Source organism: Dicentrarchus labrax, unplaced genomic scaffold (genome assembly GCF_905237075.1).
Source record: "Dicentrarchus labrax unplaced genomic scaffold, dlabrax2021, whole genome shotgun sequence".
In the NCBI taxonomy this organism is placed as follows: domain Eukaryota; kingdom Metazoa; phylum Chordata; class Actinopteri; family Moronidae; genus Dicentrarchus; species Dicentrarchus labrax.
In genome coordinates this window covers 8,609,615-8,748,214 of record NW_026136708.1, presented here as the reverse complement: position 1 = coordinate 8,748,214, position 138,600 = coordinate 8,609,615, and the positions used below count along the sequence as shown (strand labels likewise).

The 138,600-nt window shown below is 40.4% G+C and overlaps 7 protein-coding genes across 14 annotated transcripts; 3 read left to right on the top strand and 4 right to left on the bottom strand.

The window, feature by feature from the left end:
• The first annotated feature begins 33,888 nt into the window (after positions 1–33,888).
• LOC127368604 (thyroxine 5-deiodinase-like) lies at positions 33,889–35,551 on the top strand. Its single transcript, XM_051409578.1, has one exon. The coding sequence runs from the start codon at positions 34,159–34,161 to the stop codon at positions 34,963–34,965; it is 807 nt and encodes a 268-aa protein (XP_051265538.1). The 5' UTR covers positions 33,889–34,158; the 3' UTR covers positions 34,966–35,551.
• A 24,577-nt stretch (positions 35,552–60,128) lies between these two features.
• Positions 60,129–85,768, bottom strand: ppp2r5cb (protein phosphatase 2, regulatory subunit B', gamma b). Of its 6 annotated transcripts, none has more exons than XM_051407989.1 (16): positions 85,672–85,768; positions 85,048–85,107; positions 81,133–81,295; positions 69,544–69,743; positions 66,999–67,109; positions 66,796–66,888; positions 66,499–66,629; positions 66,298–66,357; positions 65,960–66,068; positions 65,802–65,855; positions 65,211–65,381; positions 64,981–65,108; positions 64,782–64,883; positions 64,471–64,543; positions 63,982–64,098; positions 60,129–62,994 (listed from the first exon to the last, which is right to left on the bottom strand). In XM_051407989.1, exons 1-16 carry the CDS (start codon positions 85,696–85,698, stop codon positions 62,860–62,862), a joined length of 1,734 nt encoding a protein of 577 aa, XP_051263949.1. In that variant the 5' UTR covers positions 85,699–85,768; the 3' UTR covers positions 60,129–62,859. The 6 variants fall into 6 exon arrangements, with proteins under 6 accessions (XP_051263949.1, XP_051263948.1, XP_051263953.1 ...); XM_051407988.1 differs by having other exon boundaries at positions 81,133–81,298; positions 85,672–85,752; XM_051407993.1 differs by lacking the exon at positions 63,982–64,098 and having other exon boundaries at positions 85,672–85,767.
• Positions 85,769–87,129: 1,361 nt separating this feature from the next.
• hsp90aa1.2 (heat shock protein 90, alpha (cytosolic), class A member 1, tandem duplicate 2) lies at positions 87,130–93,097 on the bottom strand. The gene is made up of 11 exons (XM_051407980.1): positions 92,944–93,097; positions 91,135–91,284; positions 90,553–90,919; positions 90,298–90,431; positions 89,867–90,199; positions 89,590–89,755; positions 89,276–89,466; positions 88,637–88,784; positions 88,242–88,510; positions 87,787–88,120; positions 87,130–87,599 (listed from the first exon to the last, which is right to left on the bottom strand). Exons 2-11 carry the CDS (start codon positions 91,282–91,284, stop codon positions 87,487–87,489), a joined length of 2,205 nt encoding a protein of 734 aa, XP_051263940.1. The 5' UTR covers positions 92,944–93,097; the 3' UTR covers positions 87,130–87,486.
• Positions 93,098–93,507: 410 nt separating this feature from the next.
• hsp90aa1.1 (heat shock protein 90, alpha (cytosolic), class A member 1, tandem duplicate 1) lies at positions 93,508–98,115 on the bottom strand. Its single transcript, XM_051407981.1, has 11 exons — positions 97,934–98,115; positions 96,852–97,001; positions 96,381–96,747; positions 96,144–96,277; positions 95,748–96,053; positions 95,462–95,627; positions 95,125–95,315; positions 94,884–95,031; positions 94,495–94,763; positions 94,048–94,381; positions 93,508–93,932 (listed from the first exon to the last, which is right to left on the bottom strand). Exons 2-11 carry the CDS (start codon positions 96,999–97,001, stop codon positions 93,823–93,825), a joined length of 2,175 nt encoding a protein of 724 aa, XP_051263941.1. The 5' UTR covers positions 97,934–98,115; the 3' UTR covers positions 93,508–93,822.
• Positions 98,116–100,047: 1,932 nt separating this feature from the next.
• Positions 100,048–106,900, top strand: wdr20b (WD repeat domain 20b). Its single transcript, XM_051407982.1, has 4 exons — positions 100,048–100,335; positions 103,052–103,234; positions 103,371–104,798; positions 105,138–106,900. The coding sequence occupies exons 1-4, from the start codon at positions 100,087–100,089 to the stop codon at positions 105,192–105,194; spliced, it is 1,917 nt and encodes a 638-aa protein (XP_051263942.1). The 5' UTR covers positions 100,048–100,086; the 3' UTR covers positions 105,195–106,900.
• Positions 106,901–111,907: 5,007 nt separating this feature from the next.
• mgat2 (alpha-1,6-mannosyl-glycoprotein 2-beta-N-acetylglucosaminyltransferase) lies at positions 111,908–115,521 on the bottom strand. 3 transcript variants are annotated; one of them, XM_051407995.1, is made up of 2 exons: positions 115,332–115,521; positions 111,908–113,731 (listed from the first exon to the last, which is right to left on the bottom strand). In XM_051407995.1, the coding sequence occupies exon 2, from the start codon at positions 113,477–113,479 to the stop codon at positions 112,070–112,072; it is 1,410 nt and encodes a 469-aa protein (XP_051263955.1). In that variant the 5' UTR covers positions 113,480–113,731; positions 115,332–115,521; the 3' UTR covers positions 111,908–112,069. The 3 variants fall into 3 exon arrangements, with proteins under 3 accessions (XP_051263955.1, XP_051263958.1, XP_051263956.1); XM_051407998.1 differs by lacking the exon at positions 115,332–115,521 and adding an exon at positions 115,252–115,271; XM_051407996.1 differs by lacking the exon at positions 115,332–115,521 and adding an exon at positions 115,027–115,226.
• A 1,068-nt stretch (positions 115,522–116,589) lies between these two features.
• Positions 116,590–117,846, top strand: rps29 (ribosomal protein S29). The gene is made up of 3 exons (XM_051408031.1): positions 116,590–116,754; positions 117,255–117,354; positions 117,731–117,846. The coding sequence occupies exons 1-3, from the start codon at positions 116,693–116,695 to the stop codon at positions 117,737–117,739; spliced, it is 171 nt and encodes a 56-aa protein (XP_051263991.1). The 5' UTR covers positions 116,590–116,692; the 3' UTR covers positions 117,740–117,846.
• The last annotated feature ends 20,754 nt before the right edge of the window (positions 117,847–138,600 follow it).

Sequence of the window (138,600 nt, the reverse complement as noted above, 5' to 3'; positions counted from 1 at the left end):
GAATCAATCAACAGCTTTAAATACTTCTAGGTCGAACTACATTGCCAAATTATATGGACAATTAAAGCTATTGATAAGATTAGTAACATCAGTCATTCCATAAAGGTTAGAGTCAGGCTAGAGTAAATTTTACTAAGACTGATAAGAAAAAAAACTCACTTGGTAGAGTCCATATTGCCAAAACCTGGTGGAGTAAGGGGCACTCATGTGCACGCGTTCACAAAAGCACCATCCTCAACCAGGAGCTGGACCTTGGAGAAAACAATGATTAGTAATCAAGCAAACAATAACCCAATAAAACAAACACTTGAATGAAAACATACAATTTAAAATCAATGTATAAATCAGCTAAAGTGGATCCTAAGTTTAGATGACGGAGTAGTTGTAGGTCTTTCCAGTCTCTTCCCTCTGCAGCAAGTTTACTATTTATGTTGCAATTTTCTTGGAATATTACATTACTGAATACTGTTAAAACATATGGTCTCAATTTTTATAAGAGGAATGTCATCTTTTCTGCGTGCACCATTAAAACACTTGCAAAACATATTTTTTTATTTGATGTTTCTAATAAAAAAATCGGGGTATGATGCTGTACTTTTGTCCCGCTGATTTCACTATAAATCAGTAATATAAAGACGTTTATATTTGAATAATATTACAGGGGTGTCTTCTGGGTATTTCTAATCCTCACATTAAGCAGATTTATGTTTTACAGGTTTGGTCTGACCTATACATTTGGGCAGAACACTGGAAAACCTGCCATAAATTAATATGATCTTCATGGTAAATGAAAACCTGTCAAATGGTTATAAACATATCACATATGTGTGTTGGCTATTGCACAAACCCTCTTTTATGTTTGAACCCTTGGGTCTTTACTGGTTCCTGTGCTGTAACGTCTGACTCATACTGTAAGATGAGGCTATACAAAGTGCACACAAAATAGTTCATAGCAGGTTATTGACATAGGGATAGATAATTTAATGTTAATTTACAGATTAAACATGTAATCCCTTATTGGGACAACACTAATCATGCCCTGGGCTTAGGTAAATGTTCCTTCCTATACTTATATAGAAAAGCCTCAGGTTTAACAAACAGAATGTTTACTGGAAGTTACACCCAAGGTACACAAATGCACAAGGTACACAAACGCACGGTCCTCTGGGAGGCAAGAAAACATGAATTTCTGGCTCATGACAAGTGACACGTACTTTCTGCTTAGTGTATACTTATTATTTTCAAACGCTGCTTGGTCCATCCCCTTGGCGTCATATACAGAAGCACAAGGTACACAAGGTAAGTGTTGACTAAGAAAAGTCTTGTGTTTTTTCTTTGACCTATCCATCCACCCCAAACACCTCCTAATGTGGACATCACTCTTTACACTATGTCACTGGTTCCCAACCTGTGGGACCCGACCCCTGCTGGCGTCACTAAAGCTTTACGTGGGGTCACAAGAACATCTTGAATGTAAAAACTTAAAAAATATATATTTACAGTAGGCCTATACATCAAAATGAAATTGTTATTTTTAAAGTTTAGATTTTTTGTCTTGTATAAGATATAAAGTTAAAACAAAACTCACAGGATAAGGACATGGTGAAGACCTGAACACAAGTTATAGTCAAAGAGCCTTCACTCTGCTAAACAGCCTTGTATCAGTTAAAATAACCGATACAAATAAGAGCTAGAACAATGGCTAATCATCAGAGTAGATAACTCTACTGTAGATAACACATTGACTGAGTAGGATTCAAGGTAAATCCAGTTCACGTCAATTCATTGCTGTTTACAATAATATGTTGTGCATTCATGTGGTGCAATAAATATTCTAGAGTTTAGCCAAGGGTAATACAGAGAAACTACGTTGGTAAACATAATACTCACATTGATCTGGTGGGAACCCTGGAGGTGTGAGGGGATAGGGGGTTCGTTCCAGCAGAGCTCAGTAGGACATTGGGCTCCTTGACAAAAACAGTCAAAGTTGGTTTCTTTCAACTATGACCTTGTTCTTTCCCTGACTGTTTGCTGTACTCACATGAACCCCGTAGTTCCATCAGTGCTCCGAAGGACGTTGGGCTTCTTGACAAAGAAGCCTTGTATCCTTTTGGAAGACCGCATGAGGCCACAACCTTTTGTTTCCCTGGGCGCAGCTTCAAACTTCTGTTTGAAGCAGACCTCCACTCAACGTCAAAATAAAAGTCTGGACCCAATTAATTACAGAATATATCAGATCTTCTGCAATAGCTTCCATTTCGTTGTGGTGCTCAATTGTATATTGTTGGCACTGGCAGCATTACTGTAGCTTCCTGTGAGGTCATTATGTGGTTGTGCAATCCCATGCCTTTTTTGTAGCCTTCTAATGGTGAATAGTCTTCTTTTTGGAATGAGCTCAGTGACAATTCTTGTTGTTCTACGTGATAAAAAACTTGACTATGTAGTGGCTGGTTTCTGTTTGATTTAACAACAAAAAAAGACAAGTAGATACAAGTTGTGAAGAAAAGATTCCACCAATAATACACAACGGCATTCTCATGGCTCAAGCATTTAATTGCATGTATGGAGGATGTAAATTGGAACGGTTAATGGGTAAAATTCCTCTGGAGATTATCAGATTGTGGCGCCCTGATTATAAATTAGACCTTCACTCTTTTTTTATCTTGTGTTGACCTATTCACAGAGTAACGCAGAAAAAAGTAGAAGCAAATGAAGTAGAGCTAAACTCAGTGATGTTTTAGAGAGTGTTGCATCATGAAAAGCAACTTCAAAACAGATGTGTAAAAAAACAACAACAAAAAAACATAAAAGGGTCTTTTGTGGTCTCAAAGTCCTTTTAAACAAGCTTAGTTGTTTGACTCGTGAAAACCTCCAAGTGAAACTGAAAATAAAATGTATATATGTGCATAATTATGGCATTATGTATTCATCCATGGACCCTTTGATTAATTTATGGTTGTCTCACAATACAACTTTTTAAAATAAAATATTGTACAACCAGCAGTCTTTCCTTTAAATATATTTAATAATTCTGATAAAAAAATATGTTGTAATTGCTTTAGTTTTGTAATTTAGTAATACTGTCTGATGACCCACGTTTGCTGTATTGCTCTGTGATTCGCTCTGTTCTGTGCACTTGAGTGACGCACCTGTGTGGGTGTGTGTGGATGGCTAAGGCTGATTTGCTGGGAAAGTGTGTGTGACTGGAGGAGTGTCTGATGTCCATTGGTTCATCACCTCAGGCTGTAAACTTTAACCTGTGTTTTAGGTTACTTGTTGGTCATTTGTCTCTGTGGTTTGTGCTCAGATCTCTAAATATTGTAAACAGTGTGTTGTTTCAAATTGTTGAGAAAACATAAACATGCCATAGCAGACCTAAATATCAACATTTTAAACTCTCTAACTGTATGTTGCATAAAAATGTCTAATGTGGTTGATTTTGACATTGGCTGTCGTGAGACCATTTAAAATTTGTCATGAAAAATTCTCTTGACTACAGTGTTAAAATTTGGATATAGCATCTATTATTTGTTTATGTTGGTTGATAGTTTGTTAGCTTACAAGCAGCAGTGGCTGATACAGCGTTAATGATGTGAAACATATAATATCTGCTACATATAATATCTGCTAAACTGTTACAGTTTGTGCACATTGTGTTATATCACGTAGTACATAGTGGAGGGAAGCTCCAGGGTCCGGATTATATACAAAAACTTTAAATAATTCACTACGTATGGAAAGTATTTTACAAAATCAAGGTTGGCCAAAAATACACTGAATTTAAAACACAAACTGTGGTTCATTTGTTCTGTTCGATGTTCTATCGTACCATTTAATCGCTGATGCAAACATTTTTACAGTCAGCCTTTTCTAAGTGGATCAGCAACATGAAACATGAGAATTGGATGCCAAAGCGTCTAAATGCAGCTGCTGTCCCATCCATTTTTGTCTTTCCCTGGAGGAGGCCAACAAAGATAAGTGACACTGTTGACAGTACTGCACTGTGGCTCTGAGAACTTGATGTGAGTAATTACAGGCACAAGATACTGCAGTGCATTATTATCTCAGTTATTGTAATGGAGTCTCCCAGAACATGAAATCATAATTTCCACAGTAACATACAGCCTGCGGTGGAAAATTGTAAAGCAGCTGCAAAAAGCTAAAATCGGAGCAAGAGAATACGAAATGACTGAAAGTGAAGCATTTGAAGTTTAACTGAGGTCATAATGAGCTGAAGCAGAAAATGCTCTTCTAAACAGCCGTTGGATACGTCCTTCAGTTCAGAACCAGAAAGGGAAAAGACAAAAGTGTCAGAGGAATAGTGTTCATTTGCAGTGACTTTTATACATGATGTATCTTCTGCATACATGCTCATAAATGTTTGATTTATGAGTGTGACCTGTTTTGCCTTATCTTGACACTGTCCAGTCCGGTTACAGCAACTGATAGCTTTTCTTCTGTCAGTCAGATAAATCCTGGCATCAGAACATCAGCGGTAAAACTGAACTTCTTGTCTCTTTGTTCCTGTTATCGTTTAAAAGAGAACGGAACAATAATTAATTAACTGCGTGTTAAAATGATTTGAACACCCAGCTCTTGTTGTGATCATCAGGGATGAGCTATCTACATTTTCAGACTGTAGTTATATTGCCCAGAAATGTTCAGTGTTTGTTAGAGGCTTAATAGATGTGCGCTTGAATTTTATGCTGCTGTTTGAGTGTGCCAGCGTGTGTTGTGTGGTTGCTGTGCCAGGTACATTATGCACGAGATGTATATTTTCCTGTTTGTTTCAGTGCCTGTACCATTACTTCTAATGTAGGGCTAAATTGTGGTTTATAGGCATGTAGATCTTAGGTACACTTTTAGTTAACGGCATTTGGAAAGCCTGTTGTGTTGGAGGGATTTTTTAAATCAAGATTTGTGACTTTATATTTAACAGAACTACTGCAAAATTCCAAAGGTAAATATTACTGGCATCAGTACGCTGCTTTTTATTGTATCTGGGCCAGCTGGTGCAAGGTGTTTGTATATGGTTTAATAGTTTAATCTAAAGCAATGCATGGTGTGGTTATCCAAACTTGATGAAATGTTTAGAAGTTAGGAGCAAACCAATTCAGTTCATTGATGTAAGGCCATTTCATTGACTGAGAGGATAGCAGGTGGCTGTGGAGTCATTACTGACGCTAAAGAAAAGTGAAAGAGGACTAGAGTAGCTACTGCTTTTTCAAACGTGTAGCTTAATTAGGTTTTTAATTCAAAGCACAAAAATGAATATGACACGAGTAGGTAATTTCTTTAGCTTTGGGCTGGTATTGTGACACATTTACTTCACAGTGACAAGTTTATATTTTGACCACCACTAACATACACCATGTTCCGTTTCCATGTGATAGAGTTGAAGTAAGGTCAAAGTGCCTGGAACCAGGCTAGCCTCCAATGAGGCCAATGGAGTTAACATACCAGAGTGTGAAGAGGTCACACAACCAGACATTGCACTCACACAAAGGCTTGACACAGCAGGCTTGCATCATAAAATGCTGCTGTTATTTGCATGTCAGCAAACAGGCAGTAAATGCTTCAAAACCTTCTCTGCTCCACTTAACACGTTGAACTCTTAATTCTGTGAAACCAGGCCCAACTGTCAGTTTAATTTGAGAGACTCAGCCAGCAGTATCTTTCTGTTTACCCCTTATAGGGACGTGAGAACAAATGGAGGGGCCTTATTATTCCTAATTGTCGACGTCATTCTGTTTTGGCACAGCCAAACACAAATAGCAACGCTGATTGACTTTGACCAAATTAATTTGTTTTGGGGGTTTATTCCCACTTGCATTAGACTCGCTCAATGAACCTTCTTCTCGCTGACCTGATTCAACCTCTGTTGCATTGCTCAATTTGCCTGTTTGTCTAGCTGCCGTAGTTGAACATACAGGGCCTTATTTTGTAAATAGCTCTCTGCCGGCAACAGGCCTTCTACATTTTTTCCTTAGGAGACCACCAACCAAAGCCTCATTAGGGAAGAAACACACAGAACCCATAAAGTTCAGAGAATTGGAGCTCCACTAAATTACCATCTACACCTGTGCAAAAAAACTCTAATCAGGATACACGGGAGGGATGTAGGAAGATCACTGGGTGATCCTTTTACTTTTTCATTATTTCATTAAAAGAAAAGAAGAACAGAATAGAACATTTTGCAGTGCTCCTTTTCAACGAAATCTGAATCCACCAATTTAACACTTTTTACAGACTGTAAAATGATTCTTACATGTTGTAACACTTGTTTTGTTATCAGTGTTGAAGCCTTTTCCTATAGCTGAAAATGAAAAATCCTTTATGTGTACGGTCACACTGAAAAACAAGTATATGCTAATTCAATCCCGTAAGAGTCGCTGTAAAAAGGCAGTTACCATCTACTCAGCCTCCAACTCTTCAGAGGCTGGTAAAATTGGCAAAGTGACTTGATAAAAAGATTAGCTTGTGTTCATTGTGTTAGAGCACATTACTTCAATTTTTCACATTCTATTGTTGCACCAAACTGGTGAGGCAGAAAGTGTGGCAGCAGTGGGTGGGCAGCACTATACTCGACAAAAGATGAATAATGGGTCAGCTGGAATAATCACTGGACAAAAATAAATTATGCTCAAAATCAAACGTTTATGGACGTGCATTCTGAAATGCTCTCTAGTTAAGAAGGTTCACTGTCAATGTATCAATCAAAATAGTGTATTTTGACTTCAAACGTGCACTGAATTATCACAAGTGAATAAAACTGAAGGGCCAGTGTATTCAATTTAATGGTATCTAGCAGTGTAGTTGCAACATTCTCTGATACTAAGGTTAAACCAGGACATTAGTGATGACGTTCAGTTTGAAAAACCAAACCTCTCAAAAATTCTGATTTGTCAAACTGAATATTTTACATCAAACAAAACGGAAGGACAGAAAATCAGAAAAGGGCTTGCACGCATATAAACATCAGAGGAAGAAAGCAGACTGAAAGGCTTTTGAAGTGCTGCACAAAGTCATGACAAAAGCAGGACGCGGTGCAATATCTATGCAGCGTCCTGAAATGTTTGTGGACAACTTTGGATAAAAAGGGAGAGCATCAATACAACAACAAAAGGATGGGGTTAAATTCTACCTTTAGATATCTGTTTTCCTAAAATAAAAAAATAAAAAAATGCTGTGCTCTAAAATTACTGACTTTCTCATTTCACCCACATGGATTTATATGCGTAAAGCTAATCTAACAGCCGAATAAACATCTCACATTATGCTGTAAATCCTTTGTAAGTCTCTTTTAGGATTACCAAATTTTACGCACACTCAGTTCAGTAAGCACATTCAAAGTTAAATGTATAAACTGTTTGTCAAACTCAAGGCCTGCAGGTCACATGTGATGAATCTAACCTCTATAAAACTTAATGCATTTGTAATCAGTCCAAAAGCAAGCACTGTATATACACTTGTGTTTTGTTTATATATATTTATATATATATGTATATGTATTTAAGATATATATGTATATCTCAGATTTTTTTGTTTGCACATATTGTCATGACAAAGTCCAAACTGAAGACGGGACTAAGTAAATTCTTTGAATAGTATACAATAATCGGTTCAGACAAAGCTGATTAATTCCAAGTTGCTACCAGTCAACACACTCAGACCAGACCAAAGGCCACGACTGTAAACAGGGGGCTGCAGCTGCATGCAAATCCATTGCTTTTCCTTTATGTCGACCAACTTTCAATAATTTGTTTTCACATAGTTCATTCTAGTGCCATCTGTAAATGTATGTTATCCTAAAAGTGCTGTATGAGCAAAAACATGTCTAGGTCTAGTCTGTGTGTACGTGTGTGTCTGTGTGTACACGAGAGAGGGTTAGAGAGGGAGAGTGAGGTCATGATGGAGCAACAGCAGAGTTGGGGATTTGCCAGCCACTACTAATTGCATCCACAATTAATTGGAAATTGAAAATGGTGACAGTGGCCACGTTGATCATCTTGGATACAAATAATGGAGACAGATTCCAATTCCTTTTATAACTGATATTGTACACTCAGAACAGAAACATAAAGTGTCTCAGTTTCCTAATGAATGTACTCTGTACAGTCCCATAAACCCTTAGAGTTTACGTGTGGCTTTCCACATATAAATTTCAAGATTTTATGGAAACATAAACATTTCTGTCCTAGCCACATTTAAATTCTTTAACATACTCGTAATGTGTGAAGGGATCCCATGAAAGTTTACCTCTTGTGGAAAGAGGTATTTCAACACTAAACTATATCCAGGGTATTAAGGCAGTTTCCTGAGGGTCAAATTTATGTGGCGTGAACATAAAAACATGTATATCATATGTGTCCAGTTTGTTGTAGTGGATGAAGTTGTGATGAAGTATTATCAGGTATGCTGTGGCAATGGAGACTAAATTGGAAAAACATACAGGAGTCAGTTTGAGGAATTTGGCATTGAAGCAGATCTTGTGGTGGCAACGGTAAAAAGGTTAGGAAGGCTACAGTCAAGGTCAGCCAACCAACCAACTCTTTTTAACTCTCTAATAAAATCCATAAATAGGCCATCTGAAAAACTACTACAATTTTGAGAGTTACTTTTATATATGTTATATTTAGTACAACAATTGCACAACTCCTAAGCCTGCTGTTGTTACAGATTTCCCAATGCACTGTATACAGGTCTCAATTACTACTCAAACAAAAGTAGTATCCATGTCAATGGACACTACTAATACTAATCCAAACATGCAATGCATCACATTTAGTAGATGTGGAAATTACAGTCACTGTGACGACACAATGACACAACGTAACAATGGTTCCTCATGTTCATCATGTTTGAAATGTCAGTTTACTGCTCAGCATATGGCAAACCACTGAATGTCTAGGCTCTAGGTAATAAATGAGCGGTTGACATTGCCGGACAAACTTTCTTGACGACCCCAAGGACAAACTGAGCTCATGGGGCCCCATTAACCCCCCCTTTTCCCACTCTATGTGCAAATAAATAAAAAAAACTTTGAGGTAATGTTGAGTTTTTGTGGTTCATATTAACAAACTTTATTTAGAAAAATAATGGGATTTTGGACACAGCCAATTGGCGTCATAACTTTGGGTAATATTGACACATTTATTCGCACTCTTCTTCAATTCCACCAGAGGGCTGTCACCATTCACCAGCCAGCACCACCCACTCCACTCTCACGTTACGGTGTACAGATTGTTGGCTGACAATTCAATCAAAACATGATTCAGCTCTAGTTTCATTCACTGTTAATCTCTTAATGGAGTGTTGCAATATGTAACTAAAAATCATTGTGCTGTCTTAATGCAGCATTTGTAGTGATGAATTTGCCCTAAAACACATTACGTCAGAGGTCAGAGTGTTTTCCCACTGCAGTTGTTTGTGTACTTTTCAGGGTCAGTTCAGGTGAATTGATTGCCCGCTGTGGTGACACTGCTTGAAAGCTACATCAATAAAGGACATCACCATCAACAAGGAATTAGCACTGGGGTCATGTCCACACGGCTGGCTCAAAGAGTCCGCTTTGGATCCAAAAGCTTTGGCATGTGAGCGAGATTGGGGAGAGTAGGGGAAGACCAGCAGGGAGGGGGCATGGGACAGATACCATGATACCACTACAAGATCAAACATGTTTTTGAGAGAATGTCCTCATTTCATCTGTAACAGGCTACCACATATTTTAATGACATGTTTATATGGGAATAGTTCTGGCAGAAGCACTGACAGCGAAATGTAAAACATACATGAAAATGTCTCCATATAACATTTTATTGAGGCACAGGCATATAGTACATAAAATATTTTATTATAATAAAATTTCATGAGGAATCCAATAATTATTCACCACATTGTATGTGTTTTTAAGGATTCCCCATGAAGCAGAGCAAGTGGTTTAACCATCTGTGGAGCTGAAGCCAAAGAGGAGGGGGGGTGCGAGGCCGGGATAAGAGAGGAAGGGGTTAAAGAGGACAGGTCAGGAAAAGAAAGTAAGAGAAGATGTGACCGGACACAAAACGAAAGGAGAAGAGAGTTGAAAGGAGCAAAGAGGACAAGAAAGGACAACAGGAAAAGCAAGGGCATGTTCGTAAATGATCACAGGGTCTGCATGGATTCACGGTTGTTGCAGCTGAGTAATTTTCCGGTGCATTTGCAGGCCACCTGGCACAACAGCCCCCACCTCCCCTCTACACCACCAACCCACCTCCCCAGGTCTATTACATAATATGAGAGAATGACACACACACACACCTAAATTGTGTTGTTAATTAGTTTGTTGCAGAAGCTGAACAACAGTGAATGGAGACTCCAGCTCAATATGGACGATCTCAAATCATTTAACATTAATCACAGCATAGTGTATCACAGCTATCATCTTATTCTTGCAAATCACACCATTACTACCCTTTGGATTGTGTCTCATTCCAGCAGTATGGAGGTCGGTGTGGGCCCGAGCTCAGGGGATCTATAAAGTTCAAACGAGGTGACAGATTTACTCACAGCAGATGGAGTGAGCTAAGGTCAAGTGTTGATAGTGAATAAGCACACGTCTCACGTCCTCAAAACCAGGACGGTCTGCTCTCATAAACATCACAACAAAACCAGGGCAGAGGGTGTTGAAATGTGTGTCTGATGCCTGCCGTGACTCATCCGCAGCATTGTTTTCAAAAGTACTTTTTGCGCACTGCTGGAAAAGTTTGATATCTGACTCTTTTGCAATTGAAAGTAAGTTACACTTGCAGCATGCAGCATTTTCAAATGGTTTATTATTACATAACAGGCAGCTCATTGAGCACATGAGGATCCCTTTTTGCTTCTAGGAGGCCTGAAACCTAGTGGCACAAATCCAAGAAAGCAAAGATCTTCACAGATTAGAGTTTAATTTCAGTGAAGGGTCACACGTCGGACAGTAATCTGATAATTCCAGGCTGATCCTAAATAAGGATATACTGTAAATATAGGATGTTTATTCTACAAATACACGTTTGTATGTTTTTACAGTACAGTCTTCTTAGAGTACCTGTTCCATCATGTACTGCTGCTTACCAGATGTTTATTTAATGCATTATCCACATGACATCTGTATGAGACACTGAGGTACATGAAAACCCACAAGGCCAGCTGTTTTTGAGATTAACAGTGTGCTTCCCGCCAGATGTCAGTATTCAGCATCATTTGAATCATGTGCAATCAATTTCTTGGTAATTCTCATAAACAATATCTAAATGTTTCAACCATGGCGGTGTCAGCCTAACATTTTCTGTGTCTCTTCAGGATATGTTTATGTTGATTTATATCTTGCAGGATATGATACAGCTAGACTAGTGAGATAAAAAAAAATCACACAAGAATCCATCTTGCCAGGCTTCGAGCTATGAACTACAGTTGTTCAGAAGTACTGGCAGAAACAGGATGAGCTATAGCTAGGTGGCGGCTGCTAAAGAGGTTAGAATAGATGCTGCAAGCATTAGTTATATTAGAACCAGAGAGTATTTCTTAATTGAAAGAAGAGCAGAGAACGGCACTGAAGGTTTTTCTCATGGAAAAGATGTTTTCGCACTTCTCCCAACTGACTTTGGTAAGAGTTTGACTACGTTATATGGTTTGTTGATCTGATTTGTTGAAGTTCAGAGTATTTTTTGAAAGTGCCTGTCCTTTTCCAACAGTGTCCTTCCCAGATGGTTCTGTGTAACAAACTATCGCAGTCAGTTTATTTGTGTGCATCTTCCAAAAAAGAAAATCTGTTCTCAGTCTGGTCTGTATGAATGACAGAGTTTGATGCATTGGTATTACTGCCATATCTGTCTGTCCAATGCAAAGCTGGAGCCAGTACGTTTTACCAAATGATTGGAAACAGGGAAACACCTAGCCTGTCTCTTTTGAAAGTCTCATCCCCTCCAGACACTTATCATTTTAGCAATTCAGTATTTGTACAGATTAAACAAACAAGATATAACATGTGAAACTAATCTTTATGCAAAACTAAGCTAACCAGCTGCTGGCTCCAGAAGACAATCTCAATGCGTGTCTTGAACAAGTCATGAAAAAAATTGACATGTGAAGCTCACAGGAATCACTCATTTCTTAAAGGAGCATGTAACCCTCATAAAATATCAGTGCAAACAGGGCTGCTGATGTGGCAGACTGCTGGGAAAAAAAATGTTTTCTGTTCACGTCAAAAGCAATGGCTTGCACAAGAACATGTTGAAATGTGTGAAACTCAACAGATAAGGGTTTCTGTCAAAGATGACACCTTATTGGGTTCAACCTGTCCTTAATCTTACAGAGCAGACTTCATATGTTACACCCTTTCCTTTAATCTCAACTTTGCGTTGACCTCTGACTCTGTAAATGCACCCGTGTCACATTTTTTTCTTTCTTTATGATTTCTAACCGACATGTATTTTGCCTGCTCTGCATGTTGAGACTGTGTACTATACACTGTACGCTGATAAGACGCAGTACATTGTTACCCAGTGACATGCCTTTTAATAGCTGTGAGACAAGGTTAAGAGAGGTAAAGATAGGCCCAGGTTATTAACGTCAACTGTGTTCCAGTAGCAAACAAATCAATAAGCTAGACTGCCACTCCCTCCTTTGTTCAGAGGGTAATGTGCTGCTAACAGACAGGACAAATGGAATAATATAAGGAAACAGGCAGAAGTGACATAACTGGAAGGAAACATTTCATGTACAATACACAAATGATGTTTGCAATCATTGCCGTAGGCAAATTACAGTTGCAAGAGTATGAATATTCAAAAAATAACAGGTTTATCTATTTCTATTTGTTTTTATGTAGCAGGTTTATTGCTTCTGTGAGAGCTCTACTGTACACATTTGTCAACACATATTTAGTTTGGCACTTCTACTGTGCACATATTCAATATACTAGTAATGTGTAAAATGGAGTGGCTGGGTGAAATTAGTAAAAAAAATATTTGAAGTGCTCTTCAAGGCAGGTGAGAATTAAAATAGATAAAAATCATGCACACTGCAAGACTCCAACATGTTTGATCCTGAAAAACATTCACTTTACATTTTTCCCAGATTGCCTCCCATAAAGTTAGGCTCATGAATCAAATGATGGGGAACTTGACAGAAGTTTTACTCTCGCTGTCAGACAACCTTTCCAGTCAACCGTTGGGACATTTAGTTCCATCATTGCACAGCTGACTCAGCTGACATGTTATGCAGATAGTGAAGGAATCTACTTCAGATGACTTTGAATTACCAGTTGCTGAAAGTTGCGTAACACACATCAACAAACACAACATGTACTCACTGAGGTTGTTGAAACATAGGTGGGATGTTCAGAATGGGCAGGCACAAACACGCACAAACACACAAACACACACACACACACACACACACACACACACACACACTAATCTTGAAAGTGAAATAATTAAGGCTATCATATGACCATTCACAGGGATGAATCAGAAACACTTCCAACAACTGTTTGTGTTGGAAAAAGTGTGTGTGTACGCACACACACACACACACACACACACACTGTTACATTCCAGGTCACGCAGCGCATCATGACACACTTTAAGGTCTGATAGGCTGGCAGCATTTCAAAAGGGAAATCCAGGGCACTGTGAGGCATACTGCTTTTATCATGCCCTTGATATAAAGACTCACCTCAGATGAACTTGGTATTACCTCATTCACTGAAATGCATTCATCTGTTTTTACATTGTGTTTTACGTTCTGTCTGACAAACTTATGAGTGTATGTTCATTTGAATCAACGACGAATTGTGCAGCACACCGTTCAATTAAAGTGTTTTGCATTTCTTGAGCCTTATAGTTTTTATCTCTGCTAAGGCAATGGCTCTACAATGGCTGTAGACAAGGCAGTGTTGGTCCGGACAGATTTCCATGAAATTTGGCACAGATATCCATGGTGCCCAGCCGAGGTTTGCATTAGATCGTCTTTATTCTCTATTATTACCTATCATTTAAATGTTTTTTATGATAATGAGACATATAGCCTATTTAATAGCATTTCATTTTAAACAACAACTCGGCACATGGGGGTCCATTTGGTGGTTAGTGTGTATGTTAATGCATAATGGTGGTACTACTACTACATGTCGACCACCTGACGTGGTAGTAGTAGTAGTCATGTGTGAATTACTTAACGTTACAGTAGATCGCCCTCAGTGTTAATCTGTCAGAATGATGGACGGCCTTTAAAGTTGAATGACGTGGAAAATTCAGTTTAATGCAAGCCCTCATACCCAGAGAATGAATCCTAATGATCCCTCGACCTTTCCTCTAGCGCCACCAGTATGCCAAAGTTTTTACTATGTAAGCATGCTAACCTTCTAAGGTAAACTGGTGAACATGGTAAACATTATACGTGCTTAGCATCATCATGTTAGCATTGTCATTGTGAGTATGTTAGCATGCTGATGTTAGCTTTTAGCTGACCATTGTGGTTATAGCCTCACAGAGCTGCAAGCATGGCTGTAGACTCTTCACTCTTACTTTCTGTGTATAATTTGTTTAGGTTTTTCCAGTTAACCAACTGAGGTTGTTCATGACATGATTGAAATCATCACTGTAGTGCTTGTTCACACCTGTGCAGAGGTAAAAAGCATTTCTTCTCTTTTTTTAGATGGTCCCTCTAAATATATTTAAAATCATGCAAAATACATCTATCTAATACTTCATAAAAAAAAGACCGCTTTGTCTGTTTCATGCCTGAGTGCCCTACCACTGTCAAAGGCTGGCTGACAATCACACTGGATAGTCACTGCCTGAAGATTACAGACACCACCTGCGTTTTTCTTTCTGCCCGGTAGACTATATATGGAATATGTAACTAGGGGAAGATGGGCTCATACAATGGAAAATGGAAGGTTACATAGTAACCATGGTTTTAGCTCAAGGACACTTAGAGACTGTTTCCATCAAAATGGATACCAGTGAGAATAAGGAGCACACAGCTGGTTTATCTATAAATATATATATCTAGGTCATGTGATGTCAGTGGGTCAGTCCCCTTACATACGACACATACTACTAGGTGGAGAAGTTGCCCTTCGTGGTTAAAAATGTGACCTTTTGATCTGTGTCCTCACACTTAAGGTAGCCAACCGCTAATCCTGGCAGCATTACGTATTTATAGGTACTAGGAGCAGGCAGGATGGCAGGATTGTTTCAGCTATTTCTGTTGCCTCGATCAGGCTTACAGTATAGTTGATGACTGTTTTATATTAAACTCGAAGGTGTTTTTAACTCGCTTGCCTTAATCCAATCTGTTTAATTTACCTGAAGAAGGATTTGAGATTAATAAGAATTCAGCAAGATGATCTTGAGGAGCACTTGGTTCACATTTCCCTACTGTGTTGTATAACTTTAACTACATGGAACAGTTTGCATTGTGCTCTGAGACTTAAAATCAGTGACAACCCCACTCCCAATATCTATTTATATTGGCCTAGTTTCAGATTGTACAGTATGTATTTAGCTACACTAGTATCAAGCAACAAAACCAATGGAGACATTATTCCCGGCTTTGCTTTTGATGTAACTTAAAAGCTTTGCATGCTCGTCCATAGTATTTATTTTCTTGTATAGATGGCCAACTCATGTCATAGTTGTTTGGTCTTTTCTGGGTTACATATTAACAGCTCAACAATGTGACAATTCAAACAGGAAGGAGACAGGTCTGTTATTGCTGATGTGCTTATAAAACATCACATGGCTCACAAATTCCTATAGTGTAAGAATTAAAGATTGAACAATTTTCAGCCAAAGGAATGACCTTAAAATTGTGTAAGACAGTGTAAACAGTGTAAGAATAATGATTTTATTCAAACATAATTCTTGTGGTTGTTTACTGAATTTGAGAAGGAGGACATCAAATCACAGGAGTCTACTATCATATTAACAACAAATCATAAACAAATAAATAATAAGTATTTTTTCTTTTTATAGTTTATTGACCTATCACCATTATCACAGGTTCATAAAGACAATTGTCATTAAAACACTGAATTATTTTGCTGATACAATAAAATTTTAATACTTGCCTAAACAGACCACAAAATGTAAGGGTTTCTAAGCTCAAAACTAATATCTCATATCACAAATGTGGAAATCTAAAACAAAATCTAAAACAGTACTAAAATTAAATTATAAGTAGGATGCTATGCTCTCACTTCCAAGTTTCCCATAAGCCATAATTTTGGTTTATGAGGTTTGACGCTGAAGACAAACAAAATGTAGCACATCGTAAAGTTGTTATTGACCCACTTTCCTTAGGCTATCAGGCTGATTTTATAGTTCTCTAAAGTATGTAAACAGTATGTACAACATTGCAATCTCATAATAAAAGAACAGCCCTTCCCCTTTATTATACAGTAAACAAACCTTGTCAGATACAGGCTTGCCCAGAAGGGCACTTGCTACTAGCTAGAGATCATAGTATCTCCCTTTATACAACAACTGACTCTTCACTAGTCTCTCAGTGTTCACCGGTATATGTCTGGTGCTCTGCCCAAGGGCTGCACCTGTGCTCCATATATCCCTATCTCTTCCATCTCCTTTGTATCATTCAGTTAATGCTATCCCCAGTCATCTTCTCTCATTGCTCTAAGCTAATCTAACACCAGCATTATGTAATGCCATGCAATATGCCAAAATAAATTCATCTGTGCTCTGACAAGTGTCCTGTGGGTCTAGTTTTATCAATGCTCATAAATAACCACAACTCATTGAGCACCGTTCCCGTGCTGCTGCATCCTGCTATGCATATGGAGGAGTACGAGTGTGTGTGGGGTTAGGTGCAGTCCTCACGCTCCCGAGCTCGACACACTCTAGAGGCCTATGAAGTACGCCACTGCAGCTGGCAGATATGGTAGGAACTTTCTCTCAGATAAGATCCTGGGTTGTAAGTTACAACTCTCCTTCTGCCCCATGGCAGGCTACTAACCTGTTCTGTGACTCATGTTGCCTCGCCTGCTCCCCTCTTTTAACCTCATTTTACCCACATTCCCTTTCAGTTTGCTTTGTTCATGTCTCCCATTCACGCACACGGGCTGTGTGTTGTACCCTGCCGCGGTTCCTCTGAGAGCCCGCAGCCTCATGTGACCCTGGTTCTTCTGCGCAATCTCTACTTCCCTGCTTCTTCCCTCCTGCTGCTTCTCCCGAGTATCAGAGCGAGAGCCTGCTGTGAGATAAAAAGGCTCTATCCCGGTAACTCCACCTCTGTTGAACACATTTCCCAGTGCAGTGCAACTAGGCTTAAACCCAGAGTGATGGTTTAAGGGAAACAAAGATGGAGAATAAGAAACTGGGAGAGATTCTAATTTTTTTAGATTCGTCCTCATTTCATCTCACTTTTAGTTCATTTCACTGAAAGGAACATGAATCAATCATTAATTCCCTGGAACACTTATGAGTAATCCCTCTTTACCCCCTTCCCTTGTAGAACAGCTGCTCAGTAGCTTTTAAATGACACCTTCCCCTCAGCAGCCTTTCTTTAAAATGTGATAATTTGTATCATAGTATGTGTGAAAACACATGGCCCTCTCTTTAACACTATAATTCAGATTGCCAGACTGCAGCAGTGAGGTTGCGTTTGTTTAACTAGGTAACTTACATGTTGATGGAAATACAACAAATACTGATACTGAAAAAGATGATATGTTGAACACAGTCTGAATTGTTCTGATGATTATATACCTGTAAAAGTGTGCTTTAAAGGTGCCCTGGGGAATGTTTGACCACCAGTGGTGCTATGGAGCAATGTTTTGACAAGCAGGTCCATTTGTTTGTATTTTAGAAACCTCCTACTATTCTAACTTGGAAGCATGAACACATTACTCCACTGATAGCCTGGGAGTCATAAAACAGCCTAAACTTGCTACTTTATGTTACATATTTGCAGTGCTTCTTCACAGAAACTTTTCCAAGAACACAACGTTCAAACCACCACAACAGGAGGACAGGGACTTTATAACCCAGTAAACTGTAAAGTCTGTGTGCGGAGATGGATTTAGCAGGATCAGGGCTTAATTGGTGGATGCAGCAGCGTAGTGAGTAGGAACATAGTTGGTGATTGATTCAGCCAAACAGTAAATTATGATTTTAATTTGTTTCATCGTGTTACACTCAAAGTTGCGCAAGTAAAAATGTGACAGGTCACGAGTCTTATATAGGTTTAGAAAACTGGACCTGTGCAGGATTCTGGGCTGTGGCTTAGGACATCGGCCAGGATAGCCAGTAGACGATCGTACATATAGTTACTGATAGTTATATATAATGTTTTAATAACTCTATGGTAGGCTGCCCTAATTTTAGCCAAAATAATAAGCATTATCTACTTACTAAACGTTGTTGACGCCTCAGATCACTTTTTTCCCCGGGTGAAGATAGAAGACTGGTGTGTCAGAGGGTATGTGAGAGAAATATTTCTCCACAGATAAAATGGGGCAGAGAGGATAGTCAGGCTGTCCTTACATGAATTCCCTTGCCCTCTCTCTTTCTTCTCCTGCGGTTCGTTGTGATTCTTTGTATGTTCTTTGAAGGCCAGAGTTGCATACAACACTTAAGCTGCCGCTTGCTCTCATTTTCTCTCGCATACATTGTTGAGCGTTCTAAACTCATTCATTCAGGACACACCAGGACCAACTGAGAGGTGGGTCAGCAATGTATCGGTTAATATTGGCCATAGAGGTCGCATTTACCGTTTCTGATGCTGGCATAGAGATCTCGCAAAATTTAATTGACTTGCTTCTTTTGATTTAAGGTCTAAAATTACATCAGTCTTCAAAGCATTTGACAGCCCAGTTTGTTGCTTGACATTATTCAGTTCATTTCTTATTTTCCCAGTTAGTCAACCTCCTCTTTACGTATGTCTGCACTTCGTCTTTTAGGTTCAGCAGGTGATTTGTCCATGCTGAACCAAGAGATATGCATTGTTCAATCCACTCCTCCATAGTTACAAATATTATTGTTCACTGTGCTATACTGTAGGGTTTTTTATTATTATTAAATATAGCTGCATATATTTGCTTTGTTCATTGAAACATCAATGAACAGAGAAAACAAATTAATTGATAAATTCCGGTCAATGAAATTAAATCAGGATGTGAATATATGGTGATAATGAACCTGAAAGCAAGTTATTAGAGCCCTCAAGGTTGTTCTTAATCTTAAATAACCTTGTTGATGGCTACAAGTGCACTTTTGTTAACACTCTCTGAATCTCTCTCTCTCTCTCTCTCTCTCTCTCTCTCTCTCTCTCTCTCGCTCTCTCTCTCTGAGGCACACTGTTCTTTCATCCTCAAATAAATGAATTTTAAAACTTTATTACATAACTGAGAGTGGAGAGGCCTATCGCCATAGTAACAGCAGTATAAACACCCTCGGGCTCCATGTTGTGGTAACTGAAGCTGTTCAGCATTCAGCCCTCCTCCTATCATTTCATAAAGGCACTGAACATCTAAAGATGCTGTCAGGGATGCCCCATGTGGGTCAGAAACACAGAATGATCATAATAAATGCATGCAAAAGTTCAGTCAAAGATTTTCTGATGAAATCAAAAGGAAAGGTTGTTGTATGTAATACAGTGCCTTAACTCTTCCCTCTCTTTGCTTTAGCACAATATGTGCCAATGTAGGTACAGCATGTTCTTTGAAGCACAATGTGATCACACTTCTGAATAAATAAAGCAAATAGGACTGTAATCAGAAATCAGTTCCAACTTCAAAAAGAGAAGAATCCCAGGAAGTGTTAACTTCATCACTTCTAAAGCATGCTCTTAAAAATAGAAAACAGCAGTGAAATTTTATGTCTTGCTGACCAGAAAATGAATACAACAAAGGGAGCTTGATTATTACATTACATACATAATGCATCAATCACTTTATATCAAACATAGAATCAATCCAGACCTTATAAGTGGTATACATATATAATTAATACGTATTTTTCAGAAATAATTAAATGAAAAAGACCATTTTAGGCTCTTAAGATATTTCTAGACAGTGAAACATGAACACCAAAGTGTCAGACAGTTTTCTTTAAAGTTAACAACTGTGTAGGTGGTAAGTCAGACCTTCACCTTCATGTCATGAAACTATCAAAGAACTGTGTGTGGCTGCTGTGATGAATTGTAGCAAGCTCTGACAACATTAGCACGTTAGCAATAACAGATGATATGCGCTGCCATTATGTCTCCAGGTACCTACTCTGACTCAACAATTCTTCCCCAAACCATTAAGCAGCAGATCAAGAATCTCATCTCACTTTGTGCTGAGAGAGTTAACAGACAACCAGAAAAGGCTTTTTAAAGTCCAGGTGAAATGGAAATGTGGAGTGCTGTTTACTTCTGCACATTTAGGTATTTACTATAAAAACAGGCAGCTAGGGAGGGACTTGACTTGTCGCGGTAGCCAATAACGCTGTGTGTTACATCCCTCATTCAGGCAGCCATTAGCTGACTCTGCCAAGTCTCAAAGCTCCCGGTGAAAAGCAGACCAGTACTGAATGCAGCATCTGATGTCGGCATAGGACAGCGTAACAATAGGGAATAAAGTACCATGGTGTTTTTAATGCCGGTTTTGCATGTTTCTCGCTATGTCACAACAGATTTTCTTGGAGGGACAATTTGAGATTTAATGTCTGTAAAGTCAAATGAATCTAAAAAACACAAATAACTCAAACTGAGAGGCTGCTGAGGCTTTGCAGAATGCATGTACTTCATGTTATCCCAGGACAACAATTTGTGTGATCTTTTAATTGCAAAGACAGAACAAAATGTAACCGGTAAGTCAGGTAATGCTGCCTTCTTATTGCATGGGTGCACTATGTGAAACATGCCAATCATTCAGTTTAAGTACTATGTAAATAATTATCAACATCAACCTTGCATGGAGGTTCTGTCATTTAATTTTTCCAGTGTCATGTTTCATTTCATGGTTGAGACGCTCAACATGCCTGCACTTGTTCCTCTGCATTGCCACTGGTATCTCTGTTGTCCTCAAGCAGATAAATAGTAATTCAGTACCCTGTTGGAGCACCAACCAGTGGGCCACCCAGCCACTGTGAGAAGATCTGATATGAAATAAGGATCAGCCATGACTGTTGGGATATCACAGTTAAAACCTGGTCACGCATTAAAGGGGCACAGCAAAATTAATCTATGTATACTGACAGGGTGTGTTGGCGAACCATTGTAACTGGCGATTTAACTGCATTTAACTTGCAGGAAGCAGTAGTGAGCCACAATAGCTGTCTCGGCTTCCGTCTGTGTTTTCTTTACTGTGCTGCTTCAATCCCCCTGGCATTTAGTTCTCAGGATCGGATATTATGGGGAAAGCAGGTCTCAGAGCTTCTAGCTTCTTGGCTAAGCTCATCATTAACAGTAAATTTACACAGTTTACTTACAGTGACCAGATGTCCCAGTTTGTCCGGGATTGTCCCAGTTTCTAGCTTGGTGTCCTGAGTCCCGACAGGGTCTTAGTGGACCGAATTTCAATTAGTCAAATATTCGCAGACAAACAAAAACAATGTCAAACTCCGCCTTGTCACCAGGTATCGGATACAGGGGATTGTTGGAACATGGATCTTTTCTCTTGTACCACAGGGAGTCACTTACCAGTGCACTGTAGTTAGTGGTCCTGTTAGCAGGGTACCCACCTGGGCCGGAATGAGTGACAGAACCGGAGCGGGGTAGACCAACGGAGGCCAGCTGATTCACAGCCGACTTGGAACACAGAAGAAGAGGAGCAAGCTAACTTGAAGCAGCTGTTTGCACTATACATCATCCTATCGATAAGTCCGCCAGTATTTGTTTTTAAGAAGTTGGAAGTTATTTATGAAAATTTTTGAACAGCGAGACATGTGTCATCTTATACTGTGTATAAATAGAAAAACTAAATGTTCAGTCTCCTTGCTGGTTGTTCTGAGACATTAGACGTATATTTAAATAATTAAATTCATATCATAAACGGGCAACGACTAGTCGACTATTGGCTGTATCTAACGACTGCTAGTCGACTATGAAACTGTTTAGTTGGGGGCGGTGTTTGCATAGACGTTGTCATGTTCTGTCCCACTCCTAACCCAAAAAGAAAAACATACCATAAAACCATAAACAATGCACCATACGTCTGAATTTAATACTGATTCGTCCTGAGGGTCTGTCAGTCTTTCTGACATAAACTGTCAGTATACTAACAATTAGCTGTCATGCGAAAGAGAAAGTCAGTCTTTTCTCCAGGAGGCTACTTCTTCGGACCTGACCACAAACATTCTGTGTTCATGGTGTTGGAAGGTGCGTTCAGTAGGTGTGTTAAGTGCTGAAATAATTGTTCTCATTCCCAATGAAAACATCTATGGTGCGCACATAAGCATGAACGTGCCGCGTGCCGTACACTTTTAACAATCCTGGTTTGGAGGTTTGAAAATATGGTCGCCAACATTTGTACCATGGACATTTGTACCATGTACTCATTTGTAAAGCAGTTTATATTGAGAAGGGTTAAATAAAGTTAAAGTTATATAGTGTCACTGTTGGGCAGAAATCTTGTATCTCTATATTTCGTCTTTTTTCATAAATCAATGCAATCCATTAAATGCAGATTAGATACATAGCGTCTCCTTCACAGTTTGAAGGGAAGAGTGAAGCAAAGCAACTACGCTGCTAGATGACACTAAATCCTACACACTGGACCTTTAACCAATGAAAAGCATTCAGATCAATAGCAACTTTAATGCATACTTTTAATGTTCAGTTTGTTTTTGATATCCTGAAAAGTAAAGTTTTGATTTATTAATCAAGGATGACTGCTAATTCTGTTTTGCTTTTCCTCAGATCTGTCTTGGAGTAAGGAACTCTTATGTGTATTGTTTTTTGGAAAACAGGATTAGTGACTGCTCCACCCATGCCTTAAAGGATAAGGCTGGCACCATATTTTTCATACTGTCAAAAAAAGTTCATTAGACAATTTCTCAATACTTCCCAAATTTCCCAGTCTTTCTGTGGCTCCCAGCTCCGAGCACATTTGTGTTTCCTAAACATGTTAATCTTTAAAAACATGTCACGTGCCCCGAGTACCAAGGCTGAGTCCTTGCTGCAGCGTCCATGGTGTTCAAGTCTGACATGTAGCCCCGAACAGGAGGATATGTTGTATTTTGCTGGGATTCTTTTTCGCTTTTGTGCTCTACTGAGTATTTGTCGGGAACAGGGAACTCAAAGTTAAGTTTTGGTTTTCCTTTGAGTCAGTGACTGCAGCTGTTCTGATACCAGTGGTTCATAGAAAAGGAACCTTCTTCCCTTTGGCACACTTTCACCTTGAGTGTCTTATGGCTCTCCCTTGCAGTATTCCAATGGTGTTTCCAGACACATGGTAGCAGGTTAACATTATCATGGTCATGCCCCTGTCCATAGCCAGCTTTCTGCCTCTGCCAGTGTGTAGGATTTAGTGGCATTTAGTGGAGTAAAGTGGCAGATTGCAACTCACTCAACTCAACTCATAACTACATTTTCACTAATGAAAACATACTTAGGAATATTATATTCCATTTCTGCCAATAAACCCTCCTAAATGTTACACAGTGGACCTTTAATATTTAAATTCTGCAAAACAACATGACATCAACATAAATTCTGTTTATTGTAAAAATGCTATAATCTCCTTGCGGTCTGAGTTGGTGGAAACCCCCGTGCTTTGGTATTTAAGAGTATTTAAGACCATTATTTGGAGGGAAAGTCCCAAAGTCCTTCAACAAGACCCAGTCAAGTCTTAATACCGTCTCCGTCAAAAACACAGTGAATTTGATAGCGAATAAAGTAGCACAGTCAAGTTTAAATAAATGTTCAAAAGAAATTCAGATCGTGTTTAAAAACTATTATCCATAATATCTCTTATTTAAGATTTTTGATGAAGGCACAATATTGCTCTATTATGCTTTTAATAAAAACGTTATACTCGTGCTGTGTGTGCTCATGCAAGATGTTTAGAGCTGTGTACGTGTGTTTTTTTTTTTTTTTTTGGAGATCTTCATTAATCAGAATCAGTTTTATTGGCCAGGTATGTGCACACATACACAATGGTGCAGAGTGCAAAGGATGCTGAAATAAATATTTTACATGCAGGTTTCTTTATGTACATGAGGTAGGTGGATATGACAGTAAACAGTATGCACAGCATAGATGTATTAGAATGATAGTATTTATGTTTTAAAAAAGAAACAATTTCAACAATGGAAAAATAAATTGTTTCCAGGTTCAGTAGATAGTAGAGTCCTAGGGTTATTGTACAGGGCAGTTAACTGTTGGTCAGAGTGATGGCCTGTGGGTAGAAACTGTTCCTGTGCCTGTTTGTCTGTTTGTGTTGGCGTACAGTGTTCTGTGTCGCCTACCAGAGGGGAGGAGTTGGACCTAGAGATGGGATTTATGGCTCTTTGAAGGGAGCCGGATCTTAATGAGCTGTTCCTTTCAAAGAGCCATTCATTTTTAGATTTAATTATTTTTAAGAAGCTAGCCTGGGGGTAACCCATTTTATCTGGGAAATAATCACTGGGAGGAATGATAGGGTAAGGTTTGGATCGGAATCATTCAAACTTAGACATATTGGTGGGATAACTGAGTTTGAATTATTTTGAAATATTGATCATTCATGTTAAAGAGCCGTTCAATATATTCGGTTCGTTCGTGAACGTCACAACTCCTGTTGGAACAGGTTGTGTCCAGGGTGAGTATAGTTGTGTAGAGTATAGGTCCGGAAAGGAGGCCAGGTTCACATCAATGATCCTCTCTGCAGTCCTGACTGTCCGCTGTAGTCAGTTCCTGTCCTGTTTGGTGGCAGATCCAAACCAGACAGTGGTGCACAGAGAACAGACTGAATGATGGCGGTGTAGAACTGAATCAGTAGTTCCTGAGGCAGGTTGAGCTTTTTGAGCTGGCACAGGAAGTACATCCTTTGCTGGGCCTTCTTGATGATGGTGTCTTGTGTTGGACTCCCACTTAAAGTCCTGGGAGATTGTGGATCCCAAAAACCTGAAGGTTTCCACAGCAGACACAGGACCATTGAGTATGGTGATGGGGGGCAGAGTTGGGGGGCTCCTCCTAAAGTCCACTGTCATCTCCAAAGTTTTGAGCATGTTAAGCTCCAGGTTGTTCTGACCACACCAGAGGGCCAACTGTTCAACGGTCCCGGATGAGGCCGATGACTGTTGTGTTGTCTGTGAACTTTAGGAGTTTGACAGACTGGTCTCTTGAGGTGCAGTCATTTGTGTAGAGGGAGAAGAGCAGTGGGGAGAGCACACCCCTGGGGGGCGCCAGTGGTAATTGTCCTAGTGCTGGATGTGATGGTCCACAGCCTCACCATCTGCCTCCTGTCAGTCAGGAAGTTTATAATCCACTGACAGGTGGAGGCTGGCACAGTGAGCTGGGTGAATTTGGTGTGACAGATGTCCGGGGTGATGGTGTTGAACACCGAGCTGAAGTCCATAAAAGGGATCCATATGTCCCTGGAGAGTCAAGGTGCTGCAGGATGTAGCACAGTCCCATGTTGACCGCATCAACTACTGACCTGTTTGCCTGGTAGGCAAACTGCGGGGGTCTACCAAGCAAGGGGCCTCTAATGTCCTTCAGGTGGGCCAACACCAGTCTTTCAAAGGACTTCATGACTACAAATGTCAGGGCAACAGCCTTGTAGTCATTTAGTTGAGTAGGGGATGGTCTCTTGTAGTTGGTTATGTTCTGCAGGCCTCTCCACACTGACGCAGGGTCGTTGGCTGAAAAGCTATTATATTTTAAAATAAAATTAAATATAGGCTTTGACAAGCTGTAAGAAAGACAAACAGATATACCACTACCTGTATACTACATGCGTTCCCTTCTGTTTGCTCAGCCACGTAATCTGGTCTTCAGGTCATGTGAGGTGAAAACAGCTCTTGAGGGAACAGGAAAGTGGTCTCTAAATTATGCAAAACTTGCTGAGCTCCACTACTTAAAGAAATTCATATCAGCTTTTAAAGTGCAAAGGTTTCTGGGAGCACTTTTAAGTATATGGTGCTTGTTGCTAATTGACAGGTTAGGGTTTTCACATGGCCCATTATAGTTATTGTAAGTTAACCTGACAGATAACAGTGTAGGTTAAGCTGATACAGGACGGGCTGGACACACATGGATATCTGTGTAGCGCCAGTATGGCACATGATGAATTCCTAAAAGGACTAATTTTTTAAAGAATCAGTAAATATAGATAAAAAAATTCTCATGAATTTAGAGCAGTGTGCAGCCTTGGCAGAGGTACTTGCTCACATAAAGTCAGTAAGAGCACAAGGTTGAAGGCTGAATCAGAGTGAAACCAGTGAGTGAATTGAAAATGAGAAGTAATGTTGCTTTATTTTTTTAAGATACTAAGCTATTACACCTATATGTCACGACTTCTGACAAAATATTGGTGGACTCAAATGCACGACTCCGGGACAGACGAAAATGTAGAAAAATTTATATTTATTTATCAACAAAAGGCGCTCTCATGGAGGATATCAAAAGTGCAAAACAAATCAACACAAACTTCAATCGAAACATGAAATAACCTGAACACTGGGTGATACTCTTTACCAACTGAACAAGACAAACTGACAAAGACAAAGGGAGACAAGGACTATTTATACCTGGTACAAGTGAAAACAGGTGAAAACAATCAGGGGCGGGGCAGACAATTAGAAAGGCAGGAAAATCACACAAAGGGAGGAAGTCAGGGTCTGAATTGTGAGGGAAAAGGTGAGTACAAAATAAAACAGGAAGGACTAAACATGAAACACTTAACATGAACATGACTAAAATTAACACACTTGACGAGACACAACATTATATCAAATACACACATCTCTCAAATATCAAAGACAAAATCTCAAACAGTCAGGACAATGTGGCACCTTAATAATTGTGTTTTAAAAATGTTAAAAGCTGTATGGTGTCACATATAATGTATGTTGAAGGTATTTTTCTAATATTTCCAGCTCTGATATGAAATTGTATAGTTCTGTTCTTACTTTTTAAAGATCCTGTAAAAGTAACATTACTTTTAATACGCAGGCTCACTATTCATGCACAGAAGTATAGTTTCCTATTATAAATGTCCTGTGTTTGGATAAGTGAAGCTCCTAAAGCTGACAAATCCCCAAAAAACATGGATGTACTAAAACTTCCTATATGAGTTATTATGTTCTTAAAACTGTTTCCATTATAGTCTGACCTATAAATCAGGCCATTTTACAGGCCATATAAGGGAAAATATAAAGAGAATACATATCTTTCCTTTTGTCCATTTAATTGCCAAAATAGATGAGAACATTATACCTCTCTCATGTCCTCATGGTAAATATGAAGTTATAATCAGCAGCCAGTTTGCTTATTAACTTAGCAAAAAGACTGGAAATGGGAAAACAGCTTGCCTGGCTTTCTCCAAATGGTACAAAATGTTACCAGGCGGAGATCCGTTCAGATTATCTGCACTGTCAGTGTACACAAAACGAAGTGTAAAAATTAGAAGTTGTGGTTTAATGTGCCAAACTATTTCTTTCCAAGAGCAGTGACTTCCTGAAGTCTCTATTGGCCGTCGACCTCACAGTATTGAGAAAACTTCCTGTAAAACCATAATGTGACATTTTAAAAAATCCCCTCCAGATATGTATTAAGACATATGCAAACAGTCTGCTTGGAACAATGTTGTGTGTCTGATGTCTTTCACAATATCCCTGCTTAAATTGCACATGTAATTTTTTTTTGTGCATGGGTGGATCACACACTATAATTTGCATTCTTTTATCCCCCCGCTGATGAAACTCATGATAAACCGTATAAATAAGTGAGCTTTAGAGGCATGTTGGGCAGATTCTGATACGTTTGGACGGAGCAACTCTTGCTGTTTTGCCCTGTTTCCTTTGTGCATACAGACACAAGCGTGGTATAGATCTTATCTAACTCTCAAGAAGAAAGTGATTAAGTGTATTACTGGGAAAGTAACAAATTATGTGCTTCCAGTGTGTCTGTGTCTAGTTTGACAAAACACATGTACATTATATAAAGAAGTAGGCCAAGGCAAATCTGTGCTGTAACTAATCTAGACACACAGCACCTATTTTTAAGATTGTTAATGCCTTTATTAGACAGTGTAACACGGAGACAAAAAACTGCACACAGAGTGGATGAATGTACATGTCCCAACCACTTCAAACTCATGTCGTCAACAGTTTAAGCAGCACTGTATACTATGCAATATGTCTGTATTTTATGTGTTAAGTGGGTCATGCCATGACCCTCTATACCCTGGTTTTGTTGAAACATGCTGACTGTCCAACATGAAAGGAATAACATGTGAATTCTGTTTTGGGGCCTCTGTTCTCATTAATAGTTTTTATTTTCCAAGTGGGTCAAATAAACATTCAATTCCAGGAAGACCTATCCCAGGAGAGCCTCTGTTATCATGCCCTAATGACAAGCAATTTTCGAAACACACTAAAGACTGTCTTGGGGAAAGGGTTGGAAATGAACAAAACATGAGTGAAATTCCTGTCCAAATCAAAATCACGCTAGTAGCCTTACTGGAAATCTCTGCTGGATAACAACTTTGCGCTTTGACATTTGAGAATGGTCTCTCATTTTCTCAACTGTATCATATCAATCCTCAGCTGACGCACTTTGTCCCAGCTTTATCTACTTAATTTTAGTCCTGAAAAGTCAAAAGAGGCAGCGCGACTCATTTCTGAGCTGACTGATAAATCACAGCGAGGAACACTGTGTAAAACGTACCTATCTTCCCAGAGCACTGACTCGTTATCAATACAACAGATTAGTTATTTTTCTGGGCTAAAAGACCAGACTGTGTGGCGCAATAAAGAAAAAAACCACCCTCTCTAAAGACGGGCAGTTTGGTGTATCAGCACTGCTCTTGTGGACAAAGGACGCTGGTGATCCAAGGTGATGTATCAGTGTGCATCGAAGGCTCCATGCAGCCACGGCGGCCTAGACGGATAAGCCTGAGAGGGACTACATGGCGGTTGCTTAGTAACTACAAACCTACTCAAATGCTTGACAAACATAAGGGACAGGGCTGTATTTTGACTATGAATAGTCAAAAGGTTTTTATTGCAACCTTACCTAACCTTGCAGTGTATACAACATGTTAGGTGACACATGTCATAACAATCACCTGACAGCCCTAAAACCAGTGTTGCAAAAATGTGTGTGTGTGTGTGTGTGTGTGTGTGTGTGTGTGTGTGTGTGTGTGTGTGTCCTACCTGAGACATGTGTATTCAATGACTCTCCAGTGGCCAGTGTACTCATAGTGATTTATGCTGGATCCCTGCCACTCTTAGTGCTTTGCTGCAGGCTCTGTCCGGGCTGTTTTTCCAATTCTGGGCTGTCCTTGTATGCCCTGCACTCCCATGCCAAGATCCAGGCTGTGTCTAATGAAAGTAGGGTTCCAGCAGTTTATTTCAGAAAAAAACAAACAAAAAAAAAAAAACAGAATCAAGGCTCAGTGTTTCATTAAGCCATACTTGTCAAGCCGGTGGTTGAGAATGTGAAAAGTAGCAGTAGCTGTGGGATTGTGGTGGCAGACTAGGAGGTTTAGAAGAGAAAGAGGTATTTGCACAATGAAAAGGGTTTTTATGGGTGTTTTTCAAGTAAAACAGACTTCTGATACTTCTTTTTTTTTTTTTTTTTTTAAGTAATTTTTTTGGCCTTTTCATGGCTTTATTGGATAGGACGGCTGGGGATTGGCGGGGGGGGATGGCGCGCGGCGAGGGGCCGCAGGTCGGACCCGAGCTCGGGCCGCTGCAGCAACTCCGTATATGGGTCGCCAGCTCTACCAACTGAGCTAACCGGGCGCCCCCACTTCTGATACTTTTTAGGACATAATGTGGTAACAATGATCAGAAAAGCCCTAATGAAAAAATAATACCATTTTTTATCTTTGTTTTTTTTCTTATATGGTTTAATTGTTGTATTTGTTATGTGGAATGAATATGGTATGTGTACACACACATGCTGTATAAATTAGACCCAAATTTGGATATTTTACAAGACTTACCAACAAAAACTGGCAAAAACATCCCTGATAAACTAATAAAACTGATTGAATGAAGGTTCCTGAAAAGGTGAACGCGTGTGTGTGTGTGTGGAACGTGAAGCACATAAGGTTATCTAGGTAGTGTAAGCAAAGGTAATTCAGTGACCTATTCATCCAATAATGTGCTTAGAAGGCACTCATTGGTCAATATGTGTGTGGGCGTGGGTGTATTGTGGATTTGAGGGACCCGTCTGAGTGTTTGTTTGTTGACAATCTTTGCTAGAGTTAATGAGCTTAGGAGTATTTCTGTGATGACCTCTCTGACCGTTTGGTTCACGGGAGGTTGAGCTCGAGCTGATTTTAGAAGTCCTAATGATTCTAGGAAAATCACATTCAGCACAAGAAACCAACACTGGCCGGGAGTTGTACGCAAGCCAGCACACATGCTCTTTTCTTCCTTTAGCCTGGGTGTAAACAACTGAAAGACGCCAGTGGTCTAATCCAGATCACAGCAGCAGTTCCACTGACTGGTGTGGAGAAACCAAATTCACAGGCACTCCTGATTACAGAGCGCTAAGTGTCTGTGTGATGGTTTCTCTATTACAGACTAGGATCAGTCGCTCTTTGTACTTGATGGTTGACATTTCTTACTTTTATGGCAAACACCTTTTTTGGCAGCAATTCAATGACCTTCAAGACAAATTACATCAGTAGTAAGATATTGCATCTGATAATAGACTAATCTGTAGGCTTAGTTTCCCTTTCAATATCTTGTTACTTCGTGTTTAAACTCCACATGCACACCATGCATCATCTCATAGACACACATTTTTACATTGTTCACAGCCCAACTCAAGACTGACATTCAGAACAGCCGTTACATCATTAGCTTCATTCTGTAACAAGAGTTTAAAGTAATCAAGCCTCTTTCTTCCTGCTGTCATAATGCAAAGCTTCTGTACACAGAAATTGCATCATCGGGTAAATCCAGGTCTTGTTAAGACTGGGATGAAATGAGTGGAGTTGGCATGTTATTGTGTGAATGATAGGCTTCATGGGACAAAACACTGTGTCATCAGTTAGCTGATTTTTTTTTTTTTTTTCCCTCTGGTGCCTAAGGGTGGTCCGTTTGCACATCAGCATCTGAGTCACATCCATTTCAATGAAAAATGTTCCTGTCATTTTCTATTGAAATGCGTGTTTGTCCTTTTTTTCTGAATTTTCCCGCATGTCTAATTGTTGAATGCCTTTTTGAATTGCACAATGCATGTCAGACATTAGAGAAAACTAATTTTTTTGCTAGCTCAGGCACAAAGTTCTTATTTTCAGACATCAGAGCTGTTTTTTGTTCTAGCCTGTCACAGGAAAACAGTTAAACCACTTTGGCAGTAACTAATTCATGACATAATGAAGAAAATCTAATGTATTTCATTCTGGAGAGTGCCCCTTTTCTGAATGGCAGCAGTGTATTGAATTACATTATTCTTTTTTTTTCCAGGGGTTTAGAGGTAAATCCAATGGCTTGGTAGTCACATTGTTTTGATGAAAAGTAGGCTACAATCTACTGTGAAGCTCCTAAATTAGTCTTTTGTTTCTTATTTTAAACATAATCATGCTGAGACATTATATATCTACGATGTAGGGTATACAGTATGGTGCATATTGTACATTGTTTTTTGTTAAATCCAAAGTACTCGATTGTTAAAAAAAAAAAAGCTTCTTTTGTGTGGAACAACACTTGAGTAAATGTTGCCGGTTAATGGCTTTTCAAGGTGGATGGCATCTGGCATCTCTTTCCACTACTTTGTTTACAAAACAAACCAACTTCACCCTCGCAGAAGTTCGTGTAAAAGAAGCCGTGACGTCAGACGCGTAGCTGCTGCACATCTGGTTTGTTACGGCCATTTCCCACAAGGTCGTCTGCTGTTGTCTTTAGATTTCTCCGAACGCCATCAGAGGCCTCCAGTGCCATAGCTGCTAAGCAGTTCCAGGTGCCTGCTGTCAGCCCGGACGTCTGTGCTGTGGTCTCAGGTGTAGCTCACACAGAAATATGTACATTAAAGGATGATTATCACGACTTGAAGCTTATGTGGTGGCCACTGGTTCCGTATCAGTTACACTGTACAAAGTTCATTTTGGAGATCAGACAGGTTTTAAATAAACCCCCGGGGTTATTTGGAAGAGGAAAGTTACATTGTAAAATTATTTCCCAAGATGTCTGTTGTAAAAATCCATCACAGTTTACAGACTGACTTCCTGATTCCGCATTGATGTGGTTTTCTGAGAATCCAGAATCCTTGAGAATCCTTGTGCAATAATGGATGCATTCAGTTTCAGTTTGACCAGGCAGAAAACATGACTGAACTGTTGGCCGTCTGATGTCTTACCGTGTCTGTGGTGTTTCCTGACTTTGCTGTGGTTTCCAGATCCCAGCAATGACTTTTAGTTCAGTGTCATCATAATCAATAGAAATGATGGCCAAAATTGTTGAAATAAATCTGAATTATCCTCTGAAGCCCAACTGTTTATTTCCAACTCTCAGTCTCAGCTGTATGATTGTGAAAGGATAAATGAATATATAACTTTTTTTTATGTTAAAGTTATAGTTTGACATTCATGGAAATACATTTATTCACTTTCTTGTAAGGAGTTAGATTAGAAGATTGACATTGACTGTCAGCCAGTTAGCTTAGCTTAGCTTAGCATGGAAGACTGGAAACTAGCCTGTCCAAAGATAACAAAAGAGTGCATAGAACCAGATATTGTGGTTATATAGGGGGTCATGTGCCAGACTAAATTCCTTGAGTCTCCTCTGGTTGCCTGGCAACCTCATGGTAATGACAAGGTGTTGGTAGAGGGATTTTGATCCGTTGGGGTTGAGGTGACAAGAGTGACGTTTCAGATCACACTCTGCTCGGAGTGAGATGTGAACTGTTGATGAGGTTGAAAATAAGAACGCAATAATTCAATATTTTATTTAGCCCTTTATTTGCCACATATATTCCACCGAGGCTGGAAAACTTTGTTAGGTAAATTCAGCAGACAAGACACTAAAAAAAAAGGTAGCAACAAAGGGTCTAAAGCTAAATACAGAGACAATACTGATGTTTCACTTACCACAGAGTTTACATCTTCAGATAGACTCTTACTGTCAATTTAGCTGTGAAACAGTTACTAAAAATGCTAAACCCTAATTTGTGTCACATAGATTTAACAATAAAATATAATCTAATACAGTAGTCTTCCCATAAATTATACATTTTGGGTAAAGTATAATGCAATTTTTTTGTTAAATGTGTTGAGATGTGCTAAGTAGTCAATAAATAGACGGGAAACCTGTTCATTTCTTTTACGAAAATTGTTCTAAGAAAAATTTAATTCTAACAAATTCAATATATTTCAGTTTTTAAACTGGTGGTGGCAGGTTTATACTGCCTCTGCTCCTCACAAGGTGTTCAGGGGGCCCTAGCAGATCAGCGAATGACTCATCCAGCCTTCCCAGTCTGTGTGAATCCAGCGCCGTCTTGTGGCTACAGGGGGATCTGAGTCCACAGGCTGAGTGGAGTCAAGTCAAATGTTTTTCTTTAGCAGACTTTCAGGACCAACCGTGCGTTCAGCTACAGCCAATTAAAACCAACCCAAGTGTCTCATAATGGAATAAAAAAAACATCCATTAAATGTCATGTAGCCTATTATCTACACGTGTGGAGTGAAGACAGTATTTTTGTCTGTCTCGGGAACCTCTCCCCCCCCCCCCCCCCCCCCCCCCCCTCTCTCTCTCTCTCCCTCTTTCTTTCTCGCTTTCTCTGAATCTTAGGAGCTGGAAGTGGACGGGAGGTAATCCCCACCATGTGAGTGGGCGGCGCGGGTACCGGAGGCGTGTTTTTTTTTCTTTTTTTCTTTTTTTTTTTCTTTTTTTCCCATTTTTCAAATGCTGCTGTACCTATAAAAAGAGTGCCTGCGTGCGTCAGATAGTTTTCTCCAATGGGTAAAGGTGACTAAATACTAGTTGTCTCTTTCGCCGGCCCAGTCGCATCCTATCGGCAGGGGAAGAGATGATGCACGACTCTGGCGGTGTCCAAATGGCGAGGGCGCTGAAACATGCAGCCCTGTGCCTGATGCTGCTGCCCCGGTTCCTCCTGGCCGCCGTCATGTTGTGGCTCCTGGATTTCTTGTGCATTAGGAAAAAAGTGCTTCTGAAAATGGGAGAGAGGCAGGACGGCACGGACGACCCGCCGGTGTGCGTCTCTGACTCTAATAAGATGTTCACCTTGGAGTCCCTCAGGGCCGTGTGGTACGGCCAGAAATTGGACTTTCTCAAATCCGCGCACCTCGGGTGCGCTGCGCCCAACACCGAGGTGATGCTGGTCCAAGAGCGGAAGCAGGTCCGGATTCTGGATTGTATGAAAGGGAAGAGACCGCTCATCCTTAACTTTGGCAGCTGCTCCTGACCGCCATTCATGACGCGCCTGGCGGCGTTTCAGCGCGTCGTGAGCCAGTACGCAGACATTGCGGACTTTTTAGTTGTATATATCGAGGAGGCGCATCCGTCGGACGGCTGGGTGAGCTCGGACGCTCCGTATCAGATCCCCAAGCACCGCTGCTTGGAGGACAGACTGAGAGCCGCTCAGCTGATGCTCGCCGAGGTGCCGGGGAGCAACGTGGTGGTGGATAATATGGACAACTCATCCAACGCCGCGTACGGAGCTTACTTTGAGAGACTTTACATCGTGAGGGATGAGAGGGTTGTGTACCAGGGGGGCAGAGGTCCAGAGGGATACCGGATTTCCGAGCTTAGAAACTGGCTGGAGCAATACAGGAACGATGTGGTGAATTCCCAAAGAGCGGTGCTCCATGTGTAGTTGAAAGATGCTGAACTGCCTGATGCTCTGCCCATTCTGCTTCAATGTCCAACTCACAGTGCAAAATATTCAGATGCTGCTATCAAATGTTCACACATGGCACATTATGTTGTTGTTTTTTTTCTTGCGTAAAGATATTCAGGACTCTTTGACAAATAAAGTCATGTTCAAGCCTAACTTTAGGCTGTAGGCTGTTATATTGTGCTCGTCTTGACCTTAATTGATTCCTGATAGCGATTGTCTTTATTTCTTTTGTATGGAAAAAGTATTGAATCAGTTGAAACTGGATTCAATTAGTGATCACTCTATTTTTCTACAATACTGGTGCGTGTGTGTGTGTGTGTGTGTGTGTGTGTGTGTGCGTGTGTGTGCGTGCGTGCGTGCGTTCAGGCTAGTATCTCACTCTGGTGTTTCTGTGAAGTTCGGTTTTTAAAAGGCGAAGCCAGAAAGCCGACACTGATGTTTGTGACACCGGCAGCGGGCCCATATTAGCGGGATGCCCTCCTCGTTGATCGATTGCCAAACGATGTAATGTTGAAACCATGTAATTGAACAAATGTTTTTAATAAATGTCAGATCACACGTTGATGATTTACTGTCCACTGTGGAACAAACAAACACCTTCAAGTCCAGCCTTTGGTCATCATGGGGTTTTTTTTTATTTTTTTATTTAATGCAAATATGATGAGTTTGTGTTAAAACTCTCAGGTTATAAAACATTTGCCCCAAAATCCGATGATGTCATATCTGGTTGTTGTGCAGTTGTTGTTGTTTTTTTATTAATTTTTTTGAGGATGTTTCATGGTTGTTTGCAGCCAGAACCTATTTTAATGTGATTCTTTATCTTTCTGTTTTGGTCCTCTTTTTTTCTTCAGACTCACTGACCCCTGATTCCATAATCAGGCCTATTCAGGTGAAAGTGATCCCGCATTAGCATTGTAATCTACAGCAGAGTGTAAATATTGTGTCCCTATGACTGATTAGCGAAACATTCACTCTTCCTTAACCCACTTTCATCAGTAAAATATGTGAAAGGCGGAGGCTAGAAATCACCTTTACATGTGCACAGGAAAACACAAGAAAACAAAGATACAGAATAAGTAGTTGAGCTCAAAGGAAGACAGCGTTTCATGTTGTGTTAGAAGGTTTGTCAGAAGTGATCACGAAACCGAATGATCAAGCAAAGGTCAGAAACTCACAGTTTTACACAAAGTACTTACAGTTTTCGGGGGAATGCTAATTTAATATTAGTTATTCTCTTTATTGAATTCCCTTTTTTGACAGCTGATTTGAGGAACAGAGTCAAGTCATTTCTGATCTGATTCAGGAACGGATTGAAATGAGTAAAAGCTATAGAGTCTCATCAAAAACAACCGTATCACACCCACTGTCAGTAGATCAAATTAAACACGCTTGTTTGATGTTTCTTTTATGTTGGCTATACAGAGGCATGACATTTTCTACACCTAGATCAGTCTAAAGAAACAGAGTTGAGCTGATGTGATGTCTTTAATCCATTTATCTTTATCTCTTTATCATTTTTTCTGGAACCTCTCACTTTCAATTTCTCCTGTCTCCTATACGTACACCCTACACACACACACACACACACACACACACACATACACACAAGCAGCTATTCACTCACAGACACACTGCCACATGTAATTAGGATTAGAGAGCAATGTGATTACTGTAGATCCCACGTGGCCTTGGACTTGGACCTTAATTTCAGTATTTTGGATAAAGTGTCTGCCCTGGAGTGTTTGTGGCAAATATAGCTTTTATGTCTTGTAATTTGGTTGATAAAGATTCATTACAAAACACACTCTGTATGTCCCTCTGTGGTGTACATAGCCAGTTCTTGCAAACTCGGGCTTGCTCCACAGCAGTTGTTCTGTTTTTTACTGAATAATGTCACAGAAAAGGATTTTGGATCTTTTCAGAGTCCGGGTCCCATCGAATTTCACGGACTCAGTCGTTTTTCATGATCATCCTGCTCAACCTTTCAACCCAAGCACCAGCGAGAGAGACAATATTAATCTGGCCAGCCAAAGCCATCTATAAGACCGCATCAGAATGTGGTCATTGTGACGCTGTTCCCTGTACCCTGAGCATGCCAGCCCTGACATGTGAGAGGTAACCGCAGTCCAGCTAACAAGCCCAACTTGGTGCCCACGGCTACTAAACCCACAACTGCTGACACCTGGGATGGTCCACTCACTGAGCCTCTCCAGCCAAAGGAGTTTGATTTTCCAGCCGGGTGTTTTTGGCAACGAATAGTTTTTCAAGATCATTCAAAGCAGGTTTTTCAGCAATAGAAATGGCTTCATTTTGTCTTGTGCTTCATATGTTGCTTTTGATAAGAGGTCAAGAGAGGACAGAACCGACAACACATTTGAGATAGGAGGCTTTTTAAACTGGGGCCATGCTGGGGGAAAAATTTAAGAGCACTTAAAGTTATGTTTTCACCTAGAAGCTGCGGCAAAAGAACAAATCGCTGCTTGGACAGTTTTGGAGCTGGCTTTGAGGTGAATCGGATTTTTAGTCCATGAAGGATTCACTCAGAGAGGCCACCCTCATCGCGACAGTGCGTTATGGCAACTTATACTTGAGCGTACACATCAAACATTCAATACCAGCAGCCCGTGAGTGGCTGCTCGGAAGAGACAATCTGATATGATACAGAATGAAGAACATTTGAAGAATACGCAACGATTATCTCTTGGGCATCTGATTGTAAATATTAGAGGCTCACTGCTGACAGAAGCATTATGTCACCCTTGCGGATAAGGACTATTCTCATTGCACTGCATTTTAATGAACTAGTATAACCTGGTCTGGTGGTTTCTGTTCATTTAGCTGACAGTCTTACTGTTTCTGTGTTAAGTCACTATCTCTCATGCATGTTCCTGCTGTGTGTGAGAACTTTGTGATATTTGAGTCCTTTTGTTATAATGTTGTATAGAATATATATATATATATATATATATATATATATATATATATATATATATATAAAGGATGTCATCATAAATGGTTGTTATATTATGTCGGGTATTCTAGGCATCTAGACTAATGAGAAAAAAAACACAAAGCCCCCCCAACTTCAATCACTTAACAATCACTCAGGGAATCTGAGGTTCATCCTGCTTGACAATGATAGTCTTTCTTCTTGTGTTATCAGTCAGTCTCAGGTCACCACTGTAATTTTAAAAAGCTCTTTGGTCAGACATCGCTGATTGGCTGACCCTCTTATCACTGTGTTTGCGCCTGAAGGGCTGCAATTGATTTAAAAGGAGGTTTAAATTGGGACATACTTTTCTTTTTAGCATAGTAACAGTGAAGAAGTTTTCAGAATGAAGGTGAGGGGGATTTTCAGTTCAACCCTACGCTTGCATAAGGGCACAAGCAGCCGTACAGAACATGCATGTAGTGACATTAAACATACATTAAAAAACCACACAGCAGATGACTGGAGTTGCTGAATTCAGCTGATGAAGCCCTGAGAAAGATATCTGTCAGGATGCATTAGACCAGTGGTTCCCAACCTTTCTCCTTAAAGGACCCCTTTTCTATCATTTAATAAACGGACCCCTGACGAAGTGACATTTTATGAATATTTCATGTTATATTCAAAACACATTATTACAATTAACAATTAACCCAAATAGTGAACTCAGCGACTGCAAGACATGTGTGTAATACAAGTGATTTTGATGAATATCTAGCAGATTTTTATTTAGGGAACTTTTTATGCAATTCTCTGTCTGTATTATGTTATATTACGTTTTTATCATTCATGCATACTTACTAGTAGGGGTGTCCCGATCCGATCTCAACGATTGGCATCGGCTATATTGAGTTGTATTGATACCTCAGCTGTTACACAGCTGTTATTACTCAGGAATCTTTCATGCACGGTGCAACCATCGTCAACACTTGCTTGTGTTTTTTTGTGTGTGTGTGTGTGTGTGTGTGTGTGTGTGTGTGTGTGTGTGTCTGTGTGTGTGTGTGTGAGAGAGAGAGAGAGAGAGCAAAGGCCGCCTCTGCTCGGAGGAGGAAAGATGATAGAGATCCGGCACAACCACACTCAACACGCCACTGCATGTGCAACAGAAGTCCCTCCAACAAAAAGCCAATAAGAGTAATTAATGATGTAGAGACGACGGAAATAAACAGTCTGCAAAGTACAGTTTATTCAGATAACTCAGATAAAAGCTGCACCTAAGCACCAAACACTGAAACTCCCTCCAGACCAAAAGAGATTACTGAGGGTTTGTTATTTTATAAGGTAAAGTACTTAAATATATAATAAATTTAGTTTCTTGATCCAATGCAGAGGTATTTAATTGTCAAGCATATACATTGGATTGATTTTAATATACTTGTATGTGTAAGTGTGCACTGGGGGACTATGTAATCTCAAAAATAAATAAATAAAGTATCTGATCAGGATTTGGTATTAGCAGATACTCAATATTAAATGACTCGGGACTTCCCTACTTACTAGGCTTGACAAATTCATTGTTTTCTTGTCCCTGACGCTTGGGCATTGTTCTATTTGTCAATTTCCTTTACTTACCAATTACTTTTCTTCACAGAAGTAAACCAAATGCTGAGATATATGCCTGCTGTGTGTGTATTAGTAAGTTTTCTAGCATGCCTTACAATGAAGAAGGCATAGCAACCCCCCACAAAGCTTTGGTGACTCCTAGTGGGGGTTCTGACCCCCAGGTTGGGAACCACTGCATTGGACACAAACACAGCTATGTCGGGCTCCACGTCCTAGGGTGTTACAGTGGTTTAACTGTATTAGTTCAATCAATTAATGGTCAAAATTTATAATTATCAAAAGATAATAGAAGATGACTTTAATTAATATTAAAGATCCTCGGGGCACCACCCTTAAATAAGGGAAACGATAGCCAATAATTGATTGATCAGTCTCATAAAAATACACTACACTATTAATTCAGAAGTCAGATTAATAATTAAATTAATAACTACAACCAAAATCATTATTAGTAGCTAAAGTGGGAGCTTTGGAGTTCTGCATAGAAGAGGTTGGTATCCACTGTTATACAAAATTAAATAGGCCAGCATGTATAAACACAAACATTTATTAAAGGAATAATAAATGCAAACAATCTCACTTAAAGGAACTAAGCTACAGGAAGAGGTGTGTGTCCGTGTGTGTGTGTGTGTGTGTGTGTGTGTGTGCGCGCATTGGGGGTTGCGCGCCAGAAAAGGCGCGTGTCCTTTGTGTGTATGCTAAGGTTTAGGCCGAATATGTGTGTGCGTGTGGTCTAGATTAACGGTGCCGTTAAAAGGGAGTTAGTTGCATGCAAAGACGGTGTCTATAACATTAAACACCACCTTAGCACTGTCTTAACAGTAACTTTAACAGTAATTAAACAGTCCTTGTTAAGCCGTTAACTCTATTAAGGTCCAAAGGAAGATGAAGAAGAGTTGCGGGTGAGCTGCGTGGATCAGCTGGACTGGCTGTGAGCCAGGCTGATCAGAATTGTGGTTCTGAAGTCCAAACAGTCTCAGATAGCAAGAGGAAAGGCGTTTCGCTCGTTGCTCTGCAGCGTTAACAACTCGGCGTTGCTCAGGTAAAGTCAGCTGGCAGACTTTCTGTTTAAAGCTGCAGATGTGACTCCTGTTAGCGGTGCGCTGGCCAGGGATCGCAGGAAAAAGCGGGCTCTTGTGCCGTGCTATAATCCTTTGCCGTGCGTCGGCGGTGGATCGGGCCACACCGAGTTCCAAAAACGTATCACCCGGTGTGGGCGAGCGAGGTGAGCGAGAGAGCGGAGAGAGAAGAGCGAAGAGAGAGAAGAGGAGAGTCTTAAATACCTGGGATGACAGGTCTGGGGTCCGAGGGAGTCTGACCAATGAAGGGCCGGTGTTTGGGCGTTTATTGCTTTCATGTCACACCTTGGCCGCATTCTTGGCCCCCCGCTGAGGGGTCTGTGATCTGGCGGGCCCTTTTTCTTTTTCTTCAGTCACTACTAGCAGGCTTTATTGCTTACATAAGGGCGTCACTGTAGTAATGACCATTGCTTTATTTAAGCACATGGCCAGATCCCAACATCCCTCCTTTGGTCCAGAGAATGGGGAAAAGAGGCCAAATTCTTTGGGGCAAACTCGGGTCGATAGTCCATGTGCTGAAAGAGTTAATTTGTCAGTTCATTCAAGTTTAGTAACAACTGGGCAGTTCATTGATAACGATCTATGTTGGCTAAGCAAGGACAGTAAACAAGTTACAAAACTAAACCATATAAACATGACAAGAACATTACTATGACTAACATACATAACCAGTGTTTCTCAGTGACTGCTATATATATATATATATATATATATATATATATATATATATAACAGCTATATCAGCACTTCAACTTCACTTCCCACTTTTTTGTGGATGCAAGTTTGACATAAATTCTCCAGTTTCATGGACTGTTTAGAGCTTTTTAGGTTTGGTGAGGTTACGCAGCATCATCAGTTGGACATGTGGGATGGCCAGCTCCAAAACCATCCATGTTTTGTTCTTTTGCCAACAGCTCCAACAGGAACACATTAATGGGTCTGTTGCTCAATGATGAAATCTTTTTCACAGCTTTCTCAGCACATCTGATATATAATTAACAGTTAATGACATACAAACATCAATAATTGCCTCATTTTACACATGATCTATTATGATGAAGAAAATAGAAATTAATTTCAAAAATAACATATTGTCAGTGTTTTGCAGACCACCCAGAATTTCAGAAATCATATTCAAGAGAACTTGTGTCTTAGAAAGAGGAGCGAAGCTCCCCCTGGCTTCCCCATAGTTTGCACCTTGGTTTTGAAGTTTTAAACAAAATCAATGTTATGTATTAAGGTCTAAAGGTGGAACTTACATGACACTGTAAGCAGCAACCAGTGTTTCAAACTCAGTGCAAAGTCTGTTCAATCCAATGACCTTTTGTTATTCTATGCTGAACTGAAAAGAAAAACTCTTCAAAACTGAATGATGCCATGGCTATTTGTTATTCATACAATAAGACCGGTGACAAATTAAAGGAACATAAAGTGTCTTAGCAAGGTGTTGGGCCATTACATGACACCAAAACAGCTTCAGTGTACTGGAGCGCCATTCTTCCAAAACATAATCCCTCATTTGGTGTTTTCGGTCCAAAATCCCATGTGAAAAAAGGACCAATTGAAATTATGCAGAGGACAATGTTATTTTTAGTCGGCTCCAAGACAAATGAGTTCAATGTTTTCAAGTGATATGAGGAGTCCAGTCTTTAATTAAACATATATGCTCACACCTTATGTTTTACGCATCAAGGGTCAGAGAGTAGAAATATCAATTATTGACTCAAAACTGAACTTTGAAGCACATTGTGAAGATGTGTGCCAAAAGGGGCACGAGTGTTTTATTTGAGGAACCTGCTCCATATCGACAAAACCATGATGACCTTATTCTATCATGACTTTATTGAATCAATTCTATCTTTTTCTTTGGTGTCATGGAAATCTGTCTTTAAAGAACAGAAAGTCCCTGAATCTGATTTTTAAAGGGTCTAGTTGGCTGATTGGTAAGTCACAGCTTAACCCAGCGTCTCTGTACATCAAATGTTTACAGCTCCCACCCTTTGCACAGTGAGCTTCAGCTTCTTCCTTCTGGACGGAGGTCATAATTTCGCAATACGATATGTATCACGATACACAGGTTTGATACAGTATATTGCAACACTGTAAGCAAGGTGATATGTGGCTTTTTTTTTTACAAAATCTACTTTTAGGGCAACAATCCATATGCATAAAATCAGAGTAAAAGAAAGTTTCCTTTTCTTTATTCAACCAGAACATGGGATCTGCATTTGTATTTATCACAGTCCTTGTAACATCCAACATCATAACCCTCATAGCCCTTTACGTTTACAATACTGCTATCCAGCAGTTGGGGGTTTAATCATAGTGATAGTGTTTTTGAGAATGACATACAATTGGAATTAGACACATTATCATAAAAATAATCATTCAATACTTTTGTAAAATGCATATGATTCACATTATCTTCATACTCATCAAACCATTCCTCCACTCATGCCCTATGGATGGAGGCATTGTCGTCCTGGAAGAAACCGCTCCCATCACGATAGAAATGTTTCATCATAGGATAAAGGTGATCACTCAGAACAACTTTTTTGTTAATTTATTGATAGACCCAAATCATGCCAGCAAAATGCATGCCACAGAATAACAGAGCCATTGAATCCCCTCACTGTAGGGGTCAAGCATTCAGTTCTCTTAGTGTACACCACACATGCTGTGGTGAGACTATGGTGACTCATCTGACTATATTACGTTTTTCCATATCTCTGTAGATCAGCATCTATGTTTTTTACACCACTGAATTCTCAAATATGCATTTATCTTTATAATGAGGGGTTTTACACACTGTAACCCTACTAATAATATATTTCTATATGTAATTGTCGACGGACTGTTCTTGCTGACACAATCTGATCACGTATCACACACTGACATTCTCAGTCACCTGAGGATGTTTTTTTTTCGACAGTTCTAAATGCAGATGTTACTTTAGTCACTGTTCTTATTGAAACACTGGCCAGTTGAGCAGTCTTTGTGCCACGCCCCAACAATGATCCCTTGTTCAAAGTCACTTAGATCTTTTCATCTTGCCAGCTAGATACAAAATCCAAATCAAGTCGGCCTGCTCAGCATTTTTATACATGCAGCAATGGATGATTGAATGTTATTTCCTTAATCCTCATCGTACCTACCCATTGGGACCAGGAAAATTAATTAGTTAAACCTCATGTATCTCAAAATGTGTTTGACTCGTGTTCTGGACATTGTACCAGTGGACACAGGTTTCTTTTCAGTCTCTGACTGAAGGGAATCTACAGTCTCATGGTTATCTTTAGACACCCTTGCTACAATCAAAAGGCCAATGACTTTAATTTATCGCTAATGTTGGTGGGATGACTCTCATTCCATTCCCTGATTCGTTGTGAGCTTCTCTGTTAGTTTCACTCACTATAACATCAATCATCTCTGGATTCAGACAGAGATTCTTTCTCTGTTTTGCACTCTGCTGCCTTTGTTACACCTGGTTGATTTCTGATTAGTTCAGCTGATTAGGTCATCTTCACCCTGCTGGATTTGTTTTCCCACACTGTCACATTTTTGCCGATATGGTATGTCACTGGCATTCTCTCCAGCTCCAGCTGCTTTGTTACGCTCTATGCCATGGTTTTGCCCATGTCTACTCACTGCTAGAGCTCTACCCTTACCCCTAGCCCTACACCTGGCTCTAGCCCTTCCCCTTTCTTGTCTTCTTTCAACTAGTGGTGGCTCAGTGGTATAGATTTGAATTGTTGAGGGGCCTGCAGTGTCTGGGTGAGCTTCAGGTGCATTGCAATTTCAGTGTCACTGTATTCAGAAGCCTCTGAAACATGATCCTTATGAATATAATTAGTCTCTGGACTGGAATCATCAGTCTTCTCAGAGCTTGCCCTCATTTAGAAATTGAATCAAAACTCCAGGAGCGCCAAGTTTGGCCAGTCTTGATCTGCTTGCCATTGTTTCCTAAAAAACAAATACTGATATCATCCAAAAACTATATTATAGAGATAAAGTCTAGATTTATTACAAACAAACACATCTTGGAGCTCTGAACGCTTTCCCCTCCCTCCCTTTTCGCTTTTTCCCTCTGCAGTCTCAAAAATACACATTTGTGCTTTTTCCCACACTGACACCATTTCCTGATCATGCTCGGTCTGCATGTCGGTCACATGACACTATTTTAGATCCCTATCTTGTATGATAGAACATTAACATTTAATCTGATAGTCATTAAACATTTTATTATGAAATTAGCTTTTTAATATTTCTATTTCTGACTTGGAACATTTACCTTAGGGAGAGCAGTATTTATGGTTATCGACAGTGCACACGAGTAAATCTGTGTCTGTTGCCTCTGTGAGTGTCTCTACTTCCCTTGATGGCGTGTGATACAAAATTGGGTGCTTTCGAGTCCCTCAGGACCTGGATACATTGGTATTTTTAAATATCACTAATTAAAACAGGAAACAAAATTTATTGACAAAGTCATGAAAAATTGGAATGATAGAATAAAGCACGTGTGATATGGGAAAAAGTAAACCTCTGGAGTCTATGTGTAGTTGGTGGGATTAAGATTAACTGACCAGGTTCTCAGGTACTCTGGTTTTTCCTATAATGTGTCACTCATTTGTACATGTATGTATAAAAACTATGATGACATTTTGTGTTAGTTTTAGACAATTATGCTGCTTAATTTCTCCCTTTATCTCCTAGACATACAGGCACCAGACAAAAGAACATCCATTTTGTTGTTGAGACATTTACTGTGTTATAAAATGTGATTTGATTTAGACCAAACAATTTCTTTGCTGTCTTGGCCAGCACACAAAAGATTCAGAATCTCAGTGAGGCATTTCCCCTGTTTAAATAAAGTTATTAACTGTTGAATAACACACAAAAACATTCTCAACTCATAATCCCTCTTGTAGCATGATGGGAAATTCCAAGGAGGGGCAACCTGGGACTCTAAAATATCAATTATAACAAAGTGCCTGAGATCAGACTGATCACATAGCTCATTCATTGTTTATGTTTGAATGTTATAGCAACTTCTGATCCAAATCCTATTACATCCTGTGCCCCCCACACTGGATGTATTTTAACAAAAGTAAAAATAAAGCTGCACTAATCAAATTAACAATGTATCAAATAAAGACAATAAAGGGAGACGTTATGTACAATATGGCCGAATACTTAAACAAACGAGTGTAGAGCTGTACAGAAATCTGCAAGTTAGCAGTGTGACATATAAGGATATTTGCAATGTGCAAAGATAAAATCAGAATAAAGTGCATTAATGTAACGTGTCAGTGGGGGTCCCAGGCCTTGTTGATGAGATAAGCTGCAGAGGGGGAAAAGTGTTCTTGTTGCGGGAGGTTTTGGTCGTGATGGACCGCATTGGCAGTGGCAGCAGCGTACCATATGGTGATGGAAGAGGTGATTTTCTGTGGTATTTGATCAGCACAGCCTAGTTTGACAGTTTGATCTGAGTTTTGTGTGCTGAGCTGAATGGAGTCACTGAGAATGATTTGTAAATCATAAGGTGGCCACGCCCAAAAGCATATTCAGCTTTATCATCTATTTTACTCTAAATTGAACCATAATTTACTAAATGAACATCATAATGTATACTATACTTTTTTATTGCAGCCAATGGAGCTCCCTTGCTGGCTCTGCCCATTGTATATCAGTGGTTCATATACAGGGAAAAGAGCAGAGAAGAAAGAGAAGCAGCCTTGGGGGGATCTGGTGCTGATTGTCCAGAAGAAAGAGACCCCAGCTTCATATGCAGCTTTCTGTCAGACAGGAAGTCTATGATCCACCTGCAGGTGGATTCAGGCACAGTGAGCTAGAAGAGCTTGTCCTGTAGCAGAGCTATGATTATGGTGTTGAAAACAGAGCTGAAGTCCACAGGATCCTGACATAGGTGATGAGACAGCACAATAATGCACTTAAATGAATTCATAACCACAAAAGTCAGGGCGACGGGTTTGCAGTCATTGAGTCCTGTTGTCCTTGGTTTTTTGGGGATGGGGATGATGGTTGAGGCTTTGAAGCAGGCTGGCACATGACATGTCTCCAGTGGGGTGTTGAAGATGTCAGTGAACACTGGAGATAGCTGAACAGTGCTTCAGGGTGGTTGGTCCAGCTGCTTTGTGGGGGGTCCTGCCTCATAAAGAGCCTGCTGACATCACTCTCCTGGAGGCAGAGAGTCGTCTCTGTGGTGAAGGAGCGAGGGGACACAGTTGTGTGTGGAGTTGTGGAGAGGCCCAGGCTCCTGCTGAGCTGGGCATGAGCTGGTGAAATGGAGCTGGTGGAGGGTGTCAGGACTGGCCCTTTGTCTTTCAAAGCGACAGTAGAACTTTGTTTGCCAGGCGCAAGTCGTTGATGGAGTGTGTGTGGTTGTGTGTGTGTGTGTGTGTGTGTGGGGGGGGGGGTTAAGTTTGTAGTTGGTTATCTGTCTGAGCCCCTTCCAGAGTTGTTGGCAGGAAACTGGTGTTGAAGTTTCTCAGAGTACTGTTGAGGAAGAAAATTCACATTTGGCCAGACTTGCTAACCAAAGGACATGTGGAAGCTCATTGTTTTGGTTTTCCAGCCCAGTAATTTATTGTTTTGCTTCAGTCTCACTGTTTTCAAGAGCCAGTGTGTAGGATTTAGTGGCATCTAGTGGTAAAGTTGCAGATGGAAACCATTTGAATACAGCTCAGCCTTCCAAGCATGTAGTAGAAACTAGGGTGGCCGAGAAATAGTTAAAAACACAAAAGGCACTGTCTAGAGCCAGTGTCTGGTTTGTCCATTCTGGGCTACTGTAGAAACATGGCAGTTCAACATGGCAGCCTCTATAGAGGAGGACCAGCTCCCTCTGCAGATAAAAACGGCTCATTCTAAGGTAATGAAAACATACCAATGAATATTATATTTAATTTCTGCCAATAGATCCTCCTAAATGTTACACACAGGACCTTTAATCAGTGTCTTTTCCAGCCACAGCAGACAGGTGTTTTCTGCAAAAAACCTATAATAAACCCTATGCTCTCTGTCCAACACCAAAATACAGCCATGCACAGTTAGCAGCTACAAGTGCTGACAAATGTGTGTGTGAATATTGGACTTTCATGACTCCAAAGGAATGTTGCTCTGTATCTGCTGGCTAGAAGCTCATAATGGGTCATTGTAGCTTGGATATCCATCACAGAAAAAATAAACTTATCCTCATAAAATATACTTTCCATCAGCATATTTTATAGGTTTAGGCTTGTTGGCATGTCATTTTAAGATTAAGTATCTATATATTGTACATATGTGCATATTCCCTGTCTGGGCTTTTCTGTTTTATCTGTTGTTGTTGTTGTCGTTACAATCACTCTGCTCCACCCATGACTCCACCCCCTATATACTGCATTACTTACAGACAACAAAAGGCCCATCTTGGTGCAAAAAAAAAACAGTGCCTCCTCAGAATTAGGGCCATAAGTACTGACTTAGTACATCAAAAGATATTCCCAAGCCCTACTATCATGTACAGTACATTAAATAAATTTACAGTTATGCTGTTTGAGACAAGGTACAGCTTGACAGGACATAAAATGCCCTGTTGAAATAATATCTTTTCATCTAGACAATCCCATGACTTTCTGTTTAGCTGCAAGCCCTTGAAGTCATATGATGTAGAAAACAAGGTTTGCAACCATGGGACAGTGTATCCATGCAGAGAGACACTCTAACACATTTTACAATTTTAGATGTCCTGACCTCAGTGACCCTCAGGGTAACTTTACAATTTTCTCACAGAAGATTTTTATTTGGTATCAGACTGAAGGCAGACATTTTGATGTATATCAGGTACAGGTTCACATTATTCTTAAAGTATAATAAATGGCATACAGGTGAAGGAAGATGTTAAGTGGCTTCCACAGTAAGACTCCTGCAAGAGCTGTACTGAGCAGGGAAGCATTTTAATAGAATCAAGTCTGAGCCTGGTGGATATTAGTCTCATATAGTGTATAGAAATGTGCACACAATATAAACAAAAAAACAACATATAGCAATAATAAATAAAATGAACTAGACAATAACACTAGTGCGGTTAGAGTCCATTTCATAAACTATGCACACAGCATAAGCAATAATGATATTATTGAAAGAGTCAAAGGAGCAGCGAGAAGTCATTTCCAGTGGGGTGTTGACCAGAGAAGACAGTATGCTGGTATTTGACTTTGATATAAGTTCATATAAGTTTAAACTAATGTATTAAAGGTGACCAGTGTTCAGTTTTTATTTATCAGTTATTTTACATTTGCACAGGTAGATTTTTTTAAAAGAAGGGTTCACATTTTAAGTATGTCATGGAAATATACTCATATATGTTCATTCCTTCTCCCCATAATAGCCATGAAGAGATCCCTTGCTAATGCGATTTTAAGAGCTGAAGTACAAAATCTGTTGTCCTTATTCTGTACAAAAATGCATTTAAAATTCAACTGAAGTTCATATGAGTTTACAGCAGCCTGAGTTAGACCAATCAATGAGGCACAGCCCTTTAAGTGAGGGTTTTGTTTTTTGTTGCTTTGTTGTTTTTTTGGGATTCCCTCAAACAGCCGTCAAATCTGAGGAATTTTAGTGCAAATTTGAACAGAAGTCCAAGTCAAGTCTCAAGTCTTATGGTGGTAATGAGCGTTCACCTGCTGCATGCCCAAAGTATATCTAAATTAAATTCAAAGCATGTACAACTGTATTATCACCACTCCTTTATCTATTAGCATACAGTTTCCGCATTGATTAGATGTTTGTGCATCACTTTAAACAGGGTATTACAATGCAATGTGAAAAAAAACACAATGAATACAATTTTGCCTTGTAACATGAACATACAGCTACAGTAGATCAAGTATTTATATAGACTAAGGTTAGTTAGGGCAACAGGAAGGAAGTGTGATCCTATCATGACATCACTCATTTATTTGTGGAGTACAGTTCTGAAGCCTCGAGTTTGGTGGTTTGGCCATTTTGACTTGTCTGAAGCAGGTAACAATAGCGACCCGCCTGGTCTCACACAATCTTGTATTACAGCCAAAGAGTTGACTAACATATGTTTCTAAAAGGATTTTAGGTGAGAAATAGGCAACGCAGTAACAGAATCTTGCTTTGTAATTGATCAGCACTGCCTAGTTTGACTGTTTAATCTGAGTTTTACATGTCAATTTTAAGGTAGCCATGGCAAAAAGCATACGCAGCTTTATTATCTATTTTACTCTTAATTGGACCATAATTTACTAAATGAACATCATGCTGTATGGAAGAAGACTTGAAATTACTGATTGAGACTATAAACTCATTAGGAAACTGTTTACTGAGCTAGTAAATCAAGTGAGCAGTTGGCTCATTTCTCCATTAGAGTGCATGGTATAATTTTTTCCCCCTGCTGGCCTTTACATAGAATGCAGGTTTTAAGACTTCTGCTTGAGTACAGCCAATCACAAAATGGAATTTTCAGCACATAATTTGTAGTTCTTATCTTTTGTCTTTCAATAAATCTTAAATCAATTCATCTTTATTTCAGTGTGTATAAGGGGATTAACTAATGCCATATACAAGCATCAAAATTCATTTGAACAATGTTCTTAGTGCCCACATATGTGCATAAATGCATGTAAATCCACTCAAAATATAATAAACTGAAGTTAATGTTTGTAAATAGAGTAAAAAACAATGAAAAATGCAAGAAGTGCTTACAAATGATACATGTACCAACTTTTTTCAAATATTACTGATCCACATGAAGAGGAACATCAATCACTGTGAGAGGAGGCTGGTTTGGAGAAATGGTAAAAAGTAATTAGTATAAGAAGAATAGGCAGGACATAGTAGGAAGTCAATGATGCAGACAATAAGTTTAGGACGGAAACTAGATGAATCATTCAGTTATGTGTTTTCTTTTGGAAAAAGTGTCAGTCTGGCAGCCAGTCACTCTGCATATCACCTCAGCATGGCATCTGTATCCCGGTTGCCATGGCAATGTGGTTGCTATGAGATCAATTTATCTAGAGATCTGGCGGTTGCAGATGTCACTGGGTGCAGCTCTCAATAACAAAGCTGACAGTTAAGGCTCACACTCATTTCGTCTCCTGACCCAGACTGACAGAAAAGATTTTAATGAAGACAGAAAACGTCAGTCGGATATCAGACAATTTGGATATCTTCGTGAATCCTACAGTTTATTGTATCTTCCCTCTTCTGATCATTCTGTCAAAAATACTGAACCAAATGCACACTGTAAAGTATTCAGTACATCAGATGAATACCATTGGATGCCAGTAAGATCAAAGTGTCGCTTGACATACAGTCTCTCCCCTCCAGCCTCACTTTTCTCTCCTATCCTACTCCACTTCAGAGCCTCAGAGCTGGTACAGTGAGGCCTCTTCATGACGCATGTGTCTGCACCTCTGACGTGTGGATCGGTACAGAAGTGGGAATACCACCTACTTGCCTTTCAGTTGTTAATACCCTTGAGCAGCATATGAAAATGTATTTATTGTTCCTCTGTCTTCATCACAAAGTGGCTGAAATCGGTTCAGACCATCGCACAAGGGGACTATCATCTAGGGACTAAAGTCTGGTGCGCACAGGGTTAACTCATTTTTACATTAGGGTTAACACTTTGAAGAATTAGGATACGGTTAGCTGAAGTTAAGGCTAAGATTAGAATTAGCCTCTAAGGAGTGAATGCATAGTGTAGCAGTATAACTGAAAAGAGAGAGCAGTAGCTCCCGTTTTAAAGTGTTGAGTAGATCCATATGCATCCCGTTAGTGTTGATCACATTCACTGCACACCTGCCTGCCAAGGTGTGCCAGAAACAAGTAAAATTCAGGTAGCTAACATGTCACATATTAAAGTTAAACATTGCGTATTTTAGTTGAAAAGCCTGTATGTAGCTGTATGTTTGAGCACTGTAAAGTCGTTTCAGCTGAAACCTTGGGACCATTGGTTCTATATCTATCTATCTATCTATCTATCTATCTATCTATCTATCTATCTATCTATCTATCTATCTATCTACTGGCAATATAAATATAATTTTTCTTCACTTTGTGTTATTGTTAGTGAAGTTAGCTATTTAGCTTTACAATACAGTTAATGACCATGTGACTGAACTGATTTGGGACTCCCTGTTTGGTTGTTTCATAACTGTAAAAATTTTGGCTGTTTTATTGGCTGCTTAATTTCCTTGGGGCTGGGTTTAACCTATTACATTAACATGATTCGGGCTAAAGAATGACGTGTTTTGCTTCACTAATTACTGAGTGGGTTAAAAGATTCTGATCTATTGAGTCGATACAATCTGAATTTGAAATAGTTTATTCACAATTGTTGAATGATTACCATTTTTACCAGACAGTAGGCCCCGTATTGAACTGCCTTTGAAAAACAGCCACACAATTCATTTAAATCCTCACTATCTGTAAGCTGATGTAGTGCAGGTGACAGGGTCAGACAGATCAGTGCAGAGACATGCTGAGATGGATATACACACATAACATAATGTAGTGCGCTATGGAGGCTGAGCTTTCTCACATTTTTTTATGTTGACATTGGATGTAATCATGCATCTCATCACGTAATAACAAATTGATTTGGTAGAGCCAGTATGTGGAAAGACTAAAGTGGAACTGACAGTGTCAGAGAGGGAGGCTTTATCTGATAAATGGATGTACTGTTGTGTTGCATGTGAACATGCCCGCTGTCAAATACACTGTTTACTAAAAAGAATTTATATTTTATATGTACTCCAGCAAAATTCTCCAAAATCTATATTTAGAGCACATTTACATGCATTTAGTTTTCAGTCACTTTTCTCCTGGAACTCCTTGAAAATCTTACCATATCTGTTTAAAAGAAAAACCAATACAGCTTGTCACCGGCGCCACTTTTTTTACCTTTTTTTTTTGAGTGTTGTCATTGACTCCACTCTTTACTTTATGTGAACAATGTCACTTGTATCACAGCAGCTTATAGAATGCACGCTGGTAAACCGCATGAGTCATAAGGGGCTTGGATGCTTAGTTGTTAGTTCAACATGGTTTTAAGTTGAATTTTCTAGTCTCTTTTTGACAAATGCCCATATGACCAGTGTTCGGGCTACAAAGCAATGCGTTAGAGTAGTCAGATTACTTTTCTGTTGTTGTTTTGCAATTAATTAATTATGTATTTAGTTACATTTTCAAATAAGCAATCCATTACTGCTAAAACCTTACCGTATGCCCATGTTACATTGAGTCAATACATTTGAGAGCACAGGGTTCTCATTTTTGGTAACACAGAAGTACTCTTACAAGGTTATTTTCACTTTTAAATGGTAGTTAACTTTTAAATCTTTTAAAAGTAACATAACCCAACAGTGCTTTTGCTGCACACAGTCAATAAAAATTATTTATTCATCCAATTTCCCAACGCCAAACTGCCCTGACCTCCGATGCACCTGACAAACAGGAAGCCCAGTTACTTCAGTGCACGCTTTAAATGTCCTCAGACTAGGTGCAGCTCTCATTCTGAGTGCAGGCACCCTTACCCGTGCCAAATGCCGCCCACAGTATTTCTAATGACATCTGAGGCAACGTGTTTCCAAGAGTTTTTCCGAGTTTACGCAGCACGTGCAGACAAACGACCATGACTTATGAATTATCTTGAGAGGAAGAAAGTTCTAAGAAGCAACGGGTTTCCTCCTGAAACCGAGGGTGGACGAGCCGCAGATTATGCTTCCTCCACCACCCACCAGAAAATTAATAAAGTCAGATGTTTGTATGAGACACTCTCGAGACTCAACAGCACTAAATCAGCTTGACCCTACTTGACTACCAGATATAAGGCTATAACATTTCAATTAGATCCAGCAGAAGGGGCTCCTATTTGCTTTCTGTCAATGGAGTGCGTCTGTTAAAAGATCACGTGTGGCAGTGTGACTTTAATGAACAGAATCATTTACACGTCATTGCAGAGTGTACTCAATATAATCGTGTATGTTGTTTCTACTACAGCTTGCATGCTTGTTCCTATTTTGGATATTCACGAGAATGTATAAAAAATTTAACTGAAACCTTTCCTTTAATTAAAAAAAAAATACATTTACATCCAGCAATAATGTAAGGGAGCTCTGTAGAGCATGTGTATGCTCACGGATTGTCTGAGTGACTCTTGAGTGGGAGGAGGATGAGATGGAATCCCCATTCTGTACAAATCACTGTAATACATATACTACACGCCCAGACACAGTTTACCTGCTGAGCATACCCCTTGCTACCTACACAGTAAGTGCAAAACACCCATAATTGCATCCATGCACATGCTGAGAAAAATCATTCACCCAAGCTGTTTTCAATAGTCTCTCATCTGAACATCCCGTTCTGCAAAAGGTTGCCTCCATCACTTTCTGCACATCCATCTATCGCTCAGCCAAGTGGAAAAAGAGCAAAATAGTGTGAAAGACCTCTGCGTGTGTCTCTCTCTGCTTGTCTGTTTCTCCCTACAGTTCCCTCTGTCTGCCTTTCCAAACACAAGATAGTGCTCTGCTCTCAGTGTTTTCTCCCCCTCATGTCTCTCAAGTGTGTTCTGACCTTGTGTGCCGAGAGCAGCCAGGCTCCAGACAGTCAGGTGAGGCCACCGTGCCTGCACTGCTCTGGTTCATCTGCCCCACATATAGTCAGACAGCTACCTGTGTCCCTTGTACAGACGAAGGCTTATGTGTCCGCATGGCTTCAGACAATGGGGTTGTCCCCAGGTGCCCCAGATACTGGAAGATAATAAAGGTTGTGTGAGTGTGTATGTTCCAGACAGTCACGGTGGAAGAGCATCCTGGTCTGTTGTGCCCGTACTGACAGGCTGCAGGATTACTGCTGAAGAGGTTACCACAGTTTTATCTCCCAAATGCACGTACACAAGCACGTGCACACACACGTTTTTGGAGAACGGTTCAACAATGTCAACACTCATATATTTTTGATCAGGCAGAAGTGGCATTTAAGGTTGAGTGGTAACTCTGCTCTTCTTGTTTATCTGAAACCAGAGCTTGTGGCCCAATCAGACCTTAGCTGCACATGTCATAATCAGGGTTGGATCCATATACGGAGGAACAGCAAGCTTCTGGATATGGTGTTTTACCAAACTGATTCTTCTTAATTACCTAGACGGTTCTCAGAGGCAGCCACACAGCCAGACTTATGTACCCATCAATCAGAAGGCAATGATCAATGTCCTCTCCACCTCCAGATGTTGGTCTATAGATGGTTTGCAGTAATTATCATAGTCCTGGACTTAAAAAGGTCTCTTTAAAAAAAACTAAAAACAGGAAATGCTCATGATTTTTGCTGAAAATCATTAAACATGCACATCAAAACATTATATCTTCAAATTAGCACCAATACATTTCCCAAGACAGGCCTCTGTCTGTTTAATAAACACACCACAACTGAACATGATAGATAAATTAGCACCGCAACTAACATTAAATCCCATTATCAGTATTATTTTTGATTAACTGATTAATCCTTTGATTTTTGAAATGTCAGTAAATGGTGAAAAATACCTAGCACATTTTCCCCATACCCCATGGTGACATCTTCAAATGTCTTGTTTCATCCAACACAACAAATCTGAATGGAAAACAATAAAGAAGAGAAATGTTCACATCTGAGGCCAGAACGAGTGAGATTTCTTTTGTTATTTTTGCTTAAAAATGACTAAAAAGATTAATTAATTATGAAAATGGTTGGTGATTAATGAGTTAACTGATTAATCGTTTCAGCTCTAAACTTAAAATCAATATACTGAACATTGAAAAAAAGTTAAGTGAAGTGCAGTTGCTGTCATGTTTAAGAGCAGTTTCATCTAACAGTGTCACCAGTACACTCTGGAGGTTAACACCTTAAACGTACATCATTATCATGTTTAAACCCCGCTGTGAATACAAAAGTCACAAAAACATCTCTCTATATATATATATACTCTATCAACTGTCCTCCCTTTGGAAAGGAAAAGAAAGAGTAGGAATGTTTGTTCCCTGCTCTTTTTGCCAGAAAACGCAATCTGTTCCAGGGGATTTAACTTCAGAGGCGCAGAGGTAGAAGATCAGGACCTTCTGCATTTTAGAGAGGAAACCCATCATTTAGCATCAAGCTATGGTTTGAGCATAACTTACAGGCACCGTTTTCTGTCACAGTGTATACCACCTTCTGAGTTCTGCCCTTCTCACCTTTTATTCCTTTAAGCTTCCAGGTCGTCAGCCTTGTGCTGTCTGTAGAAAAACGCAGCAGGTTTCCAAATCTAAATCCTGCACCCCGATTCAAAATTAAATTATTAAATGACAGAGCGCAGTCGAATATGCACATGTGGAAAGACAATTTGAGCACTTTGTAAAGTTGTATTTGTTTCATATTTGTCACTCCCTCAAAGTTTTGACACACATTTTTTAAACTTGTGTGACTTGCTGAAGGTCCCCTCATGATTGCAACCTCTGCATACTCTTTGGGTGAATCTATAAACAATGAAAATATTAGATGTTTGACAAGCAACATGCTTATCTGAAAATAAATATAATAGAGCTGGAATTATAAATCATATTGTTTCACCAGTTGATTGACAGAAAATTTATATTTTGATCCTTGATTTGTCATTTGAGGTCCTTTTTTTAAACAGAAGTGTCAAAATTGTATTGGTTCTAACTAATGTCAAATGTGAGGACTTTCTGGCTTTCCATGTGACAGAATTGACAGAATTAAAATTAAAAATTAAAATGTATGTATTGCATTTCAGAATAATGTGTTATGATGATGTTTCTAGTCTGCACTTGTTCATAAAGTTCATATTTACTGTTAAATCTTTTGCTAATATAGCAGAGTTTCCTACTTTCTCTTAGGTAATATTACATAATATAGGTAATACTCCCTAAAGTGTGGACTTCAGAGACTCTGATGCAAACACATCTAACACGATGCAATAGTTGTAGTCGTTAATCCATCTCACTGTGTGAACTTTGTACCTTATTTTCATTTCCTATCTTTATTCCATTTTTTGTAGTTCTGTACAACACATGTTTTTATTCCCCTGAGGAAATACTTTCACCACACTTTGATCTCAGTGTTTTGTTCTTTAAGTGTAATTTCACCAACTTTGTCTTGTTGTGTCCCCTGTAAGGAAGTTAGTCTTGTTAAATCCGGATTAACCTAAAGGGAAGACGGCTCTATCCTGTCTCTCTCTCTCCCTCTCTCTCTTGTGTGTCTAAGGCAGGATGCTGGGCCGCTGCTGGGCCTGATCCCAAGTCCCTGGCTTTGATGCAGAGGACTTTGAAGCCAAGTGTCAACCATCAAAGAAAACTGGGACTGGGCTGCACCCCGAGCCTCCGTCCTCGGAGGGGGGGGTGAAGTGCAAGGCGCACCTTCTGACTTTGCTCAAGACGACTTCAGGTGCTACAGAGCTTCAGTGTGAGAGGAAAGAGATGATGCTAAGTCAGATTTTAGACCCCCGAGTGTGGCGTGATGAGTCACTTTCTGGCTCCCAGTCCTCACAAACATCACCACGCAAACACACACACACACAGACCCAGACCCAGAATCAGGTCCACACAGATGTACCCACACCGCACTTCAGAGTATAGTAATGCAGCGCTGAAAGCGTTTCCTAAAATATGATTGGATGCAGTCACAATGGGGGTCGACACTCCAAACATTTGAGCACTGTTTCCATGGCAATAGGTTCTGACATCTCCTGTCGTGACAGGGGGTGGGTTGGGGGGGTGGTGTGGGGGGCGCACAGCAAGATTTGAACACTGACAGTGAAAGAAGACTGACAGAACATCCTAATCGGAAACCAAAACAACAACATGCCATATGTCACTCGAGAACGACAGTACAGCAGTCCGACTGCGGGCAAAAACAATGAACCCAAGTGACCTCGTCTGAGAGCACAGAGAGTCTTTTAACTACGCACAAAAACCACTGACGTATTTTGATTTTCAATTGCGCATCCAGCCCAGAGGAATATTTCCTCTTAGATAATTGGGATACAGTGTGTTGATAATGAGGCAAATTGTTTTTTTTGTGTGAAACAATTTGCATCCTCATTAGGGCAGTCATAGAGAGACAAAGGCTATTATGCTACAATATTTAGTGCAATATTTTGTAAATACATACATTTGTCATTGACCCTGAGAAATGGGATCTGAGGAATGCGCCGAGGGTGAATCCATCAAATGAAACATGCAGTAATCAAACAATAAGTCCAAACAGACATGATTGCAATGTCTTTTTCACTGTGTCATCATCACCATCATAGCCCAACATTTGTGTTTTAGAGGCGAAAAATGTGCAAGTGTATTTGTTTGCTAAATCCCTGCAGGTTCAGTTTGGTTCAGCGCAGATCCCAGCAGGGGTGCTAGACACAAGAGGGTGGGCGGGTGCCAAACCTCGCTGTTGTCTTCAAATGAATACAGGAACTTTGAGTGACCTCAGACCAGCCAGTGTTAGGGCAACTGTGAATGGCTGATGGCAGCACCTAGCAACATCTCTGAAAGAACAGCAAGCTGTGTCCTTCAAATTATACTGTATGAAAATATGACTAGTTTATGAATTAAACCAGAATATCAATGCCAGCTTAGTCAGTAATGTTTGAATTAAGCGATTATGTGTCCTAATTAAATACTGCGGCATGATAAAACAACTGATTTCAAATAAAAGCAGACACATAAGACAACACAATAGTAATATGTTCAATAATGTAAATGTAATGTAAATGCAATGAGTCTTATTCTTATAATAGAATTATATGGTAAAAGAAATACTGACTGTTTGTGTAATGTTAAATAATTCATGGGAACATTTAAATAACATAATGGCAAATGAGATTCAATTTCTGAAAATGATCTTTAATGAAATAATTATTGATCTGTATGTCTTTCTGTCAGACTATATGAATTTGTTTTAGTGATTTTAAGTAAGCTTCATGAAACCTTCATTAAAAAGTTCCCATTGTGAAGTAGAAATGGTGGTCTCTTATGACTGTACAGACATGTATAAACACTGGATTTACACATTGGGTTACATTAGTATAGTAGTAAACAGTAATGATGTAACTCAACACCGTAGTGATCAAAAATGTCCCTGATTAAGAGAAACCTCTAGAAATGAATCATCTGGCTTTCAAGGGGTTTGAATGTCTACCAGTTTTATCCAGCAGGTGGCAGCAGAGGATTTCATTTAGATTTAAATTTGTCAAATCCACAGGGATCAGAAGTCATGTATTTTTAGGTTTAGATGATTTGGTTCTTTTTGTTCAGCTTTTTATGTTGTTTAATTGCTAATGAGTAACGAGTGTTAGCTTCCATGGTTGACTCAAAAATGCTGTATATCGGGCATCTGGTTAGCTCAGTGGGTAGAGCTGGCGACCCATGAGCCGAGACTGAGTCCTTGCTGCAGCGGCCCAGGGTTTGAATCTGACCTGCGGCCCTTTGCTGTGTGTCATCCCCTCTCTCTCTCTCTGCCCCCCTTTCCTGTCTATCTTCAGCTGTGCTATCAAATAAAGGCAATACATTTTTTTTTTAAATGCTTATACGTAAAGTTTAAAGGACTGAAGGTAAATTAATAAACTGTCCTTTCTGTATTCCCTTCATTTTCTGTATAATCATTCCGCTACATTACTTATTAACAGACGCATGGTGTTCATATTTAAATTTAGTGCATGACTTGCATATGCAATGTAAAATATGTGCACATCCGTTTTTATATTTATGTTTACTTGTTATATTATCTTGTTTTTTTCTGCTGTTACTTCTTTGATAAAAGGTTGGTAGGTTGGAACTGAACTTGCAAACTCCAAAATTAAAGTTTGATTTATTTGAATTCAGTGTTAAATTCAAACAGACTAATGTGTTAGGACTTGAACTGGTTTTCAACAACACAGACTTGACTTGCTGTTAATTGGACTTTTCTCAAAAGGGACTTCTGACTATTTATTTTTTATATACAGAAATATAAATAAATAAAACACAAAAATAAATTGATATTCATAACCTGTGTATGGTTTTGTTCAAAGTTTACCTGAATATTTGACATTCTGCTTGAAGCCTCGCAGTGATCCACACAGGATGCACCTGCATGAAATCACTGGCAGAGCTTCGTCTATCTGCATGGCAGCTTGTGTGGAGTGTTGGTTGGTTACCATCAGCAGCTTCAAAGGTGGAGAGAGAGAACACCAAGACATCTTCACTCATTAGAAACACTACTGAGGCTTTTTCACAGAGTCTAATGTAAGTGCCAAATGATCTCCTTCTCTACACCACCTCTTTCCTCTCCCCTGATGTAGAAACTGACGTTCATGTTAACATGACAACAAAGAAAAGGAAAAGCTGCAATGCATCACCTACCCAGAAAGACGTGGTTGTATTGAAAACCCTCTAACAAGCCTATTATTCTGGGCTGGTGTTCACTCAGCTTCAATATAACCAATGACGACTCGCAGAACAGGATTGTTTTTTTTAGGATGAAAATATAAAACTCACATGTTCTCTTTATTTGCTGTATATAGATAGATGTACACCACTGGAGATTTGGATAAAAGCACACACAAAAAGCTCATGTATGTAGAATCTCAACACATGTCTGGAGATGAAAAACAAAAAACGGAGAAGATGTTGGATTACAAATAGATAAAAAACTATCCAAATTCTATACGGTTTCTAAATGTAAATAGTCACATGTGTTGAAGTCTGTGCCACATACCAACTGTCAGCAGTTGCTAATAACCTCTGCATTCTGTACATTGGGTATTTTCTACAAAATATGAAATCTACCATTTAATAATAGTTATAACATAAAATAAAAGTACATTATATGTACAATATTAGATGAAGCCATTTAGTATGAGATATATACTAAAGGACACTTCATTCTTTTTAAAGAAAAAGAAAACAAAGCTTATCTAAAATGAAGAGAGCTCCAAAGAAGCCAATATTAAAGCCATTTCAAGAAGAACAACAGTCACCAATGGGGAACTCCTGCATGACGGCCAACAGTCAGAGGATGCAAGAAACTGAAGGGATGGAATCACATTCCTTTCATCAAATTCACTGCATTACCCGGGGTAAGAAGGGGATGAGGTTGTTTTCTTTTTGTGAAAGCCTTTGGTGAATGTTGCTCTTCAAGACAAACATGGAGAGAACCAAACAACGTTACTGCAGTATTATTTACAATTTGCACATTCAGTAGAAACACTGACAAGGAGGTTCTGCAGGCAAAGGAAGAGTAAAAACCACAAACAAAAAGAACTTGCAAGCATCCAGAAGCAGATCAAACAGATGTCCAAATAACAAGCCCTACAGGGTAGTAGCTTTTCACTGAAAGGGCGGAGGGTTACAGCCAGTGTGCATGTTTGGGCAGAAGGGGTCAAACAATGGTACAAATCCTAACTAGAATGGGACAGTGGGGGCACAGAATGGAAAAGTCACGATGGGAGGTGATTTCCTCTCCTGTGCTCTCATCGACAGGCACCCAGGGGAGGTGATCCCCACACACCAAGACAGACAGCATCACGGATTTCAATTCTTTACTAGTTGTTGTTTTTTTTTTTTCAGTTGTGTTTCTTTTTTCTTTCAAGTTTTATCAGGAAGTGCTTCATCGCTGAAGTGGTTTGGGGGCGACCACTCTGTTTCTCCTCTATAGCTTAGAACTACAAAAGACTTTGTAGCTTCAACAAGGCATGCGCAGGAGTCCAAGCGGCTGGAAGTGTGACAAGTATGGACTTGAACGCATCTGTTTTTGGAAACCAATGTTACATTTTATTTCATTTTGTTAAACTGACCTGGCGTTTTAGTTCATGCTACTACTCGATTCTCAGTTGAGCAAATATCCCCTTAGACTATAAAAGGCACTGTGAAAAGAAAGGCTTATGTTTGACCTCTTCAAACCAAACATACCTCATCTGTGAAGCAGTCTAATCTCGAACGAGTGTTTTATAAATAAAAGGGTCTTGCTTGAGAAGAGTAGAAAAAGCGATCACTATCAGCACAGTTTCTGCCCCCTGTTCGACTTCTCTCAACCCGCAGCAACATTGTGTAAATCCCAGGCGAGCAACAACATCTCTCTGACCTCTCATAAGTCTCACATGAATGACAGCGACTTGTACTGAATGCTAATGACCATGTTAAACACACTCCTACATTGGCTGGATCTGAACGGGGCAACCAAAAATAAATCCCACAATCCCCCTCTCATATAACCAGCGCAGCAAGCCGGGCTGGACTCTAAACATGTAATAACAAAACTATCTGACCATTGTTTGAGCTGCCGACACACAATGCAACCCGTGTTAACTTATTGCCTACAAATTTCTAATTAGTAAAACTAAATTAATGAGAGAAGTTGGCACCAAACTAGGCTTCTACACAGAAACAAAGAACTGTTAGGTGGAAAACCTGGAACCTGGTTGACGTCTGTCAGGCCAGCACTGTTTGACTAACAGAACTGTGATGTAATGCTTTTAATAGAGACACACTCTACTGGGAGACCTAGATGACCCTGTCCTGATTAGCAGAAAGATCAATGGATCTTCACAGCGAATGGAAAATGAGCTGAGAAAAAATAGCAAGCTCCAAACAGAACGGTTATACGGATAGGAAGCGTGTCTGACTTTGAGAGGAGCTCCTAATATAATATGTAGGAAAAAATATAAACAGCTGTCTTTTTTAAATGTTATGAGAAAAAAATAGCTAATATTAAATATATAGAAACAACTGACATTTTCTCATCAACTCAAAATGAAACCGGAGTAGTCCTCTGTGGAAATTACAGTTGGGAGGGGCCTCATATTTGTACAAGCACCTGACATCTATAAAGAAGAGGCAAGAAGAGAAGACAGCTCTCACAGCTCTCACACACACGCACACACACACACGCACGCACACACAGAACAGAACACCTGAGAGAAATGACCAGAAGGGGGCAGCAAAGCACCCCGAAAAAACACGACTTGCGAGGACAGCAAAAGAGAAAAGCGAGGGAGGAAAAAGACATAACGACACTACAGTATCTTGGGTGAAGTTCAGGGCACGTTACATTTTCTGTGTCAGGAGTTGGGACTGTTCAGTTCTGTGTTGTGCTGGGCTGGACTGAGATACCAGAGATTTGTTGCTGTGCTGGCCTCTGTGGGCCTGTGGTTCCTCTGTGGATGCTGCTGGTTTACGGTGGGTCCGGGGTGGTCTCTTAGTGGCCGTCGTGCGTCGTCAGCATTTCCTCGGCTCTCCGGTGCAGCTCCAAGGCTGTGACTGTGCAGATGTCCTTGGGGAGTTCTGATTTCCTCCGCATCAGTGGGCGCTCTCTACGCTGATCTTTTTGGATCTGGACACATGGAGACAGTGAGACAGAGAGTTCAGTAACATTGCCAAATGTCTCACTATGGCTGTACATAAATAATTGCACGGCATGACAGGATAAGTGCCGACTCTCCCAGTTTGTCCCCTGTTCCACTTGGAAGTCGGAAGACAGCTGGGATAATACTTTGGGAATCACGTGACCCATGCCTGCTTTGAATAATGATCTTGAAAGAAGACATTATTTACGGGATAGAGTGAACGAGACAGGTTTTCTTCCTAGTGTGTAACACTACCTGAAATGGCCTCAAATGTTTTAGCTGTGGCTGGTTAGAAAATGTATTTAACTTTATGTCCAATCACACTGTTACAGCTAAAAGCTTTCAAGCCTCCATTTGAGCATAAACACTTTATACAGTACCAAAATATTAAGATATAAAAAGGCAATAAGCAATGTTTGACTTAAGAACTCAATAAAACATCTGTAAGTGACAACTTCAGACAGAGACAAAAAATGCAAACAGGAATAAAGTGATAGTGGACACTTGTGTTATTTGGATTAATGGCAGAGTGGTACAACATAATGTATCTAAAGTACCTTGGTTGTACATTAGCTCAAAAAGCATGGGGCAGCTCCCAGTCTTCCATTGTTTATGAAAGGTAAGCTTTACATATCCAATGAGAATTTATTGAAAAAAGCCTGCTGATGGGTGTTATCTAAAGCAGTAATATATAAAGATAAAAGCATGGCTGTGTTTCTCCAAACTAACAAAATCAACCTTTCAACCAGTCTATTAAACTGTAGCCTTAGTACACAAAGCAACCACATTGTACATGGAGTCTTTTTGCAGTGTATTTGGCTGTCAGCCACAAAGCCCTGCCACAGCGCCTGCCTCGCTCAAAAACACACCAATATTAACTGCTACACTACGCTACGCACACACATATATGTATATATATGTATTTATATATATATATACATATATATACATACATATATACACACACTCCTGACCTGTGTGGCTTCCTCCACTACTGTTTTCTTTAGCATGTTGACATCATCTAGCAGTGGTCCATCTGTCTCCATGTCCATGGGACTGTCTGAGCCTACCGAGTCAATGTACATCAGAAACTGTACAGGAAGAAGAGAAGAGGAGGGATGGTTAAAAATAACCACTGACTCACTTTTCTGGTTTTTGCTCATCTATTCCTGGTTTTGACTTTTAATCTTCGATCAACTTGAAGCCATTTCTAGATTGCAAATTCATTTTGACTCATTTTGGACCTTTTCTCTAGTGCCACCATGAATATATATTGAGCGTCTACCTGCTTCAACAACTCAGCTTCTTCTCTTTTTTGCTATATTTGTACTGAAGCACTTGTGCCATACTGGGTGTTTATTCTAATCACAGAAAGCATCGTACAAAATTATAGTTACTGAGGCAATCGTCAGTAGCATGTCTGCAGTATTAATGTATCACTCCATTAAAATCTCTTTGCTCACCTGTGGGTTTGACTTTGCAAGATTCTCAATCTTCAGCCATGCTTCTTCTCTCTCTTTCCATTTGGCTTTCTCTCTGAGACACCAAACAAAACAGGCACAATCATTAGAGACTGCATCAAAAGAAAATATTAACTCAAAGATACACTTACCTGTTACGTTCAACTCAGGAGTTCAGTTTACTTCTCTGGCTTATTTACCTACTTAGTCACTTTTATTCATTTTCTAATGATGTTTTTAACCGTGTAATAGGACCAAGAGAGCTGTAGCTGCACTGGAAACTGGTGTGATGTCTTGACTGGCTTGTGACTTACTTGCTTTTCTCTGCCCTGAACTGTTGGGTGCAATCATCAAACAGTTTCTGGTTCATCTCCATGAAGAGTTTCAGAGCATTGTAGATCAACCCGTGGATCGTCCTGCAGACAGACAAACATTACCACGGGTCAATTGATTTATGCACTTAGTAGAGGAGCACAGAGATAGAGCTGAGGGAAAGCCAGCGTGGCGACTCACTTGTTCCAGTGGGTCTTGGAGTTGCGGTAGAGGGATGGGAACATGATGGGCAGGATCTTGGCGGCGTTGTCACTGATCAAACTCATGATGTACTCATTGTTCCAGTAGTACAGAGCTCGTTCTGCCACCTAACAACACATACGTTTATAACAGGGTTACATATGTAAACAGACGACTTTTGATGGAGAAAAATAAATCACGTTATATGTGCGCTGGGATGAATGTCAGACCTGAAAGTGTGGGCTGGACACACACTTGGCCAACTGTCTGAAGAGGGGCTCCATGACTTTGACAAACTCCGAAGGCTCAATGACATCCAGGATCTCCTCCAGCTCATTGAGGAACATCACCTCTTTTGGACTGTGGGTTTTTGGCCAATACTTTAACAAAGCCATCACTGTCTGCACACAAAAGGACAACCGGCTTAATGAAGAAGAAAAAGTTGAAGGAGAGGGGGAAGAACATATGGACAGCTGATCTGTCCATCTAATAAGTTGTTGAAGTACTACAGGTACTAGCATTTAAAAAAAGTTTGAAATACATATATTTAGACAGATTAAATAAATGAATTATTAATTTCTTCTGCTCTTGACTTTAAAATAATACAACCATGCAATCCTGAAAACATAATAAAAGTCTATACTTATACTTTACATGAATACCTGACAAATCACATTGAGAGTAAGGATCAAAAACTAGACTTTGGCAGTGAAATCCTTGGGTTTATACAGCCATGAACTAATCTCGAATAGACAGGACGTTGAAGGATAATTCAATCAACAATATGAACAACATAACAAAGTTAATAAATCATATTTTACCGGTTCTGTGAGGGTGCTATCCTTCTCTAAGAACTGTACCACACAGTAGGCCAGCTAATGAAGAAAGACAAGATAATATTAACCCTTCTAACAAACTGTATTATTGTAAACACAGAGAAATTGTATAACACAATGTTTGAGCCTGGCAAAGTGGTTACCTGTGGGTGATATACACTAAGAGACTTGACTTTGTGTAATGGCAGCAGAACTTTAAGCAGGAATATCTTGTGCTCTTCTTTCAATGGTAATGCGAATCCATTGATTATGCTGGAAAAAGGAAGACAATCATTAGAAAAATAAGCTTGCATTGTACTTAAAAGAGTACAGAAACGAGTCTAGAAACAGAAATATGAGAAAGAGAAATAAGACAATGTGGCTATTTAATCATTTTGCTACGGAAAACATTTATTGGAAATTAAACAACAAAAAAAAACTACTCCCTGAACCATCAACATCAGAAAAGGTTTTATTGGTGCACCTCTCAAAAATATCTTACCTGCCTAATATTTCCAGTAATTCTGCTATTCCATTATGATGTTCAGTCTCATAAATGAACCTGAAAAATAGCAACATGGTTACATCATGTAATACATCACAGTGGTACATTTAAGAAAATACACTCCATTAGCCACCAACACAATATAATAATGCACAAGAACAAGTGTCACTAATGCACCTGACTCATCTACTCACTCACCTATAAAATATGTTATTAATCTGTTTCCTAATGTACGCTCGCAGGCCCAGGAACTTGCCATAGATGCGATGAAGAGTGGTCTTTAAAAAATCTCTTTCCCTGGGGTCTTCACTGTCAAACAGATCTAAGAGCTGTGCACAAAAAAGGTCACACTGTGAGGCTCTGATAGCAAATTCAACTGAGCACCAAAATAAAAGAAGATCTATCTAACAAGAAATAACTACAAGCATCGTGCATACAATTCCCTAACTCAAACATTTATAACCATGCACACAAATTGTATCATAATGTGCTCACCTGCATTACAAACTTCTGGTCAATATACTTTTTGGCTATGTTTGGTTGAAAGTCAGGAGACTCTAAAAACCGTAGGAAGAACTCATAGACGAGCTGTGGAAAGCAGAGCAAAAACACTCGAAAGTAATTACTCTCATCAGTTTACAGTGAATAAACAAGAGTTTGTCTGAGTGTGTCTGTGTATGTGTGTGAATGCTGTGTACCTGTAGATGTGGCCACGCTGCCTCTAGCGTAGGCTCATCTTCCTCCGGGTCAAACTCGGCACCCGTGGGGTTGGATGATGGCGGTAACGTCCTAAACATATTCACAGAAAACTGGAGGGGAAAAAAAAAAAAACAGTAACACAGGTCAGCTCAACAATCCACTGAAAATTCACCATCACTCAGTCAACACAGCGGATTCACAATACCATGTTTCAACTACCAACACAGAAATCAGATTAGATGAGTTTATTTAACAAGGGTGAAAAAATAACTGCTTGTTATTCCCAAACTCTGGAGAACATTAGCTGTGGTTGCTAGGTTTGTCTACTCTACCTGACACCTGACAAACAATGATTGAAAGTTTCTTGCTTCTTAAACATTTTTGACAGCTGAAATAATGAAGCTGATGAGGCCACGGTGTTTAACAAGCAAACAAGGCTGTTTACAATCAGTTACTTATTCCATAAACAACAAATAATCAATGGGTTCTTAGGGGAGGTGACTGCTAAGTACTATAAGGAAAACAAGCCTCTCAACAGCTTTGCCATGCAAACATGAACTAAAACAGTGAGGTATGTTAGCTATTGCACTGCATAGATCACAATACAAATACATGTTAAAACAAACACTGGTATAATGTTATGTAGCCTCTGCAAACTGGTTTCTCTTCATGTTTTAGTTTTGCTTTCGAGAAAACAAGTTAGCTTAACTTCACACAACTCAACACAAAAAAATATTTCCATTACTGCACAGCCCAAAACTGTTCCAAGAGACAAGTTTGTCAAATTAAGTTTACATTCTGTTAATCCATCTAATTGGCCTTCAAAATGTTAAATGAGAAAATGTTGTATCTTCTTTATGAAAAAGAATGAATGAAATTTTGTATGTAAATATTTTCTTGTGTGCTTGTCTGAGATAGCAGCCTGTTTCACTGACAATAATATCCCCCAAATTGGAAAGCATCCACCTTTTCTCTCTCTGTCCATTCTCACTTTCCAGACAGCACTCTTAGACACTCCCTCCAGAGTGCAGTCGACCAAAGGTCAAAACACACTCACTCCCCATCATGTTTATATTCTTAGCAGAAACCATTTCTTACTTCTCCCCCAGAGAATGGGACTAATGGAACAACCACTGTCGTGTCAGCCAAAGGTCTGCCAAAATATTGTTCTAAAGCTTGCACACCGAGGCATCAAACATGCCCTGTAGGAACAAGCGCTTGTGGGAGAAAATAATACGTACAGCCTTAACATAAGAATACACTCTTTATGGCTACAAATGAGTTTGTCATGTCAATCTCCATACTTTGATGATGAAAGCCATCAGTAAGCTTCAAAGAGTCTTTGTCTTTAAGGGGGCAGGGGAAAGGGGCTGCAAGGAATAAGAGTATATTTTCATGCTGATTTGGCAGCTCTGTTGCATTTTCTGCAACATTGATCAAATAAAGCCACGACAAGGAGGATGGGGGTAAATTTGCACCTTGATCATCTGCAGTTTACCATGTGGCATTGAGGCAGGGCTTTGATTAACATCAAAGGCTTTTTAATTTGGCTTGGGAAAGCAAAGCTGGCACCATGAAAACATCCAGGCCACGACCTCAGAGGAACACATTTCTAATAAATATACAGTAGGAGCTCAATAACAACCACACTATCTACAGTCCAACTGAATAAACACGTTCAGACCTGAAGAGGCTATTTAGGTTTAGTGAACTCATATGGGTTAACTTTCTTGGCCATCTTTAGACAAACGCCACTAAGTGACCACTTGGGGGAAAGAAAATAAATGGCTGACTTAATGGCTAACCAATGATTATAAAGATAAATATTAAGTTAGGTTTATGCGACACAAATCCTTGGGTTCAAACTGAGGTCAGTGATGCTCATGTGAGTTTCCTATGAGTCAGTGAGAAGCTAAAAAAATGACTAAATGGGCAACTAAGTATTGCTGGCAGTAGAAACCAAAATAGATTCTCTCTCCATGGCGCCCAGTAAAAAAGAAAGATCTAGACAGATCTTTTATACAGAAGTTAATAGAATATGAAAGCAATTCAGTTGATTCTACTGAGTCAGAAGGCTCTTCATGGTCACACGCATTGAGTGATATACAGCAGTGCCTTATTCACAAGAATGCCATAACAGACAATGAGGAATTAATATAAGTGAACTTTCTTAAACCTAAACAACCTACTGTAATGCTGCTACACTGATCTGAGCCACAAAGAGAAGAAAGACATGATTTATTTTATGGAGCTTAATAACACAGGCTTATTATATAAAATCGGCTTACTCTAGCTGCAGAGAAAATCACTAGCTAGGTTAAGGCCTGCAACACACACATTGCATGGTATACAGGGAATTTTGGTCTTCCTTGGAGTTGGATCATATACAGTTCTGAAGTAACTAACTAGCTCAGTGCTCAAAATATTGGAGAATTATTACATTTTCAGTTAACGAAGGTATGATAATAATATTAATGACTTTGCTTGATGCGAATGTCAATGACACAATCCAAGTCAGTAGTTCAGTCTGTTTAAAATACTGACCATGTGAACCACCTCTGGGTAGATTGGTTCTGTGATGACGTTCCTGTTGTGGGTGATGTACTCCACCATCTCGCTTAGCGCCGCCCGTTTCACCTCCTTCCATTTCAGATCACTCAGTGGGTCTGAAACAAAATCGAAGAGGACGCAGCACTGCCGCAACTTCTGGATGAACAGCTTCTCCTGCTCTGCAGGGGGAACATCTGCAAGACAGACATGGAAGGAAGGTTGGAATCAACAGGTCTGCCATTGTGTGTGAAGACCTTTCTTTAACATAGAACACGAACAAATTCTCTTTCAAAGAGATATCCTACATCCAAGATGGTAAGAGTGTCTGAGAAACTGTCTCTCAGTGTCAGAGCTGTCACAGACTAATATCTTAATATATCTGTTTAGTTTGAGAAACAGTCACTGATTGATCAACTACCACGTTTTATCCTACTATCATCACCATGGATAAAAGTGTGAAACTGCAATACAAGCCAATGCTTGGCTAAAGTAATTTGAAACTAGACTAAATGATACAGATATAGGTAACAGCACAGGCATGACAGAATGGGTGACAGAGAAATGGCCAAAAAGTAGCTGGATGGTAAATAACCTGACACAGTCTTTTATAAACACTGCAAAAAGATGTTAAGGCAATGACTTGTATGTTTCAAAAGCTTTGTCTGTTGTCATGGTAATCAGTGCCAAACGTAATTTTTTGTCTCACCCCGCCCCTTCCCTCGCAGTCGATGTAAATTTGTACCAAAGCTTTAATGTTATTCCGGTTCACTACGACTGTAATTTGCTTCTGTGGAGTTCATGTGGTGACATGCGGAGACTTCATTTAAAGACTTCATAAATCAATAATTTACCCTTTCAAAGACAGTGTCACCGCTACATCAATGATGCAGAGGCTCTAAATCTGCCTCCAGGACCACTGAGCCACACCTGTGTTTGTATAATCATTAACTTGCTATTTAAGAATCATCACACGTTTTTGTAGCTACTGCACACTGTCAATGAGCCAACCACCATTCTGTGCCAGCAAGCATGTGTTATCAGCATACAACAGCTGCCTCAGACGAATCCATGATTAGCACAAATCATCCACAACAATTACTAAACAAATTAAAATTAAATTAATCAAGGAATCAAATAAACATTGTTATAGAATATAATAACTATTCAATTGCTGCGGCAAAAAAAGTTTCATTAAAATATATTAAGACTTCCAGCAACACAAATAAACAAAGAGTTCTCTACTTTGGAACTGTTACAAGTCTGCACCCAAAGGGCCTGAAGGGCTTACCCAACTTGTACAACAAAAATGTTTCAGACAGATATTGTGCTTAAGGCCATGTCATGCTTTATAAGCAAGTGAAATAAGTGAAAGAGTAATAAAACTACAGGTGAAATGGGACATGCAGCTTTCAGGGGAATAACTATGTTACTTTCAAATTGACACTGAATGTCAGTAACAGCAAAAAATAACATGACAAGCTGCTTATCACTCATCACACTTATCAGACTCCTACAAATGGTACCCTGGAACCAAAAAGAAGTGTGATGGCGCTCAATTATTTTCATCCAAAATGGGGATTAGTGACTTAAAACGAAATGTCACCTTATGAAACCTACCTATAGGCCAGAGTTAATTCATTCGTCACAGCCTGTGATTTATGAGTCAGTCTCGTCTCCCTATTAACAATCTGAATGTGTACCGCATGTCACCATGGTGACCACAGGCAGAGATAGGACTTTGGACCAGGGGGTGACCGCTGCTAATCAAAGATGCATACAGGCTGCTTCTGCTGCTGTTGTTACACTGGAATCATATGCTGCTGATTTTCTGTGGCCATCAGCTGCGGAGCCAAGAGACGTGTCAGCCAAACCGACCTTGTAAAAACACCAATCACTCAACACTTTCTTAAAAATGCGATAAAAAAGATAGAAATGAAGAGGCGCTGTGCTTAAGAAACCATTTTGTGTGACTGTGTTCACATAAACTAAGCAAAAAGGATTTAAACCTAGTGGCAATTTGGTTAGGTATGCAACAGGTAGAGCATAAAACACAGCTTCATCATGGTGCCAACATATTCCCAAAGGACAGCATGATGCGCCTACAAAACACATCCTAAAATCAAACCACAATAGCACATAAAGCTAGGAGAAATTGCTCTAATAAAAAAAAGGCAGTTAAGCTTAAGTCTTATTATTCAACCTCACACAAACACAATCAGGTTAACTATATCAGAAACAGCCCCAACATGTGTATGTATGGCAGATTAAGATAGCTGTGAGCTTGTGAATGACATGAGTCAAATTACTTATTACGAAGAACATTTTGCAGTTTATGTTTATTAAAAGAGGAAGGTGGTGTATTTAGGTAATTTAGCAAACACCAACAACCCAGCAATAATAATAAATAAATAATAATAATAATAAAAAAGTCCATACCAATTCTATGAATCTACAAAGCAATTATCGTATAGGCACTGTCTCATAACAGATAAATAATTGACGCATACAGAAATCTCTATATAAAATCTAAAATGGCCTTAGTCTTGCTGACATCTTTTGAAGTAACACTTTGTGTCCATCATTTGTTTAACCTCCATTTTATTAACACATAAAGCTGCCTTTTAAAATCATAGTTCCAGCCATTATGTCCACTAGAAGATATATTCCAAAACTTGAAAGTGGCATGCACACTTATCTTTGATCGAAAGTGTGATCTGTACTTATTCATTTGCAGTATTTTCTTTTTGCCTCTACAGCGTGGGGAAACTGGTACAAACATTGGATAGTGCATATCAGTCGAAACTGGTGAAATAAGTCGCAAAGTAACAAATTCCGCACTGTATGTTGTGCATACTCCCACACAGGCAAGAACCTGAACCTGGGACTGCGTAGCACCAACAGACGGACTTTCCCTACACCTCCACTTTCCTGAGTCACAGCTGGTATTCGACACGCAACAACACAAAATGCAGCTACCTGTGTGCTACCAGTAAGTGGCATATTTTTCTTTTCAATTAACAATTATACTACTGTTTTCTTGACCCAAAAATTCTTCTGCGTAGTATTTCTCCCGTAACAGAGCGCTCGTAAAAACATATTTGCCACTTGAATTTCCTGTGGTGGTAGACGAGGCATTGTACGACTTGCCCTTCTGGTGTATATCTGCCTTTACGGCTTTCTTGTGCAGTACAGTACCTTGGAACATGGAGTCAATACTGTGAATGAATACTGTCTATATTCAGACAGAGTGTAGAATAGTGACAAGTCAGTAAGTAGCTTTGAAGTAACATCATACTTCATCCCCTCTGTCCTAACAACTGGCCACAACAGGGATCTAATCGACCGCATCAAAGGTCAAACAGCTGGCAATTTGCTTCACCCCTGAGCTACGGCTACCACATCCGTGGAGAACCCTAATGGGGATCTGTTTTGTTTCAACACTGTGTTTATGCAAGGCACAGCTGACTATATTATTTTACACTGTCTTCCAACAAACTGCATTTTAAAACTGTGAAGCTGCTGCCACTGAGCAATGCAACTCTTTTGGGGACAACTTGTTGCTGCCACTTTCTGTGTCCGTTACTGTACTATTTCCCTGCTCCCTCTCTGGCAGATACAATACTAACATGTATTCAACCCTTTTTCTTTTTTTACATTTAACAAGAAAAGCAATGGCATTAATGTAAAAGTGCAAAGAAATCTCCTCATATTTATCTAAATTAACAAGAACAAAACAAACAAAAATCAATCAGCTAAATGTAGCTAAAAGTCTTTAAGCTTATTAGGTTAAATGGAGATCATCTGTTCATATTCAAGGTATAACAAGTGATTTTAGGTTGAATTTATCAGTACCTTGAAGATCCATTCCTGTTAATAACAAGCTTTAACATGGGTCCACCAATGAGCACGGCATCTCATCACCCTTTGAGTGCCAAGAGGTCTACCAGCTCCTGTTACACAACAGCACTAGGGTTTCTGAACAGGCCTAAAATATTAAGAGACATGCTGTGCAACTGTCGACTTCACACACAGGCCTCTCTGCATGGATGGGCAAATAACCTTTACTCATCTAAAGGCTCCGGCGTGCACACAGGAAACCGCTCATGGACACAAATTGCTCCCTAGTACAGATTTCCCATCCCACAATATCAGCTGGTGAATGTATAATGAACTGGTAAATGAACTGGTAACCAGTGGCAAATACTTTGTACATATTCTGTGTCAGTGCAGACATAGGCTAACCAATGTAAATAAGGACAGGTGGCTGTGTACACCTATTCTTTTAAACTCATGAGGCCATGTTAACACCCTTGCAAGTCACAACACAAGTCCAACATCTCACTGATAGTAGCATGTTTGTGCAATAATGGGCCGCATGTTGAATGTGCACGGCACAACATCTGTTGTGGTAGTGAACAAGGTTGTTTGCAAAGAAAGTAATATATGAACAACCATTAGGCTTAAAGTTGTTACACTAAAACACTTAATATGAGATACTCTCAGCATTCATAGAGTCAGTTTCTGTCCCTGCTCAACGCTTGTTGAAGGACCCAGATTCAAGCTTGTCTGGTTAGGCAGTAACTCAGAAGCCTACAGGAGGTTCAGCAAAAACAAACACAGCATTTCAACTTGCACGTGTGTCAGCTGACACCACATACCTGTATACAATACAATACAGATTCACACACTAACAACAAGCTTTGACCTCACTTCCTATGACATCAGCAGTCTTGATGGGGGATGGGAGACTCAAAACTAGCACTCCTTCACTCTCTCGCCCTCCCTCCCTGACTCAAGCTAAGCTATGCAATGTCTTGGCAAAACCCTTCCTCGTTGACATACAAACAATCCCCTGCTTCCTCCTCCAAAAATACTCCACCAACACTAAGATGATAAATGCTCTCAGTCTCTCGTAGCAACTTTTAGTCAACAAAAGTCATCTGACACAAATATTTTCTTCTGCAAAATTCAAAAGTAGCAGCTGCAGTTGCTAAATAGCAACAACATTCTTGCCCATTTCCCCTTGAAACACACAAACACAGAAGAGCAGAGGAAGCAGAGTTCCTATTCTCACCTCTAAAATGCATGAGGGCCACAGGCTGGAAAGGCCCATTAGAGCTCGGTGCATCCAGAACCATCCCACTGGCAGGTCTATAACATAACATGACAGGGGAGAAGAGGGCAGCCCAGGCTAAGGCGAGGAGCCAGCCTCCATTTTAGCACGAACACTCGGAGCAGAAAATGAAGCTCCCCTGCTGCTGGAGGGAACCAGCTAGTTAGTGATGTCATACCTCACTGCAGCTGCCCGGTTGGCTGGCTGCTGTCACGTGGGCTGGCTGTCAGAATAAATAAACATGAGGGAAAGGATTGGTTGGTGGGCTGAGGGGAAAGGGGTGGGACTGTTACTGTGATTGGAACGAGAGCAGCTACATCTGTCAAGAGTTTTAAAGAACAAACTATAGATCTGCTATCACTTTAACCGTTTTGGTATTTAAATGCAAAAATAAGGCCAGGAAATACACATTCTTACACAACATGTAGGCTGCAGTGAATCAGAGGAAGGGTAGTAGTGACACTACTCTTTTCTTATTCACAGCCTAACACCCAACAACAAACCTCAATACCACAACTGACATGACAAATTATAATACAATACACAAAAAAGTCCAATGCATTAAAGCAACACATGAAACCACAAGCGTTAAGCATACACACCACAGGGCAAGTTTAAACATTATTTTTACTATAAACATAAAACAGCTACCAGAATACAAAACATAAACTATAAGCTGAGGTTTGTACAATGCAACAGACTGTCCAACACTGTCCTTTTTAGGTATGTGCTTTCTTTGTGTGTACGTGTGAGTTTTTGCATGACAGATGGCTCTCCAGGACCACAGCCTGAGCCCAGGTGTATGTGACAGAGAAACAGGAAGGCAGGAAGTCTGAATGTGAGCAACACAGGATGTGCATATGCAGTGAGCAGCACTCTGTCTGTCTCAGCAGCGCTGAGGACAAAACCCTGCACTGTAAAGCTGTGTGGGAAAAGGGCAAATCTACAGTCACACAGATGGTTGATTCGCACCAAAATCAACTAAATGTAATTAAAAATACAGCTAGTCAAGTAACAATAAGGTAATTCTTCTCCCAAATTGAGGTAAAAAGGTTGAATCACAGTGTGCATCCACTCGCAATCACAACACATACTATTACCAGTTCCCATGTACAGTGTGTGTGTGTGTGTGTGTGTGTGTGTGATCATGCTGCAATGATCACAAGCATACATACACACAGACACGCACATATATAAACACATGCACAATGATTACAACTAATGCCTTTTGCATCCCCAACTAAGTACCATGCAAAACCATGTAAATGGAATGCAGGGGGTGCAGCACTATCACACATTTTAAGGACACGCAAGAGAGACACCACTAAGGAAAAAGTAATTTCCTGTGCAATCTGACTTTGCTAACCCCATGAGGATTAGCATGATAACCAGACCTGTACCAACAAAAACAATCCACACACTATTTCTATATAAACAGAGCTTGCGTGTAGCATACTAAGTTTAGTGTATGCATCCTTTTTGCTAAGACCAAAGTTCCACAGTTTACACATCTAAAACACATCTAAAAATTAGTTTGAGCATTATTTTAGACTCCTCATTATTGTTACTGTAAGTGGAGGTTAGTCAAAATTAGATAAGGTGACACATAGTAGAAACATCTAAATTAATAAAATGTACACTTCTATAAAGTCTAATTCATATCCATGTTTTTAAATGTGAAAAAAGTGATTTGTTGCTAAAGATGTTTCTTTTTCTCCCCAGCAGATGTAGCTGTAAACTTTGGTCTAAATTAAAAAACACTTTTATATAATATAGTTGGGGACCTTTTGCAGACTTTCACAATCAAAGCAGTGTGTTTTTAGGTCAAAGAGTCACTTTGTCTACAGTTACTTATGTAATGTGTGTGCAAAAAAATTCTTTATTTTGGTTTGGCCTTATTTGGGTTTTCAGAGAGCTAAACAGTTTTAACACATAATAGCGTGTCACAACTCCTCCCTGTGGGTTTATACATCTGCGCTGGAGATGCAGGAGGTGTTAGGGTGGTTCAAGTCTGTATGTCGCATTTGGCTAGAGCCCCTGATTTCAATGGCCTGTTTGTGTCTGCTAGTGTATCTTCCCATCTCCTGCTGAGCAGTGTTGTTTTAGTGTAAAAGTATAATAGACTGCAGAGTGCAGTATTAAAGTTTACATTCTTTCACAAATGTTGATTTTGTGCAACTGGATGAGTTCTCACTTACGTATTTGTGCTGCTTGTTTAATTTAGGATCATCATATAGGGGGGTGACATGTGCCAGACAGTTGATTTGAGAAATGATGTTGTATTGGTAAAATGTAAGGATAAAGCCATGCTAGTTAATCCTATCCAGTAAGCTTACTCTTGAGTATAAAAAATAGAACACAGGATCATCAATTTCCCTCAGTTTTTCTCCCTAATCTAATTCTTCCAGCTTTCTGGTTTGACTAGTGTTTGCTTTTGCTACACTGGCTAGAAACTGTAAGCCAGTTAGCAATGTCAGAAACCTTGAATGTCTCAAACTAGGCTACATCCCCAGCATAATGATCTAATCACCAAACACAATTTAGCAGTGCGGCAGTCCAACATCCAGTCTGGCTGGTCCTAAATATATACAATAATGGAGTATTTCAGCAGCAGGGTCTAGTCTGAGCATATAAAAGGCTCTGTCTTGCTATACTCTTCCCTAGTCATGGGGCAACCTCCCATCAGAAGATCTGTTGTTCTGACCAAGACAAGACAACGCTTAACACACCCACTTGTTACAAATACTCTCCAAAAGCTCCTTTGGCACATGCATTCGTCAGGCGTGAGCTTTTTTTTTTTTTTTTTTCTGTCTGTGCTATTTCTGGCAGTAGAAAGAGAGTGAACTTGTGAGGCATCATGAGTCTGGTCCTGGATGGGATGGAGAGAGTGTGCTCGCTTGTGTTACAGCAGAGCTTTCTCTAAATTCATCACTGATAGCAGCGGGCCAGCTTAAAATACACAGTTGAGTGGTTCATTTCCAGGTCTGTTGATCATCATTGTCATTGTCCTCTAAAATAAGCGCTTAAGGCTCAAATCTATTTAGAGAAACAGACCAATCAACACAGCTGAGGCTCTTTTAACAGGAGCTGAGCTTAATTTTCCCTTTAAGCAGCTTCCAATGATAGAAACGTAGCTCTGTCAGTATCCTAGATCAATTCCTCATTCCTTCATCTGCTTACTCTAACACTAAAACAACTAAGTGATGGATGTATTCAAATTAGAGATGTCAAGCTCATTATGGCAGCTCTGTATTACTTTCATATAAAGACTGAAAATATTATATATAATATATATAATATTATAATAAGGACAAACAGTTCAGATTCTCAGCTGCAATTATATTGGGACTATTACTTTGGGACACAGCCAATCATAAATGTTGGACATGCTAAGTGGAAACACCTGCGGCCACATGGCTGTAAGCTGAATACACTCAATAGAAATCACCATAAAAACAGCCAATAAAACTGTGTTACATTACTGAGAAAGATTTAATTATAATTGTATGGATAATGCCCTTTTCTGTACAGTGAGAATCATTGTTTACAAATACCATTATACACAAGACAATATGCCAAAAATTGTTATTGTTGGATGTATACAATGTATACCGGAGAGAATAATTAAAGTTTGAAAAATGATCCAGGGTGGACACAAACTATCCTCTGCAGATAATGTGTTTGTCTTTTCCTCTACCACCTGCAGGAGTGGGACAGGAAACCCTTCCCTGAAACCTGCCTTGCCCTTTCGCATCCTGCTTTAAGTATCTGCCCACTACGTTAAAAAAATATATATCTACATGAGTTTCAGTGTCTACCCTGCCATACACTAAAATCTTTAACCTGGCTGTTAAAAAACAAACAAGATAACTTGTAAAAACAGAAAATATATGCAAACAACTTTACAAAGATGGGATTAACATTAAACATTCTTGTACAATAGGTTTGAATCTGCTCATGTGTCAGTGTTGCCTACACATACTAGTCTTATAAATGCTAAGCAAACACTACACAAGGCTTACTATTTAAAGCAAAAAGCATTAGACACTGTTTCTATAGTGAGTGATGTAACTTCTGTAGTAACTGATGGATTCCTTTAGTATCCTTCAAAAGAAAACTTTGTTTGAAAAATATGTGCCAAACTAAAACATTCTTAGTTCCAAACTGCTGTCGATGTTAAATAACTTGTTACTTGGCTTGTTAAACACAGACGATATGCCTTTATCTGCAAAAACACTTCAATTAATCTATTAGAATCAGGGTTGTTTTCCACGGCTGAAATATCAGGGGTAGATTATATTACATTACTGACCTGATAATGGAAATATTTGTCCCAGTTAACGAACATTACAGTAAATTAATTATTTGATACTCTAACCAGCAGATGGCGACAAACCCTATGAGACAGATGCTTCATGCAGGATTGCTCCTGCTTTAAAGGAGAACACATACAGAGGCAACAACTGTTGTTATGTGCTTTTTGGCAAGTACGTTCACTCTTGAAACGAGACCACAGTGACATACACAGGCCCCTTTAGAGCATATATATTCTGTTTACAAGCGTTATTCAGATAGCTCTCCTGCAAATGTTTATCTAAAACACTAATTTATAGATCATGTACATTGGTAGAGCCTCATAAAAAAAAACAAGCTCACTAGATCATGTCTTCAACAGGAAGAATTCAAACTGCTGTGCTGGGACAGTTAAAATGTACTCTGCAGTCACAAGAAGCACAATTTGTTTTGAGGCTAGTTTATAGTAGAAAGGCCAGCTTCAGGTCAGGGTTTTATTGTTTTCTTCAGTCTTGCCTTGTGGCTCTGCAGGACGAGCTCTCGGACATGTGTTTCCATCAGGAGGTGGTGAACATGCCTGGAGAGAAAATAGGCCAAGCGAGGAGCATGTTTGGACAGGACTAAGTGATAACATCTACCGGGCCACTGTGGGATAATGTTTTGCAGAATGTTATCAAAGCTTTCATTGGGGTGTGGGAAATGAGCAGCCTTTATCAGAAATTCATTTATTCTTTTTGGTTTCTTGACACAGTACAAGGGTAATGGCTAACCAAGATAAAGATACAGGTATACTTTATGGTAGAATCAACTCCTTTGTGTATCCATTAATTCTAATCTTGCAGAAAAGTCTGAAAGGTGAACAAATCACAACAGCTGCTGTCGCCTTTTGTCAAGTCTCTCAAAGAGAGAAATAACATTTGTAAATTCTCCCTGAAGAGGAATGCTGTCTTTGCTCTAATTTGTTGTAGCCATGGCTCATTGCAAGTAGGGTATTCAGACTTTAAGAGCGAGGAAGAGGAAGGAAAAAAAAAAAAACAAAGGCACTCTTTTCTTAAAAAAACAAACAAAATAAATTAAATAAAATCATGTTAATGTATTTTTAGTGGCTAACAGCAAAGGCTGTCTTGAGAAGTCTGGTTTCTCAGATGGTATCTACTCGTCCCTCTTTAAATGGGGAGTTGCCATATCTTAAGTTCTGACGTACAAGCCACCATTGCACACATACAAATACTGAGACTGTGTACAACATGCAGTGTGTCGCAGCAAAATGCCTGTGCTGTAATGTACTGATGCTTGTGCACATGTGCTTTGTTCCCCTTATGAAACAGCGAGATAAAGTTCAATACAATTCAGGTTGTTATATAAAGTTATATAATTATTTTTGAAGTGCCAGGAAAAGGCAGCAGACAACGATGTTGTGTGTATTCATGCATGCATGTACACAGAAACGTGCATAGATAATATGCCCAGAGGCCTAACGGTAGCATCCACTCCTGCTTTTCCATCTGGTGCCATGCTGGCCCTGAGCTTTGACATTCAAAGTAAACATCAATATACATCTGCAAAGATCCAATGTTCTCTGCTATAAAGGAGGGAAGAAGAGAAAGAATAGAAGTAAAGCTGCCAGACAGTGCTGGTCATTGGCAACATCCTGAAATACAAGGTCCATGGAATTAAAGCTTTATCTCTGGATTACCACTAAATATAGACGCTTGGGATAAATCCAGCACAAAGTCCATGCCATGTACGTCCTCTGTTTCCATGTATTGCGTAATGTCATGCTCAGCTTGGTATTAAAATGAGGGTGATGCAGTAGGGGATGTTCATAGATATTTCATTGTGGAAAGAGTGAGTGAATAACTGAGTGTGTACCTGAGTGTGCATATGTGTGAGGCCTGCACTTATCTCTGTCAAGATTACAGGGATGTAATGACCCGCATGCCTAAAGGAAAATTCTGCTCTGGGCGATTTCTTAAGGCTTCAATTCAGGTTTCAAAACATTTTAAATGTATTATTTTTGCACACAAAAAAAGGCAATTTGACTCCACAACTGAGTTCAAAACCTTCAAGCCTGGCAGGCTGTGCTTGCATGTGTACATGTATATGCAACAACTTCAAAACTAGTTAGTTAATTATGTGATTAGATGACAGGATTTAGTTGTTGTATCCATAAATACCTTTAAAAGCAGGCAGTTTCTGCAGCTCCCTGTTGTTGCTCAAGCTGAAGCGAGAGGAGCTCTGTCTCTTGTCCTTTTTGACAGGTGTCTGGGAACCTGGCTGCTTCCCCTTTAGCAGCTGAGTGGTGGGAGGAACACTATTGCTAGCCTTCCTGTTAGAGCTCTGCTGAAACAAGAGAAAAAACCACATCAGTGTCACTGAGGTAGTGCAAGTGAATAAAAGAGAGTGCAACTAACCTCCTTAGAAATCTGATAAAACTGTGTGCATGTAGCCACTAGCCGAGCAGTCCGACCGCCATACACCATGGGACGTTTTTTTCTTCATACAGTATTTAATTTACAAAACAGTGTCTTGCATTATGTAACTACGGTCATGAACCACACTTACCCAATAGAAATACTACATATACTATGTATAACAGTACATTTATTTGAGGAACTCTTCAAGTTCACATGAAAAAAAAACCAAACCATTAAGATTTTTTTTATCCACTTCAAAATACCAGAAGGGTTTGTAGGGCTGGATATAATCCTGATGTGGGAGCAACTGAATGTGGCAAGTTTCTCACAGCTGGTCCCACCTGCCTGCTGGGATCCATTCATCAACACACACCTGATGGCACAAAGCTTACTTCAACAGATGCAGCTGTGGAGCTGTTTCAGTCAGAGTCACAGGGGAATGATTAAATTCATTTAAGACTCAGCTAAAGTTGGCCACAGTCTGCAGCACTAGACGTGAGCTTAGGAGCTGGGCATGCAAGCTGTCAGGTAAAGTGGGAAATAAAGCTGAGCTGGCCTCTATTATAAACTAGATATCATATTCATGCAATACAAAGATAGGAGTTAACTCTTCTACTTGTGAGTTCATTAAGCCGAAGTGGAAACATCTGTCATCTATGATTTTATAATTGAATGAACTGAATGTATCTCATCGCTGATATGGTACCGAGGCAGCAAATTAAGCCATCCTATATATTATAAACACTCCCTTCAGTCTCGTCACTTCTGGTTACCACTTATATGGGATAAAAGGAAGGGTGAGGGGTAACAACAACAGCTTGCAGCCGAGCAATTTCAATCTCTCACACGGCTGGTGCAGTAGTAGATCTGTTACATGGCTGCTGACACACAACAGCAATCCTGATTGCTGCTATCACTTGCTATTATCCAGCAAGAGAAGGCCGGAAGGCTGAAACCACAGAGGAAAAAGCTAACAGTGGAGGGAACATGGATAAACATTTTGCATAACTAATTTACATTGAGACAAAGAATAAAAAACTATTTTGTGAGACATACATTAAAGTGACATTTAAATAAAATATATACCATTCTTTCTTAAATGGGTTTCAAAATAGATTCTTTCTTTAAGCCTTGTAACTGACATGTGTGCAACTGGACAGTATATTATAGCAGCCACTTAAATACAAACAGGTGTTGAACAGGCCTTACACTATGAATATTAAATGTCTAGTAGGAGGAGGACCTCCTTTTGCTTTTCAAATTGCACAAACAGATGTCAGCTGTCATACCAGATCTGAAATGAGTGCATCAAGATTTTACTTCCAGTAAAAAAAGAGTTCTTTGAAGAATGAAAGAATTTGAAATCTTTCCATAATGGTTCAGTGATGTTTAGATATGGTGATAAAAGAGGTCGTGAAAGAAGTTGGATCCGTTGTTTGTTGAATTTTTTAACAGATGCATTTTATGTTGGAACAGAGGTAAATCATGAGAACAGTGTCCAAACCATACTGTAAACCTCAGCACCTGGTCCCTACTCAATGCCCTCATACAGTTTTACAAATACAGTACATGACCATGTAGTGCACTAATGTGACAATCAAAACCAAATGTTATTACAGGACCAACACCATTTGTCATCCTTCATTCTGGGTATTCAACATCGGCTCCCCTTTGGCCTTGCCAGATGTGACCCAATCCAGATGTATGCAAAAAAGTGTTTGGCTAGTCATATCATATAACCATTTCTCACCATTTTATTACACATCTTGGCAGCGTGCATACATTGACGCATTAGCTTTTGATACAAGGGGTTTCTGGCAATCTTGTGACAAATTCCAGCCTTAAGATGCTCACAACAAACTGTTTTTGTTAGATTTATGACCTCTATTACCTCTGTGAACCTGTAGAGTGGTCACCATTTCATTTTGTTGACTTAAATACTACCAATCTTTTTTGCTAGTTCACATTTGTTCATGAGACTGTTGACCTTGCCACATCATACATTGATTTCTTTTGTAACAATTAATGGACAAGCAAGTATGACAGGGACAGTTTAGACTCTCATTGGAACTATATTGATTGCCTCATGTTACGCTTGAAGTCTGATATTAAAGTAACTACAATAGGATCCCACTATGTGCTTCATGACTTGCTCATCTAGCTTCCTTTATAATTCTGATTAAATTATATTCTATTATATATTATAACATTTAAGTCATTTTATGTGTCCCCCTGTATTATTACAATACAACCTTCATACCAATTATATTTTATTGATTTTATTCAGTATTAGCCTTTTAACTGTGTACTGCAATATACATGGCAGCAGTACTGGAAAGGATTTGTAAAGTACATTAATACTGAATAAAAGCTTGCACTTTCTTAAGCATTGTGTGAAAAGTAAACAGTGAAATAGTGGAGAGACCTTGGTGAACTCCATTGAAAGGCTGAGGTTCAGTGTCATATACAAGCAATTTAGCACCAGGTTATCAACAAACAGCAGCATGACTCATGAGAAGGGCAACAATGATCCAGGTACAACCCAATCCTGCCGATGACCACTCTACTCATCAACAGAAGCCGGCTAACCTGCCACCACTAAGCTCCTCAGCACACTGCATCTATGTGAGATTCTCATTTGGAAAAGTTTAGTCACAATTCCACTGATTTTTCCCCACTGACTCTTCAACCTGCAATTCACTTCTCACTAAACAGGATTCCAGTGGTTACAAGATAGCTTAGAGTAGAGTATACTAACATATGTCACTGTGGTCTGAACCTACACACATTCAGTATTAGTATGTGAACAAAAGTTGATGCCTTTTATATCACAAAAGGTCACAAAAGCTGCGATCTAACAGTGAAAACCCCCCTTATTTGATAAACGACAAAACTTGGCCACAAGAAGGATTCTGAAGCCAAATACCTTCAAAGAGTCATGAGGCCTAAATCGAGCAAGCTTTTCTCCTTCCACTCCACATGAGGTTTTCTGCCCTCTATTTGAGTGCATGCTTTACTAGTCAAGACCATATCACAAATCACAACAGGCCTTTACAATCTGTACAGTGTATAACACCATCTATCTTTAGGCCTTCAATTCAGATAAGGAAAATCTCCACCATAAAAGAAGACCTTTAAAAGGTAATAATGGAAGAACCCTCAGGACAGATGTGCCCCCCCGTCTCACAGGAGCAGGCGGGGCTGACACTTAAACAGAAGTAAGGGGACTCACACTCAGGACTCACTGTTTACATGTGGAAAAATATACCATATCAGGGACTGACACAGTTACAAAGGCACTACAGCCTAAAAACCTACCAACCACTCCCTATTCTATTAATAAACTGGGGTTTACATGACATAAACAACCTTGTATCTATAACAATTCTATCAGATATGAAAAATAATGTGATACAACTTGTTTGCTATTCTAAAAAGATTTCCCATCATCAATAGATTAGTTTACTGATCTGAGGGAATTATCTTATAATCATCTGAGTCATTATTCACAGACCTTCAACAGAATCACTGTAGAGGACATCAATAATGTAGGGGTTGAGCTTGTTCATTCATTATGTCACTGATTCACTGATAAGGCAGTCCACTTTCAAACAGTAACTATGTAATATCATTTAAACGTGTTTTCTAGTAAAGTGCCGTCCTGGGTTAGCCTACCTCATGCTCTGAATTCTCTTGTCCTCCACTCTTGCCCACTTTGCCAGACTTAGGAGTCTCCTGAAAGAAAAAAGTTCAAAGTACTGAAGTCAACTGGGGATTACCAGATAAGTAACGTTAGGTTGACAACATTCAGTGAGCAGTGTATCAATGAATGTCGCCGTGCAAGAATCCTTGCTAAATATAGCATGCCTGCCCACCCAGTCTCTGTTTGAATACACTGGCAAGTCTGCTGCTAGCTAGCAAACGGTACTTCAGAGTCAATAGCATTCACACGACCCCGGCTTTAAGCTTAAAAAGGGTACAAAGTGCTTACAGTTACACTTAAAAACACACACACAATGTCCGGGAAAACGTGTGTATTTAAAGTACACTGACCTATATCTCACTTGGATAGGCTTTATTTAAATAAGGCAGCACAACGTACCAAGCGCTAACATGTTGGCAGGATAGCGGCTAGCTGGTGATTATTGCTGGTTGGCTAACGTTAATGTGATGGGACACTGCGCTGACAGCACTGTCTCCTTCTGAGGCCGGGTTATCAATAAATACACTTCAAATGCACCTCATGCAAACTTTATTACAAATCGTCATAACCTCTACGGCAATTTCTTAAAAACTCACCTTGTCTTTTTTCGTTTTATTCGGCATTGTGTAACCGTAGCCGCCCTTGCTCGCGTCTCGGATACTCCACAATCAAAACCTTGACAACTCTCAGGGCACCACACTGTAAGGCGGTTCAGCCCGTCCTCGGCCTGTGATTGGCTGCTGTCTGTCAGCTGATTCCAACGGCTCAGATTGACACGCTGAGTATCGCCCGGCAGTGGCAGCTCCCTGCTGGTGACAGGCGGGCTATTACAGCCATATGATAACACAGCAGGCATCGGTTGTGACATGGTGGACCGCTTGTCATCCTTCAGATCCCATGATTCCAATAAAAAAAAAAAATGTTTTCACTTATTTACTCTATAAATCCAAAGTTAAAAAGTGAATGTTGTGAAATATATATATTTTTTTCTGTTACTGAATATCGCTCACATTCTTCTGAGGCATGTTTCGATAGTCTATTAACTTCACTGTGACAATAGATCTTATGAGTTCCAGTCCTAACCTAACTTCTATTTTCCTCTGGCTGGTAAACACCACTATGCCTCACAGTTTTCTAGAATATTTGAGCAGCTTCATTTGAACGCAGCAGCAGTCACCCTTAGTGTTGCATTACTGCCATCTACTGTCTATTGCACTGTCACTTACTGTGTCTGTTTTTCTCCCTGAATTGCACACATCAATTCCAATTTTCCCCAAAAAAATCAAGATATTTTTTTTGTCTGTCTATAGGTAATATGGCAAAATGTCACACTGTCATTTTAAAGGACACTTGAACAAAACAGAGCCATTATTGATGTTATTAGTATTTTTCCTGCTATGACATGGCAAAAGGTCCTACATTTATGAAGTGTTTTCAGCTCTTTCTTGCAATAAATTAATTTCCTGTCTCTGCACCAGTATCATTCCTGTATTGGCTTCAGATACTATTGTCCAGCCTGTCAGAACAATCTAGTGGGTGACTGTGACACAATGTCCTTGGAAGAATCAATTCATCTTATCTTTAATCAGTTACATATAACTATGTCACAAAGGCTACGAAATATTCACATCACTACAGCTGCAGCTTGTAAAATGTATCAGTATTGTAATATTTGCTTATCAACCACAGTTCATGTCCTTGAATAAGCCTTTGTAATCCTGTCCTATGCTAGGTATTTGTGGAGTCAGCCAAGGAGTCCCTGCCTGGTCAATGATACATGCACATGCCACATTTTACCTGCAGTAGAGCTAGAATTTACTGAACTTATTCAATTGTAGAATTGTAGAGAATTGTAAATCTTTACACCCCCTCCATGGCAGTTTGAAGTTCAAACAATTTATTGCTTTCCCAAGTATGTAACTTATCTTCACCTGATAATACTGTAATTATATTTACTTTTCTATTGTCTTGTTGCAGTTAACCACTTAAATATAAATGGATAGGCAATCCATCTGTTGTAAACTTATCAGACAGACAGTAAGGATGAACAAAACTTGACTTGTTAGCAGGATAAATCTTTATTCATGGGTCCCACCCGTTTCAAGTACCAGTATGAATTTTGATATATTTACAATTAAAGTAAAAACACTCAAAGAACATTGGAATGTCAATCAATACAAAAACAAACACATTAAATAAAACTCAAGATACAAAAAGTGTCAACTTTTAAAATAAAGTTCTAAAAGGAATGAATCTGAACTGCATATGGTCCATGCCAATATGAGGGGGAAAATAAAGTGAACTTGGTCAAAAAGGGGTTAAGGGAGGGACACTTCGGGCTCATTTACAACATTAAACTTTAAATTTTTTACAACACTACTTCTGAATGCTAGCAGGCAACAGAAACAGGCCTAGTCCACCTCCTCCATCCTGGATGTGTCGTCATCGTCTCCTTCAAGAGGGGGCATGTCCTCTGTGGGGGCAGAGGTGACATCATCTGGTGTCAGATCATCTTCATCAATACCTAAAAGAGAAGGAAGGAGGCAGATTAAGAGTCAGTGAAAGTCAGGTTATTGTTTATTTAAAATCCCTTTACTGGCAGACGTTTGGCGCAGTGAACTGAAATAATTCATAGCTCATGAATTTGCAAGGAGCACAGTTAAGAAAGAGCATTAAAGATTTACATTGGGTCAACAAACAAAGATACTCACCAAGACCCAGCTTGATCATTCTGTAGATGCGATTAGAGTGAGTCTGGGGGTCGTCCAAGGTGAATCCTGAGGAGAGCAGGGCAGTCTCAAAGAGCAGGATGACCAGATCCTTCACAGACTTGTCATTCTTATCAGCCTCTGCCTTTTGCCTCAGGGTCTCCACAATGGGGTGGTCAGGGTTGATTTCAAGGTGCTTTTTAGCTGCCATGTAGCCCATGGTGGAGTTGTCCCTCAGAGCCTGGGCCTTCATGATCCTCTCCATGTTGGCCGTCCAGCCATAAGTGCTGGTGACGATGCAGCAGGGGGAGGAGACCAGGCGGTTGGATACTGTAACCTGCGGAGGTCACAAGAATTAATACCATTTTCATCCTTATTAACACAACAGTAGATTATACACAATATAGAGTCATACAACACCTCATGGGTTGTTTTAATGCTGTTTGATTTCTGCTCACCTTCTCCACCTTCTTCTCCAGGATGTCCTTCATGATCTTGCACAGGTTCTCAAACTGAGCCTTCTTCTCCTCCTGCTTCTTCTTCTCGTCGTCATCCTCAGGCAGCTCCAGGCCTTCCTTGGTCACTGACACCAGGTTCTTGCCCTCAAACTCCTTCAGCTGCTGGACACAGTACTCATCGATGGGCTCGATCATGTAAATGACCTCAAGGCCGGCTTTGCGAAGGCGCTCCACAAAGGCAGAGTTAGCCACCTGGTCTTTGGTCTCACCTGAAATACAGGCATTGTAATGTGGTCACACGTTTACATAAAAATCACATTAATTAACTCAGTTCACTTAATTTTAAATAGCTTTTTAATGTACATTAACAGCCCATAGATGGAGAGCATCCTCACCAGTGATGTAGTAGATGTGCTTCTGGTTGTCTTTCATGCGTGTAACATAGTCTTTCAGGGAAACCACCTCGTCTCCAGAAGCTGAGGTGTAGTATCGCAGCAGCTCAGACAGTTTCTTTCTGTTTTGTGAATCCTCGTGGATGCCAAGCTAAAAGACAGAGAAAACTAAATGTCAGTAACACGCAGTTTAAAAGAAAGTTGCATCAGTAGACAACTGAGTTGACATTCAATTCTGGCAAAATTGACATTATCTTTTCATTAACTATACCAGTGTTAAATGTAAAAACACTGATATTGGTCTATAAATTGTAACCACTGATAATCAGAGTGCTTCAGTTTAAACAGAAGATGGCAGTAAGGAGCTCAAAACAAGACTGAAAGCAGCTTTACAGTAGGACAATATGGCCAACGGATCAGACAGATGGTTACTGTGTAAAAGGTCAGAGGAACAAAGGGTTATGATTAACTAAAACGTTGCACTGAAGCAAAAGCAAGCTCCATCCTGCTGACATAGGATAGACAACCTTTTAACATCGCATCAAACCACGGCACAAGGTTTTAATGCAAGGTAGCTGCCAAATGTTTGAACGTGACAAGACCAGGAAAACAGCTTACACAGTGCAAAGTGAGGACACTGACCTTGATGTTCTTTGAGAACTGCTCGTAGTACTTTTTGTAGTTGTCCTTGTCCTCGGCGAGTTCAGTGAAGAGTTCCAGGCACTTCTTGACCAGGTTCTTGCGGATGACCTTCAGGATCTTGCTCTGCTGCAGCATCTCTCTGGAGATGTTCAAGGGCAGATCCTCAGAGTCCACCACACCCTTGATGAAGTCTAAACAGGGAGAGTAAAGACAGCCTGGTGAGCAATATATTAAACTTTCCAAGATTATATATTATGATTATTTGATTTACCAAATGTATAAGCTAGTAATTCCACAGTTGGGTTAATACTCACTGAGGTATTCGGGGATGAGCTCGTCGCAGTTGTCCATGATAAAGACCCTGCGCACATACAGCTTGATGTTGTTCTTCTTCTTTTTGTTCTCGAAGAGGTCGAAGGGAGCACGTCGAGGCACAAAGAGGAGGGCGCGGAATTCCAGCTGACCCTCTACTGAAAAGTGCTGTGGAAAAAATATTGTATTAGGTCCGTTATAGGCTCCGTTTTCAAATTTGGTCATCTTAGTTGTATTAGATAAGTCTAATATGGACAAACTGTAAACTAGGAGACCTACCTTGACAGCCAGGTGGTCTTCCCAGTCATTGGTGAGGCTCTTGTAGAACTCTCCATACTCCTCATTAGTGATGTCATCAGGGTTACGAGTCCACAGGGGTTTGGTCTTGTTCAGCTCCTCCTGGTCAATGTACTTCTCCTTGATCTTCTTCTTCTTCTTCTTTTTGTCACAAGACTTGTCGTGGTCGTGGTCGTGGTCGTGCTCGTCGTCTGACCCAACGTCCTCTATCTCGGGCTTGTCCTCGTCTTTCTCCTCGTCTTCATCTTTGTCTTTCTCCTTCTCCTCCTCCTCGGCCTCGTCGTCACTCACCTCCTTGTCACGCTCTTTCTCAACCTGAATAAAAACATGGCCGTGATTTTTTGATTAGGTCAATGACCCAGGTTTAACTTGAGTAAATTAAGTTGGAAAAAGACAATTTAAATAGCACTTACAAAGAGTGTGATGGGATAGCCAATGAACTGGGAGTGCTTTTTCACAATCTCTTTGATTCTTCGCTCTTCAGTGTATTCTACCTGGTCTTCTTTCAAGTGTAGGATCACCCTGGTACCACGCCCCATGGGCTCAGCTATATGGGGAAAAGATGGGTCAATGCAAGTTACAGACAACCCTGGGCACCTCCTGTAGGTACCCCTACCAATAAAACTAAATTGTAAATCGCAACAAAGTAATAGCTTTACATTACTTACAGTTGTCCACTTTAACTGTGAATGAGCCTCCAGCAGAGGATTCCCAGGCGTACTGCTCGTCATCGTTGTGTTTGGTTATGACTGTCACCTTCTCAGCCACCAGGTAGGCAGAGTAGAAACCCACACCAAACTGACCAATCATGGAGATGTCAGCTCCAGCCTGCAGAGCCTCCATGAAAGCCTTGGTGCCAGACTTGGCGATTGTGCCCAGATTGTTGATCAGGTCGGCCTTGGTCATACCGATACCTGTGTCAATCAGGGTTAGGGTGCGTTCCTCTTTGTTAGGAATGACTTCGATTTTGAGTTCCTTGCCAGTGTCAAGCTTGCTAGGGTCAGTGAGACTCTCATATCGAATTTTGTCCAAAGCCTGGAGGAAAAAGAATAATTACTTTAACGTTCTGACAGAAATAAAAATATTCTAATTAGTCAATATCTGTCAGTTCCCATTCCTTGATTATCAGCATATGCATAGACGTATTATAGCCACAACATATAACAATACTTCCCTTAGAACAAGCTCAATTAACACCTTTAACACAACATGGGACTAACAGCTTTAGAATAATTATATGACTAACTTACATCTGAGGAGTTGGAGATGAGCTCCCTGAGGAAGATCTCTTTGTTGGAATAGAAAGTGTTGATGATCAGAGACATCAGCTGAGCAATCTCAGCCTGGAACGCAAAGGTCTCAGCCTCCTCCTCCATTGGTTGGTCGTGTAATTCAGGCATCTAAGCAGAGGCGACAAATTAATTTGTAGAATATGCATATATCATGGATTACACATGCAAACGCACATAAATGCTACATCCTACCAGCTGGTATTTGTCTCCCTAAATTACAGGCCTGCACAATTATTTGAATTATAGCACATAATTGCAATAACGAATAATGTTTTTACAGAGTTAGAGGCACGTTATGGAAGTGTGTGAGCGATCGTGTTCATCGGTCTGTAGATAGGCTGCAGCACAGTGACTCACTCCGCTGTCACATCAGCGACAAGCACTGCCAATCACCCTGGGGTAATCTCCAAAGTACTTAAAAGTTACACCTCACAATATAATACAATCAACACCACCACAAACTGCCAGCCTCAAAAAACTACCTTAGAGCTGAATCAATACCTTTGACACACACAATGTGTATCCATTAATACTGCCCTTCCCCTTCAGCGCCACTATTAAAACACTGACCAGCAGTCAGTTGACAGTTATCTGTTATCTGAAATAGCAGCAGGGTATGCATCCGTAATAATGGCTTATGTGAGAGCATGTATAGCTTGTGCAGGCAGGTGGCGTGACAGACGGTGCAGCTCTGCTCACCGCTCCACCTGCCTATAATCCCTCTTGTCTGCGTCTGCCTTTCCGCAAGTTTGATACTATAACACACATTTTATATTCTGCAAAGGCAATACAAATGTATTGGTATGATAGAAGTGAACATAGAAAGTTAAATGTACACAGCAGTTTAAATATAAATTGTCTTGAACTTGATTATTACTAAGTTGTACAGCCAAGATAACAGTGATGGATTCCTGTATTTGAGCCCACAAATTAAGATAATTAATGACAGTGTAGTTGTTTTCCTCTCTCCTTGTCTTGATTAGTTATTATAGGATAAGAGAGGCGCACATGGCTAGAATTGCATATCAGGATCAGCACAAATGACTCCACCTTCCGGTTTCTCGGCCGAAATGCAAGTTTCTAGAAGGTACCAAGAGGCGAACAGAACTCTCTGGCAGTTTCCATAGAAATCGAAAGCTCCTCCTATCAACCGTCTGAGGAGGTTTTGTGAATGATGGCCGAACACTGGATCATTATGGAGGGTGGCACGGACTTAAAAAAAAAAAAAGATCTGCCAACAATGTCTCCGCTCAGCAAATCTGATTCAAGTTGTGCATCCACTTAACATAATTCCTGCCTGACCAGTGCACCACTAATGCACCATGTGGCTGCTGTTTCCCAGCTTTGAGCAATGCGAAGGTAATGTGGACGGGATAGTTGCCAAGATAATGCTGGAAAAAAGTTTTGACATGTTCAACTAACGCTGACATACCGGGGAAATAATGACTTTGTCACAAACCTTGAAGGTAAATTGTCCAAACAAAAAACGACAAGCATGTAGTAGTAGTAGTCCTTAATAGTTTCTGCCATTAAGTAACGGTATATTTTATACCATCTTCACTTTAGTCTTCATCATCTCTATGTCAGATGTTGTTAAATATCAGCCTCGATGGAAAACACCTGAGCTTTAAATTAGTATTAATTATTAATATAATAACCAAGCTACTATTAGCTTACACAATGTTAAAGTGTTTAATATGATATTTTATCAGTTATCCTTTTTCGTTGTCCGTTATTATGATATAAAAAAATGTTCAAATTATTTACCTTGGTCCTCAGTGTGTCGAAATTGAAATGTGTCGCCTGTAAGTCGCAGTCGAGCCGGACAGTGAGCTGTCTAGTGGGGGTAGCTGGGCAGCTTTAGTACCTTTACAGACTGTTCGAGAAATCCTGACCTGAGCTTCCAGAACAATCCTCCTCGCTACAGCCCGACGGTGGTCGCTGACAGGCCGAGTCGTCTGCCAATCATTATGTGTGTGCACGCCTTACTGCGCTCTCTTGGAAGGAGGGGGCGGGAATAGAGGGGAGGTGGAGGATGAGCCGGGCGGAGCCGGGTGGTCAAACTCTGCCTCTGACCCGCCTATACTCTGCCTCTGATTGGCTAGTGCTCGTTGGCTTCGTTGATTGGTTGGTTAAGTTTGGGATACTAGAATTAACCATGCTGTGTTAACAGAAAATTCCAGAAGATCTAGGCTAATAAAATAAAGGATAAACTTGATAAATGTTTTACACCTGTATTATGAATGTCCCTTTCCAGTTAGTATTAGTTTGTAGGAAGCAAACAAAGTGATTAAATTCATCATGAAATAGACTCAATAAGAAAGATCGGTCTTATTTCTAAATACATTTTATTACAAATTTGATTGCATTTCATAAAAAATTTAACAGTTACAAAAAGAGGCATAAGTCAAATTTCCAGTGACTTTATATTACTCTTAATGGTTGTCAGTAGTTTTATATAAGCAGTTTATACAATGTAGACTAAGCCACACTGTGGCGTACATTCAATCCATTAATTAGCTTGTATTGACAGGTTTATACTGTTTAAGAGATGGGAATTGTGTTAAAATTAAATGTCTATTTGAAGAAGCAATATAACTTACAAAAATAAAACTTAAAAAAGCAGGAAAGAGTCTACTAAATATTTTAGTCAACTTCCTCCATTCTTGATGTGTCCTCATCTCCTTCCAAGACTGGCATATCTTCATCAGTGGGCTGAATGATGTCCTCAACAGCAGAATCGTCATCATCAATGCCTGTGAATGAGAATGCATCCATGAGCAACCAAAGCCACTTATTAATGTATCATAAGCATATTCATTCCTGTAATGTATGCCATGTCAGTAGAGAGTCAGGGAGAATGAAACATACCAAGACCAAGCTTGATCATTCTGTAGATGCGGTTGGCATGTGTCTGTGGGTCCTCCAGTGTGAATCCCGAAGACAACAGGGCAGTCTCGAACAGGAGGATGACCAGGTCCTTCACAGCCTTATCGTTCTTGTCAGCCTCGGCCTTCTCCCTCAAGGTCTCAACGATTGGATGCAGAGGGTTGATCTCAAGGTGCTTTTTAGCTGTCATGTAGCCCATGGTGGAGTTATCTCTAAGGGCCTGAGACTTCATGATCCTCTCCATGTTAGCTGTCCAGCCATAGGTGCTGGTGACAATACAGCATGGGGAACTCACCAAACGGTTGGAGACTGTGACCTGTCAGTAATGAAATGCTGTATTATAATCCCCCTCAAACAAAATTGACCATGCTATATTAGCATAATAATACTGGAACATTAAGTTAGATGAGACAATTTTTCTGCCATTACCTTTTCAATCTTCTTGTCCAGGATGTCTTTCATGATCTTGCAAAGGTTTTCAAATTTATTTTTGAGCTCTTCCTGCTTCTTCTTCTCGTCGTCATCCTCAGGCAGCTCCAGGCCTTCCTTGGTCACTGACACCAGGTTCTTGCCATCATACTCTTTCAGCTGCTGGACACAGTATTCATCGATGGGCTCAATCATGTAAATGACCTCAAGGCCGGCTTTGCGAAGGCGTTCCACGAAGGCAGAGTTAGCCACCTGGTCTTTGGTCTCACCTGTGAAAGTTAATACAAATTCATTGAATCTATATGCTAATTATAACTAAATCACTTTTGAGAAAACATTTAAGCAAAAGTATTAAAAGAAAATAATGGAAATTGAGTTCAATAGCTAACCTGTGATGTAGTAGATGTGTTTCTGGTTGTCTTTCATGCGCGTAACATAGTCCTTCAGGGAAATCATCTCGTCTCCAGAAGCTGAGGTGTAGTAGCGCAGCAGCTCAGACAGCTTCTTCCTGTTCTGAGAGTCTTCATGGATGCCAAGCTGAAACATGAAATTATATATTTTTAATATTGAACATCAAGCATGAAAAAAGTCTGAGGGGTTAGTGAATTAAATACAGATGGATCAGCCTACCTTGATGTTCTTTGAGAACTGCTCGTAGTATTTTTTGTAGTTGTCCTTGTCCTCGGCGAGTTCAGTGAAGAGTTCCAGGCACTTCTTGACCAGGTTCTTGCGGATGACCTTCAGGATCTTGCTCTGCTGCAGCATCTCTCTGGAGATGTTCAAGGGCAGATCCTCAGAGTCCACCACACCCTTGATGAAGTCTAAACAGAGAAGAAAAGACTGTTTATCTTCCAAAGGCAGAGTAAGTTCTTTATTAAAGTTAAACATACAATAATCTTAAATGATTATGATTTATGAGCGCTAGAAGGCATATAAACTGTTAATATCTTAATTCAGTGGTACTCACTGAGGTATTCAGGGATGAGCTCGTCGCAGTTGTCCATGATGAAGACCCTGCGCACGTACAGCTTGATGTTGTTCTTCTTCTTCTTGTTTTCAAAGAGGTCGAAAGAAGCCCTTCTGGGTACGAAGAGCAAGGCACGGAACTCCAACTGACCCTCCACTGAGAAATGCTACAGAGAGAAGAATGAAATATTAATTTATTAGCTTTAAAAACATTACATTAAGTGATGATAAAAGTTGTAAAGAGGTAGTTAGGTGGCACTTCAGTGGCATCAGTAAACTTAGCTTACCTTGACAGCCAGGTGGTCCTCCCAGTCGTTGGTGAGACTCTTGTAGAACTCTCCATACTCCTCATTGGTGATGTCATCGGGGTTACGGGTCCAGATTGGCTTGGTCTTGTTCAGCTCCTGAGCATCCATGTACTTTTCCTTGACCTTCTTCTTCCTCTTGTTCTTGCCATCCTTTGTGTCCTCATCCTCGTCGGAACCCACGTCCTCAATCTTAGGTTTGTCGTTGTTCTCGGCAGCTTCTTTCTCAACTTCCTCTTCCTTCTCACCCTGTTCAAGGTCCACTTCCTTCTCCTTTGTCTTCTCAACCTTGAATATAGGAAAATTGTGTTAATATCATCTGTTATTTTTAGGTTTTTAGATGGCAAATTCTTACTGCTAATGGAAGTTAGAACTTACAAAAAGTGTAATAGGGTAGCCAATGAACTGTGAGTGCTTCTTCACAACTTCCTTGATGCGTTTCTCCTCACAGTATTCTGTCTGATCTTCTTTGAGGTGAAGGATCACTTTTGTGCCTCTGCCAATGGACTCTCCTAAAAGATGATGAGAGCAGTAATGAGTCAAATCATATTAATTATGCAAACTGTTGAATAGAGTATTATATCAGCTCAGGAGAATCATGTAAATCAGTCTTACCAGGGTCAGTTTTAACTGTGAATGAGCCTCCAGCTGCAGACTCCCACACGTACTGCTCATCATCGTTGTGTTTGGTTATGACTGTCACCTTGTCAGCCACCAGGTAGGCAGAGTAGAAACCCACACCAAATTGACCAATCATGGAGATGTCAGCTCCAGCCTGCAGAGCCTCCATGAAAGCCTTGGTGCCAGACTTGGCGATTGTGCCCAGATTGTTGATCAGGTCGGCCTTGGTCATGCCGATACCTGTGTCAATCAGGGTTAGGGTGCGAGCGACGAGGTCGGGCCTGATTTCAATCTTCAGCTCCTTGCAGGACTCAAGTCTGCTGGGGTCTGTCAAGCTTTCATATCTGATTTTGTCCAAGGCCTGTCCGAAAAGAAAAGCTTGTTAATAAAGTGACTTTTGCATACATGTATGGGCTGCTTACATTTGAATAACAAAGGAAGGTATGGTAAAGTTCTGATACTTACATCTGAGGAGTTGGAGATGAGCTCTCTAAGGAAGATCTCTTTGTTTGAGTAGAAAGTGTTGATAATAAGGGACATAAGCTGAGCAATCTCAGCCTGGAAGGCAAAGGTCTCCACCTCCTCCTCCGTAACGTGTCCAGCTTTCTCAGGCATCTATAGGAAAGCGCATATTACATATTTATTATGTTTAATCAAATAATTTTATAAAATCTAAATAAAATAAAATGTTTAAGCTTACTAATTTCTTCTGAAAATAAAAATGTATTAAAAAATGATGTGTTAGATATCTTGAAAGTAATTCCCTGCTTTTAAATATAAAAGCTCTATGTGCCATTTATTAAGGACAGCCTCATGGCTTGAAGAGGGTAGCTATTGCTGATGGTAGATGAACACATGTTCCTTCTGTCAATCACTTGCCATGTGGAGAATGGGTGGAGTTCTGATGCTTTCCCCAACCCCCAAAAGTTGTCATTCAACACCTTCATGTTAAAGGAAGGAATTGAAGCTAGAAATTCAAAGATGGAATAAAACTAGATCTGATTTTTAACTACAGACCACTAATGATCTATTATCTTTATTCATGTGTAGGGCATTTGTATTTTAAACAAAAAAAAATAACGTTTCTTCAGGTCCTTTAAGTTAAAAAACTATCATGGTTAAAATATGCCTTATTAAAGTTGGTATCTATGTGATTCCATTGTATTTAATCAATGCCCCAACTACTATAATGTTTTCTGTTTTTCTTTACTTTTCTGCACCAAGATGTGAAACTGCTGTATCTGCTCTTTGTGCTGGCCAGTTTTCTTGCTCACCCGCCATTGCTCTCACACTAAGGGTCACCCTGCTTGCCATGTGCTCCTTGCATGTTACAGTCTAACTAGGATACTAATGGTAAAGAGGCTATTCTGCCACACTACAAATAACTAATATTAAACTTCTAAAAGAAGTGTACTTTTATTTGTATTTGTGCAGTTTTATCATTTGTTTCATTTTTATGTATTCTAATTTGTATCAAGTATTCATGCTAGTCCTTTTTTCATTTAGAAAATGAAAGCTGTATTTGTTTTTAGGTGTTCCAGTCTTACCTTGAATATCTTTTTCAACAGTCACTTCTTGGAGATAGTCGTCAAATGTATCTCTGAGCTTGTCTTCTCTTCTCGAAGAGCTCCAAATGTGTGCTTCGCTGCTGCTCCTGTTGGGGAGTAAGTCTCTCCTGGTGAGTTCAACTGAGTTTTCTATGCAGACCCCACGACACGCCGGTGTCTTTTTATACTTAAGGGGTGGTTTCTCGAAGCTCCCATTCAGAAGCTTCCAGAAGATACGTTCACTACAGTGAGGGGGGTGTTAAAGGAAGGCTGGGAAAGGGGGTGTCGGTGAGTGAGACACCAGAACCCTAAAGTTAATGTGCCCTTATAGGGCTGCAGAGTCACAAGGAGTGCCTGTCACTCACACTGAGAGCTTTCCTGATAGCTTGTCTAGCTGTTAGGGCCCATACCCCCCTGTAAGCGTCACAGCTGTGCAGTGCCTTTGCTATCAGCTGCTGTCGTGGTACCTCATTGAATATAGATACAGACACACACACATACCATAGGGCTTCCTATGGACAGCAGGCCCGTTTCTTTTTTTGGCATGCAAGATTGGGGTGAATTCAAAGGTTTCACATATGTGAAGCAGCTGGACAGACCACTGCAACTCATATATCTTACAGACGAGATAAGAAGAAGAGATACACATTAAAAGAATTTGCTCCTGAGATTCTTTGTGAGCTGTACATGAATTTATTTCATATTTTAAAACAGGATTAATGTTAATAAACTTTGTTATAGCAGTTTTAGAGACTAATTCTTGGTACAAGGTCCACCGACAGGACCTTTTCAGACACATTTTGTGGTCTTCATCACCGGATGGACTTTGCAAACAGAATCAGTTGTGTTAACATTCAACGTTTATGGTACACAATTACAGACATTTGGGACAGTTATCAGGCCCTGGTCCGATTATCAATGACAATGCTAAAGCGAATTTGGATTCAAAAGTTCAGAAGTGTTGGTTCTCCCTTGCGGCTTTTACATGTGTTGTGGCAAATTTAAATAATGTATGTAATATGTACTGAGTTCCACTATAATAAATGACTTTCAGTGTCATGATTAGTGAGAAATATTGTGAAAACATTGCAGTATTTCTCAGTTGAAGGAAACATTACTAGAACAGTTTTGTAATATGGTCGTTAAAATGTAGCATGAGTCAAAACACAGGTGATACATGGCCTTGGGAACACAGGGAATAGTAATTACATAAAATTATGATTAGCAAATTTGCAAAACATACAGTATGTTGATGAGAGCAGTCACAGCCAAAAGGGAAAATGCACAGGCCCACCAGCATACTGTAGTTTAAACCCCTCATCTTCCATAACACTTGTAATTTACCATAAACAACTCACACACAGGGATTTTCTAATGTGGGATTACATAGTAGATAAAACCTTTCATAAGATAGAAGACTAGAATTCTCTGGTCCAGTGTGGTTGTCAGTGACTTCAGCTGACCAGAGGATGGCAGTGTATCTCACTTGCTGCTACAGATCTGTTATGTAATCAAAATGTTTCCAGCCGATGGCAGAGACTACTAGAAGCTGACAGTCCATGTAACTGAGAAACATGGAGAACTGTCGCAATCACTGTAAGATGATATTTTCTGAGGTAGAGAACCAGATCCACCATAGTTTAAATAGTTTGCTAAGGCCAGAGTCCATGCATGTTTGAATTGAACAGTGATAAAAGAAAGAATGTTCCTGGAATTAAGAGCTGGATGATGATTTATTTTAGTTTGATTTACTTTACTGTTTTTCTGCATTTTACACTTTTTTCTCTTTGGGAAAGAGAAATAGACAATTTAAGTAGATCTAAATACATCCGTACAAACATAACCTAAACGTTGCCTGACTTATAATTACAATAGAGTTAAAATACATTGCAGCTGTTTAGATTACAGGTGTTTTTATGAATAAACGGTATTAAATAGAAGCAATTTGTCTATCATGTGTATTCATTTTACATGATTAGTCTGTTAGGTGCAGGATACGGTGTTGGAAGCTGGTTTCTACACTTCTACACTGTTTATTTTTCTAGTTTTGTCTCACATGACTTTGTACGCATGGCTGCAGGACTTCAACGGTACAACGCATGCGCTGTTGGTAACATCCGGGGCTGGGACAAGGATGAACGCCAATTTCCAAGATGGCGGCGGAGGGAGGAGGGAAGGAGATGAACGAAATTAAAACTCAATTCACCACACGAGAAGGCGTCTACAAACTCCTCACTCACTCCGAATACAGCCGCCCGAACAGGGTGCCTTTCAACTCACAGGGCTCCAACCCCGTCAAGGTCTCCTTCGTCAATGTAAACGACCAGTCCGGCAACGGCGACAGGATCTGTTTCAATGTGGGCCGGGAACTCTACTTTTATATCTACAAAGGCGTGAGAAAGGTAAACAATATTGACTGCAGCGACAAAGCCCGCGCTGTCCGGGAGCAGCCCATTGATTTGGCGTCTTCAAACGTGTTGCGCCCTGGCTGTCAACTCTCTGAGCTTCTGTCATTGAAGTGCGCAGATTGTCAAGACAAGGCCATGTAGCAGACCTAAGCTAAGTTAGGAGCTAATTAGCATTCTTAGCTAACATCGCCACAGTAGTTGTTTTTGCCCTCGGTGAGACTTGTGTGCACTTCAGAGTCCGCCAGTTGTTTGAGTTCAGTGTCAGTGACAAGCTGCGACATGAGTTTTGTTTTTCCAGGGACAAAAGGCTTGTCAGATCCTGTCTTATGATGTGTTTGTTTATCTTCCTACCTTACATGGGAAAGCTACATATGAGTGGCAAGTTGTCAACAGTGCTCAGCAGCGGGGTAAACTTAGGCCTTTCTCTATTACAGAACTTAGTGTGGACACTGTAAGTTTTTTTTGGGGAGTGGTATTGAGAGGTGTGTGTTACTCTGCTGTCAGGGTTTGGATGTGATGCAGTGTGATCCACTGTTGTTGGTTGTACACAGTGATGATGTCATTGCAGCAGCAAGCCACGTTTGTTCTTGTTGTAGCAGGGATGGTGACTGACAGTGGTGATCATGCTGCTGATGGTGGTTGTCTCTGATGCAGCTACAGAATGTGCAATCTAACAATGGCAGCCTCGCCTCTCAATGAGAACGCTGTTATTTCTCCAGTTCAGGTGTTCTCCCAGTCCCACAGCATAGTGGGGGGGAAAAAACAACAACGTGAGAGCAAGGATTAATCATTTTAAGTCTTTTTTGTTTTAATGTAGACTCCCAGGGTGGGAAATTAACTTTTTAACATGTACATATCTACCAGCCACTGGTATATAAATGTTCCAGTAGCCACTCAATAGTAAATCATTATTTTGTGTCTGAAATCTACTCGACACTTTAATATTTTACCAGTATATGACTAATTTCCAACCCTGGGGCCAACCCAGCCAAAGACAGGGCAAACGGTATTTTATTTTGGAATATGTAAAATTAGTCAGTATCAGCTAATTTTAGCTTTTAATAACAGTATTAATGTTATTCCAGGATTGTTTTTTAATATTAGTATTTCTGTGTTTTTGATGATTCATTTCTAGAGAAAGTTCATATAATACAGCAGAATGAAAATATGGTATGTGTGCTTACTATTTGAATAACTTTAAAATTGGCTTGTTTTAACCACAGCCAGTTTTGCACCTGTATTTGCACTAAGCCTTACTGTATATTGATTAGGCATTTTGGAAGCAGCCAGTATAGTTAGTCAAATATGGGATCATCTTCCAGTAAAAAGTTTGATTAAAGTCAGAGAAGGGCAACAGAAGTATAAGAGTCTTGCTGTCTGATTATAAATGGGGACTGTGTGTGGCCCATACACTTATCTCAATAGGTGGGGAAACACTGCATATCCTTTTATTCAGCCTGTCTCCTCTTGTGTGTCTTGCGTCTCATTTTGATGTTAGACAATCACTTCCCCCCCGAGTTGACCCACAAAATGTTTACTGTCGTACATACAGCCAGTAGTCTAGGCCCAAATTATGTGTTTGATTTAATTGCTATTGTGCGGATTTTCATTGAGCTACTGAGCTCAACTGGCAAATTTCAAAGCCTGCCAAAGATCCTTATTTTATTTAGAGCTGCCTCGTTTTAACACTGAAACATAATAGCTACATCCTCTAACCTTTCTCTCTGCCTCCTTTTAATGCATAAAAATAGTTTCAGTGGTTAGGCATAAAACTGTCACAAATACCACATTTCCTGTCAGGTTAGCAGCTCTGTCCATCAGGTCTGTATTGTCACTTCCCTTTCAGACCTTCTACAAGTTTAGCTAATTGTCTTGTCTACTTGCACAAGTAATGATTGATGATAATGACGATGGTCATTGTTTTTGAGTTCACAGGATCCAAACTTGTGTCACGCGATACGGGAAAATCGACGACTATGGGAAAATTGACTTAAAATACCACATTTTAATTTCATCAGAACTTCAGTGTGTCATGTTTGGTTGAAATTAAGTTGTCAACCACCTGTGGGATGACAAACTAAACAGTTAACCCATATTGTCTGGCTAGGCTGGTCTTCCTCTCTATTTTTGGATAATGACTTTCCACGTGTCACAATTCATTATTATCATGCACTGGGGACATCGGGTTGGCACTTTATAGACACCAACAAAGAGTAGGTGGCAGACAATAATGCTTTTGAGCGTTAGAATGTTAAAAGAGTTTATTCTTTTTTAAAAAAAAAGGTATTTTCTGTAGACTAAAAAGTGAAAATCGACCAAATTTCTGTTGTTCTGTTCTGGGATAAGTTGTCCCTTGGTGGTGTTTGAGAGAATCAAATGTAATTTATAGGCTCGGTGTCCTCTACTGTGACTGAAGTATAAATGGATTATGTGTCTGTCTTCACATAAAAGAACCCTTTGGAGAAAAGCTGTGAGATAAACATAAGTGCTGAGTTGTAGCTGTAAGTATTAGAGGTCACCTTGGAGGATAGGCGGTGTCTGAAGTATAGTTAATATGCAGTTACTTGGGTTAGGCATTTTGAACAAAGAATATTGTAGCCAAGTAAATGTCCATCACAAGTGTCTTCTCTAAGCAGTGTCAAAATGGTTGACAGTAAAAAGTGCTTTTAGAAAAACACAACTCATTTCTGTGTATTTCTTTTTGTTGTAGGCTGCCGATCTTAGTAAGCCCATAGACAAGAGGATATACAAAGGAACGCAGCCCACATGTCATGACTTCAACCCCCTCACAGCTACGGCAGAAAGCGTCTCCCTGCTGGTGGGCTTCTCAGCGGGCCAGGTGCAGCTCATAGACCCAATAAAGAAGGAGACCAGCAAACTCTTCAATGAAGAGGTGGGTTTCAGTCAGCGTTATGCTTAGGCCAAATAACAGAAGATGACTTTCATCATACTAACAATTAGTAAAATAATGGAATAACTAGCTGACCTGTATTTTTGTTTTTTCTCTTTCTCTGTCCCTCTCCCCCCAGAGACTTATAGACAAGTCACGAGTAACGTGTGTACGATGGGTTCCTGGTTCGGAGAGCCTGTTTTTGGTGGCTCACTCCAGTGGCAGCATGTACTTGTACAACGTGGAAAACACCTGTGGCACCACGGCACCTCACTACCAGCTCCTGAAGCAGGGTGAAAACTACGCTGTGCATACCTGCAAGAGCAAGTCCGCTCGCAACCCGTTACTGCGCTGGACAGTGGGTGAAGGGGCGCTCAATGAGTTTGCCTTCTCCCCAGACGGCAAGTTTCTGGCTTGCGCGAGCCAGGATGGCTTCCTGCGGGTATTTGGCTTCGATGCTGCAGAGCTCCATGGAACAATGAAGAGCTACTTCGGTGGCTTACTGTGCGTGTGCTGGAGCCCGGATGGACGATATATTGTGGCTGGAGGGGAGGACGACCTGGTGACTGTGTGGTCATTTTCGGACTGCAGAGTAATTGCTCGGGGGCACGGTCACAAGTCGTGGGTGAGTGTGGTGGCATTTGACCACTGTACCACCAGTGTGGAGGACGGGGACCCCCCTGCTGAGTTCAGCGGTAGTGACGAGGAATTCCATGAGCAGATTAACTTTGGTGCGGGTAGAGACAGAGCTAACAGTGCTCATTCTCGGCTTTCTAAGAGAAACTCTACAGACAGTAGGCCAGTTAGTGTGACCTACAGATTTGGCTCAGTTGGCCAGGATACCCAGCTGTGTCTGTGGGACCTAACAGAGGACATTCTCTTCCCTCACCTCCCTTTGTCCCGCACTAGAACTCACACTAATGTTATGAGTGCCACAAGCCCTCCAGCCACTGGACAAACTACTACTACTACTACTACTACTACTACTACTAATACTACTACTACTTCTACTGTATCCACCACTAATCCAAGTGGCACCAATGGTAAAGACAATGCGAGCAATAGTAGCACCAGTGGCAACCCAGCTAACTCCCTCCCAGGCACGCTGCCTCGGTCCAACAGCTTGCCACACTCCTCCGCCCCAACAGGGGGCAGCACCCCCAACAGTCACACAGGCAGCAACAGCAGCAGCACCAAGGGCAACAGCATCATCGACAGCGCTTTCATCGCCACTGGCGTCAGCAAGTTCGCGACTCTGTCGTTGCACGACTCGCGCAAGGAGCGCCACGAGAAGGACCACAAGCGAAACCACAGCATGGGTCACATCAGCAGCAAGAGCAGCGACAAGCTCAACCAGCTCAGCTCATCGCGGACCGCGAAAACTGAAGTAGCTAAGACTCTGGGCACCACGCTGTGCCCGCGCATGGAGGACGTGCCGCTGCTTGAGCCGCTGGTGTGCAAGAAGATCGCTCACGAGAGACTCACTGTGTTAATCTTCCTTGAGGACTGTCTGGTAACAGCCTGTCAGGAGGGTTTCGTTTGCACATGGGCTAGGCCTGGGAAAGTGGTGAGTGACAGGCCTCTCGAGGATACTGTCATGTGACACCCCTTAACTTGCATTGTCTCGAGCACAGGCAGTGTGTGTGTGTGTGTGTGTGTGTGCGTGTGTGTGTGTGTGTGTGTGTGTGTGTGTATGCGCGTGTGCGTGTGCGCGCAGCCAAAGGTTTTGGTTATTGGTATTTGGTCACGCGAGATTAATACTAAACCCCCCCCCAGCATTTTGATGGTTTATAGCACATCTTCTCCGACAGTAAACCTCATGGCCCCACTGCTATTCTGCCTCTTTTTAATACATTGAAGTAACACTGTTGTTTGTTATCAATGTGTGTTATCTTTCTCTCCACAGGGATTGCTATCATCTCAAAACAACCCAGCCAACTCCCCCAGTGGAACAGTAGTATAGCCCCAGTGCTGGTGCTGCTAATGACAGCTCCATGCAACAGAGACGGGGATGACCAAGGCCAAGGCCCTGCAGCGCTTCTTCACACACTGTCACACACCACATGACCTCCAGTGTCACCTTCATTCTCATCACTACAACCACCCAGCTCTCTTTGTGTTACTGCTCATGGTTAGATAACCGAAGTTGGCCAAGCCAGGGTTAGAAAACTTGACCCCCCCTTTTGGTCTGGGGGTTAAAAAGGGTGCTATCGGAAGTAAGAGTGCAAGCTTTAAATCGTCCAGGAGGTTTATGGGAGGGGTTGACTGGCTCATGGTCATATCAAGTTGCGTCTAGTCCTGAAAATAATAAACTCTAGTACCCAGTCCTTTGTGCCTGTAGATCTTCAAAGACTAGACACGCTGTAAGCATTGTGGTGATGCCTCAACCTAACCTTTTGTATGGCTTTAATTCGGACTTATTTTTCCTATATTAAGTTTTTTCAAACGTCCTCACTGATAAAGGGAACAAGATGAGGGATTGATTTGGAGCAGCAGCATATCCCCAATGCCAAGTCTCTTTCATTTGTCACTTCCTGGGCGATCCCTTGTGCAGCCCCAGTCCTCTCTGGACCACCCGTTCAAGAGAAACTGGAGGTTTTTTTTTTTTCTTCCTTTACAACTATTTTAATCAGAGGTATCACACTTTATAGTGAATTTGCACAGATTTACTTTCATTCTTGTTTCTTTTGAGTTCATGATGGTGGAACACAAGTGAAATATTTTGAAGACTGCTTTGGAAGCACTTGTTTGGGGGGGGGGACAGCTTGTTATTGCCCTCTGTCTCAACGCTGGATGCTGCAATCATAGTTTTTTATATGGAGAAAAATTGTTTGCACTTAATAGTTTGTTAGAGGAGAATGGCTTTACATTTTTGGAGTGTGTAAGGACTCCTTGACAAGGTTGAAATATAAATAGAATTAAAAAACCTTTGTATCTATTGAACATTTATTTTAATATTGTTTCAGATTAAATGGGCTCTGTATTATATGTAAATATTGTACTTCAATGATTTATGGGTGAAATGATCATTATTACATTAGTTCAAAGATCCTCATTTCAGAAAATAGTGATATTTCTAATACAGAAATCTATACATAATATTAAAATGAATCTTGAATATGCAGGTGAAAATGTTTCTTTTCTGTTGTACATAAAGAGAATTCAGGTGTATTTTTATTAATGAAACGTTTGGTATAGGAGATGTCTATAAAATCCTATTATCTAACAGGTAGTGCTGAATGCTAGCTAGCCTGTCGCTGCAGATTCCTTTTACAACATAGGCAGATAGACGCAGCGGTCTAATTCAGCCATCACTCCGAGCTCAGGTAAACCACAGGAAGACTAACGCCGGCATAGTCCCCCTCACTAGTCTCATCCATAAACATGTGTGAATTCACTTTAACTAACAAATAAGACTGACGACCATGTTCTGCAGACAGGACTGAAATCTGTAAGTCCTGTCGTGAGTAATAATCACTGAACTGATGCTGAACTTGTGAACAAACATTTGACACTGTGTTGAATACCAACTGACTAATGTCAGCACTTGATGGAATAAATGCTTGAGGTGAGCGTGTTTTTCAAGCACTCACATAGAAAGACTGAGGATTTTTAACAGTGGGAGCCTTTGCCTCCATGTGACGCCTAATTAAAACAGCTTTGACAGATTACATGTTCCCTTTGTGTTGCTTTTGAGTGCATTGTACTCACCACATGAATGAATATCTTCATGTAGCCTAGTGTGAGTGTGAGAAGTCTTTAGCTGGGAATATACCATACTTGCCTCCACATGAGGTCAGAGGTCAGGCTCAGCACGCAACATTAATGTATGAGGTATACTACTGACAGAATGGACAACCAATCACTGACTCCGACCCACTGCCTGTCATACGCTTCCATTAAAGCAGCATTTAGCTCAGCCAATGCATGCCAGCAGTACAACATTTGACCTGTAATTCTATTACGCGGAAGTGGAATGATTGCTGATGTTTCTTTTTGATAATACTGGTATTAAATCAGATCTGCCAGGTCATTTCCTGACATGATTAGGAATTACAGGAATGGAAATGTAGGCCCAATGCTGATCCAAACATATCATGTGGAGTATATCCGACAGTATGAATGAGAGAGGGAGGTAAATACAGTGAGCGCATTCACATGCAAGGTTTCTCTGAGTCATTGGAGGTAGCAGAGTTATTAAAGGCCCTGCCACAGATGTTTTCAGTTATCAGCTAATTAGACCTCCGCTCTGGATCCATGCTGGATATTAGACGAGATATTAAACCGAAGTCCATGTATTAAAAACCCTGCACACCCACACAGATGTTTTGACTTATTCTGGTTGATCGGACCTCTGCGGCTGAGCTATGTTGGGAATTACATGAGATCGCAGAAATTCATATCCTGCTGATATGAAAGGTAACTTAACAGAAGACTGAGGAAGATGTTAGTCATGCACAGTTGGTAAAAACCCATTCAGTCCTGAGAATAGGTCTAATCTGGCAAATATGAAAACACTTATCTGAGTGGACCGAGGCTGTGTAGGACCTTTAATAAAAATGTAAAAGGGGCTACAGGTACAACAAAAAGGAGAGTGATGAAGATGTTGATGTGCTAGACACTTCAACATGTCATAATGGGAGAAGCAATATATATAGCAATAAATATTAAAATGAATGGTGGCTGAAGACATTCAGCTGTGGGTTTTATCAATGCTATGTTCCTATAGAACTTAAAGTGTATGTATACTATTACGTTACTAAACTGACCAGAAACAGCCATTTAGTCTCAGGTTTAACTTCTCTTTAAACGTATATCTTTTAGATTACAATTTTTTATTCCCTTCCTGAATAAAAATGAAATTTAGTGACTTTGATTTCATTTATGAGTTGAGAATAGTCTTCTTTTTCTTCAGCTAAATGAACTTTTTAAAACCCTCCTTGGAAAGGCATCATCAGACAGTGTAGTATAGTGAAACACAGACGGGCCATTTTACTCCACAATGACTACTTTTGCTTTTAATACTTTAAATAAATGTTGCTGATAATACTTAGATACTTTTACTTAGGTAAGGTTCTGAATGCTTTCCTGAGTATTTTCACAGTGTGGGTTTGCTTCTTTTATTTAAGTAAAGTTAAGTAAAGGATCTGAACACTCATTCTACCAGTGCTTATACCTGTACCCTAATAACCAGTATGTGGCATGTCTGGGTTACAGTTAGCCAGTAGGTGGCAGTATTGCTCAAACAGATGAGAGCTTGAGAATTCCTCATAACCATTAACTTGCTTTTGATAACAACTACCGCTTGATCAAACGGGGAAAACATTGTCTATATATGTATATCCTGTTGTGTCTCTCGCTCTCTTTATAAATGCATTCCTACTATTTCATCCTACTACTTCATATATATTTTATATTCCAAGTGGGGAATAAAACTGCTCCTCCATAATTTATGAGTCACTTTTAGAAGAAATACGAGCACTCACAGCCATTAAACCAGCAGCCAGTGGTATCACGGTGAGGGAAGGGTAGGGAGCGTGATCAGTAGGCTGGAGAGGCCCGATCATCCTGTCAGGGTGTCACTCAACCCATGACAGGTCTCTGACTGACTGTGTGATCCCCCCCTGAGCTGCACGCATCAATGCTGAGCAGGTATCAATCAGGATTGCTGCTTAGAGAGATGTTTTACATAAAAAAAACACCACACTGGTTATAATATATACAGTCTTATTTTGTTTTCTGCCTCTGAATTACACATGCTGTCAACATTTGCTCATTATATACAAACCCAACCACCCATTAATCTAACCTGCCATTTGAATAGCAATCAAAACACAATCATACATAAGAGCTTGGAAACAGCTACATTTATCTTGTGTCTTCAGGGAACTAGGTCCCACTTTATGGGAATTCAATAGATTGAGAGAGAATCCCATTGCTTCTGTAAGGTCCTTTTAATCATCCTCTCAGTGATGCAATTCCCCCCGCATGCATGCCTCTATGTATTGACCCAGAGTTTTGTTTACCTAGCAATGTGTGCAGCTACGGCTATGAATGATTAATATAGTCTCTCAGAGCTACAGGCCTAAAGAATGATCAGCCCTCGATGTGTTGCAAAAACTTGACAGTTTAAGATAATGGACTTAGAAAATGAATGCAGGCAATTAAGTTTGCAATTGCTCAATCACTCTAGCTACGTCATGGATTTCTTTTGAACAAACAGGTCTGGTCAGATTATGTAAATTATCAAATTAACCTTTTGTTTTTTTCACAAATTCCTCAGGGATATTTATTTAACCCATTATTGTGACCTGTAGTGAGTTCAGAAGTGAAGGAATACTTTATGTTAGGAAGCAGGGATACTGTATTGGATGATACATTAAATGGAATACTGGAATTCAAGCACCTTCTTTAAAATGGCTGGACTGGCATTTGGCAACGGAGTAGCTTGGACTCCAGTGTATAGGTAATGTATTACTCAATGACTTGTCAATTAAAAATAACTAGATAACCACTTGTGTATCTGGGAACTAGGGATGGGACAAAACATAGGTACAGGATATTAGGGAGCACATATGTGGATCTGGAATGCCAAAACCTACTGCTGCTGAACAACGATAGCATTCATTTGGAGTCATCTTTCTGAGCACACAGTACACTGAAGTACAATACTCATTCTCCTTTAAACTCTGTTTTCGGTGTCCACCAACTGTATAACATATCATACTGTTTAGCTACAAAATGCTAACTACATCTTTGGTGCTGAGCAGGTAGCCTTTCTGAGCTTAGCAGTTCAACAACACTGTGAGAGCTGTGAGAGTGCACCAAAACAATAAGCTTAAAGGCACTAACACCGACTCTTCACCGTCATTTGTTAAAATACTAATTCTAGTAGCTTTTACATGAAGATAAATTCATGTTCATGTTGAGTTATTCTCATAGTATCTATTTCATTTTGTAATCAAACTACCACTGAAACCAGTGGCTCATGATTAGCACCCTATGAAGACTGTGTTTTGACTGCATGCTCAAGCAACTTATTATGTGAGTGGTGGTAAAAAAAAAAAAAAAAGGAAGAGAAACCAATTTTGTATTCTCTATTCATCACTCTGTCCTACTCTGATTGATTTGTTTCAGCATAAAAGTGCAATATACCTAAAGGGTTACTGATTAATGAGCAGTACATTTAACTGGCCCATCAAAAAATGCCATACACTAGAGTATTCTTTCTTTTCATTCTTGCCCTAAAATATTAAACTAAGTAGAGTGCTTTCAAAGGCAACAGTACATTACAGTTTCAAGGGCTCCAGCATCAGTTCACCATTAGTCACCAAGAATCAAGAGCACAGTGCTACTTCCTCCCATTCTCAATTCTATTCTAAGCCGTGTTTCCCCTGAGATGTGGGCCCAATAATTGGGCCTCCACCATGGGAGCAGCTGCACAATTTGCCAGTCACATGACCTGAGCACAGCAGTTCCAGAGTCACACGTCTTCACACTGCATTAGGAATTAAAGTTCACACATAGAAAATAAAATGAGACGTCTTACCCTGCAGATTGTTTGTCACAGAGGAAGCTTTGTTAGGCTTCATCAGTGTGCCGTTGGTCTTGAATGTTTCTTGCACTGAACAACCTAGGCTAGGGATATATGCCTTACATTTAGCAGGTCATATTTAATTCATGCAATGTTTAGGAATTTTATTTTAAAGGGGCCGAGTCTTGGAAGGGGTCTGCTGTAGGATGTATTTAATATGAACTGTATAGAGTCCAGTCAGCGATAAGTTTGCAGTTATTCCAGATTTTGAACAGTGTGCAGAACTGATTGTTAAACATTGCCGAAGGGGGGGAGGAAGAGGCGAAATCAATGCAGCTTCAGAGAAGCCCCCAAGCTCCGGCCTCAGCGGAAACCATCGATACTGAGCTGTGGTCTAAGCACTTAAAATGTAAATGCATCTTCAACAGCAACAGCAACAGCACGGACCAGAAAGTTATATCAGTGTCTTGGGATCTGTCCAGGTGCATCGTGTGCATTTATCTGTGAAATCAAAATCTCTGCACAAAGGTGCAGGTGCATGAATTGGCATATTCTACCCTGTAGTGTTAAGCTGGCAGTGATGCATTGCAAACAAATAAAACAAATGTCCTGCACTAGCCATACAGTCACTCTGTCACACATGGATTGAGGAAAAGAACGAAGTTCCTAACGTGCCACATAATGCAGGTATCACTGGCATGTTTATTAATGCTGTGTGCCTAAGGTGACATGCTTTCTGCAGTCACAGGAGTAATGAGAGTCTTGGTGTGCTCTAGAAAACCTGTTGAAGATAAGCTAAGTGGGAGATTATTTAAATGGAACAAGGTGTCTCAAAGGATCGCCTTTGATCTCAGCAAATTTATGTGATATAAATATCTTCAAATTAATTATGCATGCACAGTGGGATTGCTAAATCCACAGATTCACCAAATGTATGACTGCCCTGATGAGCACTTGCCTGCTTTTCCTAATTTCCCCTCTATATAGAGTTGTCCTACACTTTTGGTAACTTGAAGTAACCAATCTGAAAGCCTCGTTAGAGAAAACACAACAAATATATTGTTTAGTATAGTATTAATTACAACTTACAAAACAAAGCAGACTTGCCAGGAATCACTTAAATAATTTGATGTAAAGACATATTCGTGTTAAAGAAGCCAAAAATCCAACATTCGTCTTTATTTTGAACAGTCCAATAAAACAGGCAATATGAAGAATAGTCCATAAAGATTTACTTTTAAAAGGCTTTTTTTCTTTATAGAGGATGCAAAAGAGACAATAATATATAATAGTAGCAATTAAGGTCACTGTAATCGAACATAACTCTTGCAGAGTTCATGGTCCCTGATATCCCCCCAGCCCCCGTTTTTCACGTGTGGGGCCACCCCTCCGGCTCCATTGGCTGGCAGTCTCTTTGTTATCAGGAGGTTCTTTGGGAACAGCTGGTTCCCGCTGCTCTGTAGGATGTTTTCTATCTTGGTTTTCTGGCTTATCGGCATGCAAGAGGCCTTCTTGTGGTGCATGCCGCAGTCTCCGGCATGGAAAATCCGTGGCGCCTCACTCACCATGACCTTCCAGTAGGAGGGCAGGCAGGACACAGTCAGGTGTTGTAAGGACCAGTCCCAGTTGTAGTCGTCGTAAGTGCAGAACGTGTCGGTGCATTGGATGAGCTTCAGGTACGTCTCTCTACTCAGAGCCATCCCCATGTTGTGCTCAGTGGACTTCCAGGCCTTCACCTCCACCTTATTTGCTTTGCTGGAGTACCCGATGTGGCTGTAGGTCCCCAGTGAAAGGATGTCGCAGTCAGTGCACTGCTCCCTTTTGAGAGCCGACATCAGCTTTAAGAGATGGATAAAGTCCGGGGACATGAAGTGGTCCTCCTCGATCAGCAGGACCAGACCCTTATGGTCCTTCAGAACCCGGACTCTGTCCCATACAAAGTGCAGCTTCCACCACCAGTGGTGCTTGGTCTGGGAGAACTTTGCCTCACGGTAGTGGCCGAACGAATCAGGGTACTCTGCGTTGATGCAACCCAGCTTTAAGGCGTCTTTTTTGGGAATGTCTCTTGGGCAGTCCCTGGGGTCATGTCCGGGAAACTCCTGGGGGTACAGCTGGATGCTGAAGGGGAAGAAAATCTGGAGTACCTGACAAAAGTCAACAGAGGCCACCACTTTATTTATCTCAGGGGACCAGAAGTCATGGCTGAATATCAGCAGTATGCTATCCACACCTCTGGCCTTCCGCAAACTGTCCACTAATAGCTTAAGGTAGTCTGGTCGGTTATGGACCTGAACAACCACAACCAGATTGTCCTTCTGCCGCGCTGCCTTAAACTTTTCCTCATTTCTTATTGTCTGGTCAAAGTTGAGCTGGAAGACAATACCGCGGTAGACTAGAGTGGTGTTATCTACCTCTGGCTTGGGTATCTTCTCTTTCTCTTTTGCTTTTTCCTGGTGTGTATCATTTGCTTGTATAACAGGAGGTGGAACAGGTGCCCGGCTGACTGCAGGTGTGGCCTGCACCTGGATATGATTGTTGATGCTACTACTGCTGCTACTAATGCTGCTGCTTCTCCTCGCCGTCTCCACTTCCTTGGGCAACGACGCGCTATCGTTGTTCTTCTTCTGCCTTCCGCTGCTCCAGAAAGCTAGGCCACAGATGACAACCACCAGAGTCAGTATCACCACCTTCCTCTTGTAGATTCGGAATCTCATGATAGGGGGTCAGCCTCTTGCAAAGTGAGAGAAGTTGATTGTAGTGAAACAGAAGCACAGGTTTGCAATTATGGCGTGCTCTGCACAGGTAGCAAGCCTGATTAAAAGGAAGCTGTTATGAGACTAATTGTTGGCAAAATGAACTGTTGTTGTAAACATGGATCCAGCTGGAATGTCATTGATGGTGGATGAATACTCCATAAGGCATGACGGTTGCTGGGAGGCAGCAGGGTAGCAGTGAGCATGAACCACCTAAATGAAAATAAATCGATACAAGAAGTTAGGTGCATCATGAGCAGTTGGGGCTGAGCAATATGGTTGAAATCACTATCACAATCTTAATAATGATAACATCAGATCAATATGCAGTATATCACAATATGGAAAACGTATGCAAAAAAAAGGGGCGCAGGTTCTGAGAGCGCAAGAGGACGTCTTTAAATGTCTCGTTTGGTTCGATCAACAATCTTTAAAATAATATAAACCAGAAGAAAGGAAGCAAATCCTAACTTTTCAGAAGCTATAACTAACAAATGCTTAAACTGTCGCCCTTTAATTATGTGTGTATCAACTAATCAAATAATTGCTTCGGCTCCACAACCAAGCAAACTCCATTTGCTGATGAAGACCTTGAGATGCCATGGGAAGCTATAGAACAAGCGAATAAGCTTTTGGATCTGAAACAAAAACAAAAACTAACACATTTAGGAAGATTTTAATTTGGACAGCAGAGATCTGTAAAACAATAATATGATAACATCCTATTACGATATGATAACCCAGCTCTAATAGAAGCACACTGACAACAGTAGCAATGATTTCAGTTCACATTATAACAAGACAGTGCTCAATATTAAAAAACACAAACATGGTTTAATACATGCTTTCACTCTGTCTGCTGCTCCTCTGTAGTTACATTATCAGCTGATTATTGCTCCATGCTTTTATATATTTACCCCTGCATAAATCTTCGTCCTTAACTGCATTATCAATATTGATTAGGCCCTTTCTGCCCAGATCTGCTGAACAAACCTCCATCTTTTATTTGTTATTAAATTAGTGGTCTCTCTGGCTTCCTACCTGACCCCTCCATCTGTCTTCTCCCTGCCTGGAGAGTCCTCGACTGAATGATCACCAGCACTGTTGTAATATCATGGCAAATTTAAAACAATATAATAATATAAGCGACTATAGAAGAAATGCTACCAGTGAACACGCACTTTAATCGCAATAGGAATATCAGATGTATACTTTGATGACAGTTTGTAGCAGATTCAAAAAAATAGATAGATAAAGCTAGCCAACCAATATAACGTTTCCAATGAGCCTATCTCTGAACGCCTCTTCCATGTTCAATGGTCCCCATACACTCGCAGTCTGCCAAACCCTAAGCTACGTTAGTGAAACCTGTGTTCTGCAGCTGAAAGTGCTGCCGTATTTATTAACCCGGGTTATTTCTTTTTAATCCACACAATGCCCGTCTGTGTCTGTCGTGTTGTCCTCGCTCGTGGTAAATGAGCTACGTTTCCACTTTGAAGCCTACTAACCGTGAGTTTTTCTGTCCTGTGTTGGCCGCCGACAGGCACACCGAGCCAGTGACAGCTTTCATCGGTGTTAATCAGAAGATACCGTCGCCGTTAATTCGCCAACTGCCGTGAAACGCTCTCCAAGCAACTGAAAACAACAGTTGGCCTCGCGGCTTCGCTATTTCACGACAAGCGGAGCATCCCGAAAAAATGCTAACAGTAAGTTAGCTCCAGCTAGCAACTTACAAGCAGCCCCGTCCAAGACCAGACCTCGTCAACAACAGCGTCCATGGCGCAACCACAACGACCGTATTTACACCACCTACCTAAAACCGGAGTAGCCGTGCGGTCCTTTCAGCGAGAAACATCAATACGGTGGCGTCCCATTCTCCTCCATACCTTCCAGCAGGCTGCACGCAAACGCAACTATCAGCTAGCTGGAAAAAAAAAAAAGAAAAGAAAAAAATCCTAAATACGGAACCGCTGCCTGCCGCTGTCCCACAATGCACTGGTCCAGCGGGGGGCACCCAAGACACCCTAAATATGATGTATGTCTGCTGCTGACGGCCTTTCTTTCTCATCATAGGCTGATATAGGTTTACTATACATCACAAGTTCATCCCGAGGCTTAATATATACATATATGCATTTAAATGCAACATCCAGCCTCCTATAATGTGCTCTAGCAGTGACAGTGTACATACTGTATAGATTCCCTACACTGGAAACCACAGCGACAGTACTTTAAATGATTTAATGTTGAATCTAACACAGATCTATTTGAATATAGAATAATAAAATATAACATACATCCTTGTTAAATCACCATGGGGGCTGTCACAGTGATCTGCTGGAGGGGTTGTCTCATTCATTTCCAGAGGTTTTTGTTTGATGATACAATAGTATAGATAGAAAACATCTGTTATTCTTTAGAAAATTATTAATTGTCATGATACTCACCTTTGTCAATAGACCATTTTTGATATTATAATTTGCTTTAGCAGCTTGTTTTCAAAGTGTACAAAAACAAGTGAGAAATACAAACAGATAAATGATGTGCCCATAAATGTAAAGCTCTAATTTTAGCAATATGTTCTTAAAATTATACTCCTCTCTTATAAGTAAAACCATTTAAAATATATATATATATTGTTCATTCTCAATATAATGATGATAAATTCTGGTTATCAGCTTTAAAAAATATATATTTTTAATATATTTCCTAACAGAAATATGCAATATAGTGTCAGCACTTTCTTGTCTGTGAACCTTATTAAAAATAAAAAATAAACAAAGACTTCATTAGGAATTAATGACCAACTATAGCTAATCATCAAAATTGCATCAATTCTTTTAATTTTTATTTAATCCATTTGGGACAATGTTGTCTTTAAAATAATTTTTTTGTCCAGCTTCAGTAAAAATACTCAAAGACTTTTTTTTTGGTCCTATTCAGGGTATAGTTCATCCCCTTAGATGCCTTTTTGTGTCACATTAAATGCCTCCAGTCGGACTCAGTGTAACGCCCCCAGCAGGCTGTCCCGCCGCTACATGCCGCAGTGTATTTCTCTACCACTAGGGGGCGACCAACCACAACGCCACAGCCGGAAACACGGCATCCGAAAGCTTCATTTGCGCAGGCGCGTCCGTCTTTCTTCCTTTCCAACGCTCGAGCGAAAGAGACAAGATGGGCCATCAGCAGCTCTATTGGAGTCACCCCAGAAAATTCGGTCAGGGATCCCGATCCTGGTCAGTTCTGCCTTTAACCTACCGATTATCGCTATGTGTGCCAAAACGAGTCCGTTTTAAGGTGTTTGCGGCGTCCAAAAGTTCAGAATTCACCGCCAACCGGACACCGCATGGAAGCAGCTCCTCAGCTAATATGGCGGTGGAGGATGCGCCCTGCTAGCTTCATACTAGCGCTGTGTTGAATTAGCCGGCGACTGTTTCTGTAACTGCACTACTCTTGTTGAAACTCCTCAAAGCTGAAAACACTTCCAGAATTAGTGGTGTATTTGTTGAGTATATTTTCTTCGTGATAAAAGTCTTCCGCGGTTCGGAGCGCATTGGGACTATTTGTTCAGGGTTAGCCGTGGTGCTCAGAGAAAGGCATGCCAGATGATAATGGGCTCTTAGTTTCCGTCAACTTCCGCACATGTAGTTCCTCTTTTAAATGAGTGATGGCTGCAGATATGTTTTCACTTTGTTGTTGTAAAGGTAGATTGACCCTGTTCTCGCATTTATTCCAGCCGAGTATGCTCGAACAGACACGGTCTGATCCGTAAATACGGGCTCAACATGTGCCGCCAGTGCTTCAGGCAGTACGCCAAAGACATCGGCTTCGTCAAGGTAAGTACTGTTGTGCTTTCTGCCCCCCCATTGATGATTGTATTAGTATTTAATGTCATAGGTAATGGCTCATTGTAAACAACGGCCTCATGCTGTATTGCAGCCGAAGCACGATCACAACACATGCACAGAAATTGTTCTTATTGCTTTTGGTATTTTGTGTTTTGAGAAAGTTTAGTATTAAATGTGTGATGTACAAAATTCAGGAGTAGTTGTCATTTTTAGTGTAGCCTTTCAGGCTTTTAGCATCCTTAAGTTAATAATGCACTCAGGTTTCAGTTGACTTTAGTTTCTGACTGAATGGTGGGGTGAATGTGGGACTACATTTCATTTTTGATGTTCACTAATGTCTTAATTTGCTTTTATTTTCACATAGCTGGACTAGATGTCTTGCGCTGACACGTCCTCAGATGGATCAAACAACGTCTGGAAGGCCGGCCAAGATGGGATAATTCAGCACTGCAAATAAATGTGTTTTTTGTCCAAACTAAACGTACTGCGTTTTTATTCATCAATTTTTTCCTACACATTATACAGGATACAGTGTTTGTATCATACAGGGAAGATGAGAAACAAAGATGTGAATGTCACGATAAAATGCATAAATATACTGGTTGGTTAGCCACAGTTCACTCGCAAATTGCCATGCTTTCATGCACAAAGTAAAAAGTATTCTATGCTGTACAATATTGATATACATCAGCAACATCGGTCAGTGGTTCCAGGGGGGAAAGGCTATTAATCTCCGGGTGAAGTACTTGTGGTGTTAATATACTTCCAATGTAAATAATTGTTCCTCACTCTACCAGATATTTGCTTTTCTGAGCTAGTTTAAAACAATCCTCCCGCATGGTCGGATGTACCCTTTTGGCTAGAGTACATGTTGTCAATATAAAGTACACAACTTGTTTGATCAATCCCATAAACAGATCTCTTTGAAGATGCACATTCATTGTGGTTACTATTTGAACATTTGAGTTACACTGTCAAAATAAATGCCAGAAATACACATGTGCGACTTTGTAGACTCAACTAGTTTTGGTGGTGTACATGCTGTGTTGCAATTGTAATTACTGCAAAAAAAAAAGGTCTAACATGCATACTCAGTATATGCAAATGTGTACGCAATATTGCCAGTCCAGTCCAACAATATAGTCTCTAAATGCCCATGAGTATAAACAGTAATTGCAACAGTAACACATGATTAAGATATTTATTGCACACCTGTTGTGCAGCATCGGTTATCAATATGGTGTTTTTGTTTTTCATCATTTAAGTAATATGTGTATGCATCTGCATAATTGATAACACCAGGGGAGGGGTTGGTATCCTTGGAAACAGGTGCACAAGGTTGATGGAGAGGGAAAGTATAAGGAATATAACCATCAATGGATCTGACATATATAGGGTAGAAACCTTAAGGCTCACATTCCTTTATTTACTGCCCTTAAAAAGACATTTAGCTGAGTTATTTTACAAGAAGTGAAGTAGTACAATGGGCCCCTGCAGCTGTACATATAATAATAAATGGCACTGCAGTAAAGAGCAAGGGATTAATTTCTAAATCAGCATGCATTCTTATGATACAACTTGCCCCACCCCCTTGCCTCACATCCAAGAACTGGTAACCTGCTGCGATATTGGCCGTGTTCAAAATGAATGAAATCTGATAGGTCCCCTGTAGTGCGGTTAATTGCCTAGTGTCTGGTGACCTAGGCGACCAAACTTGAAATATTGAGTAAGCTCAGCACCAGTGCTCAGAATGAGTTGTGCCAACAGTTTGTGGTACAATGTCATTAATGTGCTTCCATAGGTAGGTTGGATTCTATACAGATCTATAGTAGCAGGGATCTCCAACCTTTTTAAAGAGTGAGAGTTACCTAAAGGGAGAAAACTGTCAGGAGGGATACTTTGTATATTTGACAAATATTCATGTTTAATCAATGCTTTTAATAGAATAACAGCACATCACCTTTAGTCGTTTTCATATACAGGGCTGAACCAATTCATATGGAATTTTTCCTCAGGTCGTGGTGTTAACAGTGGTGGTCTATTGAGTGCCCTCGAGCACCATGTTGCAGACCCCTGGTATCTTGGCCAGGTTTTACTAATAGGATTATAGGATTCGTATCCCCCCCTCCCCCCCAGCCCCGGGTCTGCCTCCGTGTGAGCCAGTAGATGGCAGCAGCACTTCACATTCATGATTCAAGATCAGCGACAATGAAAATGGCAATAGAAATGCCACTTATGCATTCAGATGTTCTTCAGCTTTTATCAAATGCAGATAACCAGCTCTTTTTATCCCCTTTTCATCAAACAGTTACAGAAGCTGAAGTTAAGGTCTTGTCGGTCACGACGTGTATGGTTAATGTGAGGTTTCAGGCAGGTTGATGAAAAGGATTTCTCCAGACAGGCTGAAAGAGCACTGAACATTTTTTACTCAGGTAGATATGCTGTTACTTTGATTTAAAGAATAAAAAATATATATTTGAAGCATTTTCTTGGATTCAAGCAGAACCTACAGTGTATGTTTATACTCTGCACTTTGATGATTTATCAGCCGAAGGTTTGGGTTTGCTCCTATTTAATCCGAGGCAACAAATAAATGATGTTTGGCAAAGTCCTGTTTATCATAAATAACAGATCTCTTTGTGCACAGCAGGATTAAGACGCAACTTTAATGATCCCAGTGGGGGAAATTGGAATGTGGCAAAGAATAAATTGAAGGTTATATGAACACACAACCTACAGTTTCAGCATATTGTATGAAAATTATAAGATGAATGAAAAAGAAAGGGAGTGTGCAAAATCGGAGTGGTAGCACCTTTTATAACGAGGCACTGAAAATCCAACGTATGTACAAAATGAACAAATGTGAGAAGCAATTACATATACGCACACACTGGCATGGAATATGTAACTGTAACACACATTAACAAAAACTAAACCAATAATGTGAGGAATCAAATACGGGCATTATTAACCCATCAGTATGTTCGAATGGAGGCACAGTGTGTGCATTGTTAGATGGAGGATGTCTCTGTACATAAAATGTTTATGAAAGTGTTATATAAGCACTAACTCATATGCATAAAGGAGAGTTTATGAGCACTGTGTGTGCTTTAACCCAAGGCTGGCAGAGGCTGGGGCTGGTTGGACACAAGGAGCTGAACACACAAGTGCTCCATGTTGCATCAGTCCACTACGGAGGCGGCAGGAAGGTGTTGTCTTTGATGTTCAGTTCAGTTTCTTTCTTTCTTTCTTTTTTCCACCAGTGTATTAATGCCCCTTGTTATGCTGGCTCCTCAGCACACCACTGCCTAGACAACCGGCTGATAGGACAAGTTGAAAAGTCTGTTTCATCCGACCTGAGCCTTCTCGAGAAGGCTCTTTCTTGTTCGGTGCCTTTGTGTGGTTAGACCAGTTTGCTGGTGAAATACAGCCCCAGTTTGTGCCGTCCATATAATACCTTTACCGTCTATTCACAGAGCTAAGCAGTGGCAGACTCAGGCTGTTTGAGAGGCAGGGGCAAAAAAAAAAAAAAAAGCACTGCAGCAGTATGAGTTGCGGAATTTAAACTAGTAGTAGAGTATTGCACCTGAAGTCGATGCCGTTGGTAATGCTGTAATAGTGTTATTATAATATTGTTTTATAGCTAGAAAGCTGAGTAAAGCTGCACGCTTGGGGCATCGTGAGAAACTATTCTCACATTCTTTCATCTTTTCATTCATTGTTAATACAAAAGATATTGATTAGTGCATATAATATTCAAATACAGATTTGGGTTACTTGAAGCATTTACTGACATCTTGTAACCAACATTTTTAATTCACTTCAATGAAAGGATGAGGCCAATGCTGCTCTACCAAATTAAGTTTTATCAGTAGGTTCGAGAACAAAGACCACACACCAAACTCATCTCAAAAAGTACTGAAGCACACTGTTCGCTCCTTCTCTGACCTCCAAACCCTCTCTTTTTCTCCCCTTCTCTCTCTCTCATTTAAATACAAGAACCACTGGGGCTCTAACTTAGAGCAAATTAGAGATGGCTCCCCCACTCTGTCTCAACGCCCACACGGTTCTCTCCCATCTTCTCGCTCAAACTCCTCCATCCATCCACAAAACCTGATTTCTCCCCCCATTCGTTCATCCCTTACCTTTCCTTCCCATAACCCTCCATCCCTCATCCCTTTTCCCTAAAGTTTATTATATCAGTTCCTCATTATCCATTATATGCAATGAACCGTTCCAATTCCATTCCTGGCGTGGTCAGTGGATGCTTGTGTGTTGCCGCAATGCTAATAAAAAAAGAGAAACCAACTGTCTGTGTGCACCCGTGTGTGTCAAGCTACATGCCCCCTTATAAATATATTAGCATGTGCACACTTTGTGGATACAAACACATCTTAACGTTGAAAGTAAACCTGAATAAAACACTAATCCGAGCATATCAAAAGGGAAAACTGGTGTGAAGAGCTTGGGAAACCAAAGCCTCAGTGCTACTGTGACTGCATGACTGCCAGGCACATCACAGAGGTCTCCCATCCATCTCCTAGATTATAGGGGAAATAAGTGAATTGAAGATGTTACTGCACACTGTTGGCATGGAAACATTCCACCGGGTTTACCTGCTTTCAATTGTAAGACCAAGAGGCACTTCTCGCTGCTAGGTTCCTCTAAAGGCCTGTGAGCAAACACACGGCTCATTCATGTTCACCCTCAGTTTTGACTGAGAGGGATCGGTGTTAGCTGAGTGATGGCAAATAAAAGGGAATAAAAAAAAGTGCAGCAGCCAGAGACAGAAAGAACAAATAGAAAGATTAATTGAAAAAAAAAAGCAACAGTAAAGGCAGGAGTTTACTCTCACTGTGGATTTATGCAGTGACTAAGAGGCTATGGTGTAAGCAGCTCTAAGTATTGATAATTAGCGGATGTTTTGTTCATGATACCCTCGTTTTCTTTAGGCAATAGTAACTGGAGTGGTTAAGAAAATCCTCAACAATCCATTTATTCATTCCAGAAAACACTGATATCCAAAGCCACAAACATCACCAGACAACAGTGTTTTCTGGGAAATTTCCTCATTTCCGTGTATTCCCTTGAGAAGTGAGCTGTGCACTACGCTGAGCTTTATTACAGTCCAGTATGGAGCACCTGGCTGACTCAATTGTTCCAGTCAAACAGGGCCTAATTCTCAAACCACCATGGAATAAACATTCTCCTGCTGCAAAGCCTCAATTTAGGCTTAGATGACTTTTGCAAACATTAATTTCTCTATAGATTTCTGGGGGGGGGATTATGGAAACTCAGAAATTGCTCCAGCAATGCACACGATACAGACATTATTCATATCACAGCACAGAGAAATGTAGCTATAATCCCCTAAGGCTGATGTCACATACAATGATAAAAAAAAAAAAAGTTAGTATTTCATGAAAGTCGCTCATGAAAGACTCACAGCCAAAGTTGTTTGGCTGTTTTGCACAGCTGACAGGTCACGGCAGGAAACGCGCAGGTATAATTAATAACACTATGGCTGCTCTCCATTCAGGTGAGCTAGTTCCAGGGTCCCGCTGCATTTTGGCTCACTGGCGTGGCTTACTGGAGCATTTAAATGGAACAGAGCCACCGTGGGTGTGATTAGTGTTATTAGTTACACCTGTGCTTTTCCTGCAATGACAAGTCAAAATGGCTGCTGTGGAAAAAAAAACAGGTTTTCTAGTACAGAAGGGAATGATGGCCATTCAGAGTGGAGTGTTTGGTGTGACTCTGCAGAGACACTGGATCCACTTGACATCCCATGACAAAGACTGACCTTTTAAAGTTTATTTTTCTAATTTCATTTTAAAATGTGGGCAAAATGATTCCCTAATAACAAGTTTCCTGGTTTCACTCCTTTAGTATACATACATTAAATACATTTATCTAGAGTTTATCCCTTAGCTTTGTTGAAGGTTATTCTTAAAAAGTGGACGTTCTGACCTGACTGGTGAGGTATTAGAGTCACCAAAAGCATTAAAACCAGAAATATTCACAGCCAATTTTATGGCAATATTGCAGAACTTCTATGAGCTCCTTTAGGCTCTGCTACCAGGGAGGCAAATACTCCATATGCATCCTCAGGCTGTTGGTTGTCATGTGGTGAAGACATGCAGTATGAGTTGATCAGATGGCTCAGATCTGAGACTATGCAGTGAGATAATGCAAGCGGGTGAGGTGAATATCACACTAAATATATGAGAAAAGGGGGATTTTAGTTTTGAGGTAGTACAAATGTGTTGTTGTGAATATTTCTACAATTAATTATAAATTTTTGCTGCTATTATGACTTGATAGAACTGACTACACATCATTGTCAATTATACCAGTTAACTACAACAACAAGGCAGTTACCGTATAAATTATTCAGTACAGATTGTGTATCACGGCGTTCAAACTTCAAAATTCATCTTACTCGTTTGTCTGTTGTGAACTGGTATGTGTGCTATTATTCTATCTGTCTATCTATCTGTCTATTCTATCTGTGAGGGAGAATCTGTTCATTAATGTGTTCACTTTCAACAATAACAACCATCAAATGCAGTGAAATATCATGACAAAGTAGTTTCCAGTGGTGATTTAATCAAAACTCTGGCTTCTAAGACCATTGAGAGTCACTTGAAAAGTCAAACCCAATTTGACCTTTTTAACGTTTACCTTGCAGTTCTAATGTATGTACATATCTTTTCTCCAGGGGAGCAATTAAATGCACCAAAGGTTGAGACTTCATATGCAGACACCGTGCACTCCAGTTTGCACACTTTACCAGCAAGAAAGCAGATTATTCACCTGACAAAAGCCTGTATTATACAGTCTATATCAACCTGAATATCAATAGGCAGGACTCTTACTTGTTGGATGTCTGGAGAATATAAAATGTCTCACCTATTTGAAAAGTTAAGCAGATGATCTGCACTTACACCTCTTAGTCACTGTGTAATTTCACAGCTGAAGTAATACACGCAGAGACAGAAATGAAAAATGTGTTGCTTACCAAATATGACAAATAGAAAAAGTACTCTGCAAAATGCTTTTTGGTATTCAGCATGTAGTGTATTGGTTGGCACAATGCAAAATTTCACAAATTACACTGTGCATGCAGAGGAATCCATCAAACATCTGTGCACAGCTGTGGAGGATCTGTTCTTACAAAGAGTAGCATTTAAGTCTACATAAACAATCCTGTTTTTAAATGAAAAGACCTAAGCTTGGCTTAAACCTTGTTTATTAAAACAAAAGTCATGTCAGGCAGATTTATATGCATGCCGCAGATTCTAATTCAAACCCTAGTTTTCTACACTGTGAATAAAAAGACCCCTTAAACTGATGGGATTTAACATTTCACATTATCAAATATGACACCAACTCTCATGAGTCAAATAGTGCAGTCAATAAATCACAGCCTGCTCTCCACCATCCAGTGAAAAAGATGCTGCAAGCCCTTTTTCACTGGACATACCTGTGGGGGCAGTGTTGCACAACAGCTGAAACTGAAAGTGGTAGGGATGAGGAGGCATGGAGCACTGGAGGTGGAAGGTGTTGTGCTGTTCTCTGGGGAGAAGCACTCCAGTCACAGTGAGAAAAAAAAAGAGAGAGAGCGTGCGAGAGATGCGGCCTCGATCAGGCTGTCAACTCGGGGCATATCTAATTGAATACGCTATGCCATTTTAAGTGGTGGAGTACAGCAGGAGCAGACACAGTGGGAGAGCAGCCTTCGCCAAACAAAAAGACAAATCAAAGAGTGAAGACAGAAGATGTTCAAACAGATAGCCCTGATCTTTGCTCTGCTGCCGTTGAGGAAGAGAGTCCATGAGTCTGTCATCAAGGGTGGTCGGAGGTGTAAGTGGAAGGTGAGGGAGAAATGTAGTTCTATTTAGTTGCAGAAAAAAAAAAAAAATTAGTCTGATTTGAAAAAAACATTTGGAGTTAATGCTGGTTAAACAACCTCAAGGTCTTTCGCTTTGGAGGTTCGCAGTAAGCATAATACGATGGTTGGAGGTCAGTGGCTGTTTCACTGTTTGACTGGCCTGCCATATGTAGCTTAGCACAGTGCAGTGCTCAGGGGCAGTGGGAAAAGTGTTACTCATAAATGGAAAAGATCAAATAGTGGCATTTAACAATCCGCAGAGAAATGCTGTCACGGAGGACCCTCGTCTTTCAGCTCTCCTCGGGCTAAGAGGATGTGATGTTCCGTCAGCATTGTAATTTATTTCTCACACGGGTCATGGCTGGGCAATCACACCATATACTTTACTGGGTGGTCTCCTGCCGTAATCCCCCATTACTGTCATGCACATATTCGGTATATATTCGCCGAGCTAGGTATTGAATATGGGTGTATTCAGACTTTGTGCCTCCAAGAGACTAGACATAGCCATAACCCTTTATGCAGTATGGAAATATCAGCCCATAACCATGTCTGTCCATCTCTTTTGTACACTGGTTCAGATGTTAACCTTTGAATTCACAACGCCTGGCCTGAATGTGACCCATGCTAACATTTTTCATTACCCGCACTCTGAGACAGCCCGAGTGTACGTGAACATTTAACATCATTTGCATGAACATTAAACTGAAGTGCATATGAGAGAAGCAGGATATCTCTCAGTATGCGCTTGATGCCTGTCGCAGGGGGAAGATGACAGGAGGTGCAGGAGCGGAAATGATATGGATCGATATGTGATTTCCATTTTTTTTTTCAACAGCAACATGTAAACATTTTTTTAAGCGCTGCTGCAGAATGGCTACCTCTGAATTGTAAATTCCTGAATTGTTTGATATGATAAACAGATGTTCAAGATGGTGAGCGAACAGCTGCCACCCACTGATCTTATTAGTAGTTGCTAATTCTTTCCACTGTGCCTGTAGTTGTGATGTCTGTGTCTTTGCCATCTGATTGTCTCACTCTGCCACTGCTCGGCCTCGCTGTCTCTCTGCTCAGACTCCGGCTCTAGCACTTCTAATCCAGGGGAGAAAATGAACTGTCACGCATGTTTGATTGTTAAAAGCGGCTGCTGGTTTCCGTGACAACACCTCTACTGGTTGGGTTTAGAGTAATGGGCAGGCAAACCTTTTTCTCTCTCTCTCTCTCTCTCTCTCTCTCTCTCTCTCTCTCTCTCTCTCTCTCTCTTTCTCCCCATTTTGAATATTTGAAGGAGGTAATTCAGATGGAGGACGATTCACGGAGTGACAATGTGACAGATGCAGCTCTATTTTTCCAGGATGAATGTGCGAATGATGCAGCCAGAGAGGATCAGAGAGAACGGTATAAAAACCCAGCAGCTCAGATGGAGGCACAGAGAGCAGGCTTTCTTGCTCACTCCAGTTCCAGCCCTTCTTATTTTTTTATTAACCCCACTCTTACCATAACCATTATGCCTCTGGCTATTACGCACAACATCTCTGCGGACCGACCAACATGTCAGAAAATGACTGGCATTAAATATGACACACAGTCCTTATGCCATCATTGCAGAGAGGGCCATTTTCCTCTCGAGTGAAATGGAGGATGGTACAGAGCGGATATGTTTTCTTTTTTTCTACAAACAGGCCTAATGCAGCTTTTGAGTCATCTAACTTTCGTAGTCTCCCACCTGCACTGCTTTCAGAAAAGCCACAACAGACAGCTGCCTCTCGGGATCCAGACACATGGGAAGATGAGCGCTTATATGAGGTTGATCACCTTTTTCCTGTGGCTGAGCAGGTGCACTCAAAGTTGCATTGTACACAATTCCAGTGAGGATTTACTGGCATAAATGGAGTATAACATGCTTAAATATGATTTCATTAGTCTATAATCACCTGAACATGAGAATCATTGTGTTTTGATTACAGTAGAATAAGACCGATTATGTGGAGTCCGCCATGTTGAACCGCCATGTTTCTACAGTAGTCCAGAACGGACAAACCAAACACCGGCTCTAGATAGGGCCTTTTGTGTTTTTTGTGAGTTTTGCTGCCACCAAAGTTTCTCCTACACACTTCAGATAGAGATACCAGCAGTGTTCAGTAACTTGCACTCTGAAACCACTAGATGGCACTAAATCCCACACACTGGTCCTTTAAAATGCAGATCAACAAACGTTTGTCATTGAATGTTGTCTGCATTGCTCAGTCTCTTTATGAACTGCCAGTTTGACCTTTCAGCACTCACTGCTGGTTATGTATTTTTTTTTAAGTTAACGCCTCCCCGAGCTGAGAGGATGTCTTCCCAGCAGCCAGCTGAATGGATTCATAAGCCATTCAAAGCTGTAATATCAGTAGTAATGACATGTTCTTGCGAAGACCACCGCTTTAGATCAAAGGTTGTGTAAACTTTCATTATGTATTATTCCACATCATAATCCACTGTACTGCATTTTTATTCCCTCGAATCAGTTCGTATTCCTTTGACTGTAATTTTAGCTTTCTTTAACACGACTTCAGGGATCTCGAGAGGTTAAATCACTTGGTTACAGCAAAATGGTTTATTGCCCACAGCAATGACAAGTACAGGATTAAGAAGTCATGCAGAAAAGGATAGTATAGTACATTGTTGTTTGGTGCTGAGATATGTCTTTCCCAGTAGATTCACTGTCTGTTCGCCTGCGGCAGCATGACCTGCCCACTCCTGGATATGTGCTGCTGCTGCACTGGGATCCTCTCTACCTTTATTGATTCCAGCCTGTCCGCCCACCAGAGGATCCGATACCAGTTAACATGATGCAGAGTCCACATATTTAGAGGCCGGAGGGTATCAGCAGACCAAACTCTGATTGGCCGTAATTGAGAGTGATGGATCAGTTAGAGCCAGGTTACAATTGATTAGGTGTGTGTGTATAAACAGATAGAGAGATCAATGGCGATAGTTCAATAGAAATTATAAGTATTTTAACAAGCACCAGTGAGTGACACTAAGAGTTAAGAGGTGTTATGGACTAATGCTGTGTTAACATGTGTGAATAAACAACTATTATTATTATTTTTCCCTTTTTAAGTGTAATGCAGAGGACTAAGCTAAGGCACATATTAACACTAGAAAACAGATTTATTGAGAATTGAGTTCTGGTGCGTGCATGGACACTGAGGCCTTTATGGTCCAAGGTTGGAGTGAATCTTAGCAGTGTGTACAGCAGGAGTCTCTGAGCCAGCTCAAACATAAAAACATCTCTTAAACCACCTTTGGTTTGGAGCTGGCTTGGGCGCTTGGACCCTGGTATACCTGCCTGCAGGTCTAGTTCCTAATGCATGTACTTCCAATACTTCAGTTTTACTGTTCTTACTGTTATTTCTACAGTAACTGCATGCACAGTCACTATATCCAATATTGCTACCACAATATCCTTTCATGAAAGTCTACTACCCCTCCTTACATAGAAATATTTTACAGTAATTTAACTAGCCTTTGCATCTGATTTGACTATTTCTCGGCCTACACATCATTTTATAGAGATATCTTTATTAGCCAATTTGCATATAACTGGTCTAATGTTGGCATCTCATCACTCATTTTCTCTGTCTATGATAGCCCGCTCTACATCATTACACTTGGATTTGGAGTGGTGCTCAATCAAGCCTCAGGATGTTAATAAAATATGCTGGTTACCAAGATGAGATGAATCATTGCAGAAGTCAAGTATAATTTCCAGCCCCACCAGGTTGAGTGTGCGCTGCCCACGTCACACCCTGAGAGGCGATCGCTCCGCACCACCCGCCTATCAGGGTGGTCGCACGCTGGCTGCGATGGTGGCGATGTAAGGCAAGGCAGGCTTGGCATGGTGCACCGCACGATAAGGTTTCTGCACTGCTGTGGACAGCACTGGGGGATTGTGGGAGAGCGCTTATCAGTCTGTGTCAGGGTCTATCAGCATCTGTCATGTTTACTCCTCAGGTGTGCTGGCTGCTGGCTGACTGCTCTGCCAAGGCTCCTTCATATCAGCCAGCTGAGAGCTAACCGGGAGCGCAAACAGAAACCCACCCACTGCTGCTGCAGACCAAACCCTCCCTATTACAGTACTTCCTCTCTCTATATATAAACCTTTTCACAAAGTTTACTTGTTATATTCCTCCTTCCACATCTTTCCTTTTACTGTGTAACCTCTCCACCACTCTCTATTCACCTGTTTGGAAGGGATATTGGGTGAATCATCCCTTAATAGGATATCAACGGACCTGACCAAAAACGGCCTTGATTTAGCCCAGCACATGTTGCCTTTTTTTTCTCCCAGTCAAGTGGCAGAGTAATATCCCCATTCAGTCCATTTACTCTAGTTGCAGTTCACAATTGCTTCTCAGCTCTTACAGGAGCTAAAAATAGGGTTTCCAAAGAGGGCAAGGTCCACAGAGAGAAAGTGAGAAAAGAAAGGCAAAGAGGAGGAAAGGATGACATGAATTAAAAAGGAATAAAAATGTTGCTATGCTATTTAATTGTTGCATACAGGATGTGAGTGCAAGCGAGGAAGAGAGAGGCGCGCACACACACACACACAGAAAGGTGAGAGAAAAAGTTCAAGCAAGATAGAAGGAGAGATTTGAGAGAGATTGTCAAAATGTCGCAGGTGGAAATGTCAGCAGTGAGGTGGAGAGGAGTCAAACTGAGCGGGAGCAGGAGGTTGAAACCATAATTAGTGTCTGTGAGTCACTGCAAGTGGCCCTGTGTGATGTCACCGGCTCCCCGTCCTCTGTATCCACTGCTGAGGACAAGCATAGGGACTAGCATATCCCGACCTCTGGCCTTTCTGAAGAACATGCTGTACTCTCTTCTGTTTTACTGCTGCACAGCCTCCAGCCTCCGGGCTCCGGCTCTGGCTGTGTCAGCTGTAATGACCTCATCACTATTTGTCGGGTCACACTCGTGCCTGCTGTGACTGTCGATGAGCGTTTGTGTGTTTGTGTGAGACCCCTTATCCAGTGCGCATCTCTTCTATCTCCAGCAGAGCACGGGCCAGCTGCTGCATGACTGACAGTAGAATCAAACTGCTGCAGAAAATACCGTCTGTCTGACCATCTTGCCTGGAAATCAATGTAACATTGGAGCAAATCAGACCAACATATGAGAAGTGGCCTCCGTACATTCCTTTTTCTGTGTGACAACCGTAGTTGGTGTCATGCTGTTTTCTCCTCACTGTGGTATCTCAGCGAGACAGGCAGCCAACCACCATGAAGGAGTGATCTTGGGAATGACAAACACCCACTTGATCTCATGAACCTGCATAACAAATGGTTCTCAGAGCCATGGACATGGCCAGTGCCATGAGAGATAGGAAGGCTGAGGAATTCAGACAGCTCCCTCACACAAACAAAACTTTGGGTTACTTAACGTAATCCCTGGTTTTTTGATAACCCAGTGAGGTGTTTCACTATGGAAATCCTCTATGCGTGACCAACTATGGAAGCTCCAATGACAGACAGGTTCAGCTGTGCTGGGGACACGCCCCCTCATATTACCACAGTCCACCAGCCCCTCTCAAATCATTCTAGACTGGTTTCTTTCTGTGTCTATGCAACGAGGGAAGTGATGGTAGAAGAAGAACCATAGATTACATTAAGAAACCTAAAGTTCTTTCTCTAACGTTGTTCTGTGTTTCACTATGGGAGATACAGACCATTGCCAGACCAAGTTTCCTGAAGCCATAAACAATGTTGAGCCGTGCACTGACATGGGCGCGTTTGCCTCCAGCCCATCAAGGATGGTCCAGAGACATGCCTCACGAAAGTGTGAGGCGTAGCCCAACTCGCCGCAACTTGTCTGTACTGAAACAGTCTTGATGCTCCAGCGTGTTTAGGACCCATGCAGTCTGTGCCATCAGATGAGGATTTGAACAACCACAGTAAGGAGCCTTGATACATGGATCACACTCTACCAGGTGAGCTAGTTTTTAAATATTCCAAAGTGTTTCAGTTATAAAGTTATATATATAAAGGGGGGGGCACAAATATACTTTAACTATAAAGATATACAATGATGAGCACTGGGTGTTAATGTGGGCTACTGGAGGCTATAACATTAGTTCACAGAGGCTAATGTGAGTTGGCACACTTAAATTGCTAATGTTTATCTTAGCTATATAGTCGTTATATGTAGCTCCTCCACATCTACTCACTATCAGAACACAGAATGAGTCTCCGAATCTCTTAATTTATATAACCACAATAGAAATACCTGTCTCTAAAAAAGGCCTGGTGTGCTGTTCAAATAAATAGACCCCAGGGCTAGTATTGTACATTTTACGAGTAAGATCAAATTATTCACCAGCCACAAGACTCAATCAATGAATACGTATAATAATAATAATAATTATATATTTTCCACTCATTTTAAGCGACCAGTGTGTAGGATTTAGTGGTATCCAGCGGTGAAGTTGCATATTGCCACTAACTGAACACCACTCGCATCTGTATCTGACGACCTGGGAATGAGAATGTGTATGAAACGTGAAAGGCCCTATCTACAGCCAGTGTTTTGTCTGTTCTGGGCTACTTTAGAAACATGGCAGTACATCTAAGGTAAAAAAAACACAACAATTCCTATATATATATATATATATATATATATATATACCTATACCAATGAAAGCATACCTAATATTCCATTTCTGACAATAGATCCTCTTAAATGTGGACCTTTAAACTGCAAAAAGCTACTAGCAAAAAAACTAAAAACACACATATTTCTCTATGCACGTAACCCTGAACCAAGTTATAGCTACATTGACAAAGAATTGTCAGGTTTAATATATTGTTCAGCCCTCTAAAACTGTTATTTTTGGAAGTTTTCTTACAACAATGATGATACAGTGACCTTCTGTCGACACATATTGCTTTTGATTGGATGGTGCTACAGATTTTCCCGTGCAGTCTTTAACAAAGACATTTCGTTTGAATGGTGCAATACAATTTCTCAAATCAGTTTGAAACTAGCTTATTGTTACTATAAATTTAGGAAGAACTTTATATTCTAAATCCGCCTGACCTGAAAAGTCTGATTTGAGTTTGAAGTCTGAGTGTAAGAAGATTAAAGATTAATTCTGAATAGTAGTGAAATGAAAAATAAAAGTGGTGTAAATATACAAGCTTCTGTGGTGGCACCAATGTCTGGCACACACTGTGCCAAGATCGGCTGATTGTGTTAGTAATGCACCATGTTAAACAGATGGGACGAAATGGAGGGGATAGCACAGTGCATGTGTGTCTGACCTAGCAGTGTATTTCAGCAGAAAAAGCAGTCAGGGAGGCTGAAATACCGCCCAACTGGTGCTGAAAATAAGCAGCCTCCTCTGTCTGTCTGGTGTAATTCTCACAGTGTTCAACCTCTCATGAAATTATTAAGTCCAAAATCCTGTTCTGTAGGGATTTCTCAGTCTTATTCCCACTTGTTCTCCTGATCAGTCTAGCAAAACATGATGTATGTAGATGCTCTCCAAGCTCATCTGTCATTTAAAGAAGACACTGTCTGATTCCACCTGGCTGGGAAATGCACACTTTTCTGCATTCATCTAGTCCCTGCCTGCCCTGTACTCACCCACCCACCCACACACACCCCACACACACACACACACACACACACACACTAACAGAAACAAATGGACAAAGCTTACTCTGTGCTTTAAATGAATGTTGCACTGGGGCATGGCTGTCATAGCAAATCACAGTAACACTCAGCATGCTTCTATCGCCCTGCTCAGAGAACAGCGAGAGCTCTTTCCATTTATCCATACTCTCTCTCTCTCTCACTCAAGCTCCAGGGCGCAGAAAACAAAATATGGCATTTTTACTGAATACACAGTAGTATGTTCTTCATTATGTATCTGCTATATGCCATTTAGTGGCCTCATTTAGAGTAGCTGATGTTATATTAGTGTATACATGTGCATCTGGTGCATCTAGTGCATATGTGCATGAGGAAGAGTAACCCAGGGAGAATATGTGTTCCCCACTGTGCTCTTGCGTAATGTGTGTATTTAAAATGTATCTGTGTTACAGTTGGAGAAAGGCCTAATGTGCGAGTACTGTGTACACAAATGCTATCTGGGCAAACCTACAAATAGATAGGCTGACATTTTGCTGTCTTTTTATTAATTCATAAATGTCAGAGAAGATCACTATGGGGGCAATGACAAAAGGTTCATGGAATTTCTGGAATCTTATTTATAAAAGCAATTTAAAGGAAAGCATCCCATGTAGGGCCCATTTCCCCTCTCCACTCCACATCTTTTTGATCATATGAGTTTGTCCTCACCTCTCCCTCTGCCTCAGCCTTTCCATATCAATCACTGTTTTATATACACTTCATCAAAGCTGCTTCAGGGCAAAATAGCAACACAAAACCAGAGGCCGCAGTCTGATTCCTGACATAGATCCAAATGGGACAGTCTTGTTTTCCTGCTTGAAACAATCTGCATTAATCATATTCCCATGGAGAGGTTTAGCTGAGGTGAAGAGTTTTTAGAGAAACCTATATTTTCAGGCAAATAGCCCAGGATGTTAGGTGACCTGAAGTACACAGACGCAGCGCCTCCTGTCACAGCTAATTGAGCTTTTTGTAGGCTACCTGAGCACAAGTAAGATTAGCTTGATATGATGTTACAATACAATACAATCTTAATCTACATGTATTCCTTGATAGGTTTATGCCAGCTCCTCATCTACAGTGTATAACTGAAAATTAAAGGTCCAGTGTGTAACATTAAGGAGGCTCTGTTGGCAGAAATGGAATATAGTAGTCATTGGTATGTTTTCACTAGTGTATAATCACCTGCAAATAAGAATTGTTTTGTTTTTGTTACCTTAGAGTGATTTATCTACGGACGCTGCAGGCCGCCTTCACATGTTTCTACAATAGCCCAGAATGGACAAACCAAACAATGGCTCTCGATGGGGCCGTATGGGGTTTTTGCTGGTTTCATGGCCACAGTAGATTCTCTCTCACACTCGGATGGGGAGGGTGAAACAAGTGTGTTGTAATCTGCAACTACACCGCTAAATGCCACTAAATCCTTCACACTGGACCTTTAAAAGTACCATTTCAAAAGCCTCGAATTCTGCATTTTGGCTTCACAGACCCGGAAACTCTGTCCATTATACTGTCAATGGTCTGCACACATCCCAAGAGTAGTTAGAATAAGTGCGCACATTATACATGTAAGGACACATAGAATTTCTTTAAATACCTCTATTAGTGAAACATGAATAATTCAGCAGCTGTGGACCTGAAGGTGTTATTTATAATCAAGATTAGGGTGATAACATGGAGTTTATGATTTATGAGTGCTGGGGTCAGGGGTACACTGTCATTACATCTCTCCACACTTTCGTTGTAACCACTTAATTATGCTTATGACGTGTGCTACACATGAGCAGGGGCCGCCTGGCCACCCTCATCTTAGGGGAGGTTGCAACTTCATTACACTGTCCGAGATCAGTGCGAGAGCTTGCTCAAACAAGCTAAGACCAATTATTTAGATTAATTCGATGCACCCTTCCCAACCTCATTCTGCTCGGAGCATCTGCTTAGGCTCAAGGAAATGATGATGTACGAGGCGTAATTCAGCCTTGAGAGAGAGAGAAAGAGAGAGAGAGAGAAATCACCTTGGCTGATTGTGGCCAAATGGAATTCAGATGAACTGAGCTTATTAAGAGGTAAAGGGGGTGGGAATGTACAGGTAAGAGGTTTATCAGTGCTAATAAATGCTACGGCCATCTTCCCTGCAAGCTCTATCAGAAGGGAGCCAGGGGGGCCTTCAATCATCCAAATAGACTTCACATCATCTGTGCCTGCGAATGATTGGAGATATTACATCTGCTCATTTCTGGGAGTTAGTGCTGCTTTTATGAGCATATCTCTCAGCAGTTGATGAGGAACATGGGTGTCCTCTTACAGCGCTGGTGTTATGCAGAATTAACAGCGGTGCTTTTGAATGGGCTTCGATGAAGCATCCCCATTGAGTTTGCCTGGCGAAACGCCGTAGAAATTGGAAAGAAGCACAAAACTGCAGCGACAGAGGTCCAAATGTCATTATTACTTATGAATTACAGCAGAGCTCATTTTAGCAGCAATGAAATCTTAAATGGGGTTATGAGAACATCATCACCACTGTGTATCGCTGAGCTTTATAAAGTAATGGATTTAAATGGAAACTCACTGCTAGCCTTAATGAAGCATGAAAAGCATTCCCAGTTTACACAGAGAGAGGGAGAGTGAAAGGGAGGGGTGAGATGATAAAAGAGGAAGAGGTGTCTACTGCTGTCATGTGTTTGTGAAATAGAGGGCCATTGAGTGAAAATGTCAGTGTTTTCTCATTTTATCTGAATGAACATCAACGGAGTCATCGAGGTGCGGGTTGGCTTTAGGTGAGAAGGACTGAATGTAGAGAGCTTGAGGTCGAAGGCTTTACATAAATGGAATATGACCATCAAACCAAAATTCAATCGAGTAACAAACGTTCTTTGAAATTAGATTTTCTTTCCACGATGACTCATGATTTTTAACTATTGTATGTAAACTAACCTAACCTTTCATATCCCAAGTGCCACTGACATTACCACCCACAACCCTGAACATTCATACATCCTACTGTCTCTGCGTCACAGATTTATATGTATTCATAAGTGTGGCTTTGTTGCACACATGCATGGAGGGGCATCATCATTTACATTTCCTCATATGCAGCAATTGCTGTTGTTGTTTCCCATTCCCAAAGAGTTTCACAGCATTTTACTCAATTTTACAAGCGGGGCTGGAGAAATCCTTCCAATCCTTTATGTTTAAAATTAGATGAGATACATACATCAAAAGTTAAGTTGGACTGAGGTAGGTAAACGTGAAGCAATCAGTCATCGCCCCAGGACAAGTGCTGCTTTTTAAGCCTTTATTTAAATAAAAGCCAGTGTTTGTGCCCACGTTTCCGCACGGCTATATCTGTGTGTATGCTGGAGTCCACTCCGAGCTATAGATTCATGTCTTTGTGGACGCCAGGATGCAGCCATGTGTTATGCTTGCTAATGAAGCCGAGTGATGAGAAGAAAGAAACCTTGTTTACTCAATGGAGATAACAACAGCTCAATCACCTACCTGATCTGAATCCTTAATTGGTATCATTATTAAACTGGGGACAACTAAAAGAAGATAAGTTTCCCATTTGCATAGCAGACCGGAGATGATAACTGACGCTGCATGTCACCTGTAGACAAGCAGCTTCCATCATAGTATAGGTTAGATTTATAGTTCCCTTATAGCTTGCTTACTTTATGACAGCAAGCAGAAAGCATTTAATCTGATTAGTTTTATGTAAATAGTAGACGAACACATGCATACTAATACATATTTAATATGACTATGGCATTTTTACCATATGGTAATCAGACTATATACCATAACTGTTGTTGCAAACACTGCACAATACAAAAAGCACCATCTGGAAGACTTTCCTGTGGATCAATAAACCTGGTCAACTCTCTGTGAATCTGCTGTAGTGGACACCAGCTAATCTGAACTAATCCATTTATCAGAACAGAGTCGAATCTGTGATATTGCTTTTTGTTGAGTGCTGTGACAGGTGCCATCTGATGTGTGCGCATGCATTAGCTGGCCGCACGGCGGCGAGCTTAAGTGAAATGTCACTTTTTACAGTGTGCCTGATTGCATATGCCTCGCCGAATGACACCGACCCAGCCGGAACTCACTGGAGGCTTCTCTGGCTAGATATTAATTTCACTCAGATGTGCCCACAGTGGGCCTGAGTGGATGAATGCACAGTCACACATATACAGCAGCAAAACCTCAGTATGAGCCCTTGCTCGAGATTTCATTATCACCATGACTTTATTGCCATTACCGCTCCGTTGGCGGCCGATTCAGGAATGAAATGTCACTTATCCTTGTTATTTGCATACCGATTTCAACATGTGTGCATGGTCTGTGTCTCTATAATATGTCCATACCATTCACCCAGAGGCGCATGCACACACAAGTTACGTGCTCGGACATGACTGCTCTTTCCAGGGACTTGATGGGTAAAGTCAGGCAGTAGTTATAAATGTGTGAAATGTGACAGGCAGCCAATTTTACATCCCGCTCTGTGATCAAACAAATCCATTTTATGGCCAGTGTGTGTCTATGTAGAACTGACACTTCTGGCTATAACTGCAAATGTGATTCATGAGCCAACCTGTTATCAACATTGCATTATTTGCCTCAGAGTTTAGCAAACAATCCAACCCTAATAGAAACTGCTGGGTTATGGGTCACTTAGAAAAGAAACAAAAAGGTCCTCTAAATCTCTTTTTTAAATTGCATTATATTCACCGGTACAAATAAAATAAGAGTAAAACACAATCGGTTCTTGATTACTAAAGGAGCCTTTTTGGAAATACACAAACAAAATCCGCTTACAAGCCCCTCTAAAGCTTACTAATTAACAAGATATAATGATGTTTATTACAGAGCTTTAGAGGTGCTGGTAGGCGCTTGCTGTTTATGTTTTTGTTTTCAGTCTCTGTGCTAAGCTAAGCTAACCGTCTCTTGGCTGTAGCTTAATATTTATTGTACAGACTTGAGAGTGGTATCGACTAGAAAGTGAATAAGCACATTTCCTCAAAATGTCAAACTCACAAACTTACCATCCTTTGTTGCAACTAAGAGGTCTTTAGTTTCTGTTGTAATCACAAATCACTCTCTATTTTCAAACCCTAGAAGGGAAACAGCACATATATTTTTATTTCTTCATTCATATGCAGGCTTGCAAAGCCTCTCACTCAGCAGTATTGGTTGGAACCAGAGGAAGCCATATTATAGCCATAAATTGGCCCAGATGCGAGTGTCTTTGGAGACTTCGATTCATCAGGAAGGGTAGGACAGGAGGGCTGAGGGGGCAGATCTTAGGTTTCTTATTGATGTGCTCATTACTGTCAGTTCTACCAACCATAGATGGTTCCAACCGAACAAGCTCACTCCAACAACTCCAAATTGGCATGTATGAAACAAGAAAATAGATTTTATCCATTACCTTGCCGCCACAGTGTACATTTTGCATGTCATTACCCAGCTCATATGTATCAGGCATCAGAACCCATTACAACAGGGAGTGGGAGGATAACTATACTCTCAAACTCTATCTTTTCTATAAAGTAATTTGTAGCAAAGGTGTTTCAGTCAGGCCTCTGACAGTGGCCTGGAATATTGAGGCGTTTGTGTCATTCTTAAGTGCCAGGTATTGTGTATGAGTTTGTGTA

Excerpts from the sequence above, each read along its gene's own strand:
- mgat2 (XM_051407995.1), bottom strand. The coding sequence starts at position 113,479 with ATGAGATTCCGAATCTACAAGAGGAAGGTGGTGATACTGACTCTGGTG.
- ppp2r5cb (XM_051407988.1), bottom strand. The coding sequence starts at position 85,698 with ATGCCGAATAAAACGAAAAAAGACAAG. Across the intron at positions 67,110-69,543 it reads ACCCAGAGGTGGTTCACATG|TTTTCTGTGAATATGTTTAG; the intron begins GTCAGTATTTTA and ends TTTCCCCTCCAG. Across the intron at positions 65,109-65,210 it reads TGTCCAGCCCACACTTTCAG|GTGGCAGAACGAGCTCTGTA; the intron begins GTCTGACATTCA and ends ATGTGTTGTTAG.
- hsp90aa1.1 (XM_051407981.1), bottom strand. The coding sequence starts at position 97,001 with ATGCCTGAGAAAGCTGGACACGTTACGGAGGAGGAGGTGGAGACCTTT. Across the intron at positions 96,054-96,143 it reads GCTACCCTATTACACTTTTT|GTTGAGAAGACAAAGGAGAA; the intron begins GTAAGTTCTAAC and ends CCTATATTCAAG. Across the intron at positions 94,764-94,883 it reads ACACATCTACTACATCACAG|GTGAGACCAAAGACCAGGTG; the intron begins GTTAGCTATTGA and ends TAACTTTCACAG.
- wdr20b (XM_051407982.1), top strand. The coding sequence starts at position 100,087 with ATGGCGGCGGAGGGAGGAGGGAAGGAGATGAACGAAATTAAAACTCAA. Across the intron at positions 100,336-103,051 it reads TCTACAAAGGCGTGAGAAAG|GCTGCCGATCTTAGTAAGCC; the intron begins GTAAACAATATT and ends TTTTTGTTGTAG. Across the intron at positions 104,799-105,137 it reads GGGCTAGGCCTGGGAAAGTG|GGATTGCTATCATCTCAAAA; the intron begins GTGAGTGACAGG and ends TTCTCTCCACAG.
- hsp90aa1.2 (XM_051407980.1), bottom strand. The coding sequence starts at position 91,284 with ATGCCTGAATTACACGACCAACCAATGGAGGAGGAGGCTGAGACCTTT. Across the intron at positions 88,511-88,636 it reads GCACATCTACTACATCACTG|GTGAGACCAAAGACCAGGTG; the intron begins GTGAGGATGCTC and ends CCTGTATTTCAG. Across the intron at positions 87,600-87,786 it reads AATGATCAAGCTGGGTCTTG|GTATTGATGAAGATGATCTG; the intron begins GTGAGTATCTTT and ends CTTCTCTTTTAG.
- rps29 (XM_051408031.1), top strand. The coding sequence starts at position 116,693 with ATGGGCCATCAGCAGCTCTATTGGAGTCACCCCAGAAAATTCGGTCAG. Across the intron at positions 116,755-117,254 it reads GGTCAGGGATCCCGATCCTG|CCGAGTATGCTCGAACAGAC; the intron begins GTCAGTTCTGCC and ends CATTTATTCCAG.